The following is a 144,179-nucleotide window of genomic DNA, read 5'->3' on the forward strand; positions in this document are numbered from 1 at the left end:
ACCAAATATTAAGATCTGCTTTTCTGATGTATCAAATCCTTATGTCATGCAATAAAATGTAAATTAATTAGTTAAAAATCATACAATGTGATTTTCTGGATTTTTGTTTTAGATTCCGTCTCTCACAGGTGAAGTGTACCTATGACAGACCTCTACATGCTTTGTAAGTAGGAAAACCTGCAAAATTGGCAGTGTATCAAATACTTGTTCTCCCCACTGTAGTCTCCTCTGAAAAGTTGATGTTGAGATGTGTCTATTACTTGAACTCTGTGAAGCATTTATTTGGGCTGCAATTTCTGAGGCTGGTAACTCTAATGAACTTATCCTCCTTTCCTGTGGCGGTCCTCATGAGAGCCAGTTTCATCATAGTGCTTGATCTTTATTTGCGACTGCACTTGAAGAAACTTTAAAAGTTCTTGAAATGTTCCTGATTAACTGACCTTCATGTCTTAAAGTAATGATGTACTGTCATTTCTCTTTGCTTATTTGATCTGTTCTTGCCACAATATGGCCTTGGTCTTTTAGCAAATAGGGCTATCTTCTGTATGCCACCCGTACCTTGTCACAACACAACTGATTGGCTCAAACACATTAAGAAGGAAAGAAATTCCACAAATGAACTTTTAACAAGGCACACCTGTTAATTGAAATGCATTCCAGGTGACTGAAACTGGTTGAGAGAATGCCAAGAGTGTGCAAAGCTGTCATCAAGGCAAAGGGTGGCCATTTTTTATTTGTTTATTACTTTTTTGTTTACTGCATGATTTCATGTTTTATTTCATAGTTTTGATGTCTCAATGGTTTTTTTAAAAATAAAGAAAAACCATTGAATGAGTAGGTGTGTCCAAGCTTTTGGCTTGTACTGTACATTAAAATGTGGCCTTGGTCTACATGCACTGCTAAAAGATGATTGTATCCATAACCGCAAATGAGTTGCCACAATGAGAACATTCAAGTTTTTGTTCTCTAATCGAATAATCATGGGGAACCACCATGAATACCCGTCAAATTGTTCCTGTGGTAAAACAGATACATTGCAAACTTTCTGAAGGACTTTGGACATAGACATTATTAGCTCCAGACAAGAGGTATCCAAACATTGTTCCATCTACTTCCACAGACCAACGGTGATCTGCAAGGTACAGGGGTCTAAGTCTGTGTAACCGCTTTCAATGACTTTCATCGCAATGAAATTAGTTAGAGTCCGTGTCTATCATTGAAACTAAAGTCTCTAAATACGACCATTGCTGTCTTATGACAGTGCCCACTTTTGGCCAACCATTGCTATTGTTTATGGTGCAACATTTTGTGACACTGATTTCAGCGATTAAAGAATCAATAACTGGACTCCAGCATACTATGTGTCCAGGAGCAGAAATAGGTCACTTTTTTCATACTTTTTTCAATGGTCACACATGTGGAATGATTGCTCGGCTAAATCAATGTGGGGTGGAATTGGTTTGAAGCCATTAAGGAGGTCAGTATTGTGTTAGGTCATTATTTACAATAGCACCCACTATTAAAGGGATAGTTCACTCAAACTGTATTTGAGTATTTTGTTCATTAGCCCACTGTTATTAGATAGTTTAGTCGTTTTTGAGTAAACTATCCCTTTAATAGAGGTTTCTCTCAAATTATCAATATTTGGAGGGGCAGAATTAAGAATCACAAATTCTTATTATCTGGTGTAATATGTTTTTTTAATGTTGAAACGTGATGTTAAATGTAGGCCTATTAGTAATTAAATATTTACTAGTAAATTACCTGAAAGGTCAGCTACTGAGAAATGGTTGTCTTTTTTACATGTAGATGAATAACCACAAACAAACAAAGATATCTCTTGAAACAATGAAATCATTGGGGCGGCAAGGTAGACTAGTGGTTAGTACGTTGGACTAGGAACCGGAAGGTTGCAAGTTCAAATCCCCGAGCTGACAAGGTACAAATCTGCCGTTCTGCCCCTGAACAGGCAGTTAACCAACTGTTCCTAGGCCGTCATTGGAAATAAGAATTTGTTCTTAACTGACTTGCCTGGTAAAAAATATATATATATATTTACTCCAGTTAAATTATGACTGCATCATCCACTACATTTCATTGGAAATACTTGTGAAATAAGGAAAACAAACTCAGCTTCATCCATATTTTCAGACATGTGCATCATGTCACACACTGAGGTTACACTGGCTCTCACGGGATTGGACATTATCCTCTCTTCTCTACTGTACTGACTGTACTGCATTGACCATCAATCAACCAAGACATTCCATTTAGTGGAGGAATCTGCCACCTACTGTAGACTTGTAGCACCAGCTAAATTTCTGTCTCCTGTAGAGTCATATAAGCTGAGGAGAAAAAATCATTAGGAACACCTTCCTAATACTGAGCTGCACACACTTTTCCCCTCAGAAAGAGCTTAAATTTGTAAGGGCATGGATGTCGAAAGCGTTCTACAGGGATGCTGGCGCCCATGTTGACTCCAATGCATCCAACAGTTGTGTCAATTTGTCTGGATGTCCTTTGGGTGGTGGACCATTCTTGATACACACGGGAAACTGTTGAGCAAGAAAAACCCAGGAGCGTTGCAGTTCTTGACACAAACCAGTGCGCGTGGCACCTACTACCATACCCCGTTCAAAGGCACTTCAATATCTTGTCTTGCCCATTCACCCTCTGAATGGCATACATACACAATCCATGTATTAATTGTCTCAAGGCTTACAAATCCTTCTTTATCCTGACTCCTCCCCTTCATCCTCACTGATTGAAGTGGATTTAACAAGTGACATCAATAAAGGATCATAGCTTTCACCTGGATTCACCTGGTCAGTCTATGTCGCGGATAGAGCAGGCGTTCTTAATGTTTTGGACACTCAGCGTACAGTATATGGTGTGCACATTTTTGTACCAGCCCAACTCTAACACACCCAGTTCTATTAATTAGCTGCTCCCAATGACCTTGATTAGCTGAATTAGGTGTGTTAGTGCAGGGCTGGAACAAACGCCTTTTCAGGAGTAGGGTTGAAGTAATGATATTTTGATATTCAGTTAGTACATTAACTTCACCTACTGTGCCTCCAGGTGGCGTAAGAGCCCAACTCCTGCTATGTGGAAACATCTTACTGTAATACAGACTTGCACACAGACACGGTCTTAAAATGATTGTTACCCAAACATGAACCACAAACAGGAGCATGCTCTCGCTTTAGAGGTAGAAATGATCCTTAAACTTCAAATTGAAGGAGTATGTCAGATAGTTAGTGGTAAAATCCTTCAAAGACAATACATGCACTATCTATAGAATCTGTGAGTTCGCGGATCCTTTTCAGCCAGCCCTGTTGTAAAGCACTAATAGCCATGTTACTAATAAATCACCAGTGCTCGTTTTGTTTAGTCTTCCAAAATATATACACCAATGAACACTGGTATGGTATCCATTCGTCCAGCAGCCTCATCTGTTGTTGTAATGCAGCTCTGTGCTGTGAGGATAGCCCTGTCTTTAATAGTCTACTGCAGTGGTTCTCAATCCTGGTCCTGGGGAGCATATTTTAGTTTTTTGCACTAGCACTACACACCTGATTCAAATCATCAAATCCTGATGAGTTGATGATTTGAATCAGGTGTGTAGTGCTAGTGCAAAAAAACAAAAATGTGCTCCCTCAGGACCAGGATTGAGAACCACTGGTCTACTTCAGTGGTAAGCTACTGCCTGCTACATGCTGCATCCGCCAAACACCGCAACACCAATGATCCCATCAAAGGATGGAACAGAAAGCGGCTTTACATGCTGTTGTGACTATCTGGCTGGTCACTGGGGCCAGCACATACAGAGGATCAGACACAGGGCTGGCCCTAGACATAAGCGACATAGGAGACCGCTCAGGGACTATTTTTTTCTCTACTTCCTGTTGAGAGTTAAATAGTCAAATACACAAGGCGCAATTTTGAAATGAACAACCAGGAGTTTTTCTCTTGTTATGTCAGTCACTGATGGTCACTCAATTAACCCATGTCATCTGAAAATGTTTACACTGAACAAAAATATAAATGCAACATCCATATTCTAGAATGGGGTCATAATATACTGAACTAAAATATAAATGCAACATGTCAAATGTTCGTGCCATTTTTCACGAGCTGAAATAAAATATCCCAGAGATGTTCCATACACACAAAACACTAATTTCTGTGCACAAATTTGCTTACATCCCTGTTAGTGAGCATTTCTCCTTTGCCAAGATAATTTATCCACCTGACAGGTGTGTCATATCAAGAAGCTGACTAAACAGCATGATCATTACACAGGTGCACCTGTGGACAATAAAAGGCCACTGTAAAATTAGCAGTTCTCACACAACACAATGCCACAAATGTCTCATGTTTTGAGGGAGTGTGCAATTGGCATGCTGACTGCAGGAATGTCCACCAGAGCTGTTGCCAGATAATTGAATGTCAATTTCTCTGCCATACTGTATGCCGCCTCCAACGTGGTTTTAGAGAATTTGGCTGTACTGTACGTCCATCCGGCCTCACAACCGCAGACCACATTTATGGCGTTGTGTGGGTGAGCGGTTTGCTGATGTCAACATTGTGAACAGAGTGGCCTGTGGTGGCAATGGGGTCATGGTATGGACAGTCATAAGCTATGGACAACAAACACAATTGCATTTTATCGATGGCAATTTTAATGCACGTGACACTGCATGTGACGAGATCCTCAGGCCCACTGTCATGCCATTCATCTGCCGCCATCACCTCATGTTTCAACATGATAATGCAGTGCCGCATGTTGCAAGGATCTGTACACAATTCTTGGAAGCTGAATGTGTCCCAGTTCTTCCATGGCCTGCATACTCACCAGACATGTCACCAAGAGGCAAATGGTTGTCACACCAGATACTGAATGGTTTTCTGATGGTAAAATTGCAGGAAACTAGCTTCAAAACCCCCCAAAATTCTTGCATGAAATTAGTCAAACTAAGCAAAATATTTTTCTCCACCCCATGGCAAAATGTGTAGAATTTCAGCAAGCTTGTTAAGAAACAGCAACATTTTCTCTATGCCCCATGGCAAAATGTGTAGAATTGCAGGAAATTAACTCTAAAACATATTATTGGATTTTCTCTCCGCCATCAAGAGCGGTCTCTCTCTCTCTCTCTCTCTCTCTCTCTCTCTCTCTCTCTCTCTCTTCATTGGCCCCTGCCCGTCAACCTGACTCACAGATTCTCCAACAGCTTGCGCGCACCCCCTGAGTCGTCATGGTAGTTACCGTGGTAACTCGACAAGTCTCCATTTGCTCTGATCAATGGGACGGTTTTCGCAAAAGCCCCTGGAAGCCCCTCAGCTCCAAGGGAATGGAGAAGGAGCGGTGTGTGTGTGTGCGTGTGAGAGTGTGTCTGCGTGCCTGTCTGCGTCCATGTGTATAAGCATGTGTGCATTTGTTTGTGCGTGTGTGTGGTTTTGTGCTAAACTGAGAAGATGCCAAAAGGCCAAAAGGAGGAGGGTGTGTGTGTGTTGGGGGGGTTGCTCCACGGCCCAGGGGATGCACGAAGGGTTCGGCCTTCTCTCCTGCTCAATTTTGACACTTCAATTCTCTTTGCAAGGCAGGGATTTCATTGTTGCGCATAGGAATCAATGAGGGATTTCATTCTTGCCCAGTGCAATCAATGACTATCGGTAGTTGCTATTTAATGGGTTCACATTGAACGTGAAGAGGCACCACAAGCACACTGCAAGATGCAGTATGGAAAGGTAGGGCATGCAGGATTCCAAACGCAAAGTATAAAATAAAATGTAATTCTATTGTATAGGATTTTTCCTTTATATGTTGAGACTAAATGGCCTACATTAACGTAAATAAACAAGACAGAGGGAGAGGGAAATTCTGCAGTGTCAAACTGGCGTCTACCACATGAGGTTTCGGACAGACAGCGTGTGTCCTCTTATCTGACTGAAAGAGTAGAAAGAGAGTAAGTGGGAGGAAGAGGTTTAAGGGAGAGGGAGAGAATTCATCAGGGAAGAATCGTCAAATAGACATTGGAGACCCGAGAGGCAAAGTGTGGGAAGTAATTGACGTCAACTGTAAATAGAAGATACTGCAGAGTAGCAGTAATGAAAGACGACTCCTAGCAGGTCCAGTGAGAGGCAGGGAGAGGAAGAGAGAGGAAGAGAGAGGGAGAGAGAGGGAGAGAGAGGGAGATTGGAAACCAACCAAGCAAAGACTATCCCGGGAAGAAAAAAACCTGTAGAGAAGGAGAAAGCTTTGGCAGAACAAGTAAAAGGCAGGGAAACTTCAAGGGGAATCTTGAATTCCCCTTGGAGTCACACAATATTAACGAAGGTAGGAAAAACATAACAAGATTGAAGATACAGAAATGAACAGAAATTATGGTAACACTTTACTTGACACCCAGCGTTATAACACATTGTCATAACAGCTGACATAACTTGTCATAACCTGTCATATTAAAGTCATAACAGTGTCATGACACATACATTTGTAACATATATTGCATTATTTTATTCCTGGTTATGACACCTACATGAGTGCATTTATTAAATGTTTTTTTTCCCTGCCGAGAAGTTTCCTTTTATTTGAAAGTTAGGTTCTTAAGTTCTACATCTTTTATCTTTTCACTTTTACGTAGGTGTCATAACCAGCCATAACATAACAGTCACCTCCAAAACCAATTCTTTCTTTGGCCGCCTCTCCTTCCAGTTCTCTGCTGCCAATGACTGGAACGAACTACAAAAATCTCTTAAATTGGAAACACTTATCTCCCTCACTAGCTTTAAGCACCAACTGTCAGAGCATCTTACAGATTACTGCACCTGTACATAGCCCACCTATAATTTAGCCCAAACAACTACCTCTTTCCCAACTGTATTTAATTTATTTATTTATTTTGCTCCTTTGCACCCCATTATTTTTATTTCTACTTTGCACATTCTTCCATTGCAAAACTACCATTCCAGTGTTTTACTTGCTATATTGTATTTACTTTGCCACCATGGCCTTTTTTGCCTTTACCTCCCTTCTCACCTAATTTGCTCACATTGTATATAGACTTGTTTTTTTTACTGTATTATTGACTGTATGTTTGTTTTACTCCATGTGTAACTCTGTGTCGTTGTATGTGTCGAACTGCTTTGCTTTATCTTGGCCAGGTCGCAATTGTAAATGAGAACTTGTTCTCAACTTGCTTACCTGGTTAAATAAAGGTGAAATAAAAAAATAAATAAAAATAAATAACACAGTATATGTCACAACAACAGGTCTAAATATATGTGTCAGTGTTATGAACATATTATGACAGGTTATGACAAGTTAGCTGTTAAGACATGTCTATGTCCGTGTCATTGCGTCAAATGATGCTGGGGTGTCAAGTGTTACCGAAAGGGTTGTATGACAAGTCAATGTTTAACCACATAGGATTTGGAACAAGAGCTGTGTCTATGGTTCATAGTTGTTTACTTAGCACACAGCCAGCGACTCATTAAGTCAGTTGGGTGAACTATCCCTTTAAGCCACACAATATGAATCCTCTTTTTGTCTGTGTTGCCGGTGGTGAGTATTATAATGATCTGTCAAAGGGTATACTGCAAGCCAGGTTAAGCCATGCTGCTGCAAATTTAGAGCCCTGGCCATTTTGCTGAGTGGGTATTTTTATGAGCAGGGTGAGATAAATGTTTCCTCCCAATGTCTTTTCCTTGTCACCCACAAGCCATTAAATCCTCACGATAATACCCATAGCCATTGAATCCATACGATACTACCCACAGACATTGAATCCTTACGATAATACCCACAGCCATTGAATCCTTACGATAATACCCACAGCCATTGAATCTTTACAATAATACCCAGCAGCCATTGAATCTTTATGATAATACCCATCAGCCATTGAATCATTACGATAATACCCAGCAGCCGTTGAATCCTTACAATAATACCCAGCAGCCATTGAATATTTACGATAATATCCAGCAGCCGTTGAATCCGTACGATAATACCCATCGCCATTGAATCCATACGATACTACTCACAGCCATTGAATCTTTATGGTAATACCCACAGCCATTGAATCTTTATGGTAATACCCACAGCCATTGAATCCTTATGATAATACCCACAGCTGTTGAATCCTTATGAAAATACCCACAGCCATAGATTCCTTATGATAATACCCACAGCCATTGCATCCTTATGATAATACCCACAGCCATTGAATCCTTATGATAATACCCACAGCCATTGAATCCTTATGATAATACCCACAGCCATTGAATCCTTATGATAATACCCACAGCCATTGAATCCTTACGATAATACCCAGCAGCCATTGAATCCTTATGATAATACCCACAGCCATAGATTCCTTATGATAATACCCACAGCCATTGCATCCTTATGATAATACCCACAGCAATCACTGTAAATCCTTACGATAATACCCACAGCCATTGAGTCCTTACGATAATAACCAAAGCCATTGAATACATACGATAATACCCACAGCCATTGAATCCTTACGATAATACTCACAGCCATTGAATCCTTACAATAATACCCAGCAGCCATTGAATCTTTACGATAATACCCAGCAGCTATTGAATCCTTACGATAATACCCACAGCCATTGAATCTTTACAATAATACCCAGCAGCCATTGAATCTTTATGATAATACCCAGCAGCCATTGAATCATTACGGTAATACCCAGCAGCCGTTGAATCCTTACAATAATACCCAGCAGCCATTGAATATTTACGATAATATCCAGCAGCCGTTGAATCCGTACGATAATACCCATCGCCATTGAATCCATACGATACTACCCACAGCCATTGAATCTTTATGATAATACCCACAGCTGTTGAATCCTTATGAAAATACCCACAGACTTTGAATCCTTATGATAATACCCGCAGCCATTGAATCCTTACGATAATACCCACAGCAATCACTGTAAATCCTTACGATAATACCCACAGCCATTGAGTCCTTACGATAATAACCAAAGCCATTGAATCCATACGATAATACTCACAGCCATTGAATCCTTACAATAATACCCACAGCCATTGAATCCTTATGATAATACCCACAGCTGTTGAATCCTTATGAAAATACCCACAGACATTGAATCCTTACAATAATACCCAGCAGCCATTGAATCTTTACGATAATACCCAGCAGCTATTGAATCCTTATAATAATACCCACAGCCATTGAATCCTTATGATAATACCACAGCCATTGAATCCTTATGATAATACCATTGAACAGAAAATTACTGCCATTAAATCTTTATGATAATACCCACAGCCATTGAATCCAAATCCATTGAATCCTTATAATACCCACAGCAGCCATTGAATAATAACACCCACATCATTGAACCCAGCAGCCATTGAATCTTTATGATAATACCCAGCAGCCACTGAATCCTATAATAATACGCACATCCATTGAATCATTATGATAATACCAACAGCAATTACTGTAAATCTTTACGATAATAACCACAGCCATTGAATCCTTACGATAATTCCCACAGCCATTGAATTGTTACGCTAATACCCAAATCCATTGAATCCTTACGATAATACCCACAGCCATTGAATCCTTATGATAATACCCACAGCCATTGAATCCTTATGATAATACCCACAGCCATTGAATCCTTACAATAATACCGACAGCCATTGAATCCTTATGATAATACCCACAACCATTGAATCCTTATAATAATACCCACAGCCATTATAATAAATACCCAAAGCATTGAATTGAATCACAGCCATTGAAGCATTACCATAATACCCAGCAGCTGTTGAATCATTTCGATAATACACAGCAGCCATTAAATCCTTATGATAATACCCACAGCCATTGAATCCTTATGATAATACCCACAGCCATTGAATCCTTATGATAATACCCACAGCAATCACTGTAAATCCTTAGGATAATACCCACAGCCATTGAGTGCTTACGATAATAACCACAGCCATTGAATCATTACGATAATACCTTCAGCCATTGAATCCTTATGATAATACCCACAGCCATTGAATCCTTACGATAATACCCACAGCCATTGAATCCTTATGATAACACCCACATCATTTGAATCCTCACGATAATATCCAGCAGCCATTGAATCCTTACAATAACACCCAGCAGCCATTGAATCTTTACGATAATATCCAGCAGCCATTGAATCCGTACGATAATACCCATCGCCATTGAATCCTTACGATAATAACCAAAGCCATTGAATCCATACGATAATACCCACAGCCATTGAATCCTTACGATAATACCCACAGCCATTGAATCCTTACGATAATAACCAAAGCCATTGAATCCATAAGATAATACCCACAGCCATTGAATCCTTACGATAATACCCACAGCCATTGAATCATTACGATAATACCCAGCAGCCGATGAATCCTTACGATAATACCCAGCAGCCATTGAATCCTTATGATAATACCCAGCAGCCATTGAATCCTTACTATAATACCCACAGCCATTGAATACTTACAATAATACCCACAGCAATTGAATCGTTACAATAATACCCAGCAGCCATTACTGTAAATTCATACGATAATAACCACAGCAATAGCTGTAAATCCTTATGATAATACCCAGCAGCTATTGAATCCTTATAATAATAACCACCGCCATTGAATCCTTACTATAATACCCACAGCCATTGAATACTTACAATAATACCCACAGCAATTGAATTGTTACAATAATACCCAGCAGCCATTACTGTAAATTCATACGATAATAACCACAGCCATTGAATCCTTATGATAATACCCACAGCTATTGAATCGTAACGATAATACCCACAGCCATTGAATCCTTATGATAATACCCACAGCAATAACTGTACATTCTTATGATAATTCCAACAGCCGTTGAATCCTTAAGATAATACCCACAGTCATTGAATCCTTACGATAATACCCACAGCCATTGAATCATTACGATAATACCCAGCAGCCGATGAATCCTTACGATAATACCCACAGCCATTGAATCCTTACGATAATACCCACAGCCATTGAATCATTACGATAATACCCAGCAGCCGATGAATCCTTACGATAATACCCAGCAGCCATTGAATCCTTATGATAATACCCAGCAGCCATTGAATCCTTACTATAATACCCACAGCCATTGAATACTTACAATAATACCCACAGCAATTGAATCGTTACAATAATACCCAGCAGCCATTACTGTAAATTCATACGATAATAACCACAGCAATAGCTGTAAATCCTTATGATAATACCCAGCAGCTATTGAATCCTTATAATAATAACCACCGCCATTGAATCCTTACTATAATACCCACAGCCATTGAATACTTACAATAATACCCACAGCAATTGAATTGTTACAATAATACCCAGCAGCCATTACTGTAAATTCATACGATAATAACCACAGCCATTGAATCCTTATGATAATACCCACAGCTATTGAATCGTAACGATAATACCCACAGCCATTGAATCCTTATGATAATACCCACAGCAATAACTGTACATTCTTATGATAATTCCAACAGCCGTTGAATCCTTAAGATAATACCCACAGTCATTGAATCCTTACGATAATACCCACAGCCTTTGAATCCTTACTATAATACCCACAGCCATTGAATCCTTACGATAATACCCACAGCCTTTGAATCCTTATGATAATACCCACAGCCATTGAATCCTTATGATAATGCCCACAGCCATTGAAGCCTTATGATAATACCCACAGCAATTACTGTAAATCCTTACGATAATACCCACAGCCACTGAATCCTTATGATAATACCCACAGCCACTGAATCCTTACGATAATAACAAGCAGCCATTGAATCCTTACGATAATACCCACAGCCTTTGAATCCTTACGATAATACCCACAGCCATTGAATCCTTAAGATAATACCCACAGCCTTTGAATCCTTACAATAATACCCACAGCCATTGAATCCTTACGATAATACTCAGCAGCCATTGAATCCTTACGATAATACCCAGCAGCCATTGAATCCTTACGATAATACCCAGCAGCCATTGAATCTTTACCATAATACCCAGCAGCCATTTCATCTTTACCATAATACCCAGCAGCCATTGAATCCTTACGAAAATACCCAGCAGCCACTGAATCCTTACAATAAGGTTACGTACAGCACTCATTGTACGTAATATTAGCAAGGTTTGTAAAGTGGCTTTTAAGATTCAAGTAAATTCCCACGCATTCATATTTTATTCCACTATTCACATTATATAGATTGTTTTCTTTGCAATTAATGAAAGCAAGTACCCTTAGGTGCCATTTTGTATTTAATTCTGCCCAGAGTGGCACAAGATCAGAGGAATGGTCATGAATGGTCATGAATGGTCATCCCACTGTAGTACACCATAGGGAGCAGAAACACCACTGACATGCGAGCACACAGCTGCTGCATGTAGGCTGCACTGACACACACACACAGGCAGAACATGCAAGCACTCCCAAGGGCCCTCTCTTTCCCTCTCGCTCGCTCTCTTGCACAAGCGCACGCACGCACGGGCACACTCAGAGTGAGTGCTGTTATCTTGTCTGGTGCAGAGACAGAGATGGGGATTGGTGGGGGAAATGAAAGGAAAGGACCAGAGGGAGAAAAGCCTATTGCAGCACAAATGACCAGGAAACTGAGCGGTGTTACAGTAGGGGAGAACATTGAGAATATGATATGTGTGGGGTTTGGAAATGGTTGACCTGGTTTATAAGATGGAGTCAGTGTTTAGAGTCAGAAATCTAGTTGAAAAGGGTACATTCAGCCACAAACTTGGTACTATAAGATTTGTGTAATAACCTGGTATAGGCCAAGGTGAAACATGTATAACCGGCTAAATCTTCTACCAGTTCAGTTGTTGGCTTAGCTTAGATGCCTGTTTTGAAATGGCAAGACATGGCAACAACTGTACTTTGAATTGGTGTTTCATTATTCCTTTTACGAAGTGTTGGAGTTTGGAGTGACATGTTGGTCATCCTCATTCAGGAGCTTTGAACATATCCGCTTGCGTTGGGTCGGAGAAAATGCTTGACACAGCCAGTGAGGCTTTCGCACCTGCGGATCAAACACACCCAATTAAAGCTCCTGAAATTTTAATCGTGGTGAATGAACTGCCACTGTGTAGGAGAAAAAAAGAGAGAAGGTGCAGAAAACGAGGTAAACTAATGATCGCATCGTGCCCTCGAGAGGCAATTTGCTCTCGCTGCGATTTGCGGCACCCCGCATCACAATCACAAGGTTCATTTAGGCCACACAAACAACTGTGAAGGGTGGCACTAAGTTTGTTAATTGCTGATATTGTCCCAACCTAGTTATGGCTGTCTATTTGACAGCCATTCCGGAGGGAATGTCAGCTGAAATGCAGTGGTTATAGCCTTGTCAGTAGGCATACAAACATTGCGTTAACAGTTTCCACGGGGTGCCGTTCTGAGGGCAAACGTGCCATTGCTCTAGCTATCTGTGCAGTGCATAGCAGCACCACCATAACACCATACTGACAGACACAGTTTAGGGACAGAGTGACAGAGGACAGCTAAGATACTGATTGAACTGGATATGTGTTTGCCATTTCTAATCATGACTTAATGAAGGGTTGTGACAGGAAACATAAGCCCTGTCCAGAAACAAGGCCTAACTGCTACCTCCTAGGGCAGTTGGATCTGGAAGGGACGATATTAACAAGATGGCAAAAATTCAACCAAGTGTATTAGAGTGTAAGTGGTGATACTGTCCTAATTCTTTCTAATCTACCCAAGTGTCTAGGCTTAGGTGGGTTAGAGGTTGTTTCTGGACAGGGCCATAGTTTTAATCAATAGGGATAGAGGGCTACAGGAAAATGCTTTTAGGAGGTTCACACTCAGTAAACACAAGAAACATTTGGGAAACACAGACCATGAACAGCATTTACAAGGGGAAAATAGTTGGGGTGAGTGGGCTAAAGTGTGGTACCTGACAGTACTGCCCTCAGTCTCCGAAAGGTCTTTTGTTGCATATGATTGAAGCTGACATCCACACTTCAACTACCTTCACCACTGAGTCAGAGAGCTGTAGAGGAGTCGTGATCTTGTAGAGTAACTCATGCCAACAAGCAGACAGGCACACCAAAGCTCTTTCAGGCTAAAGTGATGATATCTGAGTAGGAGGTAAAAAGGGAAAATGGATAGTTGAAACCAAAAAGAAGACAGAGGATCAATGCAAAAAAATGTACTCACTAAGCACTGGTAAACAAAATGAATGGAATGATTTTAGGTTGAAAATCTGTAATCGCTTTCTCCGTTGATACGTGGGTCAAGAACCAGTGAGGATAGCGATAATTGCATGTCAAAGTCATCAATCATGGATGTGGGTTGGAGACAGAGAAAAGGCCAGCCAGGGAGAGAAAATACAGCGTTTCATGTTTTATTGTTTGATTAAAAGTCGTGACAGGTTTCCCCGTTTTAAAAACATTTAGATACTGTATGTACAAATCTTTTTATAGCATCTACATACAGGTAATTGCCAAAATGATGGAAACAACAACATACATTGTCTTAGTAGGGCGTTGGGCCACCACGAGCTGCCAGAACAGCTTTTATGCACCTTGGCATAGATTCTACAAGTGTCTGGAACTCTATTGGAGGGATGTAACTTAATTCTTCAATGATAAATTCCATAATTTGGTGTTTTGTTGATGCTGGTGGAAAACACTTTCTCAGGCGCCTTTCCAGAATCTCCCATAAGTGTGCAGTTGGGTTGAGATCTGGTGACTGAGACACACACATAAACACACACCCTTTAACCCCAACATTGCTCCTTTGAGACCCCTCTATCAAATTCACTGAGATCTCTTCTTCGAAACCACGGTAGCAAAAAATAATGGGCAATTGCGCATTTTTATACGTGATCTAAGCATGATGGGATGTTAATTGCTTAATTAACTCAGGAACCACACCTGTGTGGAAGCAGCAGCTTTCAATATACTTTGTATCCCTCATTTCTTCAAGTGTTTATTTGATCAGTTACCAATATCTTACGCTACAGCTGAATAGCCATACTCCTGTGGGTATTGCGATGTTCCCACACAAGAAAACAATGGGAGGTAATGACGGAAATAAATAGACCAAAATAGAAAAACTACCACACAATTTAAAAATACAATGCCATAGTATAATTTCCTCTGTGGTATAGTCTGTGGTATATCTGTTCAATGAGGAATAGTTTGCTCCTAGTGTTTTTAAATGAGATATTCACATTCCATTCATTCACACATTCTTCACATTGCATAGCAAAGGGAAAGAACAGTCATCTGGAAGGAGAAAGTTCTTTCCATTGGGTTTACTGCACCTCCTCTCATGCACACAGCAGTTAATTGCCTTGTGATCAGGGGGATATTGAAAAGATCAAAACAGAGTTTCAGTGGTAAAGAATTTACATTCCAGTTGTACAAAACTTTGCCTCTAGAGTCTATACCTACCCAGCCTCCAGTATGAAGCGATTTCAGTGCCAACATAAATTGCATTTGAATTCCATAATATTTAATATTTGAATTAGGATATTGAATTCGTAATGCACAGATTGAATCCATAAATTGTATTTCATGATTTGAAACTGAAATGAGTGAATATTGCATTCAGTAAAAAAAAATAATAATTGAATATTAAAATTGAATATTTATATTTTTGGTTTCAAAATGGCAGATATTGCATTCATTGTTTGTGTATCAAGCTTACAAACTGTCATTTCAAGTTGATCAAGGTTTCATATACTCAAATTCTCAGATGCATTCAGATTCAGTTTCCAAAAACCAGAGAACCAGAGAAAATATCCTGGTACTTTGCCAGCAAGGAAAAGTAGATGAGAACAGATAGAATTAAACAGCACTGTGGTAAATAGATGTTTCTGGCGCTTTCTGAAGCCAATGTGGCATGTTGAATTTATTTTCCTCCTATGAATTTCGCTCTAGTGTTTTAACTTTTTCGGCTATAAACTATCCTGAACAAAAATATAAATGCAACATGCAACAATTACAGTTCATAGAAGAAAATAAATTCATTAGGCCCTAAATCTATGGATTTCACATGACGACTGGTAAGCGGCGCAGACTAGGAGGCCCACCCACTTGGGAGTTAAGTCCACCCACTGGAGAGCCAGGTCCAGCCAATCAAAATGAGTTTTTCCCCACTGTCACGTTGTTCGTAATAATGATCGGACCAAGGCGCAGCGTGAGTATAGTTCCACATCTTTTAATGAATAAGTGAAACTGAAAACAAAATAACGAAACTTACAAAGACCCGTGACTACGTAGTGCTCAAACACACTATACATAAACAATATCTCATAACCCACAGGTGGAAAAAATGCAACTTAAGTATGTACCCAATTAGAGACAACGATTACGAGCTGCCTCTAATTGGGAATCATACACAAACACCAACATAGAAAAATAAACCTAGAACCCCACATAGAAATAATAAACTAGACTAAACACCCCAAGTCACACCCTGACCTACTTTACCATTGAAAATACAGTCTTTCTATGGTCAGGACTTGACACCCACAAAATAACTTGTTTACAAACAGCTTCCTTTGTGCAAGGGCAACTCATTAACCCCATTATTGTACACCTCAGGTGTGGTGAGTGTGGCTCAGGTCCCTAATTAACACATTAATTTACACAATGCGACAAAAGGGGTTAACGAATTGAAAGGAAAGGAAGTCACTCAAATAAGTAAATAAGAAGTAAACCAAAACACAGCACACACTAGGAATGAATACAAATTAAAGCACTTCTAAGTAAATCTATTAAAAATAAAGCATGAGGTAAATGGAAAAATGACTTAATAGAACCATAGGCACATGGGACATTAGTTTGAGTGATGGGGTTCTGACCCGGGTCTCCTGTGTGCCAGACAATGCAAGTTTTCAGGTCTCAGACAAGTCACTCATCACATGAGCATGGTCACCGAGCCACCTGTGTTATATTTCACCCCCCTTTGAGCTCCTTCTTGAAGAGACCCATCCAAGTCACAGGACCAATGCCTAGGCTTTAGCTCAACCCAGTCAGTTACATGTTAACCTTAACATGACTACCCTTGCCGGAAACTTGAAACTAACACGTCTAACACAAACCATTTACAATTTCAACCTCAATGGGGTAGGGACATCCCAAGGATCACGGATAGCATGGACCCTTCTGTTTACCACAGTGATTGTTTGATTCTATCAGTTCTCATCTACCTTTCCTGGCTGGCAAAGTACCAGGATGTTGTCTCTGGTTTCAAATCAAATCAAATTGTATTAGTCACATGTGACGAATACTTACGAGCCCCGAACCAACAATGCAGTTAAAAAAAAAAAAATACGAATAAGAATAAGAAATAAAAGTAACAAGTCATTAAAGAACAGCAGTAAAATAACAATAGCGAGATTATATACAGGGGGTTACTGTTACAGAGTCAATGTGCGGGGGCACCGGTTAATCAAGGTAATTGAGGTAATATGTACATGTAAGTAGAGTTATTTTTTTATTTATTTTATTTTATTTTAATTGTACCTTTATTTTACTAGGCAAGTCAGTTAAGAACAAATTCTTATTTTCAATGACGGCCTAGGAACAGTGGGTTAACTGCCTGTTCAGGGGCAGAACGACAGATTTGTACCTTGTCAGCTCGGGGATTCGAACTTACAACCTTTCGGTTACTAGTCCAACGCTCTAACCACTAGGCTACCCTGCCGCCCCAAAAATTAAAGTGACTATGCAGAGATGATAACAACAGAGAGTAGCAGCGTTGTAAAAGAGGGGGGGGGGGGGGGGGCAAAGCAAATAATCTGGGTAGCCATTTGATTAGATGTTCAGGAGTCTTATGGCTTGAGGGTAGAAGTTGTTTAGAAGTCTCTTGGACTTAGACTTGGTGCTCCGGTATCGCTTCCAGTGTGGTAGCAGAGAGTCTATGACTAAGGTGGCTGGAGTCTTTGACAACTTTTAGGGCCTTTCTCTAACACCGCCTGGTATAGAAATCCTGGATGGCTGGAAGCTTGACCCCAGTGATGTACTGGGCCGTATGCCAGTACTACCCTCTGTAGTGCCTTGCGATCGGAGGCCGAGCAGTTGCCATACATTGCAGTGATGCTACCAATGGTGCAGCTGTAGAACCTTTTGAGGACCTATGCCAAATCTTTTCAGTCTCCTGATGGGTAATAGGTTTTGTCATGCCCTCTTCACGACTGTCTTGATGAACTTGGACCATGTTCGTTTGTTGGTGATGTGGACAACAAGGAACTTGAAGCTCTCAACATTCTCCACTGCAGCCCCCATCGATGAGAATGGGGGAGTGCTCGGTCCTCCTTTTCCTGTGGTCCACAATCATCTCCTTTGTCTTGATCACATTGAGGGAGAGGTTTTTGTCCTGGCACCACACGGCCAGGTCTCTGACCTCCTCTCTATAGGCTGTCTAGTCGTTGTCGGTGATCAGGCCTACCGCTGTTGTGTCATCAGCAAACTTAATGATGGTGTTGGAGTCGTGCCTGGCCGTGCAGTCATGAGTGAACAGGGAGTACAGGAGGGGACTGAGCTCGCACCCCTGAGGGGCCCTCGTGTTGAGGATCAGTGTGGCGGATGTGTTGTTGTTTTTTCTCCCCAATTTCGTGGTATCCAATTGGTAGTAGTTACAGTCTTGTCTCATCGCTGCAACTCCCGTACGGACTCGGGAGAGGCGAAAGTCGAGAGCCATGCGTCCTCCGAAACACAACCCAACCTAGCCACACTGCTTCTTGACACAATGCACATCCTACCCGGAAGCCAGCCGCACCAATGTGTCGGAGGAAACACTGTACACCTGGCGACCTGGTTAGCATGCACTGCGCCCGGCCAGCCACATGAGTTGCTAGTGCGTGATAAGACCTGTCGGCCAACCCTCCCTAAATCCGGACGACGCTGGGCCAATTGTGCGTCGCCCCATGGACATCCCGGTTTGCTTGCGGCCTCGACAGAGCCTGGGCTCGAACCCAGAATCTCCGGTGGTACAGCTAGCACTGCGATGCAGATGTGTTGTTACCTACCCTTACCACGTGGGGGCGGCCCGTCAGGAAGTCCAGGATCCAGTTGCAGAGGGAGGTGTTTAGTCCCAAGGTCCTTAGCTTATTGATTAGCTTGCATTCAACACTATGGTGTTGAACATTGCGTTCTAGTCAATGGATAGCATCCTCACATAGGTGTTCCTTTTGTGCAGGTGGGAAAGGGTAGTGTGGAGTGCAATAGAGATTCCATCATCTGTGGATCTGTTGGGGTGGTATGCAAATTGGATTGGGTCTAGGGTTTCTGGGATAATGATGCTGATGTGAGCCATGACCAGCCTTTCAAACCACTTCATGGCTACAGACGTGAGTGCTATGGGTCTGTAGTCATTTAGTCCTTTAGGTTACCTTAGTGTTCTTGGGCACAGGAACTATTGTGGTCTGCTTAAAACATGTTGGTATTACAGAGTTTTTTCCCCCTCTGGTTGCACATTTAACATGCTGATAGTGCTGTTAGTGCCAGCATTAGTCTGTGGTGGTATGTAGACAGCTACGAAAATACAGATGAAAACTCTAGGTACATAGTGTGGTCTACAGCTTATCATGAGATACTCCACCTCAGGAAGGTAAAACCTTGAGATTTCCATAGATATCATGCACCAGCTGTTATTTACAAAAATACATTATCCGCCGCCCCTCGTCTTACCAGACGCCGCTGTTCTATCCTGCCGACACAGCGAATAACCAGCCAGCTGTATGTTGATAATGTTGTCATTCAGCCACGACTTCGTGAAGCAAAAGATATTAGTTTTTAATGTCCCGTTGGTAGTTTAATCTTCCGTGTAGGTCATCGATTTTATTTTCCAAAAATGGCATGTTTGCGAGCAGAACGGAAGGCAGTGGGGGTTTATTCGATTGCCTAAGAATTCTCAGAAGGCAGCTCAACCTCTGGATCCTTTTTCTCCGCCTTCTCTTCACGTAAATGACGGAGATCTGGGCCTGTTCCCGGAAAAGCAGTGTGTCATTCAGGTCGGGCTCGTCGGACTCATTAAAGGAAAAAAAGGATTCTGCAGTTCGTGGTGAGTAATCGCTGTTCTGATGTCCAGAAGTTATTTTCAGTCATAAGAGACGGTAGCAGCAACATTATGTACAAAATAAGTAAAAAAATAAGTTAGAAACAACGCAAAGAAAAAAAAGAAAAATACAATTGGTTAGGAACAGCCTTCTTATCATTGATTCTGAATGCATCTTTGAATCTTATCTTTGAATCTGAATTTAGAGAACCTAATTTCAAAACTGAATCTGAATGCATCTGAGAAGTTGAATATATGCAACTGAAAACTTGAAATTATATTTTGTAAACTTGATGCAGACAATGAATGCAATATCTATCATATTGAAACTGAATACATAAATATTCAATTTGAATATTCAATTTAATTTAATTAAAACATTTCAATTTAATTTAATTTAAAAATGGAATGCAATAGTCACTCAATTTAGTCTAAAATCATGAAATACAAGTTCAATTTATGAATTAAATTATTCAATTTGTGCATTACATATTCAAAAACATTACATTCAAATTCAATATCCTGACACAAATGAAAAATTATGGAACTCTTGGCACTGAAATCGCTCCATTCTCCTGCGCTGCCTCACTTTCTTCCTGCCTTCCCTGTAGTCCTGTCCTGCCTCTAGTCCTGTCCTGCACTGTTTGTTTAACACGTTTACCAAACATATTATTGCCAAAGGTACTGTATCACAGATATTTGGCTCTCAGCTCAGATGACATCAATTCTCACCTTATTGATGTGCAAACTACTCAAAGCGTGTAATGTTATGCTTGAAATAAGATTTTGATGAAGGCCTGTCAGTGTATTCAGAAGCACAGACAAGAAAATGGTAAGATATTCATCCAAATGCATTCTTTCATGAAATGCCAGAAAAATCAAATGAATTGAATGCCTGTCTCATATGCACCTTTTGACCTGTCCTCTGCTGCTCCCACCCTCTCTCTCTCACTCACACAGTACACACACACTCCTCATTAAAATGATAAATTGATTCACACTCCAAGCGCACATTGCAGAGCCCCTGTCGCCATAGCAACAGCCTGGGCTGTGCTCGCCTCCAGGAAATAAAGAAACAAATGTATATCACAGGGTGCTGACCGCCGTCTTTGCCCCTTGCGGCGTGTGTGTGGGTGTGTAGGTGGGGTGTTGAAACTACCAAAAGTTCAATGCAAACCAGCCGAGGAAAAGTTTCCATTAGGCACTGTATGAAGAGGCTGAACGCAAGTCGCTTTTTGTGTCTGAGTCTGGTTGTTAAAGAGATACCGAGACCAAAAACACCTCCCCTTAACAGATGGCTGATATTACTCACATTTTTCATCATCCTCAGGCTTCGGCTGTTGACTCTTAGATTGAATAAATCATAATTGCCTGCTCCTTTCTTCATGTTAATAACTTGGATTAGATTACACTGTACCAGGTCTCTTCCACAATCGTTTCATCACAATGCCTTTGCAATTACATATTTTAATAGTGCGTGTCTATCTGATCTGGCTTTTAATCAGAACGGCATAGGAAGCCTCTGTTTGATCAGATATTGCCGGATGAAATCGTTAGAGATAAGTGTTTTTGTATCAGACGATCTGAAAAATTCAAGCACCGGGGATATGATTTTCCATTGAAGCTCAAAGCTGGAATGTATCTATCCTAAAGAAAAAAGCTTAAAAATGCAAGCCTGAATTCGGGTTACATTGCAGTGTACAGAAGAAAATCTACTTTGCACTCCAAATCTACAGCAAGTTCCTATCTGTCTGGCAGCAAAATCAAATCAAACGGTCGTCACCAAGTGGATGCTGACCCCAGGTGTACATTAATGCAGAATTATGCTGATCTGAAATTGACTGGTAGTAAGCCTGTCTCCAGTCTCCTATGTGTGTGTGTGTGTGTGTGTGTGTGTGTGTGTGCGTGCATGCGTGCGATGAAAGATAGAGGGAGAAGGATAGAGAGATAAAGAGAAGGAGAGTAGGAGGAAGAAGGGAGGGGGGGAGTGTGTTTCTCCTACACGTTGCCCTGGTAACTGCATAATGAGGCCCCAGGTGTGGGACACAAGGTTCCGTGTGCATCGTCAAGGATACCATCGGGGCATGGACGCTCTTTAACCATCCGATAGGGCAACTATTCTGCCCACTTCTATCCTTGCATTATTCATCTTTCCACGACAACAAAGACAATTCACAATAAGCAAGAAAACAGTTAACTCCCATCCTCAATCAATTGAGCATGTATTATTAACACGATCAATTAAAGGGCCTCTCTGCGGGTTGAGATAACCTGTTTTGGTGGAGCATGTGTTAAATAGGCAGGGCTTCAGATGGTGGATAGCAGACCATTTCTGGGGGGGTTGAGAACTCCACCCTTGAGACTATCTAGGATTCTGCAGTTCATGTTTGGCAACATCTTTTCATATCTCTGGCTCCCTTTAATCTCCCTTTAATTGGCGAGTTTAACCAGTCACCTCATGGGGCATGCAGATCTCTATTCCGGCACCTCAATTTAAGAGCATCGTTTCAACTCCGCACGAGAGAAGAAGTTAACACACTAACAGAGACGGATTAGGGAAAGTAATGATTTGGAGACTACACAATTTGCCCTGAGAATTGACTCATTAAAATGCCTGCAAAACATAGTTTAGCTTCATTTATTAAACAGAGAAGATGCAACGCTGTGTTTCGCATGGATCCCATTTGGTTAATGAAGTGAATTCCTGTAGTACTGTATGTAGCTATGCATGTGTGCCTTTGTGAGTGGAGACATTCATGTGAACACGTGTGTGTGTGTGTGTGTGTGTGAGCGTACATGCCTGTGTGTCTGTTTAGCATATTCCTCAGTAATAAATCATAGTCAGTGTATACCCGCAGGCGTTTTGGTGCTAATTTAGACCCCCAGTGGCTGTGGACATCATCCACAGCAATCTGCTTGGTGCCCGGGGCTGCCTTCTCGCTCTCCATCTCCCTGACACCAGCCTGATCGCCTAGCTAGTGAACCCCAACTCGCACGGTAATCCAGAAAATGAGTGCCTCTCCAATGGTTGTGTAGTCTGTTGTGCATTTGAGTGTGTTTAGGATAAACTACTTTAATTAAACAAATGGGAGAGAACACATTTTGCTGTTCCCAAACAAACCAATGTGTCTACTTTCTAGACAAAATAGTGGTCTATTTGGTCTTTAATTAACTACTTATGGTAGACTATAGTGTAATGAGGATCGATGTGTATCATGGTGGCTGAGAGTTTTAGATTGAGGAAAATAGACGGCCTTTAAAGAGCTACCCCACAAAGCCAATACTCTTTCTGACTCATCTCCTTTTGGAAGAAGATTCATGCATGATTCATGAGTACAGGTAGGCCAACTCTAGGAAGACAGACTGTGTGACCTAATCATTCTAGTCTAAGATATTGTTGTATTTTTAGGGGACAACTCAGGGTGCTACTCAAACCAGGGACTCGGGGTATCTCTAGTGCCACTAGAGATTCTGAGTTTGAGTCCAGGCTCTGTCTCAGCCGGCCGCGACCGGGAGACCCATGGGGCGGCGCACAATTGGCCCATGTCGTCCGGGTTAGGGGAGGGTTTGGCCGGCAGGCATGTCCTTGTCCCATCGCGCACTAGTGTCTCCTGTGGCGGGCCGGGCGCAGCGCACGTTGACACAGTCACCAGGTGTACAGTGTTTCCTCCGACACATTGGTGCGGCTGGCTTCTGGGTTAAGTGGGTATTGTGCCAAGAAGCAGTGCTGCTTGGCTGGGTCGTGTTTCGGAGGAAGCACAGCTCTCGACCTTCGCATCTCCCGAGTCCGTACGGGATTTGCAGCAATGAGACAAGGCTGTAACTACCAATTGGATACCACGAAATTGGGGAGGAAAAGGGCTAAAAAATAAAAACAAACAAAAAAGGAATGGGTGTGTTTGGGTCATAATTTGCTGAATGAAATGATATAGTCGACACACTAAGGCCAGGATTCAACCCGAAATGCATTGCACTTGTTTAGGCGTGTGTCGAATTTACGTTTGAGCTGCAGCATTTACCATGAATGCGATCTCCTTAACAGTGGGTCAATTCCCTTTAAAAAGGCACACGGCTGGAATTTCGTGCGCAGCACTAGAACGCACTTTGAAAGAAGCCAAAATACAGCATATTCTAAAGCTGTTGTGAGGAATTGACACATCTTCTGATTGCAAGTTGAAGGGCTTTGGTGGAGAATAAAGTCTCAGATATGCAACATTTGCCACACTGGTACCTCACAGTTCAGTTACTAACGACAACTTTTAATTTCTTTTTTTGTTGTTCTTGTTTACTGACAAAGTAGTATTTCCAACCTGACAGCCACATACATGCAGTAGTCCATCCGCAGGAGTATGCTGATTTGTATACATGTTCACTTTCAACGATCAGCACAAAGAAACCTTCAAAATAACCAATTCTATTTTACACATCCTGCCTCTATTGCTTTGATCAAATGACAGATGTCACTTTTCCTATTGTGGTTTCTCTTATACCGTGTCCAGCCAAAAAAATACATACGGTTAATGCTTTAAGTCAAGGGGTACTCCCGTCGCTGTCTCGAAAGTAACATCCATATGGAAATGTTGAAATTGAAAAGCACTCCTTGGCACGATTTACAGCCATTCAGTCCTCGTGGTATTCTCCACTAAAAGAAGGAAGTTCATGTTACATTTTGTTGTTGTTCTTCATTTTGAAGTTAAGATCGAGGTCTGAACTTTGTCGAGAATGGGCACCATCAGGGGCCCTCCGAACATTCTGCCGCAGAATAACATCTTTTTGTTTTTTGAAAGCACACTGCTTCTTCAACACATACCCACACACCCATACACACAAGCACCTGACCCACTGACCCAAACACACAAAAACACCCAGACATACATGCTCAGAATCTACACATTAGCAATCAAGCACTAACACCGGAGAGAACACAACATACAGTAGATGCCATTCCAACACTAGACAATCAGCCCATCGAGTGGTCATAACAGGGGAAACATTGAAAGGAAGATGGCGTCAATAAAGAAATGTAACAAAACCGCCTGGTTCGGCTCAGTAGACGGAGCTTTAATACATTGTCCTTTTTTTTGGTTTGTGTTGCGTGGTGGTGTGCTTCTGATTTGAACCTTTGAAAAACGTCTATGTGCTCCTGAAAATACCTCAGGGTCCCACAGCAACTCGAGATGTTTCCCTCCATCTAGCATACATCGTAGTAGCCTACAACAGTTTTGCACAGCTCCTTTCAAAAAACACAAAGTCCGAGAGATGCGTAATAGCAGAGCCCAGCTTGTCAGTCCAGGTTTTGTGCTCTTTTGTGGTTTGACTGTAAGGCTTATCAGTTAGTTAGTGACTAATCCTTATACCTCCGGCCACCCTGTATTTTTTTATAGTAGTTCTCCTGCTCACTCTTGTTTTGAAATTGAATGTCCCTCTCCAGGAGGACTAGCGCAGTCTTGCGTCGTAAAGTGGACTCCCGGCTTCTCCCGTCGTGGGGGACCTCCGCGTGGGGGAGGGGCAGAGGGGGAAGCATCTCTGGGTCTCCGTCGCCGGTGGAGGAGCACGGCGAGATGGTCTGGTGTGGCCGGAAACTGCCAGTGCTGCCGCGAGGACCAACGCTGTCGCCGCGGTTCAGGTCGTTGAGCTCGTAGGAGTCTCGAGGGTCGCTGCCGTTGGACGCGCCCCTCCACTCCCAGGGGTTCCCGTTGCCCGAGCAGGGGGGCGGGCCACCGTGCACCACCGGGTGGTGGGGGGCGTGGGCGTCTACGGTGATGATGGCCGAATCACGCTGGGCCTCTGAGGGCGGGCGGTAGTGGGGCGAATCGGCACTGGCCGTAGAGGAGGTGCAGGAGGAGGTGGAGGTGGTTTCGGAGGACTTGGGCGTGCCCCCTGAGGAGGAGGAAGGGAGGAGACCCTGCTGCTTGGACATGGCGATCACCTGCATGATGCGCGGCTGGTTGGGTGCCCCGCGAATCGACCCGCCACCACCGCTCTTCTCTGTGATGGACAGCCACTTGGCGCGGGTTAGTGCGCTTTTGGGCGACACTGGCGGGGGACCCACCTCGGGGATGTGGGGGTCTAGGAGTTGCCACCACCCTGGCACTACCTGGAGGCCCCACACTGACGGGGATTGGACCGGCAGAAGCTCCCCTGTTGGACTGCACCATAGATGGATAGAGCGAGGCCTGTGGCCCCCCGTCCTCGGACCCTTCCTCCCCCCCTTCGGAGCCCTCCTCACTGGCATCTCGCTCGGCTTCATCCCTAAGACTCAGACCCCGCATCTCCATGGACTTCTGCTTCCACTCCGTCACCAACTGCTGTGAGCGCATGGGGTCCATGGGCACTTGCACAGCCTTGAGCCTCCTTTGTACGGGTTGAGTAGGCATCATGGACTCCTCTGGGCCCCCGTTAGCGCCCAGGCCCCCGTTAGCGTTCATGCTAGATCTGGGCAGCGTGTTGCTGAAGGTCACCATGGTCTGCTGGCCCATGGGGCTGCGGGGCGCCAGGAGCTCCACGTCCACACTGGCCCTTTTCAAGCTCCCGATAGAAGCTTTCTCGCGCTGTAGTGGCCGCCCCATGCCCTCCAGCCGGTCCAGGGAGGGCGGCGCGGCGATCTCGTCGGCGCTCTCCGATGCTGAGGCGACACCTTTGTTGTAGACCGAGTCGTGGCCCCGTTGGGTCAGAGCTCGCAGGGCGTCCTCCTTCTGGGGGGGCGGAGCTGGCTTGATGATGATGTCGTCGGAGGACCTGAAGTTGCCAACGGCATGGAAAGCCTGGAAGAGAAGAAGAGAAGGCATTGGTCGCCTGAAATCCCTCCACGCTACTCGGCATAATAGTCCTGTGGAAAGTCATTATCATTCACTATCATTCGTCTGCCTGGTTTATTGCCCTGCGCTTTACACTCCAGAGGAAGCCGACTTAAACAGAACTGACGAGCTAGCTCTAACCACCGCTCTCTATCTCCGATAAGAGTGAGAGAACATAGGGACCAAGAGGAAATGAGAGAAGGGAAGAGATATGAGACAGAAAAGAGCTATGAGAAAAAATGACATACGAATGAGAGAGCATGATAAGACAAATGGGTATGTAGAGTAGGCCCCACCATAGACAGACAGAACGTCATAGAAAGACAATTCCAGAATCTGTTCAAATAATCCCCATTCAGACGAAGGATGGAAAGAGAGTGTCTAAAATGGAGAGAGAGAGGGAGTTATATATATATATATATATTTATTTATATATATATATATAAATATATATATAAGAGAGAGAGAGAGAGAGAGGGGGAATGAAATGATGGGCATGAAAGTGAACTCCATCCCTCCCCGAGGACAGATAGTCGTGTGAAAGCGGAAAGCAAATGAGAGAGGGAGGAGTGTGAAAAACTTCAATAAGAGCAGCAATCTGGAGATATCAAAGAGCCTAGCACTAAACTGCAGGTAAGCCGTTTAAGTGGGGGAGGGAGAGATGGTATGCAGTGCAGTTTGATCAGCTGAAATTCTACATCACTGTCTAGTGAATAACACTTTCCTCTCCAGTGCTCGCCTGAAATCAAATTGCAGAATGGTTTTGGCTACTACAGGAAGTAGTCGGTACACTCCCTTCACATATACATCAAATGTTTGATTAACAATTTTCTGGGTTACTACATGATTCCATATAAGTTATTTCATAGTTTTGATGTCTTCACTATTATTGTACAATGTAGAAAATAGTAAAAATAAAGAAAAACCCTTGAATGAGTAGGTGTGTCCAAACTTTTGAATGGTACTGTCCCTTTCAGAAATGTATGCGCGCACGAATAGCCCTTTTTTAAATCCGCTTTGTCAGAATCCTTAAATGTCATGTTCCTAAATGTTTTAACCACCTGTCAATCCTGCAGATAGAAAAGAAATAAAGATTAATATGCATCATCACTGTCAAATGAATGTCACAAGTCAAGATAGATGTCATTGGAAGTTAGGTCTTACCAGGTAAGCAGCGATGCCGGCCCCTATGAGGAAGCCCACGTAGACGTCGATGGGGTGGCTGCGGTACTGGGTGATCTGGGTGAGGCCGGTTAGCGCCGCCACGATGGCAAACGCAAACACCAACACTGGCTTCAGCAGCTTGGTGCTGTCTGAGATGGTTGAGTTGAAGTACATCTGCAAGTAGAGAGAAATTGAGAAAATACACGGTGAGATATTATAACAGAAAAACTCAAATACATTCCATTCTTCTATGTATATGATACGTTTTATTCCTGCTCAGAAACGGGTTCTAAACCATTAAGTTCATGAGCTATTTATGAACCAAAAATGCCTTGTACATGTTTTCCCTTAATTCAATCCACATATTTTAAGCTTGATGATAATATTTTAAACGGTTTGAGGCAAACATTTCAATTTAAGCCATAAATATATATATGGAGGAAAGGCCAGCATGGCACAATACAATAAGCTCTTACTTAAAATGAATAGTCGGGACAGATTTGCGCAAGGGATTTGTACATTGAGAATCTGGTGTGAATACTTTGGTTACAATTCCACTTTATTCTCAAACAATATTAACACACAATTCCCTAATTTGTGGCCAATCAATCTGCTATTGTACTTGGCCAGCCACTGAACAACACAAAAAAAGCCAAAATCTGGGGGGATCCTTCCTTATCACGACAGCATTTTAGGCATGTTTAATCAATAAAACTAGCCAATCATGTTTAGTCACAGTTTTTGTTTATAAATTGACTTAAAGCGACAGGCACTTTTTCATTTGAGTCTTAGGGGCCTATGAGAAACACTGCCACATAAAATTTCACCTGGCCCTAGCAATACACTCTAACCGTGCTATGAACTCTCTGGATGCTTTTGTTTACATGAATGTCAATGCTGCCTCTTTAATTGGTGTGTCCACTGTAACATGTAATATGGTCCCTAATATGTCGGATAAAAAACTTTTCAAAATTTCGACAAAAACCAAATACGCTCGACAAGGTGGGATCTTTTTGTGTCTGTAAAATGTATTATGGCGTTGGAAGCCTTCCACAGGGATGCTGGCCCATGTTGACTCCAATGCTTCCCAAAGTTGTGTCAAATTGGCTGGATTTGAAAAACCCAGCACCGTTGCAGTGAGCGCCTGGTACCTACTACCATACCTCGTTCAAAGGCACTTCAATCTTTTGTCTTGCCCATTCACCCTCTTTTTAAATTTATTTTTTAACCTTGATTTAACTAGGCAAGTCAGTTAAGAACAAATCCTTATTTTCAATGACGGCTTAGGAACAGTGGGTTAACTGCCTGTTCAGGGGCAGAACGACAGATTTGTACCTTTTCAGCTCGGGGGTTTGAACTTGCAACCTTCCAGTTACTAGTCCAACGCTCTAACCACTAGGCTACCCTGCCTCCTGTCTCCTCCCCTTTATCTACACTGATTGAAAATAGCTTTCCCCTCCCGGGTGGCGCAGTGGTTAAGGGCGCTATACTGCAGCGCCAGCTGTGCCATCAGAGACTCTGGGTTCGTGCCCAGGCTCTGTCGTAACCGGCCGTGACCGGGAGGTCTGTGGGGCGACGCACAATTGGCCTAGCATCGTCCGGGTTTGGGAGGCTTGGCCGGTAGGGATGTCCTTGTCTCATCGCGCACCAGCGACTCCTGTGGCGGGCCGGGCGCAGTGCGCGCTAACCAAGGTTGCCAGGTGCACGGTGTTTCCTCCGACACATTGGTGCAGCTGGCTTCCGGGTTGGATGGGCTTTTCACACACGGCAGTATTTAGGGTTTACAGAGAATGGTGCGACAAACAATAGACATCCAGTCAGCGGCAGTCCTGCGGGCAAAAACAGCTCGCTGAAAAAAGGCAATATACTGCATCTCAGAACGCACATTTTGTCAGTCCTTGTCATGGATCGGCTATTGCAGCAGACAACCACACCAGGTTCCACTCCTATCACTTAAAAACAAGAAGAAGCGGCTCCAGTGAGCACGTGATCATCAACACTGGACAATTGAGCAGTGGTCTGATGAATCCCAGTTCCTGTTGCGTCATGCTGATGGCAGAGTCAGGATTTGGCGTAAGCAAATCCAGTCAACAGTACAGGCTAGTGCCGAGTTTTGTAGTGATGTAAGGAATGTTTTTCCTGGCACATGTTAGGTTCCTTGATTCCAATTGAGCAATGTTCCCATGTCCTGAAGAATTCAGGCTGTTCTGGAGGAAAAGGGGGTCTGACCTGCTACCTTCTGTATATCGAAGATGGCGTAGCAGTGCAGACGTGGTTTGTTGTCCTCTCATTTAATTTTTGTATTTTTCGTCCTTTTTGTATATATTCCAATTTATTTTCAATCGCTTTTTCCATTTTTTATTAAATATACCTTCCGGTAACCCGCCTCACTCAATGTGACACAAATCCGCAATTTGTTTTAGACCCTATAGCCAAAACTTTCATCAGAAGGTAGCCAGCCAATTAGCTAAGTTACTAGCTATTTAGTCATCGTTAGCCACTGCTAGCGGCCTTTACCCTCTGCTCAAGCACCAGCCGTTTTTTTAAGCCTGGATATCACCTGCCAGTCTCGGACTGTTTTTCTCCACTAAAATGCCAGATTCCTGCCGTAAACCCTGGACCATTGATCATCACAGCTAGCTAGCTGCCACTGAGTGACCCAGCCCCAAAGCTAGCCCTGAGCTAGGCGCATCTTGCGGCTAGCAAACGAAATTACCACAACTACAATACCTCTTTCGCCATCTGGCCGGTCCCTTCGTCGACACGGCACCCTGCCGTACCACCACGACTGGTCCGCAGATGCAATTCCATCAGCTGTGCCTTCAACCGACCTTTGCCGGACGACGCTTCTACTTACCCCGGACTGCTAACTTTAAACGCTGTGTCTCCCGCATGCTAGTGTAGTAACAACTACCTAGCGGCTTCCCTGTTTCATCTATTGCTGTACACTGGACCCTATGATCACTTGGCTACATAGCTGATGCCTGCTGGACTGTTCATTTATCACGGTACTCCACTATGTTTACCTTTGTTTATCTGTCGGCCCTAGGCAGAAACTCAGGCCCTGTGTGTAGTTAACTGACCCTCTCTGCCCATTCATCGCCATTTTACCTGTTGTTGTTGTCTTAGCTGATTAGCTGTTGATGTCTTACCCGTTGTTGACTTACCTAGCTCTCCCAATCAACACCTGTGATTGCGTTATGCCTCACTTTATGTCTCTCTCAAATGTCAATATGCCTTATATACTGTTGTTTAGGATAATTATCATTGTTTTCGTTTACTGCGGAGCCCCTAGTCCCACTGTACATTCCTTAGATACCTCATTTGTCCCACCTCCCACACATGCGGTGACCTCACCCAGTATAACCAGCGTGTTCAGAGATGCAACCTCTCTTATCATCACTCAGTGCCTGGGCTTACCTCCACTGTACCCGCACCCCACCAAACCCCTGTATGCCCTGTATCTATTCTACCACGACCAGAAATCTGCTCCTATTATTCTCTGTCCCCAACGCACTAGACGACCAGTTTTGACGTACCCTCATCCTACTCCTCCTCTGTTCCTCAGGTGATGTGGAGGCTAACCCAGGCCCTGCGTGTCCCCAGGCACTCTCATTTGTTCACTTCTGTAATCGAAAAAGCCTTGGTTTCATGCATGTTAACATCAGAAGCCTCCTCCCTAAGTTTGTTTTACTCACCGCTTTAGCACACTCCGCGAACCCTGATGTCCTTGCATTGTCTGGATCCTGGCTTAGGAAGGCCACCAAAAATTCTGAGATTTCCATACCCAACTACAACATTTTCCGTCAAGATAGAACTGCCAAAGGGGAGGAGTTGCAATCTACTGCAGAGATAGCTTGCAAAGTTCTGTCATACTTTCCAGGTCTATGCCCAAACAGTTCGAGCTTCTCATTAAAAAAATGAATCTCTCCAGAAATAAGTCTCTCACTGTTGCCGCCTGTTATAGACCCCCCCCCTCCACTCCCAGCTGTGCCCTGGACACCATATGTGAATAGATTGCCCCCCATCTATCTTCAGAGTTTGTTCTGTTAGGTGGCCTAAACTGGGATATGCTTAACACCCCAGCAGTCCTACAATCTAAACTAGATGCCCTCAATCTCACACAAATTATCAAGGAACCCACCAGGTACAACCCTAAATTCGTAAACATGGGCACCCTCATAGATATTATCCTGACCAACTTGCCCTCCAAATACACCTCTGCTGTTTTCAATCAGGATCTCAGCGATCACTGCCTCATTGCCCGCATCCGCTACGGGTCCGCGGTCAAACGACCACCCCTCATCACCGTCAAACGCTCCCTAAACCACTTCTGCGAGCAGGCCTTTCTAATCGACCTGGCCCAGGTATCCTGGAAGGATATTGACCTCATCCCGTCAGTCAAGGATGCCTGGTCGTTCTTTAAAAGTAATTTCCTCACCATCTTAAGTAAGCATGCCCCTTTCAACAAATGTAGAACTAAGAACAGATATAGCCCTTTGTTCACTCCAGACCTGACTGACCTTGACCAGCACAAAAACATCCTGTTGCGGACTGCAATAGCATCGAACCCACGATATGCAACTGTTCAGGGAAGTCATGAACCAATACACACACTCAGTCAGGAAAGCAAAGGATAGCTTTCTCAAACAGACATTTGCATCCTGTAGCTCTAACTCCAAAAGATTGTGGGACACTGTAAAGTCCATGGAAAACAAGAGCACCTCCTCCCAGCTGCCCACTGCACTGAGGCTAGGCGACACGGTCACCACCGATAAATCCATGATAATCGAACATTTCAATAAGCATTTCTCTACGGATGGCCATGCTTTCCTCCTAGCTACCCCAACCCCAGCCAACAGCTCCGCACCCCTCGCAGCTACTTGCCCGAGCCTCCCCAGCTTCTACTTCACCCAAATCCAGATCACAGATGTTCTGAAAGAGCTGCAAAACCTGGACCCGTACAAATCAGCTGGGCTAGACAATCTGGAACCTCTCTTTCTAAAAAATGATCCACCACCATTGTTGCAACCCCTATTACCAGTCTGTTCAACCTCTCTTTCGTTTCGTCCGAGATCCCTAAAGATTGGAGCGCTGACGCGGTCATCCCCCTCTTCAAAGGGGGTGACACTCTAGACCTGAACTGTTACAGACCTATATTCATAATAAACAGATCACTGACCATTTTGAATCCCACCGTACCTTCTCCGCTGTGCAATCCGGTTTCCGAGCTGTCACGGGTGCACTTCAGCCATGCTCAAGGTACTAAACGATATCATAAACGCCATAGATAAAAGACAGTACTGTGCAGCCGTCGTTATCGACCTGGCCAAGGCTTTCAACTCTGTCAATCACCGCATTCTTATCGGCAGACTCAATAGCCTTGGTTTCACAAATGACTGCCTCGCCTGGTTCACCAACTACTTCGTAGACAGAGGTCAGTGTGTAAAATCGAGGGGCCTGTTGTCTGGACCTCTGGCAGTCTCTATGGGGGTACCACAGGGTTCAATTCTCGGGCTGACTCTTTTCTCTGTATATATCAACGATGTCGCTCTTGCTGCGGGTGACTCCCTGATCCACCTCTACCCAGACGACACCGTTCTGTATACATCTGGCCCTTCTTTGGGCCCTGTGTTAACTAACCTCCAAACAAGCTTCAATGCCATACAACACTCCTTCTGTGGCCTCCAACTGCTCTTAAATGCTAGCAAAACCAAATGCATGCTTTTCAACCGTTCGCTGCCCGCACCCACCCGCCCGACTAGCATCACTACTCTGGACGGTTCGGACCTAGAATATGTGGACAACTACAAATACCTAGGTGTCTGGTTAGACAGTAAACTCTCCTTCCAGACTCATATTAAACATCTCCAATCCAAAATCGAATCTAGAATCGGCTTTCTATTCCGCAACAAAGCCTCCTTCACTCAAGCCGCCAAACTTACCCTAGTAAAACTGACTATCCTACCGATCAACTGCGATGTCATCTACAAAATAGCTTCCAATACTCTACTCAGCAAATTGGATGTATTCTAACACAGTGTCATCTGTTTTGTTACCAAAGCGCCTTATAACACCCACCACTGCGACCTGTATGCTCTAGTCGGCTGGCCCTCGCTACATATTTGTCGCCAGACCCACTGGCTTATCTCAGCTTACTGGTCATGATAACAACACCCACCCGTAGCCCGCGCTCCAGCAGGTATATCTCACTGGTCATCCCCAAAGCCAACACCTCCTTTGGCCGCCTTTCCTTCCAGTTCTCTGCTGCCAGTGACTGGAACAAAGTGCAAAAATCGCTGAAGCTGGAGACTTACATTTCCCTCACTAACTTTAAACATCAGCTATCTGAGCAGCTAACCGATTGCTGCAGCTGTACATAGTCCATCTGTAAATAGTCCACCCAATCTACCTACCTCATCCCCATATTGTTTTTTATTTATCTTGCTGCTCTTTTGCTCACCAGTATCACTACTTACACACCATCATCTGCTCATCTATCACTCCAGTGTTAATCTGCTAAATTGTAATTACTTTGCTACTATGGCCTATTTATTGCCTTACCTCCTTGCCGTTTGCACACACTGTATGTAGAATTTATTTTTTCTCTATTGTGTTATTGACTGTACACTTGTTTATTCCATGTATAACTCTGTGTTGTTGTTTCTGTCGCACTGCTTTGCTTTATCTTGGCCAGGTCGCAGTTGTAAATGAGAACATGTTCTCAACAAGTTTACCTGGTTAAATAAAGGTGAAATTTAAAAAATGAATAAAAAAAATAGTTGGGTGTGCCTAATCAACTTGCTACTGAGCGTACGTAATAACCATCATATCAAAGTAAACTTGGAGTCACGCGATGATATGTTCTGTGGTCCTCCCACTACAACTCGGGAAAGAATGCAGTTTATTAGGCTACAGATTTTTTTTAAATGATGATGAACTTCACAGGGTGGTGATCTTGATGCTCCTTTCCAATAAATACAGAGGGTCTTATTCTGGTGACATGATGACAGAAGCTTGGCTGCCGTTTGACAAATACAAACAATCTTGCTCTTTTGTCCATAATAATGTCATCACGTACTGTTGGTAACCTACTCAGAGTGCCCACACTGTATCTGTGAGCTGTTGGCTTGAGTGCATGTGCCAAGACCAGAGTGGGCACACTCACTATATAGCGCAAAACATTTCTGTGACAAAACCATCAGTACATTTGAAAATGCGCTGGAAACCCACTTAGGTTGTTGTTGTTTTTTAAAATTAGATACATGGGAACTTAACTGCAAAATCAATGTTTATGTGCACAACGTCATCACGGACATCCTTTTATCCGCAACAAGTCAATTTGATGGAAACCCATATCTGGTGGGAAAATGCATCGTTTTTGTGCAGTTTGATTACTGGCTTGAAAATATGTTGCCAATGGATGGAAACCTATCCAGTGACACTTGATACAGTGCATTTGTTGCAGGAGGTGTACTTACTGATATGTACACAGCAGCAAAGGCAGACAGGGTTGCGTGCTGGGAGGGAAAGGTTTTCCTGACGAGAAAGAGAAAGTGTGTTTGTGGCGAGATGAAATGCAAGAGCAGCAGACAGACAGCAGACAGACAGACAGACAGACAGACAGACAGACAGACAGACAGACAGACAGACAGACACCATATGTCCCACAGCTTTGATCACAATGTGAAAGGGGAGAAAACAGTGCTAGTGTGAAATAAAGATCACACCTACACATTGCTACAATGTGTGTTATTGTTGTTGTGGTGATGTTCTCAAGGTGTGCTGTATCTGTCTAAGTGTACAGTGTCGAAACATCCTTGTTTATCTGTCTATGACTGATCTGTGAATCTGTGTTGAAACACCCCAAAATGGCTTCCTTACTAACACCAATTCCTGATCACTTAGTATATCTAAGACCGGATGAGATGGATTATCTGGAAGCAAAATGGAGGAACAGAAAACTTGTCTTGGATTTCACCTAGCCAGTTGGTTCAGATCAGTGGTCCAGAGAGGAAGAAAACAAGAAAAGTAGGTATTGAGACTCATCCTCTGCCAGAAGATATACAATGTTCTGTCCAAGGCTGCATTCCAATACTTAGTGCATCATTTCCTTGAAAACCCATTAAATTCATATCTATCATTCATTTTTCCCAATGCATTCCCCCCCTTACAGTGTTTATATTGCCTCAGTGAGAGCCTTTGAACCACTGTCTTTTTGATCGGGACTTCCGGCATGAGTGATACACAGAGACGAGGACACACAAAAGCTATGTTCCATTATCCAGACGAGCATACTACTAACAATGAATGCCAAAAACAATTGCTTATTTCAAACTGGTATTCTAGTATGGATACTGTAACAGAACCTTAATCCTTCCTGGGTCAGGTGGTTATGTTATGTCATGTCATGTAGCTACCTGGCAGAGACGATGGCGTGCTGGTCGTGACCGGAGCAGATGTCCTTGGTGATGTAGGGGTTTTTATCACAGGCCACCCCTGGCTGTGTGTAGTTGGGCTTGCACACAGTCAGGAAGAAGGGAGTGTGATAACCTGTGGCCAACTGAATCACATCAGTCATTAGAGCCGTGGCACACAACCCAAACACATGGACACCTGGAGAGACAGAGGGCGAGAGAGAAAAAGGGGAGTGAAAAGAGTGAATGAGAGGAAAAGAGAGCGAGGAAGAGGGAGAGCGGAAATACAGAGAGAGGGGTGTGTGGTGATGTGAAGAGAAATACGGGGAGATTGAGAAAAGAGGAGGGAGCGGAGGAGTGACGGCAGTTGAAAGAGAGAGTAGTGAAAACAAGAAAGAACGAGCGAGAGGGAGTCAATGTCACACTTGAGGTATCCCTGAACAAGCGACATTCCTCCACAGTTTGGGACCATACCTACGAAGCGCACCGTTCGCCGAAGGAAGGAGTTGAAGTTGCACCCGCCGGCGTTGATGCTGCCCTCCACCCCGGGGCGGATCTTAAGGCGTGACTGCATGAAGTAGACCAGGCCCTCGCCCATCATGATCTGACCAGACAACAAGATCACACAATCAGAGATACGGCAGCACTAATCAATACATTTGGACTTGCTCATTGTGTTGAACACCATCTCAGAGACTGGGCTATTTGAGTGTTAGATTGTTGTATGTGGTATGTGTGAACTTGGTCCCATGTTATATGGTCTGATTTGAATGTAAGCCTATATATTTGACAACTATACTTTGTCTGAATGTTTTTCACCATATAGTTTGAGTGTATAATGGCTTAAATTATACATAGTGTTTCACATAGGCCATGTGTGAGAGTGTTTAGATGGGTACTTATGCAGGCAGAGCAGCATTGTGTGTTTGTGTGTGTGTGTGTGTGTGTGTCTCTGCACGAGTACAAGTGTGTTCAGAGGGGTGTACTCACCGAAGCGGCGGGGCCAGCGAAGGCCAGGCTGAGCAGCATGAGTAGAGGGATGAGCTCATCTCCACCGTCAACGTAGGGCATGCTCAGCATGCGGTCATGGCAACGGAAGCCTACCTGGGCAGGCTGGAGCAGGTCCGTCAGCTCCAGGAAGTAGAGCGACACCATAGAAGAAGCCACAATGGGCAGCTGGGAAACAGGAAGTGCAAGTGTAGCTGAAAGGTTGCTGTCAGACTTGTCACTATACTTACTACCACTAACTCTGACCTGAAAGATAACTATATAGACTAACTTTCGCATTCCGGTCGCATTCCGCTTCGCTCCACAGGTAGTATCACATTTTCATTTCATTTCATTACAGTCCCAACGGTGTGATTTGTTTGATCGTAGCTAGCTACATAGCCGTCTTTGTTTCAAAGATAATTGTGTAGTCTAGAGCGATTTTCTAGGTTAGCTAGCCAGCTATTGTCGTTCTCCTAACGCAACGTAACGTAACCAACACTGCTAGCTAGCCAGCTAGCTCCCGAAAAGCAGCATTGTAGAAACTTCACACTCAACGGTACGACTTGATTAGGGTAGTGTCAACAACGCAGCTAGCCTACCCCAGCAGTACTGTATCATTTTAATCATTTTAGTCAATTAGATTCTTGCTACGTAAGCTTAACTTTCTGAACATTCGAGACGTGTAGTCCACTTGTCATTCCAATCTCCTCTGCATTAGCGTAGCCTCTTCTCTAGCCTGTCAACTATGTGTCTGTCTATCCCTGTTCTCTCCTCTCTGCACAGACCATACAAACGCTCCACACCGCGTGGCCGCGGCCACCCTAATCTGGTGGTCCCAGCGCGCACGACCCACGTGGAGTTCCAGGTCTCCGGTAGCCTCTGGAACTGCCGATCTGCGGCCAACAAGGCAGAGTTCATCTCAGCCTATGCCTCCCTCCAGTCCCTCGACTTCTTGGCTCTGACGGAAACATGGATCACCACAGACAACACCGCTACTCCTACTGCTCTCTCTTCGTCCGCCCACGTGCTCTCGCACACCCCGAGAGCTTCTGGTCAGCGGGGTGGTGGCACCGGGATCCTCATCTCTCCCAAGTGGTCATTCTCTCTTTCTCCCCTTACCCATCTGTCTATCGCCTCCTTTGAATTCCATGCTGTCACAGTTACCAGCCCTTTCAAGCTTAACATCCTTATCATTTATCGCCCTCCAGGTTCCTCGGAGAGTTCATCAATGAGCTTGATGCCTTGATAAGCTCCTTTCCTGAGGACGGCTCACCTCTCACAGTTCTGGGCGACTTTAACCTCCCCACGTCTACCTTTGACTCATTCCTCTCTGCCTCCTTCTTTCCACTCCTCTCCTCTTTTGACCTCACCCTCTCACCTTCCCCCTACTCACAAGGCAGGCAATACGCTCGACCTCATCTTTACTAGATGCTGTTCCTCCACTAACCTCATTGCAACTCCCCTCCAAGTCTCCGACCACTACCTTGTATCCTTTTCCCTCTCGCTCTCATCCAACACTTCCCACACTGCCCCTACTCGGATGGTATCGCGCCGTCCCAACCTTCGCTCTCTCTCCCCCGCTACTCTCCTCTTCCATCCTATCATCTCTTCCCTCTGCTCAAACCTTCTCCAACCTATCTCCTGATTCTGCCTCCTCAACCCTCCTCTCCTCCCTTTCTGCATCCTTTGACTCTCTATGTCCCCTATCCTCCAGGCCGGCTCGGTCCTCCCCTCCCGCCTCCGTGGCTCGACGACTCATTGCGAGCTCACAGAACAGGGCTCCGGGCAGCCGAGCGGAAATGGAGGAAAACCCGCCTCCCTGCGGACCTGGCATCCTTTCACTCCCTCCTCTCTACATTTTCCTCCTCTGTCTCTGCTGCTAAAGCCACTTTCTACCACTCTAAATTCCAAGCATCTGCCTCTAACCCTAGGAAGCTTTTGCCACCTTCTCCTCCCTCTTGAATCCTCCTCCCCCCCCTCCTCCCTCTCTGCAGATGACTTCGTCAACCATTTTGAAAAGAAGGTCGACGACATCCGATCCTCGTTTGCTAAGTCAAACGACACCGCTGGTTCTGCTCACACTGCCCTACCCTGTGCTCTGACCTCTTTCTCCCCTCTCTCTCCAGATGACATCTCGCGTCTTGTGACGGCCGGCCGCCCAACAACCTGCCCGCTTGACCCTATCCCCTCCTCTCTTCTCCAGACCATCTCCGGTGACCTTCTCCCTTACCTCACCTCGCTCATCAACTCATCCCTGACCGCTGGCTACGTCCCTCCCGTCTTCAAGAGAGCGAGAGTTGCACCCCTTCTGAAAAACCTACACTCGATCCCTCCGATGTCAACAACTACAGACCAGTATCCCTTCTTTCTTTTCTCTCCAAAACTCTTGAACGTGCCGTCCTTGGCCAGCTCTCCCGCTATCTCTCTCAGAATGACCTTCTTGATCCAAATCAGTCAGGTTTCAAGACTAGTCATTCAACTGAGACTGCTCTTCTCTGTATCACGGAGGCGCTCCGCACTGCTAAAGCTAACTCTCTCTCCTCTGCTCTCATCCTTCTAGACCTATCGGCTGCCTTCGATACTGTGAACCATCAGATCCTCCTCTCCACCCTCTCCGAGTTGGGCATCTCCGGCGCGGCCCACGCTTGGATTGCGTCCTACCTGACAGGTCGCTCCTACCAGGTGGCGTGGCGAGAATCCGTCTCCTCACCACGTGCTCTCACCACTGGTGTCCCCAGGGCTCTGTTCTAGGCCCTCTCCTATTCTCGCTATACACCAAGTCACTTGGCTCTGTCATAACCTCACATGGTCTCTCCTATCATTGCTATGCAGACGACACACAATTAATCTTCTCCTTTCCCCCTTCTGACGACCAGGTGGCGAATCGCATCTCTGCATGTCTGGCAGACATATCAGTGTGGATGACGGATCATCACCTCAAGCTGAACCTCGGCAAGACGGAGCTGCTCTTCCTCCCGGGAAGGACTGCCCGTTCCATGATCTCGCCATCACGGTTGACAACTCCATTGTGTCCTCGTCCCAGAGCGCTAAGAACCTTGGCGTGATCCTGGACAACACCCTGTCGTTCTCAAATAACATCAAGGCGGTGGCCCGTTCCTGTAGGTTCATGCTCTACAACATCCGCAGAGTACGACCCTGCCTCACACAGGAAGCGGCGCAGGTCCTAATCCAGGCACTTGTCATCTCCCGTCTGGATTACTGCAACTCGCTGTTGGCTGGGATCCCTGCCTGTGCCATTAAACCCCTACAACTCATCCAGAACGCCGCAGCCCGTCTGGTGTTCAACCTTCCCAAGTTCTCTCACGTCACCCCGCTCCTCCGCTCTCTCCACTGGCTTCCAGTTGAAGCTCGCATCCGCTACAAGACCATGGTGCTTGCCTACGGAGCTGTGAGGGGAACGGCACCTCAGTACCTCCAGGCTCTGATCAGGCCCTACACCCAAACAAGGGCACTGCGTTCATCCACCTCTGGCCTGCTCGCCTCCCTACCACTGAGGAAGTACAGTTCCCGCTCAGCCCAGTCAAAACTGTTCGCTGCTCTGGCCCCCCAATGGTGGAACAAACTCCCTCACGACGCCAGGACAGCGGAGTCAATCACCACCTTCCGGAGACACCTGAAACCCCACCTCTTTAAGGAATACCTAGGATAGGATAAAGTAATCCTTCTCACCCCCCTTAAAAGACCTAGATGCACTATTGTAAAGTGGCTGTTCCACTGGATGTCATAAGGTGAAAGCACCAATTTGTAAGTCGCTCTGGATAAGAGCGTCTGCTAAATGACTTAAATGTAAATGTAAATGTAAATGTAGAGGTTTCGCGTCTTGAACCAGAAGGGTTCCCCTAAATAGACTAACTAGATACTTGAATAGATGAGGTTCAGATCGTTTAGAATAATGACATGTGACCGGAAAAGATAGGAAAGCAGTTCATCCTCAGCTTCAGCGTATTGACCCAAATGTATCCGCCCATGATAATGACAAACCAGAAGACACAGAGAGGGAGAGAAACGCAGAGCGCCAGACAAATATATTCTGATGGAGTTAATCAATATGTGTTTGCTAGTGGGTTCATTCATTTGTCTGTTCGTTCATTCGTTCAGTCAATCAATCAATCAGATACAACCAAAGATTATCATGATAACATGTTGTTACATGTCGAATTTCCCCGTTTCTTTTGTATCATAACGCTGATCTTTCTTACCCACCTCTACAAAATAGAAGCATGGCAACAGAGTCAAGCTGTCTTTCGGCGGTTTCTTCTTGGGCTTTGGGTCTCTTGGAGTCATCATTGTGACGTCTGATGTGGACAAACCTGAAAGAACACATAGTTGAAGTTTAACAACAACAGAAAATGATAGTACTGAATGAGCTCAGGGTCGTTTCTTAGCTATTTTAATAGACTATATTAAAATGGATTCAATTTAAATAATTAATGCATTTATTCCATTAAAATTGATAAGAGCTCTGAATGCCATGTAGTCAAATGCAATGGTAAAACACATAGCTGTCCATGATAATGAATGACATTTTAAAACTCCTGGGGAGCACAACTCAGGCCCTCATGTTCTGCAGTATTGCTGTTTTTGGTTTCTCTTTGGCATTTAATTGATAAATGAATGTTACTGGTTTCCTGGAGAGAGCACACACCTTGTTCCAGGTAGAAATCAGTCACAGGTTAAAAGCCAAAAACCAGCAGGACAACCAGCGGCCTACGAGGACCCGAACTGCACCCGAACCTAGACACTAATCTATTTTCCTGATTCCATTGCTTTAGCATATGGTTTACAGGCATGGTAGGCCAACTTGTGTAAGCCAAATTTGCCAGTGAGTGGACACACATTGAAAGTGGTTCCTTCATTATTATAGCCCACACATACAAAACCTTGATAGGCCTATTCTGGCACATAATTGTTATTTTTTAAATTATTTTAAAAAAACTTTTATTTAACTAGGCAAGCAATTATGAACAAATTTTTATTTACAATGATAGCCTACTCTGGCCAAACCCGGACGACGCTGGGCCAATTGTGTGCCGCCCTATGGGACTCCCAATCACGGACGGATTGTGATACAGCCTGGATTCGAACCAGGTACTATAGTGACACTTGCACTGCGATGCAATGCCTTAGACCGCTGCGCTACTCGGGAGGCCAACTAGTGCTGAAAACCCATACCTACAGAGAGGATGATGCCAAAGTAACTAACCAGTGCTGACTTTGGCCAACCACGCACACAGCCAACCACGCACACAGCCAGTCTCGCTAGCATTCCGAGCATACAAGTGAGAAGCCAAGCCTGGAACAGACTCTCTCCATGTGTACAGTGGTACTAACTGTTAGCCTTCTCTGCTGGCAGCTAATTATTCTAACCAGCAGGCGATGAGATCAGGTTCTAGACGTTTCTGGAAAGGTATTGCTAGCCGTCTTAATGTAGGTACTGAAGAATAGCAAAAATGTGACAGTGAGGTTCTCATTTTCTTATTTTGTTTTGCCAAAGAGAATGTTCACAAAAAAATGTGCCATACATTCTAATACAGTGATAATTGGCACCAATATCGAAATGTGTCGGAGGTTTTCATACCTCAACAGCAGTGCAATGTGGGGATAAGTCCATGTCCCACACCATCTGTTGTGTAGATTGATACATATAATATATATAGGTGCATCTCATCTTGACATTAGACCCCTGTCGAGGTCTGACGGATTTTGATATTTAGGAATCAGAATATGTACAATATGGAGGAAAACAAAAGACAAAATAAATAAGTCTCTCTCTCTCTCGATATATATATATTTATGCACCACACATTACAGCTGCATTACTGCTACACTATGTCAATTGCAAGTTGGTATCACCGCATACCCTATTTCAACCTGTAGATGTTGATGTAAGCTGACATAAGCAGTTGTAAATGTTTGTACAGTGCATGGTGTTATAAATCAGTCTTATATATATATTTTGTGTCTAGTTCCCAGTTTGTCCCAGGACGTTTTTTTAGGACAATCTTGTGACATTGTATATATATATATATATATATATATATATATAAGACTGATTTATAACACCATGCACTGTACAAACATTTACAACTGCTTATGTCAGCTTACATCAACATCTACAGGTTGAAATAGGGTATGCGGTGATACCAACTTGCAATTGACATAGTGTAGCAGTAATGCAGCTGTAATGTGTGGTGCATAAATGTGCTACGTAATCCCTCAAAAAGAAAGTGCTTCCCTGAGCATATAGATGCTTGCTGTTTGTGTAGGGAAAATACAAGTGCCAAGATACTTGACAAGACAACCCTAGAGTGAGGGAGGTAAAATGCCAACAGAGTGCTCGTCTTTCATTGGGGAAAAGACATGTTTATCTAGAGGAGCCAGATTTTCCTTAAAAGAGGGAGAGAGAGCGAGAGAGCGAGAGGTGTGTGTGTGTGTGTGCGTGCGTGCGTGGAGAGGAAGGGGGTGTAGACAGTGCCTCAAACAAACTGAGGTCTGTGTATGTCTGTGGTCAGAAAACCTGCTTGACAGTCAGCGAGAGGGTTTGAATGGGGAGTCTTTCAATTAAACGAGACGGATTAGAAAATGGCAGATCACAGCTGTCCTCCCTGGGGCTATTGTTGCTCTCAAGTGGGAGTCAAAATGGTCCCTCAGTCTAAGACAAAAAGCAAGATTATTTTTTTTATACACAATTCCTTCACATTGTTTGTGTGGAGTGTTGTGGGCAATGCTGACCTTGCTCCAGAGCAAAACAACACTATTCTATACAAAGTTGGAGACTCCTTTAGGAGGAGGCCGAAATCAGGGGTTCCAACATCTTATTAAAAGCAAGCAGGAAAACATTTGAATGATGTTCCATGTTTATGTATTGCTAAAAGAATATGTTTTGGAGACAGTTCCACCCACCTACAACATAACAGTTGGTTGAGGTACCCTGTAACTCACCAATTTTAATCCCAACAAACCAGAGACATTTCTGAGGACATTCAACCACGTTTCCATCAGGTCCCTTAAGGGTTTCGGTGCAACGTTATCCCTCTGACGTTCTGAGAACATTCTAAGAACATCACATGACGATCCCAAGGGAACGTTCTCCTTGGGACCTTTGTCTAGTTCCCTTTAAGTTCCTAGGACATCACTGAGGACCATGTCAGGATCATTTTTAGGATGTTCTCAGGACGTTCATTTTACTATTCCTTAGGACATCATGTGATGGTCCCAAGGGAATATTCTCTGGGGGACCTTTGTCTAGTTCCCTGTAAGCTCCCAGGACGTCACTGAGGACCATGTCAGGACCTTTTTAGGACGTTCTCAGGATGTTCATTTTACTAGTCTTTAGGACGTCGCATGATGGTCCCAAGGGGGATTTTTTTCTAGTTTCCAGTTTGTCTCAAGGATTTCCCCGAAGACGTTTTCAGGATGTTCTTGGGACGTTGTGTCATGGTCCCCTGGAGGTTTTGTCTAAATCAATCACTGATACAGACATGGTGGAGAAGCAGGATTATCGGAATGCTATGAACCAAGAGATTTTGAGTTCAAATCCCAGTTGAGGACATGTTAAATCTTAAAACTCTATGAATAAAAATAAACAATGCTGCTGTTTATGAGACCATCAGGTGACGTCCCCAGGACAAACCCGGTAACTAGACAAAAACCTCCAGAGGACCAAGACACAATGTCCTCGGGACGCCCCGGGACAAGACAAAACCTCTAGGAGACTATGGCACAACGTCCAAAGAACGTCCTCGGGACAAACCAGGAACTAGATTAAACCTCCAGGGGACCATGACACAATGTCACAAGATTGTCCTAAAAAAACGTCCCGGGACAAACTGGGAACTAGACAAAAAAACAGGGGACCATGACACAAGACCTGACGACTTTAGGCGACCATTTCGTGACATCCCCAGGACCTCCTAACAACTTATTATTGATTGCAGGGATAAGAGTGGCAGTGTATAACTAAGGCAGGATCAGACTGATAAAGAGAATTCAATTCCAAAACAAACAAATAACGCTTCTACAGTAATGCAACTTAATTAACTTAGCTATACAACTATGGTAGGTATGTACTGTAAGTAGGTAGATACAGACAGACAGACACACACACACACACACACTGGCAGACATGAGCATAGTTGGTGCAACAATAAAACAAATTCCAAGCATTAGCTCCTAGGTGTAGAGCTGCCATACAACGTGCGGTGCTTATCAATTGACAGAAATCCAGAGATAAAAACCGTTGCATTGATTTGTATCTTTTAATGTATGCTAAGCGTCAGGACACCAACAATTAACGGCGGTTACATGGGCACAACGACAAAAACCGTGCTGTCTGGTGAGTGAGGCAATAGCCTATACCTCAAATCCATATGGGAATCACATTTTATATGAATCACTAGGGCAGGCTACCTATATGACTATATAGCACATGGCTGAAAATATCATGATCTTGTATGATGGTTGCTTTACATGCACACAGTGAAAGAGCTATAATTAATTCGATCAATTAGCCTAGTCTATGCATATCAGACATCAAGTTGGAAAAACACACACATTTAAAGCATACAATCCTTGTAAGAGAATAATAAACACCAAAACTCACCTAGGCTCTACGTAGCCTAAATACAAATAATGAATTGAAAATCAGCTAAAGTTAATTGATTATATATAGCACGAGGAATAGATGTGATGGTTAAGACTAGGCTACTACTGCCGCTGTTCCCCCTTTACGCACCGCAAGTGGAAATACTGTCAACGTTTCTCACAGCCACTCAGTTCCATTTCACTTTCTTTTTTTCTGCTCGCGTTTCACACGGAGCGATCCCGAAGAAAGCGTATAGTGGGTGCAGCTCTGGTGGAGTGAAAATGCACGATTCCCCCGGCCTCAGGGGGCTTTTGACTTGGGCAACACTGGCGATTCAGCGAGAAATGCCTTGCACCGCTCCTGGTTCTAAAGGTTGCCTCGGATACTGTGGTCTCGCTCCCGACCTTGGCTAGATAGACGACAGATAATAATTGATAACCTGTCTATTTGCAGCCCTAGTATTCCGTCATGGGGGAACGGGGGGGCTGTCAATGATGCATCATAGGCTACTGCAAAAAGAATATGAGAGCAGAAGAAGCGGGGAGGGGTGTGAGTGTGTAGCCTTTTGTGAAGTGCGTAGCCTTTTGTGTAGTTCGTGTGCGTGTGTGTGTGTGTTACAGCCAATGTAAGAGAAAGACGGCTTCTTCCCCCACCATCATTTTAGGGACACATGGTGTCAGTCTGCCCTCATGCATACTCTCTCTCCCCCATGTTCTTTTGATTGCTCCGCGCTGTAGTTTTACACCAGAATAACTTCAAGGAGTCTTTGTTTGGGACCACGAACATGCATCTGTGCAGCACGTCCATTTTTAGAGATTCTCCCACCAATCAGGTAATTGCAGCAGACACGCACTCACTGCCTTTCAACGAAAAACGATCCTCCTAATCTGCACCACATGCATGCCACACAGCATTGTCCACGGGAGAGTCGGCGGTGCTTGCCTTAGCCCTACACCTCTTGCCTCTGTCTTGAAGGATTTTCTGCGGGTTTTATTTGGGGACAATATGATATACCAGCATTGCAGCCTAGACACTGCCTGTGCCTGCAACACATCCCCCATAGTCCTTATCATAGGCGACAGTTTTATTATCAAATGGATCAGCAGGCTATACCCTTTGAGCACACCTATCTATCTTTAAGAACATCATTTCTGTGCACGTTTGACCCTGGCAAGTTTAGCGTTACAACAGGAGGGAGCCGATGGAGTTTCACGGGCATAAATGACTAATAATATACATGTCCGGAAACTCAGCATAACGCAGTGCTACACGAGCAAGTATTTCCACCGAGCAGCAATGGCACCACATTGTAAAGCAACTGTGTGAGCAGGACCCGGAAATTGATCCAAAATGTCACGGCGGGTGGTGTGAGCCAATGCGTCGCTCCACTCTGCCTGCCAGTGTGAAAAGCCTCATATCTGCACTGACACCCACGCTCAATGCAGACAGGGAAATGTGCAACAGTGAGTGGGGAATGGCGGCGGTTGTTTAAGTGTCATCATTCCAAGCCAGAGGATCTCGTCTCACTTAATGAAGGGGATTTTTAATTGACATCGGTCACTGGTTGGTCGTCGTGGACCCCCAAGGGAAACCTCTTGCAGTCGGATTCACAACATACATACAGTTCATGCACCCATGAACACACACACCAGGGCCAGTATCCACGCACGCACACACACACACACACACACACACACACACACACACACACACACACACACACACACACACCAGGGCCACCTGCGAGGCAGACAGCTAATGAATGAGCTCCATCCAGCCGTTTAGTCTTTAACTACTGCTGCTAGGCTGGGCAAGCCCTCTTACTCTCCACACCAGATATATTCCTCTTTGGACCAATAGTCTATTTACTATTTAGTCTATTCATTATTTAGAACTTTGCAAGAGCACTACACAGAGCCTACCAGCAGTCGTTGGGTTAAGCATTTATGTTTAAATATAGGTAGGAAAGGTGCAATGAATTGTTTATGAATGTGTTGTGTCATCCTTATTTCGGGCAGCGGTACTGAAGTGTTACCCAGAATACATCACTGGAGGGTAGTTAGAAGGAGAGAGGGAGACTGTATAAAGTGCTACACTTTATATGGAGAAGGAAAGAAAAATTGAAACGTGTTTTGATATTGTCCTCCCCATTCCACCCAGGTGAAAGGTGTCACAGGCTGACGTCCATGAAGGCCTTTGTTACAACAATATACTGTACATTGTTTTTATTAAGGGACTGCTGGGACACCGGCCAGGAAAACCTAGTGGGAATTCGTCCACGACCTATGGCACACTGTTACTGTATGCATGTATGCTGCTGTTTTGACCTTCCTTGAAAAAAAAAAGAAGGATTTCTGAACCTCAATGGATTTCATCCTCAATTCCGACTCTGAATCTCAACCGAAATGATTAGACGAGATGAAAATACAGTCTTCCACCTAGCATACGAAGGCAGCTCAACTCAACATAACACTCTGTTTAATTGAGAATACGGCAAACAAAGCCTAATATTCCCTGTCGAGGCATCCCCTGCCTCAACCCTTTTTCTTTAGTTATCAGTTGTACACAAATGCGTGTTTTCTTTTCAGTACAGCACATTGCCAATTTCTACCCTTTGTGTTCCCACATGACTGTAGAAGGAAGAACCCCCAAAGGATCTATCCGTCTCTTGAGCTGATTTTAAAAAAAGCCGATAACGCGGTGGAAATGCGCTCCCGTTCGCCCTCCCTCTCAGTGTTTATGGTCCTGCATTGACTGATCGCATTGTGATTGATTTTTCCCTCTCCTCCCTCCTTCTCTTCCCTCCTTGTTCCCTGGGCTCGCTCGCTGCCGAGTCGTTTGCGCGGATGCCTCGACAGAGGGCGAGAAGAAACAGCTGCCTCGCATGAACTTACCCTCGAACGACTCACCAGCCGCCACTGCCTGTGCCATCGGCTGCTCTGCTCAGTCAGTGGAATCAGTCTGTTCGGTTGGTCTCTCCTCTCCACTGAGCTTTCAGAGGACTCCTGGCACTGGGAGACCAACAGGAGGCATGGCTACATCCCAAGATGTCCCCTTGTCTCCTGATCTGAAAGGACTTGGTAGAGAAGAATAATGGAGGGTTTGAAAGAGAGAGAAAAAAAGAAAGAGAAGAATGTCAGGGTTTTCCATTTCTATTCAATTTCTATGTTGTGCACAAAAATTCAGTCCTTTGCCTGAGTGCATGTTTGCAAAGAAAAGGAGACAAGGAAAGGAAGTGATCTAATAGTTTTGGGATAAAACAGCCTGGATGTTAGGCCTAATCTCCACCCTCAGAAGGGCTAGTTAAGAGCCTTCCCACCCAGAGCCTACAAGTGCTCTCAAGTCTCGCCAGCATTCACTTCAATCAAGCCTAATTCAATCACACGTCTATTATGCAACCAACATTTACAGCACTTCAAGACTGGCGTTTCAAAACTCTGATTTTAAAGGGCACTTGAAACAGGTTGCCCGGTGTGCGACGTGGGCGGGATATATACGCTCAAGGGAAAATGGAATGTCTCCAAAAATGCACACCAGGCGAGCTAAATCCCATATTGAGAAAGCGTCATTGTGGCAACCAGATTGTCCTGGCGTGACGGGGACGTAGCAATTGCGGGGGGGAAAACCTCTAATAGTCAGTGATGAGAGACTAAACTCTCCCCTACTGTTACTGTATACTGTAAAACAAGACCACGAGGCATAAAACACACTACAGCCTTGGTGTGTGTGCCTAGGAGTCCAAGAAGATGATTCTAAATCTGTTCAGTTCCAACCTATCTTTTCTACCCTGTCCCCAGGAAACTGCCTGACGATATTAGTATCAGTATCTGCTACAACACGAAAGATATTGCTTCTCTCGATTTTAATGCTCTTTGACAGTATCTTTTGGTAACCTTATTGCAGAAGCTGAGAGTAACTGTCAAATGGGATGTGTGGATCCCCTGAGGCTCATGGAATAGAAGTCAAAGCCCTTCTGTGGTGGGTCTTTTGAGTACGGTGAGCAGGGTAGTCCTAAAGGGTATTACCTCACAGTTCAGGCTGAGGCACACCTGTAGGGAGAGGCTGTTCCTCCGGTTGTGAGATCGAGAACCATGTGTCGATACCTCTTTGAATAAAGACGTCCATTTAACCCTGAAAAATCTGCCCTGTGCAATAGATGTATTCAAATGTTCCCGAATGTTGCGGATGAAAATGTTGTGAATTGAGATGAGCCAATGTCCTACTTAACGACATGAAAGCATTATATATGTTCTACAGAATACATACGGTATCTCACTGAACATTCTGTAATGTTATACCCTGCTGTAGGGCCACGACACTAATATAACCCTGAACATCGGATGGATACGATCTACTGTAGATACACACTTCTTTATACCACCTAATACCACACACCCAGTTATCCCCATAATTAGCTTCACTAAGTCACTCAGGTCATTCATTTCTCTAAGAGATATATTAACAGAACTGAATACAACGTTATCGTCCAACAGGAGATAGGACAGGATAAATTGGCCTTTGGCTTCATCTCAGAAAGGTGCCCCCATCAAGGTGACCTGATTGTGTGGAGACCTCATGAGGCGAGGGCAAGCAGCCAACCACAACGGAGCGAAAGACAGAAGGAGGGCACAGAGTTCACCTGAAGGGGTTTGGTTGAGGTGAGCAGTGTGCCAATGGTAGGAGGCGCTATTTTGGTGGTTGAATATAGAGGGGAGTTCGTCTGATATATTCTTTTGTTTTATGGGGTGAACCAAGCGGTTCTTCTGATAGTATGTAAAGCAGTGATCCATAGGAAGTATTCATTTTGAGTGCAAATTGCTTTGACTTTATAGTATTGGGAAATAGACAGGCAGTTCTCTTTTGTCAAATTGATTCAGAGACATTCCCTGGTTAAATCAATCTTATTTCACTTGGACCTGGACAAAATTGTGTTTGAAAATGATATAGATGAAAGTACATTTTAAATCATACTTTGAAATGTTTAAATCTTCTGGTCAATTTAAATAAAAACCGACACTCTTTACCCTGAATTGGCTAGACAAGATCTTTCAAAGTTGGCCAGACTAGACAAGTCAATTTCATTACAGCTATTTCAGGGACTGAGATATGACTTCAAAGAAAATAATTTGTGTTTGAAAAATCTCTAGTCCTTTTTTATTAAACAGAACCTCTTCCGGGAGTGGGAAGTAAAACCCTTCATTTTGATATAAAACCATCTTCAGTTAATTCCACTCATTATTAGTTCCTTCATCTAATCCCTGGTGCACATGACAGCACTAAAACCAGATTAGGTTCTATACACACGAGATGTCTAGTGCCCCCATGTGGCACAAATTTCCAACTACATCTGACACACAAACCACCAAGGACCAAATCCTAATTATTGTGCAAATCTCCCATTGACATCAATGCACAATGTACATGAAAATATGTGCAAAAGCATCCAAATAGGATTGAAAGTCAAATGTCACACCTTTCACCCGTAAGGTCCTCAAGAAGCTTTATTTTCTTGATACGCGTTTGCATATACAAAGGGACATGAAAAACGTGGTTCCTATTTACAGGTAGGAAACAATGACGGCATGATCACAGCCTTTCCAAATGGCCATATGTGCAATACAACTGCATTGATATACTTCATCATATTGGATATGGAATCTGTCCTTCGTGACATCTGCTAGGAGGCAGCAGCGCTGTGCAATCTACTGTCCAAACTCCAAAGGCTGATCTAGAGTCGGGGTTTGCGGTGTCCATGGGCTTGTCAGAGTCAATAGTTGTCCGTTGACTGATCTCAGGACAGTGTGGAGGGAAACCTTCTCCAGAGGCCTCCGCACAGGCAGTTCTTGATCCAGCGTTGCTCCCACTGCTTCATTGCGTTGGTCTTGTTGGGCGAGCGGAGCATGGTCACACAGCCACACCTGAGATGGAGAGAGAGAGTGAATAAACATTGAAAAAGCAGGGTCGGGAAAAGAGAATCTTCAAATTGTTGCTTGCGTTGGACCAACAAAAAGGTTCTTAAAGTGTAACGTTACATGTAGAGGGATATGCTGACGTTATGATATAATGTTAAGGTAAAAATAAGGGAAAGATGCAAGTGCTGGGGAGTGGGTGAAAGAGCAAGTTGGTGTCTGTCCGGGTGCAGGCTTTGCTCTCCTCTGTGGGACAGACTCCCATGTGGAGACAACGTAGGTTAGCCATCCTCTGGGCCCCTGGAAACACACATTTTTAGCAAATGGGCCGTTACTTTTTCAACTTTACAGCAGGCTGAGCTTCATCTGACCCCAAATGGTGATCCAATAACAACCGTGTTTTGAATTTTTGCGTCAACATAGTACAGTGCTACTGCCTTGGTCACTTGAGCACTATCCCCAATTGAAACCCTAAAAAGTCTATAATAATAATTTTGCACGCCCAATTTTTCAGTTTTTGATTTGTTAAAAAAGTTTGAAATATCCAATAAATGTCGTTCCACTTCATGATTGTGTCCCACTTGTTGTTGATTCTTCACAAAAAAATACAGTTTTATATCTTTATGTTTGAAGCCTGAAATGTGGCAAAAGGTCGCAAAGTTCAAGGGGGCCGAATACTTTCGCAAGGCACTGTATATATATATATGAATAAAAATCGGTTTCTAAACTATATATATATACACACACACACACAATAAAAGTTACAAGAAAATGACATTATTTACCCATCAATTGGGCACAAAATAAATCGGACACAAAAAAAACTTGCAAATGCATCCCAAAAATTTGTGGTCACAAGCTTGATGTAGTCATTGCGTGCTACTTTTGACGACTTTAAATACACATGTGAATTTGTCCAAATACTTTTGGATATTGGGCAGGACTCTCCAACCCAGTTCCTGGAGGACTACAAGGGCTGGGCGATACGGCCTAAAAATCATAACTAGATTTTTTTAATGTTCTCTAAATAAGCTAGTTGTCCAATTAGAAATAAAATACACTGCATTTTAAACAGTCAGCAATAATCAAATTAATTCAGGGCTTGTGAAATGACACCTAAATATAAGCCTTCGACAACCACTAATAATGACATTATTTGTTCATTTTTTACCATAATCACTGATCTGGTTTTCATGTCTGTCCCTTTTGTTTACAAATGTAACCACAATCATGCATAATGCACATTCACTAATAATGACCAACTTCTTGAAGCAGGCATTATAGAAAATGAACACAGACCTCAAACAACCCCTCAAGCACAAGCCCACATGCTACTGAGTAGCCAGATAATCTTTATATTTAAAGTCTAGCCAACTTGGATCTATTTGCTAGCTAACAAGCCAGAACAGTTGAAATGTTATGAACACACCCGTCTGTCCGTCTCCAACTGTTTGAACAGCCTGTTGGCCTGTCCACTTTGTTCAGATGTTGAAATCAAGTGGCCTACCTTATTTCTCGGAATAAGAACGAGTTGCCAATTCCTTATATAATTGTATTTTATGCTCATTGCACTTTTATAAAACGCAGACTAGATGGCTAGTATTCCAAGTCTGTGGCTAAAATCCTACTAGTACTATGTGGTACCGCAATGCCGCGCACAACAGAAACTTGAACATTCATTTTCCAGAATCAATGTTCATTGTAGCCCTTGATCATGGACGAAGGAGTCTTCTGTAGGGAGGAGTTTTGTTAAGAGCCCAGACGCTCAATCTGAACATTAACGCGTCGCTTGCGGTACAGTTTTGGAAGCATAAGGACCTTTCATATCGGCAATTATTATTATTATTTAAAATAAAATAAAACTAAAGGTTAAATTGATACACACCTTGATAGGGTTAGGGTTCCCACACGACCATATCTCCATGTTATAGCGCTTGCTTACGGAAGACAAGAGGCGAGCACCTATGCATCCACATAGTCAGCTACACATGTTCGCCCCATCCTTAAAGCCGAGCCAGAGCTTGGTGAGCAGGCGGAAGAGGAGCGACATGCTGTCCTAGTTGTCCGAGGTGGCCGTGTAGATGGGCAGGCAGCCAGGCTTCAGCAGGCCCCAGATCCAGATCATCACCGTCATTTCACGCAGCATGCCCAGGGACGATCCGTCGCGCAGGAACCCAAAGCCCGGGACGCACGATGGAGCCCTGAGAGAGGACACGGATTAATACAGACAGACTGGATAGAGACAGACAGCACAGACACACACTCTATACTGGCACCAACTCTACATTCGATAGAACGCTACATTCTTTCAATGCATATTCCTGCATATTGCACCTTTAAGTGAAATTGGTGTCCGAAGTAGGATCCGTCTATTCATTGGTTATACAGGTATAATGGTAGTGATGCTAGTCCTCCCACCAGTGTCAGTATTTTTGGCGCATATCTCTGCCAGCCCATCCCCGGGGCTCTTGTCTGGCGTGTTGAGGACGTGGGGCCTCAGCAGTGACTTGAGGGTGGCGCTAATGGCGATAAGGAGGAGCTTGGTGTGGAAGTCGCAGGCTCGCGCTGCCGTAGCCGCCGACAGCTTACAGAGAGAGGCCTTCACTGCGACGATGCGTGTTGAGAGCACCTACCACACACACACACACACACACACACAGTATATTATAAAAACAAACAAACAATACCATCCCTTCATTGTCACACATTTCACTTTGTCAAACATAATTCCCTGCAGTGGGGATCCTTGGGTTGTGTTTTGAAATGTCAACTAACACCCAAATTTGTCCGATAAGAACATACACTACATGACCAAAAGCATGTGGACAGTATGTGCTCGTCAAACATTTCATTCCAAACTCATTGGCATTAATATGGAATTGGTCCCCCCTTTGCTGCTATAACAGCCTCCACTGTTCTGGGAAGGCTTTCCACTAGATGTTGGAATATTGCTGCGGGGAGTTGCTTCAATTCAGCCACAAAGGCATTAGTGAGGTCAGGCACTGATGATTGGCGATTAGGCCTGTCTCGGGGTAGAAGTCAGGGCTCTGTGCAGGCCAGTCAAGTAATGTCATTGTATGCCGTAGCGTTAAGATTTCCTCTGAACCATGAAAAACAGCCCCAGATCATTATTCCTTCTCCACCAAATTTTACAGGTGGTACTATGCATTCGGGCAGGTAGCGTTCTCCTGGCATCCGCCAAACCCAGATTTGTCCGTCAGACTGCCAGATGGTGAAGCGTGATTCATCACTCCAGAGAACGCGTTTCCACTGCTCCAGAATCCAATGGCGGTGAGCTTTACACCACTCCAGCCAACGCTTGGCATTGCGCATGGTGTTCTTAGACTTGTGTGTGGCTGCTCGGCCATGGAAACCCATTTCATGAAGCTCCCGATGAACAGTTCTCGCGCTGAAGTTGCTTCCAGAGGCAGTTTGGAACTCGGTAGTGAGTGTTGCAACTGAGAGTTTGGAACTCGGTAGTGAGTGTTGCAACTGAGGACAGGGTATTTTTACTCGCCATGATTTACATCACTCAGCGGTCCCGTTCTGTGAGCTTGTGTGGCCTACCACTTCGCGGCTGAGCTGCTGTTGCTCCTAGATATTTCCACTTCACAACAGCAGTTAAAGTTGACCGGGGCAGCTCTAGCAGGGCAGAAATTTGACGAACTGACTTGTTGTTACGGTGGCATCCTATGACAGTGCCACGTTGAAAGTCACTGAGCTCTTCAGTAAGCCCATTCTACTGCCAATGTTAGTCTCTGGAGATTGCATGGCTGTGTGCTCGATTTTATACACCTGTCAGCAACGGGTGTGGCTGAAATAGCCAAATCCACTAATTTGAAACGTTGTCCACATACTTTTGTATATATAGTGTATATTTCAATTTCCCGTTGCATAACAATTCACTACGGTGTGCCCTACTGAACACGACCCTGGTCCACCTACCTGCTGCAGGGCTTGGTTCTGTCTCATGTACTCTTCATGAAGCTTCTCCACCAGGTTATGGACCATGCCCGGCTGCACGTGGAGCAGCACATCCCACCAGTCGTAGCCCGTCACCATGCAGTACTCCAGTAGGAACAGCAGGTGGCGCAGCAGTGTGTTCATGTCCAACATCTGGCCCATGGAGGGAGACATGCGGATCATGTGCAGCTGAGGAGGGGGGAAAAGAGCCAAAGCGGAGATCTAAAATTTGTCTGGAGTTTTTTTGTTGCTGTTCATATTCGGGAGCTGATTAGCAGAATTAAGGACAGGGATATGGATAGCTTATTGTTGCAAGAGAGGATAAAGGTATGAGTTTTTATTTTGCCTTTAGACCACACACTGCTGTAAGCTTTAACAACATTGAAGGTAAAAATACAATATTTTGCCTTTTTTCAAAAACGTCAGCTATCTAAGCTATACTATCATCTACCGAGATAAAAGGGCGATACGAGTACTGTGTGGGGACATTTTAAGGTCACTGCATAATCAACGGATCTGAACGCATTGACGCGCGATTGATGTGCTCCAACTAGCTGACTTGTGCTACCGTCTCTCACCTTGCCGCGGTTGTCCACTCCGGCCAGGGCCAGCGAGGTCCAGGAGAACTGCAGGGCCTTGAAGTGGACGGTGTGGCCGCCGGCACGCTGCCGCTTGATGGCCGGCTCGTCCCCGGGCCGCTGGGAGGAGCCCGAGGAGGAGCCGTAGAACACTCCCATAGTGTGGAGGGACAGCCGGTGGAGGATCTGGATGCTGCCATTGTGGAAGGCTAGAGCCAGGCCTGGGAGGGACCACCATACAGAATCTCATCAAACGTAATTAACTTTATTGATCTCCAAAGGTGGACATTGACACCAGCAGTACACAAAAACAGGGGCAACACAGTGAGTGTATAACAATACACACTTTCTCTGCCGTTATACATCAATCTGTCTTGACACAACTATGTTGTGTGGGACACATTCAATGTAGCTCCCACTTCCCGACCATGTTTCTTGAGCATAGAATGAATTCTTCTTTGGTGGGTTTAATAGTACTGCAAATCAACATTCTGGAAAGGTGTATGCTGCCACCTGAAGTAATCAAGAGTAGATATGGACTGTTCGATGATGGGTTATTGGGCACTTACCGAGGCCTGGGCAGAACTTTGTGTCCGACGCCACCTTTAAGTCAGGGTTGGAGATGGAGATGGGCAGCTTGGGCAGAGCAACGGCCGACACACGGTCCAGGTCATTGGTGGCTGAGAGGATACGCCATTTCAAGATCATCGGCTGTTTCTCACCCACTTGTGGGGGTGGAGAGGAGAAAGGGTGAGCAAGGGTTGTGTCTGTGTGTCTTTATGGGGGCACCTCAATTGTGGAATCATTAACTGCTCTCCTTTCCTTAAACTGTATTGATCTGAAAACACAATGGAGGGTTCCTAAAGAGAATTTACTGTCAACAAAGCGGAGATCTAAAATTTGTCTGGAGTTTTTTTGTTGCTGTTCATATTCGGGAGCTGATTACCAGAATTAAGGACAGGGATATGGATAGCTTATTGTTGCAAGAGAGGATAAAGGTATGAGTTTTTATTTTGCCTTTAGACCACACATTAACTGCTCTCCTTTCCTTAAACTGTATTGATCTGAAAACACAATGGAGGGTTCCTAAAGAGAATTTACTGTCAACTGTTCAGTTCTTTAAAGGAAGTGGACAATTGGAAACAACTTTAAACTATTGAGATACCCCCTATAGCTATACTTATATTTTCCATTAGAGTTCTTCCTGGTTTTTGTTGTTCTCCTCCTTACCTACTGGTGAGCGATGCTGGAATATGTTATTAACAGGGAGGCCTTCTTTTCGCAGTGACCAGCACTCGATGATGCTGCCCATCTCACAGCACCTAAAGGAGTATTAATATCATAGTCATATACACACACCTCAGTCAACTGGTTAAAACTCCCTGCAATTTAACAGGACTTTGTATCATTCATTAAAAAGTAGGGCTGTGGCGGTATTAGATTTTTGGATGTTGGTTATTGGTGACCACAGTCATTTGGCTGACCGTAATAACTGTTCGAATAGCAAGAAAAATGATTATACATTAAAAGATGCACATTTCCTCCTCCTGACTGCGTGTGCTGCTGCTGCAGGGAGGGGGGCGTTGTCTAGGCAACCAAAGACTCGTTAGCTACAACACCTGGCTTGTTTCAGCAAGGAGCAACAAAGTTTCATCACGTTGTAGAGTCCAAGTTACTGTAGCGTCCATGTCACTGCAGAAACGGACCTCGACCGCATGAATGTCCGGCTGTCCTGTCGTCAGTCAACGTTGTTTTTTTTTTACGGTCATGACTGTTATTTTATTTTCATGACGGTCATCGTCCATAACCGTCAATCACGCGGTTATACGGTAATTGTGCCAGCCTTAATTAAATGTATGTGCTACACTGTTTGAATACATAAACTCGGGGGAAAAGAAACGTCGTCTCACTGTCAACTGCGTTTATTTTCAGCAAACTTAACGTGTGAATATTCGTATGAACATAACAAGATTCAACAATTGAGACATAACTGAACAAGTTCCACAGACATGTGACTAACAGAAATTGAAAAATGTGTCCCTGAACAAAGGGGGGGGGGGGGATCTAAAGTTAACAGTCAGTATCTGGAGTGGCCACCAGCTGCATTAAGTATTGAGGTGCATCTCCTCCTCATGGACTGCACCAGATTTGCCAGTTCTTGCTGTGAGATGTTAACCCACTCTTCCACTAAGGCACCTGCAAGTTCCCAAACATTTCTGGGAGTAATGGCCCTAACCCTCACCCTCTGATCCAACAGGTCCCAGACGTGCTCAATGGGATTGAGATCCGGGCTCTTCGCAGGCCGTGGCAGAACATTGACATTCCTGTCTTGCAGGAAATCACGCACAGAACGAGCAGTATGGCTGGTGGCATTGTCAGGCTGGAGGGTCATGTCAGGAAGCCTGCAGGAAGGTTACCACATGAGGGAGGAGGATGTCTTCCCTGTAACGCACAGCATTGAGATTGCCTGCCATGACAACAAGCTCAGTCTGATGATGCTGTGACACACCGCTCCAGACCATGACGGACCCTCCACCTCCAAATCGATCCTGCTCCAGAGTACAGGCCTCGGTGTAACCCTCATTCCTTCGACGATAAACACGAATCCGACTATCACCCCTGGTGAGACAAACCCGTGACTCGTCAGTGAAGAGCACTTTTTGCCAGTCCTGTCTGGTCCAGCCGGTGATGTCTGGTTACGACCTGCCTTACAACAGGCCTACAAGGCCTCAGTCCAGCCTCTCTCAGCCTATTGCGGACAGCCTGAGCACTGATGGAGGGATTGAGCGTTCCTGGTGTAACTTGGGCAGTTGTTGTTGTCATCCTGTACCTGTCCCGAAGGTGTGATGTTCGAATGTACTGATCCTGTGCGGGTGTTGATCTGATCTGAGACTGATCTGCCACTGCGAGAACGATCAGCTGTCCGTCCTGTCTCCCTGTAGCGCTGTCTTAGGCGTCTCACAGTACGGAATTGCAATTTATTGCACTGGCCACATCTGCAGTCCTCATGCCTCCTTGCAGCATGCCTAAGGCACGTTCACGCAACTGAGCAGGGACCCTGGGCATCTTTCTTTTGGTGTTTTTCAGAGTCAGTAGAAAGGCCTCTTTAGTGTCCTAAGTTTTCATAACTGTGACCTTAATTGCCTACTGTCTATAAGCTGTTAGTGTCTTAATGACCGTTCCACAGGTGCATGTTCATTAAATGTTTATGGTTCCTTGAACAAGCATGGGAAACAGTGTTTAAACTCTTTACAATGAAGATCTGTGAAGTTATTTGGAATTTTACGAATTATCTTTGAAAGACAGGGTCCTGAAAAAGGGACGTTTCTTTTTTTGCTGAGTTTATGTTGTACTGGTAAGTGAAAAAGCTGGAAAGAACTCCAAATAAAGGATACTTGGAAAGACAATGTGTTCACAGTGTGTGTCTCTCACCTGCTCGGAGTTCCCCCTGGTGAGGAACTTGAGGTGTGTGACGGCCGGGTACTTGTCCCTCCTGACCGGGTCTGTGGTGCAGCGCATAAAGAGTGAGGGCAGCAACTCCGTGTCGATGCGACACTTCTCGTTGACCACGCTCACGCACACCTCGAGTAAGGATCACAATAATGGCATTGCAATAATAGTACCACTTGATACATTACATTGGAGGAAAACCTCATATAATCGTGCAGTAAACCCTCATTACAAGAAAAGAAAATGCATTAGCATTTGTACAGTGTCGCTTGCCAGACTTATCAGAGACACGATGACTGGCTAGCACTTCTGGTGTTAACCAGTAATGATGAAAAATTCAATATCATTGCTAGCTAATACCTTGTAGAACTGCACAGGTGAGGAGCTACTGCCGTCCGTTGCCGCCACCACGATGTTGCCCCCGCCGGTGAAGGCGATGTCGGCCAGGGCAACGCGGCCCCTCAGGCGACACAGGCTCTCGCTGGCGGTCAATAGCTGACCGTTGGGCTTCAGCAAGGACACCGTGACCAGGCCGCTCACCGTCACTGCCAGCCAGCCTTCCATGGGCTTACCCCCGAACAGCGTGAGAGACGGCGAGAACTTGACCCGTGAAAACTTCTCCCCAAAAGTCGGTGGAGCCTGACTGGGGTGGGGGAAGGTTGGAGGAAAGGTAGAGAGAGAGTGGGAAGTAGCACATTTCAACAAACTAAGTGGAAAATTACAGATATGTCTGTATATGCTTGTTATATGCAGCGCTACTCAGCCATTTTACAGCACCTCTGCCAAATAGGGACATATAGAGTATTGGCAGATCTCAAGAGCTTACCCTGATGGGAATTAGCCGTTTCACATCCGTTACATATACAAGACTACATTGAAATGTTTCTTACAGAAGAAATATGGAAAGCATATGCATTAACCATTGTAGAAATGAAAAAGGGAACAATTAGGAGATTATGGGAAAAGTATTAGACTAAAGGTGAGGACACAACAGTTCACCTGACAAGACTGAATCCAAACATTACACTGTTGATTTTATGTGCATTTTACATTTACTGGACTTTTTTGCAGCATTTGTTGATAACGAAATCTGAAAATACTCTGGATACATTCAGTAACATAATAAGAATATTCTTGGAAATTTGGAGTAGGTGCCAAAAAGTAAGGCCAAAAAAAAAAATCACAAGGGTTTGAGTGAAAGGTCTAACTGGTGTTTCCAAGTGGCCACACACCTTTCCAAAGTGTGCACAGTTTCCTAAGTCATTTTAATGCACTTTTATGACTCAAAGAAGTGTCTTCAACTATAAGGTGCATTTTTAAGCTCTCCTAGCTGTGCCATTGGGGAACTAGAGCAAGCACACTTTAAGTTGTTTTGATGTGAACCCAGCCCTGCATTCCCACCTTTACACAATTACTGTTGTTGCTTACGCAATCCAAAAACGGTCCATTATAAATCGCAATCTGGGTCAGGTGGCCATAATTTGATAGTTTGCTCTGTTGTCAACACGACAAGCTAAATGATAAAATATGATTTTACAGTGTGGCAATTCAGAGAAGCAGATGGTAATTTTGGTGCGCGTAGAATTGAGTCATGAGTCATGAGTTCATTCTGATGTGTGGTCCGTGGCAAATTTGATTCAAAATACAACAAACATAGGCTCATTCTGTTCAGGACAATGTAGGGTGCAAAGCCATATCATCTTGTAACTGTACATCAAACATACGTGTTCCTAAACGCTGACACTGTGTATTACATAGGTTTTATGATATGGAAATGTGAAGTGGACATTTGGACTCACGGGTGTTTGGCCTGCTTGTATGATGTTTATTATAATCCTCAACGTATCATCTTTCAAAATACATCCGAGTTCTCGTCATTTACAGCTTCCCTCACTCAGACAACAAAACATTTGCAAAAGTTTCCCAATTAGTGCGAGGAATGGGGGCAACTTCTTGCCAAGCGCAGTGCTCATGTTCAGAATGGCTGTCAGTCAAAACCCATACAGAGCCGTGAAGCGGACACCCTGAGCTCTGACATCATGGATAGCATTTTACTGTACAGCCACTGCGTTCCAATTTAGCCGCTTATCAGTGTCCAAATCTGCCATTTTCAACCATATACAGGTACGAGTGTAAAGTTTTTAAAATGTATTATTAAACCTTTATTTAACTAGGCAAGTCAGTTAAGAACAAATTCTTATTTACAATGACGCCCTGGGAACAGTGGGTTAACTGCCTTGTTCAGAGACTTGTCAGCTCGGGGATTCGATCTAGCAACCTTTCAGTTACTGGCCCAACGCTCTTAAACTTGTCTATAAAATACTGACAAAGTAATAAATCATAAGGTCCACACAGACAGTTGAGAATAAGCTGGTCCATTACCATCTCCACATGCAGAGCCAGCTTGACTCCATTATGCAGCCAGGACAGAGCTACGATAGGGTCTCCGTCCACTGCACTCCCTAGTGAAGTCTCCCAGCTGTTCACCAGGTGATCTGTCATCGCCCAGCACTTGATCTGCCCGTCTCCATCAGCAGACAGCAACCTGGAACCTGGAACACACAAAGACACATGAACGGATGCAATCGTGCGTGTGTGTGGGCACACACACGCGTAACCTTTAAACTCCAGGGACACTTCCTGGCATTCCACATGAGTCTATCTGGACTGATAGGGCAGTTGCACCTTTAAAGGAATCCACTCAAACTACTCTTCAATAACTCTTCATAATCATGACGATGTGGCAAGTTACAATTTGCTTTTTGAAAGACCTATATCTTGAAAAATTGATTGCTGAATCCAAACATTTTGGGACTGTATCAACAGTGGACTAATTAAAAAATATATATATATATAGTTTGAGTGGATTATTATTTTTCTTTTAAGGGTGGATTTGGTGTTACTACTATGTTGACCCACCTGATTGGTCCCACTCCAGACAGGATATGACCTCGGCATGTCCAGAGTAAATTTAGTACACATCCCATGGGTGCTCTGTGTCAATGATGTGGACCATATGACTGACTTCTGAAATAAAGCAAACTGCTGCAGTGCATGTTCTGCTAATCAAGTCACTAGGCGTTGAATTACATATGCAAAATGATATCCGTTTATAGGATCAAAACTGATACGGCAATGGGATTTGTTTGATTTGCTTTGCACAACATCAAAACTGTCAGAAGATCAGTACCAAAAGCACAGCTGTGTACCTTTCTCATCTTCTTTATTTTTTAGGTCTGTGGTAAAGGCAACTAGGTTCCTGCAGGACCAGGCACACGCCAGTGGGATGGATGGACAGTGGTTACTCTTGGGTCTCTTCTCCCACTCACAAAAATAGGCCACCTCCATCATTCAACCATACACTTGACCACTGATTGAGCATGCGTTTTCAGTCCTTGTCCAATCAGAGAAATTGATATTTAATCAGTCCCTTTGCGTGGCTTCAGTGGACTACACTTTGCAGGTATAACACACGCAAGAGACATAATTATAGCTAGCTGCATGTCAAATTTGCTTGTATCACCTTCTTTGCAATCGTATTCTTCTAACTTCGTCACTTATTAGTTCGTTAGGTTACTTAGTTAGCTAACCGTCATATGCTCATGTAGGTTGCTCTGGATAAGAGCGTCTGCTAAATAACTCAAATGTAAATATATATGTTGTAATAAAGCTTACTAGCTAATATGCATTAGCTGCTTGCATAAACTAGCTGGTTTATAGAAATAATTATCCTGATTAGCAAGCTAGCATTAGCTAGATGGCATATAACAATGGTAAAATGTGAAGAACCTGACAATGAAGCAACTACATTAGACGAACTTCTAATAAAAGCTAAATGTACATATATTATTCATAGAACTAGTAGGTGAGATTTAAAATGTATTTCCTTACCATCTATCTAGCACTGTGCAATAAATCAGGGGTGTATTAATTAGTCAGATCCTGTTGCAAAACATTTTACAACGGAAACCGTTTACTCCCAAAAGTAAAACGTTTTGCAACGAGAGTTTCTATTGGACAAATTGTCCAAAAAGTCCCTCCCCGGTTGTCGTATTCCGTTGCAAAACGGTTTGAAAATCTGATGTTAATTTGACAAAACTTTTTACAACGGAATACACCCCATCCAACTACAAACAAAATATGGGGCATTGCTAGAAGAGATACAGCTTTTGTCAAATTAACTTTTGTCATAATCATAGCAGGTTACGAGAACTATACGCAGCAGATTATGATAATTAGGATAAGGTTAGCTAAAATACAACAAAATTTAACTTTTGACGTAAATTTGACAAAATATGGATACCATATTGCTACCTTATAGACATGAACACAAAGATGGTACGATAGGACCCCTGACAGCGAATTTAGACCTATTTTGAGTTGCCTGCAACATCTTTTTAAATAAATTGCGTTTCCTTGGTAGATTATAATTTCATCGAAAGCGAATCACAGTTTAATCTGTCAATTTTTGTTTACACTGAATATATATATATATATTTGTATGATCCTTTTTTTATAAAGTGTATGGACGTTGCATCTACAGAGGGCGCTCGCTCCAATCGACTATTGTCAAACTCTTGACTTGCCTTGTTTGTTTTCAAGGCTTAATGGTCGATGCTAAGGAATAGTTAAACTGGTTGAGAGTATTGCAAACGGTAGAATAAAAAAAATCGGGAATCATACTCAATGTCCATCTAAAAAGGCAAGCTGAGATCGACATTTTCGAGGCGAACTCTCGACTAAAAAGTAACATACGGGTTATCATCGTAGAACTTGAACGTTAGCCACTATAGCGTGAGCAGGGTAGTGCTAGCTAACTTGATAAACGTTTTATTTTTATTTTATTGGACGTTTCTGGTTAATTACAATGAGACAAATGCATACAAGCTAAGTTAGCATAATATACTAAGAATATACATCACCATAATCGTCAATGTTTTCGCCTCGGAATGTTGTTCACCACCAGTGCTAACTAGCATGTTAGCAATGGTATGTTGCAGGTAGTTAAATTAGCCGGGGTTTGAATGGTGACTGACGCTTAGTTATATAAGGCCCTAAAACGGCCAGTAGAAATTTGTAAATAATATTTTAACATTACTGTATGCGCCATTTTTTTAGGTTGCTACAGTGGTTGAGTTGTATTGGAACTCATTAGCTAACGTTAGCTACGCTAGTGGGGGCGCTTTGGGAGTTAAGCCAGAATGCCAGATACACAACGACCATGTCGGAAAATTTTATATAACGCACAGCCCTTCTAGACATCAAATTGGTCACCTCTAGCAATTGTGACTTTTCTATGTAAACTGATCAGCTGCATTATTGCATTAAGTTAATGCAGTTTTGCACCATCCTACAGTTGGAGTTGTTGGTGCCAGTGCGGTTAAGTTGCGTACATAGATCCACGTTTCAACTGGATTGAGATAGTGACTTGCTATCAGTCGTCTTGCCAGACATACAATGTCAGAAAACCAGGGCAACGTGAACAATAACGTTCCGCTAAATAACAATGGCGGGGCGAACAGAATGCGAAACCCTAATATCAACCAGAACCCACTCATCAATGTTCGAGACAGACTTTTCCATGCCCTATTCTTCAAGATGGCAGTTACCTATGCCAGATTGTTTCCACCATCTTTCAGAAGAATCTTCGAGTTCTTTGTCCTATTGAAGGTAAGACTTTCCTCTCACTATTTTACCTTCATGTAGGCTACAATGTCAAGAATCGGCTAACAAGAACGAACGGTAGGTTAATTTGCTTCAAATTGGTTTTGTACATGTGGTGATTGCTGCTTCTCAGGGGGCAACTTCCAATGATTACAGAAAATGTAGGTGCTTTTAGCAGCGCGGTTCTATTACATACACTAGCATTGCTTTCAATTGTATTGAGTTGCACAAAAAGTCAGTGGGAAGCCAGAAGTTAAATCCAATTCCATTTCAATTTACTGTGCAAATGGGTGTGGAATTTGAGCTTCATGGATCTTCTTAAACAGTTTCCAAACGTGGGTCTGTTGTAGACCCAATTCATCTCTGCTTACCTCATGTCAAAGTCCCCCACAGGTTATTCCTTTTTGTCCACATAATGGTGCACGTGCAGGACTTTTTTATTTTGACATTAGGTAAGCAGGTCTACAACAGACCCAGGTTTGGAATTTATGTTTAATAATACAATCCTTTTAGATATTTTGTCTCAAATTCATAATGACCAACAGTCCTGCCCACTGGCACAGTAAGTTGAAATGAAATTGTATTTTGTTTCGGACTTCCCATGGACTGTTTCTGTGGAACCCCCAGACTGTTTGTGTGCTACTCACTGACAGTATTTCTCTCTACAGTGTATGTAAATACACCCGTGTTGCTAAGGGCACCTACAGAAAATGGTAAACAGTAAAGGTGTGCATGGAGTACAACCCCCCCCCCCCTTCAGAAAATGCACAGGTGGTACAGAATGCACATGTCAATGGAAGTAGACTACTTATTTTACCCCCCCCCCCCCCACCATATCTCCAAACAGTGCCTCAACAAAACAGCAGTTTCTCATGAATACCACAATGAGAAACCATCTTTGTGTAACATTCAAACAAGAGGGGGTAGAAATGGCTGGTTAGTTTCTCGCCCAACTATATAGTATAGTTTGTTGAACCTCAACTTGACCTGCCAAAAGTGGGACGTGAATGGGTCTGTGCAGCGTGCCCTCGCCGTTCTTTGCATCCTGTGATCATGCCACAGTCCAAATTCCGAATTTGTTTGGAGTGGTTCTGCTGCTGCTGCTGCTGCTGCTGCTGCTGCCTCTGTTTTGATGTGTGGAATAGTGTGCACCTTAGATCTTACAGTTGAGTAGAACATAAATAATCAACCTCAACAATTGCCGCTTGATTGCATCAGATTCTGACCAAATAAACACATAATGTACGTATTTATCTCTGGCACATCACACTGGCGCATTGGAATGTGTTGATTCAGCACAACAATAACCAAGAAAAACCTTCGCATTAGGTGGGAAGGTTGTACATGTCAAATGTATTAGTTCTAGCCACATCCTCGTCATCAACAGAGTCAATGATTGACACATCTATTCTACACAATATATTATCATAGCCAGTAATTAACTCGAGTTTCAACATTGCAGTAGGGCCGGCCTTTCCGAACTGTGATTAGGCTTAAACCCGGGAAAGCCTTTGCTTGTGCAACTCCGGGCATACAGGAACACATTGACCAAAATGCACACTCATCCTCATCAGCTCTGCATGAAGGTTGCAGGCAGCATAACACCAAAGACAGGCATTTTCAGGGGGTTATAATTGCAGTGACCCTCAACTCAGTCTAGTCACTAGTGAGTCATCTTAACAGGCATCACATTAGAGATCTCCTGTCCTAGCTTTTTTCCTTATCTGTGTGGATAAAAACTCAGAGGTTGTTGATTATGTTTTTATGTGGTCAAGGTGTGTGTGCATACATACACACTGAGTGTACAAAACATTAAGAACACCTGCTCTTTACATGACAGGCTGACCAGGTGAAAGATATGATCCCTTATTGATGTCACCATTTTAAATCCACTTCAATCACTTTAGATGAAGGTGAGGAGACAGGATAAAGAATGATTTTTAAGACTCGAGACAATTGAGACATGGATTGTGTGTGTGTGCCATTTAGAGGGTGAATGGGCAAGACAAAAGATTGAAGTGCCTTTGAACGGGTATGGTAGGAGCCAGGCCCACCGGTTTGAATGTGTCAAGAACTACAACGCTGCTGTGTGGGGATGGGGGTGGTGGTGCAACTCAATATTAGGAAGGTATTGTTAATGTTTGTATCAAATCAAAAGTCGAATCAAATTGTATTTGTCACATACAAGCCCTTAACCAACAATGCAGTTTTAAGATGTGTATATAAAAAAAACACGAATATTTAAGGATCAACAATAAAATAACAGTAGCGAGGCTATATACAGGGGGTTCCGGTACAGAGTCAATGTGAAGGGGAACCAGTTAGTCGAGGTAATATGTACATGTAGGTAGAGGCAAAGTGACTCGGCATGGATAATAAACAGAGAGTAGCAGCAGTGTAAAAATGGGGGGTGGGGACAATCAAATAGTCCGGGTAGCCATTTGATGAATTGTTCAAGAGTCTTATGGCTTGCAGGTAGAAGCTGTTAAGAAGCCTTTTGGACCTAGACTTGGCGCTCCGTGTGTGTGTGTACATTATGTACCAGGCCTCCACACAAGCTAACTGACAGTGGGAATCCGCCTGCCTGAGTCCGTTACCAGACAAGAGAGAAGAGCGACGCTCTGAAGCAGAGAGAAGGGGGAAGAGAGAGAGAGAGGGAAGGACAGAGGAGAAGAGAGCTGGACAGCCATTTTCAGAGGCACCTGCCTGCCACTACTAGTTGGGATGCGATGGATGGGAAACAAAATGGCACGTCCCCTATCTGGCTCTGGTTTCACTGACACTTTAGCTTTGTACACAAGTATCTTTTTGATGTTCTGAGTGTTGTCTTCCTGATGAAGAGGATCATTCTAAATAGACCAGGCTCTCTAGCACCTCACGTTTCTCCTCAGCTGACTGCTGTCTGTAGGAATCTATCCTACTGCACCTTTTGTAGTGGGCACCTTCACTAAGCAGCCTCTGTGATGGTCATTTAGGCCAGGGTTTCCCAAACTTGGTCCTTGGGCCCCCCCTGGGTACGCCGCTGATTCAAATAATCAAAGCTTTGTGATGTGTTGGTTATTTGAATCAGCTGTGTAGTGCATTTACAAAAACCAAAATGTGCACCCAGGGGTAACCCCAGGACCAAGTTAGGCTATTTCTCTACCATTTGATGTATGGGATTCAGGGTTGGGGGAAAATGTTGAAAAGCAATTGACCCCGATCCTGACAGGATCTCTTTCTGCTACTCCTCAAACCTTGCACATATGTGAACTGTCTTTTGTTTCTGGCAATGTGATTGTCATTAACATTATCAGTGTTGCAGGAGGGGAAACATACAAAAATATGTCCCTTAAACTAGGGCATTGCCAGTTACCTCACAATACGATATTATCATGATACTTAGGTGCCGATACGATATGTATAGCGATTCCCATGATCCTATATGTATTACGATTCGATATTCCAAACATGTTACTCACTATATGTCTGCTGCAGAGATGACAGAGCAAGAGAAAATGAGTTGAAAACATGTTTGCTCACATTAAAATAAAAAAAAGATGGAGAACAAGCTATAAAATGAAAAATACCAGACCTTTGGTGCAGGTACAGCTGACTAACGCTACCTATCAAAGTATCTATATAATATTGCGATATGTAACTATCGACCCCCCCCCCCCCCCATTAAACATCTGTAAATACCAATATCGCCCTAGACAATCTGCCATAGTTTAATGCTCTCTACCTCTCTCTTGCTCTACCTCTCTCTACCTCTACCAGGCCCTGTTTGTGCTCTTCATCCTGGCCTACATCCACATCGCCTTCTCCCGCTCGCCCATCAACTGCCTGGAGCACGTGCGGGAGAAGTGGCCGCGTGACGGCATCCTGCGCGTGGAGATTCAGCGCAACTCATCGCGTGCGCCCATCTTCCTGCAGTTCTACGACACGGATGGCTTCCAGGGCCTGGTCAAGGAACCAGAGGGGGAGGGAGAGGGAGGGCTGGGCCTGGCCGCGCTGCACCACGAGGAGGACGACGACGAGGAGGAGATGACCCTGGAGATGTTTGACAACAGCTCTGTGCAGGTGAGGGTGAGAGAGAGAGAGGGAGGGAAGCAGGGATGGGGGCTTGAGAGGAAGGCTAAAGGCAGAGACACCAATGATCCTGCTACCGCGTGCCCCTGTCCACAATAATGACCATACAATGACCTTGCATTGTTCACACAGTGCCTTCAGAAAGTATTATTCCACATTTTGTGTTACAGCCTGAATTCAAAATGGATTACATTTGTTTTTCTCACCCATCTACACACACGATATCAAATGTATTGAAAATAAAATATAGAAATATCTAATTTACTTAAGTATTCACACGAGTCCTATACATGTTTGAATCACCTTTGGCAGTGATTACAGCTATGAGTCTTTGGTAAGTCTCTAAGCGCTTTGCACACCTGGATTGTACAATATTTTCACATTTATTATTTTTTAAATTCTTCAAACTTTGTCAAGTTGGTTATTGATCATTGCTAGACAGCCATTTTCAAGTTTGGCCATAGATTTTCAAGACTATTTTAAGTCAACTCAAACTAGGCCACTCAATGTCATCTTAGTAGGCAACTCTAGTGTGTTTGGCCATGTGTTTTAGGTTATTGTCCTGCTGAAAGGTGAATTTGTCTCCCAGTGTCTGTTGGAAAGCAGACTGAACCAGGTTTTCCTCTAGGATTTTTCCTGTGCTTAGCTCCATTCCGTTGCTTTTTATCCTAAAGAAACGACCTCGTCCTTGCTGATGACAAACATACCCATAACATGATGCAGCCACTGTCATGCTTGAAAATATGAAGTGGTACTGAGTGATATGATGGATTTGCCCTAAATGTAAGGCTTGTGTTCAGGACATAAAGTACATTTTTTGGGCCACATTTTTAGCAGTTTTACTTTAGTGCTTTATTGCAAACAGGATGCATGTTTTTGAATATATGTATTCTGTACAGGCTTCCTTTTCACTCCATCATTTAGGTTCATATTGTGGAGTAACTACAATGTTGTTGATCCATCCTCAGTTTTATCCTTTCACATCCATTAAACTTTAACGAAATCCCTGAACGGTTTTCTTCCTCTCCGGCCACTGAGTTAGAAAGGACGCCTGTGTCTTTATAGTGACTGGGTGTATTGATACACCATCCAAAGTGTAATTAATAACTTCACCATGCTCAAAGGGATATTCAATGTCTGTCTCAAAGGTTTGCCATAACTGAGGTTGACTTTATTGACTCAAGACATTTCCGTTTTAAATTTTTTATTAATTTGTAGAAATGTTTAAACATATTTCTACTTTGACATTATGGGGTATTGTGTGTAAGCCATTGACACATCTCAATTTAATCCATTTTAAATTCAGGCTATAAAACGACAATTAGCAAAAAGTCAAGGGGTGTGACTACTCAAGTCTTTTTCTCCTTTCTCGCTGTCAGTTTGAGCTAGACATCGAGCCGCGGCTGAAGCCTCGCTGAGCGGCATCGGCCTTGGGGGAGGGGGCCTCAACGACAGCCAGGACCTCTCCTTCAGCCAGTCGCCCACTAAAGGTATGCAGCCGCTGAGGGAGACAGTCTCCGAGATTGAGATGCTAACACGAGCAGGTAAACTCAACCCCCCCACCCCCACCCAACCCTACCTACCTACCTGTCTACACCCCTAGTGAGTGAGAATCCTCTCTTCTCACCGCTCCTTTCTTCCTCCTTCCCTCTTCCTGCAAGCTAGCTCCCTTCCGGCCATCTTCTTGTCCTTGGTCACCCCCTTCTGGCATGATTCCTTTCCAAAAAATGTGTTCCCTTGTCTTCGGCCACCTCAACGACTTCCTGTAGCTGTTGTTGTGATGGATCAGACTGTTTGAATCCGACTGTTTGAATCTGACTGTGGCCATGATGCCATCGCATTTCCTGCAGTGGGCCCTGGCTATGCCAAGACGAAGACTGTGTTGATCTGACCTTTTGCAGCTCGCTCCAGCAGAAGCAGTCAAGAGCCAGGCTCCAGACTTTAGTTTAGGCCCTGTTTGTGTCGTGTCTGTGTGCACTGACATTGGCTTTAACAATTCTAAATGGCCTTTGCATAACATTTCTTATGTGCATGTTTTGCGTTTTATTGCTGTAAGTCTGACTCCTCCTTTCCCTAATTTGCTTTTAATTAAGTCTTGGCAATGTGTTTCTGTCAATGTTTTGCCATTTTAGGTGGGCTCTAACTAGTTTAAATATGAGTTGTTCTAATGCAATGCAAGAGTGTGTGTGCTGTGGGGTTGGTGGGTTGCTGTATGTGTGCTTTGTTGGTGTGGTAAGCTGCACTGCTTACCTATAAGTGTGTTTCTCTCTCTGTGTGTCGTCAGTGTGGCCTCAGGAGGAGTACATAGTTGAGTACTCTCTGGAGTACGGCTTCCTCCGCTTGTCCCAGACCACCCGGCAACGCCTCAACATCCCCGTCATGGTCGTCACGCTGGGTAAGTGGTTATAAAGCCTACTTAACACTGTCATAAGCATGACATAACACATGATCACATATGTCATGAATGGTCTTAGCTAGATGAGCGGTGTTATTAAGCCTGTCTAAACTTATAATCATGACATAGCAGGTGTCATACATATTCATATCTGGGTAAGCTCTGTCATAAAGCCTACTATGAACACTCAAAAGCATGCCATAGCATGTGTCACAAACAGTGATGTTGCTAAAGTGATAGGAACTATGACCACTGACTTGCAAGTTAGCTTGCCAATGAGCAGTAGTTGGTTATATCAGTAGTTACAGATGAGCAGTAGTAGTTGGTTATATCAGTAGTTACAGATGAGCAGCAGCAGTAGTTGGTTATATCAGTAGTTACCAATGAGCAGCAGCAGTAGTTGGTTATATCAGTAGTTACAGATGAGCAGTAGTAGTTGGTTATATCAGTAGTTACCGATGAGCAGCAGCAGTAGTTGGTTATATCAGTAGTTACAGATGAGCAGTAGTAGTTGGTTATATCAGTAGTTACCGATGAGCAGCAGCAGTAGTTGGTTATATCAGTAGTTACCAATGAGCAGCAGCAATAGTTGGTTATATCAGTAGTTACAGATGAGCAGCAACAGTAGTTGGTTATATCAGTAGTTACCAATGAGCAGCAGCAATAGTTGGTTATATCAGTAGTTACAGATGAGCAGCAACAGTAGTTGGTTATATCAGTAGTTACAGATCAGCAGCAGTAGTTGGTTATATCAGTAGTTACCGATGAGCAGCAGCAGTAGTTGGTTATATCAGTAGTTACCAATGAGCAGCAGCAGTAGTTGGTTATATCAGTAGTTACAGATGAGCAGCAGCAGTAGTTGGTTATATAAGTAGTTACCAATGAGCAGTAGCAGTAGTTGGTTATATCAGTAGTTACCAATGAGCAGCAGCAGCAGCAGTTGGTTATATAAGTAGTTATCAATGAGCAGCAGCAGCAGTAGTTGGTTATATCAGTAGTTACCAATGAGCAGCAGCAGTAGTTGGTTATATCAGTAGTTACAGATGAGCAGTAGTAGTTGGTTATATCAGTAGTTACCGATGAGCAGCAGCAGTAGTTGGAGCAGCAGCAGTAGTTGGTTATATCAGTAGTTACAGATGAGCAGTAGTAGTTGGTTATATCAGTAGTTACCGATGAGCAGCAGCAGTAGTTGGTTATATCAGTAGTTACCAATGAGCAGCAGCAATAGTTGGTTATATCAGTAGTTACAGATGAGCAGCAACAGTAGTTGGTTATATCAGTAGTTACAGATCAGCAGCAGTAGTTGGTTATATCAGTAGTTACCGATGAGCAGCAGCAGTAGTTGGTTATATCAGTAGTTACCAATGAGCAGCAGCAGTAGTTGGTTATATCAGTAGTTACAGATGAGCAGCAGCAGTAGTTGGTTATATAAGTAGTTACCAATGAGCAGTAGCAGTAGTTGGTTATATCAGTAGTTACCAATGAGCAGCAGCAGCAGCAGTTGGTTATATAAGTAGTTATCAATGAGCAGCAGCAGCAGTAGTTGGTTATATAAGTAGTTACCAATGACCAGCAGCAGTAGTTGGTTATATCAGTAGTTACCAATGAGCAACAGTAGTTGGTTAGATCAGTAGTTACAGATGAGCAACAGTAGTTGGTTAGATCAGTAGTTACAGATGAGCAACAGTAGTTGGTTAGATCAGTAGTTACAGATGAGCAACAGTAGTTGGTTAGATCAGTAGTTACAGATGAGCAACAGTAGTTGGTTAGATCAGTAGTTACAGATGAGCAACAGTAGTTGGTTAGATCAGTAGTTACAGATGAGCAACAGTAGCTGGTTAGGTCAGTAGTTACCGATGAGCAGCAGCAGTAGTTGGTTATATCAGTAGTTACCGATGAGCAGCAGCAGTAGTTGGTTATATCAGTAGTTACCGATGAGCATGCTGATGTACTCATCCTCTGGTGGCTAAGATGGACAGGAGCTAGCTCGCTGCTGACTTTTATTTTGAAATATTGTAGTATTTGGGCCATAGGTCATATTGGCCAAAACAATGGTGCTTTATTAAGCAGTCATCTTAACGAAACTCAAAGCTGAAAGCGCTCTGACCACCCTTTGTTGCGCGCCCACGGCTAACTTTCACATTAGCATTTTAGCAGACGCTCTTATCCAGAGCTTTAAAGGCAAGCGCGATCAAAGTATCGCCAGCAAAACACTTCACTCAACATCGTACTCAGGCACACTAAAAAGCCTGGTTGAAGTAGCACAGACGCAGTGTTCTGAGGACCGGAGGTGCTGTATGTGTGAGGCTTCGTAACCTAATCCCGTGCCTGTGTGCGCATGCAGACCCAATGAAGGACCAGTGCTTTGGGGACGGCTTCAGCCGCTTCCTCCTGGATGAGTTCCTGGGCTACGATGACATCCTGATGTCCAGCGTCAAGGCCCTGGCCGAGAACGAGGAGAATAAAGGTACACGGTGGTTAAGGGCGGAGGTCTGTTTCTCCTGCGTGTGTCTTTCCTTAGTGGTATGCAAAACTGTGTGTGAGTGCGTGTCTGATCGGTACTATGTCTGTCTGTGTGTATGTGAGAACAGGCTTCCTCAGGAACGTGGTGTCAGGGGAACACTACCGATTTGTCAGCATGTGGATGGCCCGCACCTCCTATCTGGCTGCCTTTGTCATCATGGTAATATTCGTAAGTGTCAGTCTCCACACACCCATTTGTTAAAAATCCCAAGTGTTCAAAATCCTACTTAAAAAAATAAAACATCCCATGTGTTCAATTTAGCCCATTTTAAGCCTTTATTTGGGTTCCTTATTGAACGTTTCACCAAAAAAAGTAAGAACGAGGCATTCCATTGAAAGTTTAATTGTTGTTTTCCTCTGTATCTGCAGACCCTGTCGGTGTCTATGCTGCTGCGCTACTCCCACCACCAGATCTTCGTCTTCATCGGTGAGAACACACACACACACACACACAGACCCCGCTAGTAGCCTTGAAAGACACACGTCTCTTTGACCTTACGCCAAACTCGCTCACCTTTCACCCTCTCCGTCTCACCAGTGGATCTGCTGCAGATGTTGGAAATGAACATGACCATCGCCTTCCCAGCAGCCCCTCTGCTCACCGTCATCCTGGCTCTCGTGGGTAAGAGTGTCTCGCCGTTTGAGCCACCATGCAACAAGCTGGGTCTTGTTTTTTAAAATGATTTTATTTACGAATGAACAGTGGGTAAGAAGAAGCTTTCCCTTTCTACCAGGCATGGAGGCCATCATGTCGGAGTTCTTCAACGACACCACCACCGCCTTCTACATCATCCTCATCGTGTGGCTGGCCGACCAGTACGACGCCATCTGCTGCCACACCAACACCAGCAAACGTCATTGGCTGAGGTGAGTCCAACACGCCAACACCAGCAAATGCCGTTGGCTGGAGTAAGCCGTGCATACCCTCCAATATCTCATAAAATGGGGACGGGTTGACGAGAAGGGAACTATTTGGCGCATTTCTATGACTTCAGCAAACAACTGATCACTTTGTCTCTCCAGTTCCAGGCAGTCCTTCCATTCCACAGTCAAGTCAGTCCAGTGTGATGCTGGTATTTTCAGCTACTCTCAAAAAGAGGTTGTCTCTGTGTCTCCCGCAGGTTCTTCTATCTGTATCACTTTGCGTTCTACGCCTACCACTACCGCTTCAACGGCCAGTACAGCAGCCTGGCTCTGGTCACCTCCTGGCTCTTCATACAGGTGAGACACGGCAGGGAAGGAAAGGAGGAGTTGGATTAAATGAAATTCAAATAAATTGTGGATTTAAAAATAATTTAAAAAACTAGAGAAAAGACGCTCCCAAACTAGTGTACTAGCCCACACACTCCTCCAGTGTTTTGAGTAGGAAACACTATAGGCTTTGCATTTGTTTCAAGGGACCTACACACTTCATTTATTCAGTACGTTGAGTGGGAAAGTGATTTATCATGTTATTGTGCTGTTATTCCGGCTTATTACTCATTAAATGTTACTGTAATCTAAGAAAACATAGAACTGTGTTTGTTTTAGTAAATAGCAATGAAAATCATATTGGGTTAGAGGTTTTTTTTTTAACCCAATTTTAAAGAAATTTCCTGAATAAATCAATTTCTCTGTAGTAGCGACTGTGCATGATGCTAAGGTTTCAGCCCTCATGCTAGTGGCTGTCCCAAAGAGATTAGCATCCTAGGCTACATTTTAGCCAATGTAGCGATTTGCCTGTGATTTGCGATCACACCCCTTGAAGTCATGCCAGCCACAGCTCTTGTTGGAATTTGTAGCCTTCCAGCCTCCAGGCCCAGATTATAACACCATTACTTTAAAAACAGACTTATTTAAACCCCTGTACCTCTTCATCCCTCCATCCCTAGCACTCCATGATCTACTTCTTCCACCACTACGAGCTACCGGCCATCCTGCAGCAGATCCGCATCCAGGAGATGCTGCTGCAGAACCAGCAGGCGGGCCAGGGGGGAAACCAGACGGCCTTGCAGGACAACCTTAACAACAACACCACCGCAGCAGCTGCAGCTGAAGGAGCGGCTCCAGCCCGGGGGGGGGCAGCCAATGGCCAGGTCCAACTGCCAGACGAGCCCCAGGCGGCTTCAGCGGCCCAGGCCCAAGGTACAGCGACCCAGGCTTTCCAGTCTAACAGCATGGCCAGCAGCGCTACGTTAGAAGGGGCCCCGGAAGAGTTGACGATGACGACGGAGCTGGACTGGATGGCGGAGACGGCGGCCATCATCACGGAGGCCCTGTCCTCCTCCTTGGCTCCCCAGCTGGAGAGCACGGAAGGGGGGTTGCTGGGGGAGGCCGAAGAGGTGGGGGGGGTCATGGTTTCTGAGGCGGGCCTCAGCGTGGTGGCGGAGATTCGAATGGGGGGTGGGGGTGGAGGAGGAGAGGGTACAGATGGCCTCAATCCCAGTTTGGTTCCAGTGGAAATCAAAACCGTAGGGGCCTGCAGCAGCAGTGCAGCTGGCTTAGGCCCGCCTCTTCCTCCCTCTCCTCCAATAGGAGGACTTCAGGAAGCAGAGACTAGCCTCTCTAGTGTCAGTCCCTTCCTCCTTCCTCCTTCTCCTCCTCCACACACAGACTGCAGTAGGGCAGGGGCTGGGGAGCCAGAGAGCCCTGGGCAAAGCCCCACAGACTGGGAGCCCAAGACAGAGGAACCCCCCAGCCCCACTCCGTCCTGAGCCCCCCTACTCCAACTCACGTATGCTCCCACACGCAGAGGCAACATGTCTTCTCCCCCCTCAATTCCTTTTCCAACACCGCAAGATTGCCGCCGTGGCTATATTACTGTAATCTCATTCTTACGACACCAAGGAGAAGCGAGTGATGGAAAGCTAAGAAAAGGCGCCCCCCTCCACTCTCCTCTAGAATCTCTGCTACAATAATGTTTTGTTTTGCTTTTAGTTTCCCCATCCTTAGTGGGACAGTGACTTTTTCCATCCGTCGCAGAGTTTTTGCTCAAATTATGTGTGATACACCAACTTTGCTGCAAAGTTGTGGAATCGTTCGGGAAAGGCTACCATGACATTTTGCCATGTGATATTTGTGTTTGTTTATGATTGAAAGTTGATTTGTAAAATAGAGAGGCGGCAATCCTATTGCGTTGATGTACAATTCCTTAAAGGATGTTTCTTTTGGTTAGGTGTCTCGACGGGCTTTGGAAATGGCAGTGTGCTCTATGCGTTTTCTTTTTGAGAGCACAGTGGACTACCATACCAGTCATCACAAGGCTGTAACACATACTCGTATCCTAGTCATTCATTCCATCTGGTCCTCGAACCCAGAAAAAGAAAATACGAATACAACCCTGTGTTTCTGAGTTGCTCTAGTGTCCGAGTTGGTCATTTTTCTTTCAGAACTGTAGGCTAGTAATGTTGCTGTGGTTTGTGTAGATACTTAGTCACGCACCACTTTTTCACAGGCGCTCAACTCCTCCAGTTTGGAGGTTGTAGTCGTAACTGGCAACCGGCTCCACAAGCTAGCGCTAGCCCTGAGTGGAGCATCATGGGAAATGGAGTTTTCATCCACTTTGGAGTGTTAAGCAGACCTGCTTGCTCTTGTTCAGATTTGTTTTTTTCCACGTCCGCTTCTCTTATGACGATTGGCAGTTGCTCCCCGTACTTCTTGAGCTGAAGAAGAGCGGCCATCATTGCGGTTTCTCTCATCTTAACCCCTTTTGAGTGAAACTGCGTCATTCGTCCGCCCCTGGGAGCTTTTCTGTGTACTGCTAGCCAACCAATTCTCTCATCACCATGTTTTGTATTTGTCTTTCACATTAGAATCGCTTCACTAGTCATGTGCACATTAAACAGAATCAACCTGAAGGCTCGACCATTGCCTTAAACACCCGTTTCATGGTCTTCAAACAAAATTATTTAAGTCGATATTTGTTCCCATGGCCCCTTAGACTGTATTCCAAAAGAGGAGCATGTGACTGTAAAAAAGAAATGCGCTTCATCACAAGGAAGTTTTCTGGTTCATGGTGTCAGCTGACTGAGGCCCATTTCAAGCTCAAACACACAGATCTTTGCCCCAGACTGGCACAAGACAATACCAGGCGATGTTGAACAGCTTCAGGGTAAAGCCATTGTACCCAGCCGAACCCATCTCCATTACATTTGTCATTGCGATCTACCATTCAGCTGCCCAACTGGATAGTTATGAAGAAAAAGCATATATTGGACCCTGGGGGGCATTTAATTTTGTAGAAAAATATATTTAGGATTAATATTTTATCTTTCATCAATGTTCTTGTTTCAAAACCTTCAGGAGATTATGATAAAGCTGCACAATGTTAAAAACCTTCCACGGCTGCTCTATTCCATAGCTCACGGGAGACTAAATAACTGGCTTGTAAAATGCTACTGTGATGCTAGTTGTATGTGCTAGGGTCTAAAGACAAACATTGTTTTCCTGTACTCAGATGGACCTGACATGCATCATGCTTCCCCTTTTCTGGAACTAGCTGAACAAGGTACTAACATGGACAGGGTATAACACAAGTCGAGAGGTTTTGACATTGTAACTCTATAGACATAAACGGTCAGGGAAGGATCAGTAGTCATTGACAGCTGTGGTCGACGTCTTCGTCCTCAGCTGTTTGAACTGAGAACAATCTGACCAGAGAGCTTTTATTTTGAATGATACCTTATATGATTCCGAATGAGAGATTAGTGCAAGTTGAGATTGCCCTTGTTGGCCTCATATCAGAGGAAAATGGGTTGTTTCTCAACAGAATGGCGATAATCAAGGGACATTTCGCAAAATATCATTGTTCTATTGAGACACGAGGGGTTAGCGTAATTTCTGCTCAGTGAGTTGGGTGGAGATGTAGTCAAGGCTATGCAACGGGCAGGACAGAGGATGTGGTTATGGGATGAGAAGGTTGTCCAAATTGTGCAATATGACAAGTCAGTTTAAAGAGTTGTCTTTTGAGTTCATTCTAGGGGAAGCTTTTACCGATAAGAGAAAAAACAAAATGTTCCGTCAATGAGGTTTTCTGATCAGTTTCTTTCTGTGCCTATATTCCGTTCTGTGAGAGAAAACGGGATGATTGTAGCCTTGCAACAGTTGCTATCCATTTGTAGTTAATTTTAGACAATGATAAATGAACCCTTCGATCTGTGCTGGACTAGATTCCTCTCATTCAAATGTATTTAACTGTTCAGTAAACCAAGTGCAGTAGAAGCATTCTTTGCACAAAATGCCGTCGTTGTGGTTATTTCTGGTTGTGTGTCCTAGTGTTGGTCATGGAAATCCTAGACACAAAGTATGTTGTCCACCACAATATAATATAATATTTTTTTTTAACCTTTTTATTTATCCAGGAAGTCCCACTGAGGTCAGGAAACCTCCCTTGTAAAATCAAATACAATTTTATTGGTCACAAAATAGGAACTTCCTGGGTATTGTATGTTGACATGTTTCAAATCCTGTCACATGGATGTCACATCCGTATTTGGATCATGTTCAAAAGGAAACCCCTGATTTGACAAAAGGATCCTATATCAGAAAGGAGAAATGACACCATGTTTACTTGTTTAAACGTGAATACATGTTTTGAGTTAATGTGTAATAGAGCTCGCCAGCTTGTAGTCCTAAAAACCAGAAATGAGATACCTCCTGGTTCATTCAGCCATTCCTATGTGGAAAGAATAGGGTTTTGGGATAAATGCCGAAAATAAGGTTAACGCAGGCTTAGGTCTTTTGTTCTGAGAGTCAGTTAAACGTGACCTTTTTGTGTGCTAATTTTTTTATTGCATAAATTCTTAAATTCTCAGTGACGTTAGCTGATAAAGATTCTCATAGAACAAACCGTAAAAGATCTAAGCCTGCGTGTACCACAGACCTTATTTTTGGCGTTTATCCAACTCAATTTTCCCGTAGGCTTTTTCCCAACCAACCATGGTGCCTACAAAAAAACACCATTACTATTGCTCTCTATACACTGCCAGACATCAAACATGCCTAATACCTGTTATTCTATCACTGAAATGTAACCCTCAGTACCCGAAAGGTAAAAATACAGACCACACAAAGTACACATGACAAGGATTCACATTTCAAACTTCATCACAATCAACACTTTCATCAGACTTTTATTCTTGAAAAACATGTCAATCAAGGCCAGTGAACAATATCGATTCGGATCTCAAAGGAAATAAAACATAATGCACCGCTCCTGATTCCTCCGCGGGAGTCGGGTCCTGTGGCAGAGGAGTGAGCGCTAGAATGTTTAATGGCTCAGTTCACAGAACAGATGCAGCGCCATGGGTGGGCGTGCTGGTACCTCCAGCCCCACCGCATGGGACGATATACTGTATTCAAGTAGGCCTGAGGTTGCGCACATTTTACCAGCCATATGAGGCAGTTGGGCAGCGTAGAGCACAAGGAATTGCCCTAGAAGCTCTTTCATTTTTCACCCAGTAGCAAAAGGTTGAAAGGTTGGTGTCCAGGGAAAGAGCTGCCATGCTACGGCATCAGGATCACAGGAAAAGGATACATCCAAACCAAGGGAATCCAGCTGCTTTCAACAAACCCCTCCCCTTTTAACCCCTTACTACACCATTGATTGGTCTGTGTCCAAACACCAGAGGCGCATCACCTCTTCTCGTTGGTGTGTTTGGCGGGGGCTGTGCGGACTGTGGGCAGGGCCTTGAGGACAGGGTCTGTCATGGTGGTGGCACAGCGGGTGGAGGGGAGGGACGAGGTGGTTTTGGTGGAGGTGGGGAGGGATGCTGCAGCTAAAACCACAGGGGGCATTCCTGACACTATGGGTGCAGAGCAGGCGGCCTTCTCCTTGGCCAGGGAAGTCTGCAGCTCAGCCCTCCTGGCCAGAGCCGTCCTTAGCTGATCCCGGATCAGGTCGATCTTCTCCTGTAGCTCTTGTAGCTCCCCTGGCCTTGGAGGAACGCCCAAGGAGGAAGATGAAGAAGGGATGGATGAAGAAGAGGCGGAGGGGAGGGAGAGCACCAGGTTGGCAAAGGAAGTCCCGAAGCCTCCATTTGCACAGACACGTGTTGCCTGGTTAGCCCTGGGGATACCTTCCCCCCCTCTGTCCCCTTCGGACTTGGTCACGGCCCGGGCCAGCAGGCGGCGGCTGTTGAGGGTCTCCAGGTTAAAGTGGACGCGTTTGTTGTCCTTAGCGGCTGCAGCGTCCCTGCTGTTCTCGCTGTTCCACTTGGCCGATGTCCTGGAGAGAAGGGGGTCAGGGGGAGGCTGGGGGTGCTGGTTCTTCTGGATGCAGCAGCTACTGGGAGATAAAAGGCTTGTGTCAGTAAAGAAAGAAAGACACTGGTCTGGTGCCAAATCAAGCCCTACTAGTGTGTTAGCTCGCTTTGAATCTGTATCTCAGTAATATGACTGCCTCCTCTCATTACCGCTGATAGGTAAAAGGGCCATATGGATTCTACCTGTCCATGTCCTGTCAGATCACTCATCATGGAAGAAAGGTCAAGTAAATACTTTTTTATATTTTTTAAAGGCAGCCATTTTGTCACCTTTTCTCTGTGTTGGTGTCTTGCTTCTTCTTCACGTCCTCATAGGTCTGGTTCAGGGCTCTGTGGATTTTCTGCAGAATAAATGGGGCTATAGTTACACTGATAGCCAAGCGATACGGGGGTTGAAAAGCTCCACACTGTTTTATTCAAAACGTGCAGAATCGACACCATCGTGGAAATTGTAATTACTTTTCCCCTCTCATTAATAATCCTCAATTGGGGAAGGAGCTTAGGGGACCTCCGCGTACTTAAGCCAGGCAGATTTGAAATGTCAGTCCTTTTAATACTCAACTTGGACTGGGCTTCCAAAATGGTGGTTATCTAAGTCAACAGCAGATGGCGGTGTTGCCTTAATGTTTTCAAATGACAGCCAAGGTGATATATAGTCCCAATGACAGTCTAGCCAAGAGCATGAGAAACCTACACCATAAACAACATTTTACAAGCAATAAGGGTCTGTTAATATTGAATTAACAGTGGATACGTGAAGTGTAAGTGCTTTTAGATATAGAGTTTGTAAAACATGCCACACATTTGTTCAAGTAAAAAAGAGCACTTTAAAAAGGCCAATGAAAGAAACGATGAAAAGGCTAGACTGAGGGAGGAACAGGAGGAAGGTTCTCAAGGCAGTGGCTTACTGTGAAAGGATATTGTATTGATACAGACTTGCACAAACTCACACAAACTCCCCTTTGGTTCACTCACACACACTCCCTCCCTCCATCTCACCTGGCTGGTGTGGAGCCAGTACTTGTACTTTTGTCGTCGTCGGATGCGGGGCAGCACCATGTGATAGAAGGCGTGCTCCCCAGCCAGGGTGAGCAGCGACGTGGCCACGCCCACACACAGCAGCACAAACAGCCCTGAGAAGTGACGGATGCCCATCTGGAGAGTCTGTAGGGGGAGGGAGGGGACAGTTGGGTTACTTGGACAGGGTTAACACATGTAACGCAGGGGGTTAACAATATAGTCAATTGATTGTCAACCTCCCCTAGAGTGGCCTGGAGGCGTCCTGCGTAGGAGAACTAATCAGAATGTAAAAAGCCTGGCGTCTAGGGCTACGATGACCCTATTACTATGACCCTATTACGATGACCCTATTACCGCTACACTGGCGGTCAGGAGTTAAATTCCACATGACCGTTGGGTCAAGATACCTACCCACTGGGCATTAGCTGAATCAACATGGTTTCGACATCATTTCAATAAAATTACATTGAACCAACGTGGAATAGACGTTGAATTGACGTCTGGACCCAGTGGGTAGGCCACTCACTCCAGAACTGCACTCTGTAAATGAATGGTGCTGATGGTCGACTGTAGCCGACAAAACTTGCTAACGGCCATCAAGCTGCTAATGGCCTGGTACTCAGCGCTCTATTGTCCCTCTAATCACTCTGACGTCAATGCGAATGCAATGGAAAATCAAATCGAACAGCTTTTTGATGTGTGGAATGAACTAAGTGTTCCTATAAACCCAGTCATTGTGTAACATTTCTATAGGCTATGCAATCGCGTGTGAAATCAGAGTTTTGATGGTGTCTATTAAAAAGAGGAGGATCCCAGCTTTCACTAATTGAAATAGATGATATTGTGTAACCATTAGGAACCGGTGAGCCCACTGAGTAACACATGCCTGATCTCTTCAACCTCCATGCCACGGGCTGCCTTCGGGAATATTCTATTTCCTGGTATTCTATCTGGTTATAGTTTATTCTACTGTGTTCTCATTGTATCTCTATAAGCCTACACTTCTATTCTACTCTACTCTATTTCTATTCTACTCTACTCTATGATTAGTTTCTACCCTGTGGGCTGCTGCAGAGGCCCTTTTTGAATTGCAGCAGTGCTTCGAGGGCATTTAGCCGAAAAGCCAATTAACGCTTCATCTGTAAATGTGGTCGGAGGCTCCGTGTGACGCAATTGCGGAGCCGTACCACATTGCCGTGCGCCTCCCAAATGTTGTAACAATGTGGAGGACCTGTATCACCACAAGCTCACTTCCTTGACAACTTCCATCTCAACAGCTCTACTCAGCAGCTCTGCGCTGCCCCGCGAAGTGTAAGAAGTATGAATGCCCTGACTTTCGCACAGGCCGTTTCACTGTAAAGGCTGCGCGGCCAATGCAGACGCCGGATTGACCATGCGGTGCCTTTTAGTCAGGACAGTGTGTGCTTGAGACGCACAGTGTGAGCAGTGAGCACCCTGTCTGAGTATCCACCTTACGGTGGCCCTGCCTGCCAGCACACACAGCAATACATTACAGTCGTTGTATAGTACAGTGCACCGCCATAGTTTTATAGTACATATGCATAGTTGTACAATACGTCTAGCCTGTTAAGGTTTAACAACATGGGTTGTTGGGGATGTGCTGTGTATATACAGTATACACTGAGTGTACAAAACATTAGGAACACCTTCCTAATATTGAGTAGCACCCACTTTTTCCCCTCAGAACAGCTTCAATTCATCGGGACATGGACTCCACAAGGTGTCGAAAGGGTTCCACAGGGATGCTGGCCCCTGTTGACTCCAATGCTTCCCACAGTTGTGTCAAGTTGGCTGGATGTCCTTTGGGTGGTGGACCATTCTTGATACACATGGGAAACTGTTGAGAGTGAAAAACCCAGCAGCGATGCAGTTCTTAACACAAACCGGTGAGCCTCTTTTACCATACCCCGTTCAACGGGACTTCATTCTTTGTCTTGCCCATTCATCCTCTGAATGCCGCACATATGCAATCTGTCTCAAGGCTTAAAAAAATCTTATTTAACCTGTCTCCTACCCTTTATTTACACTGATTGAAGTGAATTTAACAAGTGACATCAATAAGGGATAATAGCTTTCACCTGGATTCACCTGGTCAGTCTGTCATGGAAAGTCTGTCATGTTTTGTATACTCAGTGTCTATGCAGCCGCATTGTCTAACACTGTTTGACACTTTTCCGAAAGGAGAGAGAACTTTTCAGAGGAAATCTTCTAAACCGAATGCAGACCTCCTGCCTCTCTCTCTGATATTATCTGTAGAGGTTTGGACGTATGTGTGGGGGAGGGAGAAAGGAAGGGGTAGACGATGGCAGGCTTGTTTCCGAAGTGCTGACACAGTGAACCCCAGGGGTGCAGTCAAGGCCCACCCCATCTCTCCCTCCACCCCTCCCCCCCGACATCCTTCACTCCGTCCCTCCTCCCATTTCATTCTGGGACTCGGCCAAGAAAGGGAGCTGCCAGTCTCAGCCTCGTGCCACTCTGCTCCCTCTTTCTCATTTTCTCTCTCCACCACTGTGCTCCCTTTCTTTCTCTCTCCCTTCCAGTCTACCACTGTGCTCCCCCCCTTGCTCTCTCCCTCCACCTCACCATTATAACTCTCTCCCTCCCTCTTCTTCTTACCCACTTCATTCACTCCCTCTCCCCCATCCATCGGTCACCCCCCCATCCTACTCTCTCCCTTCTCATCTCTACTCTACCTTCTCCCCCTTCCTTCTCCCTCCCTTTCCCTCGCCTTGATCCAGTCGTGTTTGGTATGCAGGGGGGATAACTCATCCCATTAGAACTTGGGGCCAGAGTATGGATGGTGTTAGCCTGTCGAATGTGTTTAAGAGTGGGCCCATCCTCCGTCATATTGTTTCTGGGCAGCCGTAGCTCATCTCCCCCCTGTTACCCTCCCCACTCCGCTGTCCCTCAGCCTTTCCCCTCAGAATCCGTGTGAGGGGAAGGATTTGGAATGGAACAATCTGTTCAATGCAGGCCACAGCACTTCTCGACCTCCTAATTATAGTAAAATAGTGAAACACATTAAACTGTAAAATATATAAATGAAACTGTGAAAGATGAAACTGTGAAATATATAACTGAAACTGTGAAAGATGAAACTGTGAAAGATAAAGATGAAACTGTGAAAGATAAAGATGAAACTGTGGAAAATGCAAATTAGACTGTCAAAGATATAGATGAAACTATGAAAGAAGAAACTGGGAAAGATATAAATTAAACTGGGAAAGTTGAAACTGGGAAAGATATAAATTAAACTGTGAAAGATATAGATGAAACTGCGAAAGATATAGAGGAAACTGAAAGATATACCCTAGATATGTGGTTTATAGGGTGTTTTTTAAAACTTGTGCTGCAGTCACTCCTCTGAGTTTCTCACGTTGATCCAAGGCAGCTTGAAAATGACAGTCTGCCAATGTATATTTTTTACATTCCCAATTCTAAATTTGAGCATCTTTAAGGGGCCGACATGGCCAGGTACACGATGAAAAAAAAAACGTCAAAGTTTATGACATCACAGTTCAAAGGAACGTCACCCGGGGGAAATCAATAAACCAAAAATCTTTCCTTAGCGGTGCTAACAGAAAAAAAACGTTATTGTCAGTCGTGTCTTGTGCAGCTCAGTTGAGACGAACGGTAGATGTTGTCATGTGGGAAACATCCATGTTCTACCATCAATCCCTCAGTCACTCCCCAAAGTTAAATCGGGTGATAATTTGATAATTAGGTAATGACAAGACTGGGAATGGCTTTGATGTTTCTGCACAGATGGCAAGGATCACTGCTTGTCTCGCTCTAGCACCGTTTCCCCCATCCTAAACACGCACGCACACACACACACACACACACACACACACACACACACACACACACACACACACACAGCCTCTCTCTCTCCACACACTTTCTCTTCAATGGGTCTGTGCAGACCACAAATCAGTGCGAGCTGATATGGTGTTGGCATTAGAAAAGCAATCCCAGAGTCCTCAGCTGCTGTCTGTCTGTCTGGGGAGCGAGAACCAACAGGTAAACAGGCCACATCGTCATGCTGATGGGACCAGACGGTTGTCCCAGTAACAGGGCAGCAACAATAATAACACTAGCGTAAAATTATTCAAACAACAAGTTATGGAGTCAGTAACAGACAATGATGTATATAAACACTCGTCTATACTAACAGAGCCATTGGGTCAGGGCAGTTACGCCAGACCAGTAAGTTAGTAGCCTTGCTAAGCAATCTGGATCAGCTAAGTAGCCTTGTGCAAGTCATAACAGCTCATAACAGCTCATAGCCTATCTCCTGTTTCTGTAGCGCGAGGCAGCTTGATGTACAGGCATACCCGCTGAACAGGACTCTAGTCTATCACCGGGCCTTACCCCCATATATCTACTTAATGCTAAGTGCCAAGCAGAGACGTATTGGGACCCATTTGTACAGTCTTTGGTATGACTCGGCTGGGGATCAAACTCCCAACCTTCTAATCTCAGTGCGGACACTAACCACAAGGCGTGAGTTGGAGTACTATACTGGCTAAGTGCTTGAGGGTAAAGGATAACTTTAGGATGACACACAATCCTGAGAGGATATCATAGACACACACAGAGGCAGAATCTAGCAATCAAGATTTCCCATAAACATCTGACACTGATGGATTCCAGACCGTCTGAAGAATGTCTGCAACCCGGACTTGCATAGCTCTAAGAATGCATGCCCAATACATTGCTTCAATCGAGTGGTATGTTAGTGTGGATATTAGAACAGAGCCAAACATCCAGTTTCACATGTCCAGATGTATGAGAATGGCCAAACCCAATGTCCATCAACTGTCCGCAACCGATGTGGTGTGCCTACAGGGGGCGCCACTCCGTCACAGCCACACTCTAGCCTGGCGCCTAATCTGCTGGTGCTGTCTGCACAAGCAGATCTGGGCCCAGGCTGACTTTGATGGCCATAGAAGTTGACAAGATAGGCCAAACAGATCTGGGACCAGGCCACAGACAGACACTCACCTCGGTGACGGCGAACACCCTCTTCCCACAGGGCACCACCTTGTACCACTTGTCGTGCAGCATGTCCATGTAGCCGTCTGACTTGTAGCGACTGATGAACTCTGACACGTTGTTGGTCAGAGGGGAGTTCTGCGGGAGGCCTATTCCATAGCCTGGGGTGGGGGTGGGGGGAAGAAAGCATAGTACAATGGGTATTGTAGTTATTAGAAATTAATGAAAATAAAATAACTACCACAAGCTTAGCAAAAAAGGGTTATTCGTTTGTCCCCATAGCAGAACAATTTTTGGTTCCGGGTTGAACACTTTGGTGGTGAAAAGGGTTCCACGTAGAACTTTGTATAAAAAAATATATATTTTCAGAGGGTTCTCCACTATGGTTGTAGATAGCAGCTTCTTTTCTAAGAGTATAGATGAGATTATTCAATTATTTCTATGGCTAATTCTATTTGTTCAGGTGATCCCATTGAGATGAAAAGTATCTTTTACAAAAGAGAACTGCCCTGTGAAGGAAGCATTCAACCATTTGTTACATAAAAGTAGGTACAATAGGCAAGGGTAAGATATCGTGAGACGCAAACAAATGAAGAACAATTATAAAAGGGTGGTTATGGAGGGAAACAACGTGTTACCAATGTCAGCATGTAAATATGTTAAAGTTGTGGTGCGTTCCCTTCTATACCACAAGTCCCATGGCTTTGCCATCTGGGTAGAAACACTGACACGGACAGTGTCTCACATCTGCTAAATAAACAGACTTTACTTTGGAGGTATCCATTTTTACACCATTCCACTTCAAATGCCCTAACTGCTTTAAAGATTTCTTTCAATTGTTTAGGCGGAGAACTGAGCAGCGGCCTACACTCGTATCCTTCCAAACTTCATGCCGAGTGAGTTAACTGGCAGACCTAGTCTGGATCCTCTCCTCCTCTCCGCCTAAGGATATGAACACGTCATAAACCATGGCAAAACAAATCATGGAATTATAAGAAATGAGCTGTAACGCTGCAACATTTTCTCTCAGCCTCATGGTTAAATGTGTAGAATAGCATGAGATTAGCTATATGGGGAAGGGGGGGGCCTTGCTCAGACCTTGCGAGGGAGCCCTGCGAAACTGCGGTACGCTTCTGATCCATAACAACCCAAATCGGATGACCTTACCTTCAACCCTTTCAGTAGGGACACACAGGGCTTTGGTTATTATTATATCTAAACCAGAGTTCAGCCTCCATGTCGCTCCATAACATGGGACAATTCCTCCTCTACCTGTACTGCTATTCATGTACTTTACTCCTTTGAACTTCTTAATGACATTTTGTGAATGAGATTTTCGATATCGGATTCTTGATTTTACGTGGAAGGATGGAAGGGAGAAAAAAAATCCCCATCTCGTGGTCGTCGGTAGCAACGGGAGTTTGAAGAAAGATTGATGGAGGAAGACAGAAACAGGACAAAGAAAAAGTGGAGTGTTCGGCACATCCATTATCTAATGACAAGGAGTGTGTGTGTGTGTGTGTGTGTTGGCTTTGACAGCAGAATTAATAATGAGTTTTGGTGGGCTGGGGATAACAGAGAGTGAGAGCCCAAGGATCATTGAGACACAACAACTCTCATTCCACCTCTCCCTCCTCCCTCCTCCCCTCCTTCATCCCTTCCGTCCATCTCAAAAATGGTATTTAATCAATGGAGGGGTTTACCTCTGCCTATCCATCCCCTCATCCCTCATGGCTAATGTCTGTCAGTCATCTCCCCTTCCACCCCCCCACTCTCCCTCACTCCCACCTACCCCTCCCAGTCAAGATGACAGATGCCAGACAAGCTCTGACATCAACACGTTTCATCAGAGCGAGACTGCCCGAGCACGCACACACACGCATACACACGAACACGCACACACACAGTTAAGCACACACACACTGTCAAAGGCGTTTTTGAATGAGGATATGCGCATATGCGTATGTGATCGTGCATGTCTATCTCTCTCACAGCCTGTCTGTCTCGGTCTGTCTGCCTGCCTGCCTGTTTGCCTGCCTGTTTGCCTGCCAGCTCCAACAGGTAAAAACAGATGAACTACTACGTTGTGTAAAGCATGTGCTTCAGTCTAATATTCTTAATGAATGCATCGGAGATCCAATAAACATCCCTCTGTTTCTCATAAAGCCAACAGAGTCGGCCCCCTGCGCTGGCACAGACGTCCCTGTAGCCCAGTGTTAATGACGATGTTGTGCTTTGAATCGCAGTCATTAAATACTGGGTGGCTTTAATCACCTGCCAGGTCCACTGTCTGTAGCCCACTACGACTCAGTCCAAACACCGGAGAGAAATAAAACCCCGAAGAGGCGGGGACAGAGATACAGAAAGTCTTTTGAACGAGTGAACTCTGTTTGAAGCGATAGTTCATTGCTGCATTTCTGCGGATAAATTGTTTTAGTATCTGGAAATGAATAAATAGAGTATGAGCTGCAAACCAAAGAGATAGAGAGTGTGTGTGTGTGTGTGTGTGTGTGTGTGTGTGTGTGTGTGTGTGTGTGTGTGTGTGTGCGTGCCTGATATGATACTGGATGGAGTAATGAATACCGTGAGGAACCATGTAGATAAAGTGCAATAGAGGAGCGAGGGAAGGTAGAAAATACAATTAGCAGAGGGGAGAGATGAGCTAGAAGAGGTCTAATTGAGCAAAACCCCAATTACTGTTTTATTGTGGATGACTGTCTAGAGGTCAGGGCCCAAAATGGAGGAATATTCCTCACCTCAAAACCCAGGGAAAAAGAGCAGGAGTTACTGTACATGAAAAGAGAAGGTGTCAATCTGGTTCCACACAAAAATCCCCACTTGTGAAATGACTCACCTGGAAAAATCACCTCGCAAGAGAAACCAGTTGATCAAGTAATCAAGTACTCACAAGGCTGTTTCATGAAATATTGTGATGTAAAGGAAGTGCTACCATTTTTTTAGTAGGAGGGGGGGGTTCTTTTCAGGAAAGCAGTGAAACAACTTGAGTCAAATGCAATTTGATTGACCTAGTCTCATGAAAGATATCTGGCAGACAAAATTCATGAGTTTAACATCTGCATATTGAGAGGAGGGAACTTTCGCCCCAGTCTGAGGTCCTGAGTGCTCTGGACAAGTTTTCATCAAGGATCTCTCTGTACTTTGCTCCATTCATCATTCCCTCAAACCTGACTAGTCTCCCAGTCCCTGCCTCTGAAAAACACCCTCACAGCATGATGCTGCCACTACCATGCTTCACCGTAGGGATGGTGCCAGGTTTCCTCCAGACATAATGCTTGACAATCAGGCCAAAGAGTTCAATCTTGTTTCTCATGGCCTGAGAGTCCTTCAGGTGCATTTTGGCAAACTCCAAGCGGGCTGTAATGTGCTTTTTTACTGAGGAGTGGCTTCCGTCTGGCCACTCAACAATAAAGGCATGATTGGTGGAGTGCTGCAGAGATGGTTGTCCTTTTCAAAGGAACTATGGAGCTCTGTCAGAATGGCCATTGGGTTATTGGTCACCTCCCCTGACCGAGGCCCTTCTCACCCAATTGCTCAGTTTGGTCGGGCGGCCAGCTCTAGGAAGAGTCTTGGTGGTTCCAAACGTCTCCGACTTAAGAATGATGGAGGATACTGTGTTCTTGGGGAAATTCAATGCCGCAGACATTTTTTGGTACCCTTCCCCAGATCGGTGCCTTGACAAACTCCTGTCTCGGAGCTCTCCGGACAATTCCTTCGACCTCATGGCTTGGTTTTTGCTCTGACATGCACTGTCAACTGTGGGACCTTATATGGACAGGTGTGTGCTTTCCAAATAATTTCCAACCAATTGAATTTACCACAGGTGGACTCCAATCAAGTTGTAGAAACATCTCAAGGATGATCAAAAACAGGATGCACCTGAACTCAAATTCGAGTCTCATAGCTAAAGGTCTGAATACTTACGTAAATAAGGTATTATTATTTTATTTTGTATACATTTGCAAACATTTCTAAAAACCTGTTTTCACTTTGTCATTATGGTGTATTGTGTGTAGATTGATGAGGATGAATTTTTTTTTTAATCCATTATAGAATAAGGCTGTAACGTAACAAAATGTGTAAAAAGGGAAGGGGTCTGAATACTTTCTGAATGCACTATATATGCGCGTAGTTATCCCACGGGTCATTCCACCTCAAAAAGTACAGAAAGAGGATTTCGGCACCCACCATCTCAGATAGTTCTCAAATCGTTTCTGTAGTTTAGTAACAGATACAATTAGCATTAGCAGATCATTTGTTTTGGTACTGTCCATAAGGAGCTTGTTTTTGGTCGCAGGTTCAGGAATGGCTGAAGAATTGCAACATATACCTGGAGCTAACTCACCACTGTTGGGTGATTTAAAAAGTCATAGTCAATTGATCAATAATATAATAATCCACTTAGCAAAAATGTTTATCTTTCATTTACAATCTGTTGAAACTATGAGAATAGAACGTTTCAGAACTTTTGTGAAACATCACAGCACAGTTGAAAAATATATGGCAAATTTAAATCAAAACTGGATGGTGTTCAGAGATAGATAGGAGATGAAGGATGGAACTAACAAACAAAATATAACTATTGTCAAATATACTGTGTCCATGAAATCTGTATAGTATTTATAAGCTGGAAGTAGAGGCCTAAGTGTTGTTGTCCATTAGTTTACTCCAATTAGGAGAGGGTTAGGGTTACAAAAACTAAATATGGAGGATTGTTAACGATGCAGACAATTACATTGATAGAAACCACCATCTATCTACAATATTAAAGCTGATCTGCCCCCTAAAAAAATATATATATAGTACCCAACATCAGATTAGGACCAAACTTCTTCCTACCAACGAGTAAGACATTAGGGGCGGCAGGGTAGCCTAGTGGTTAGAGCATTGGACTAGTAACCGAAAGGTTGCAAGTTCAAATCCCCGAGCTGACAAGGTACAAAAGCTGTCGTTCTGCCCTTGAACAGGCAGTTAACCCACTGTTCCTAGGCTGTCATTGAAAATAAGAATTTGTTCTTAACTGACTTGCCTAGTAAAATAAAGGTAAAAAGGAATACATTTTTTGTTGTTGTGTCAAAGCCACCCATGGACCCCTCCCCTTCCCCAACACCAATCCCACCCGAACAAACAGTATACGCTTGTCTTGAGAGAGGAGATTTCCTCTCTTATTCAAAAGCAGGCTATTCTGGTAGTCCCCGTGTAAGAAATACAGAGCGGTTGGTACAGCCAGTATTTCTTAGTCCCAAAAGCGATAGAACGCTGCGTCCCATCATGGCGCAATGGTCAAATAATCTTACTAGAAAATATTCATATTTATGAAATATAGTGAAACACAGCTTAGCCTTTTGTTAATCCTCCTGTCGTCTCAGATTTTGAAATTATGCTTTACAGCGATAGCAAGACAAGTGTTTGTGTAAGTTTATCGATAGCCTAGCATAGCATTATGTCCAGCTAGCAGCAGGAAGCTTGGTCGCGAAAATCAGAAAAGCAATCAAATGAACCGTTTACCTTTGATGATCTTCGGATGTTTTAAATGACGAGACTCCCAGTTAGACAGCAAATGTTCCTTTTGTTCCATAAAGATGATTTTTATACCCAAAATACCTCCGTTTGTTTGTCCCGTTATGTTCAGAACGCCGACAACACCAAAATAATGTTATACTCACAGACAATATTTTGACAGTTTTGGAAACTTTAGAGTGTTTTCTATCCTAAGCTGTCAATTATATGCATATTCTAGCATCTGGTCCTGAGAAATAGGCAGTTTATTTTGGGAACGTTAAAAATAAAAATAGTGCCCCCTAGTTTCAAGAGGTTATCAACTACGACAACCGCTGCCGCTCTCCCCTCTCCCCTCACTCTCCCCGGAAGACCCTTCGCCAACAGCCACAATCTGTCTCACAAAGTCAGCCCGACGCCCAACGGACGTTGAGCCCAGCCGGAGACAGTTGTCACACAAACTGGTCCGAGCCAAAGCCTCCTGAGCGTGTTATCCATCCCAGGCAAACAGGACAGCCTCTGTGAGTATCTTTAATTTTCATTGTGAAACCACATGCCCTTAGGGCACGGTCAGAGGTTCAAACTCGGCTGGCTAGCCTTTTTGAACTTACTTTTACCACTGTCCATCTTACGGAAGGAAGGAACCACTGGCTACACAAGCAGAGCAGAAATAGTGGGGTTTTATCCAACACAAATTATATCCAAGCAAGGATGAATTAGCTACACAAGCAGAGCAGAAAGTAAGCAGAAAGTAACACAAAACCGATACCAAGACCCAAAACTCGAACATCTAGGGGGACGAGTACTCTCTCTCCACTAACAGACACCTAACTCGGAGCTGAATCTCGTAGTCTTTGTGTGCTTGAACAGTTAGTCAATTGCGTGGCACGTTTTTCCTTCAGGCGAAATATCTGCATCCATTGGCCCGTTGGGTGTGATTTCTTCAGGTGAATATGATTGGTCGTTGACTCCCATATTATGTTATACAGAGTGACTGACTGAAAAGGAACTATTGGTTTTCTACCCAAAGTTGCAAAGAAAACATTGTGATCTACTTAATAAACACAAGAGACCAGCAAAATTTAGGATGTGGCGGTATAGTAGGAACAGCAGCATCTAGTGGTCAGAACCTGGTACTTTCACACTACTTTAAGGTAAATAATGCAAGTGACTTGAATTAGCAATTTCCCTGGACAGGGTTGGAAAAACCATCATCAGATTCACATGGAATACATTTACATAGTGTGGAGAAGCAATGCTCCAAGTCACAGCTTCATACTACATGTCAAACATAGAAAACTGATACAGTATACTGGTTGCTGGGGTGGGATTGGCATGGGGTGTGGGGGGGTCCGTGGGTGGCTATTGTTGTTGTTGGAGGAGGGGGGGGTTCTTATGTCTTTCTCATTAATAGGAAATGGTTTGGTCCAAATCGGATGTTGGGTGCTAAATTTATTGGACATGATCTGAATCTTATAAATTAAAATGGCCAATTTGGGTGCATTCAATTAGCTCAATTTCTCAGAGATAAACTGTTATTTCTACAGAATAATGTTTAAGGAATTCCAATCTTGCCGGTTTCTCACTAAATAAACCATTTCAGAACAATCTGAGATGGTGGGTGTCATGGCTTGCTGAAATGACATGGAACGACTCTCAAGGTTTAAACATTTCAGGAGGAAAAGGTAAAAAGCCAATCAGGAGTGTGTGTGAGTGTATCTGTGTGTGTGTGTGTGTGTGTGTGTGTGTGTGTATGTGTGTGTATGTGTGTGTGTGTATCTGTGTGAGTGTATCTGTGTGTGTGTGTGTATCTGTGTGTGTGTGTGAGTGTATCTGTGTGTGTGTGTGTATCTGTGTGAGTGTATCTGTGTGTGTGTGTGTGTGTGTGAGTGTATCTGTGTGTGTGTGTGTGTATCTGTGTGTGTGTGTGAGTGTATCTGTGTGTGTGTGTGTGTATCTGTGTGAGTGTGTGTGTGTGTGAGTGTATCTGTGTGTGTGTGTGTGCATCCTGCCCAGTGATGAATCTGAATACACAGCATGAGCTGACGTTCTACATAGCCCACACCGCAGGCCTGCCCTTTCAGTCTAATAAAAACAGCGTCCAGATGACAGCCTCTTCCACTACTGTTCCACCTCTTCCCCATCCTTCTATTTCCGCTCCGCACCTCTCAAATGAAAGTGGCGTGTCCCATGGAAACTAAATAAGCCACATCAATATCTTATGACAGCTCAAGTTTACAGCCCGGCTCCTTGATTCCATATCTCAGTAGGTATGCGATATTGGGTCAGGGTCAGGGAGGGATGCTTCTCTGAAACTGTGCTCTTCAATCCTGGTTGAAGTTGAGACCCACAGGGCATGCTGGCTTTTGTCCTATCCCTACACAAATACATCTGATACAGATAACCAAGTACTCATCAAGTCCTTGGTGAACTGAATTAGGATTGTGTTGTTAAGGCACGCAAATTACGTTTAGTTCAACATTTTAAAAAGTACTAGTATGTCTCCATTTCACGCTGTTTCATGCTGTTTCCTTCCGTTTCATGCAGGGTTGGAGTAAAAGCCTGCACACTCTGTGGGTCTCCAGAAGCCATTACTAACTGCTATAGAAAAGGCTGACGGTGAAAAGAGAACCTTAATGCGTGGACAATGTGGGAGCAGCAATGCAGAAAGACAAAAACAGAAAGGCGAGGCGCGGGAATCTGTTTCCACTTATTTCTCCTAATCCTGCCCCGGCTTCTCAAAGACAGGGGTGTGGTGTTGATTCAATCAAAATAGCAGCAAACATATTTGAATAATTACATATTCAAATCAAAAGAATGTGAATTTGAGATGTAGGCGAACTTAAAAACAGGGAGAGGACGGGGAATACAAAACACACAGACAAACAAGTGCATGCCCACCTATACACTATAAGCACTCTCGCACACACACATAAAATTAATGTACATTGTAACGCACATACACATAAACGTGCACAAGCAGACATACAGCCAGCATATACACACAACAGAAGATAAGAGCCACCAAGTGTGAGGTCAAAACAATACTGTGTTGGGGTGCACAGAGGTTTCTTACCTTCGATGGCGAAGGGTTTGCCCACGGTGAGCAGCTTGCAGTCTGCGTCGATGGACACCTCGTAGTCCAGCAGGGCCTTGTCCATGATGAAGGCATCAAGCTGAGGGGGATCTACCCTTCAACACACAGGGAGAAGGGCTTATAGACAGAGAACAGGGGACAATGGAACGCACCCACAAAACGCATGACAACAAAAGTCATGTCCTAAACGCTAGGTCTACACACCAAAATAGGCCACGTCCCAATCGCCACAAACCAAAAAGGCCAAGTTTGAAATAGATCATGTCCCAATCCTACGAACCACACACCAAACAGGCTATGTCCCTAACACACCTTTTTACCAGTCCCCACAAACACTCGTCTCTGTACCTCATCCGGCCTTGGGGACATTTCCTCCCTCATTCCAGATGTAGCACATGAGCCTCGTTACCATCATGATTATACTTCATGTCTCAGTGTAAATGGGGGACCGCTGGGGAAATTGGGCAGAAGGAGAATAGTAAAGCAAAGCCATTAATCGCCTGTCTGACCAAACAAGACTGGAATGAATGCAGAGTACACTGACTGAGGCAATGGCAAAATGGGAGAACACCCAAATCAGGCACTCAACTTCTTTTATGGCGTGACCCCTGACTAGGCACATTAGCTGAACCAGAGAGGATTATGGGTCATGGGAACTGTCGTAATGCAGGCTCAAGATGTCAAAACAGCACATTGTTATGTGTGTCAGCTTTCGGGTCATCTGCCTTCAATTGTAAGGAGTGGATGACCTCTTGGGTAAGAAATCGCCTGTGAATATGACTGGCAATTTTCTGGCACTTTGGCTGTTTAATCAAACCATCCATCAAACCATCCACTTAGAGGAGTTGTAATTGAGTTATTTTGCAACTGAGCCTGGAACACAAGCCACAGGTCTTTGTAAACTCCTGTCTCAAACAAATCCTGCTCATATTGGTTGCCTGAGCGGATCTCTAATATAGACCTGTAAAGAAAATCAACCAGAAGCCTGTTTCGGAGTGGAAGTGGAGACGGGTTGGTCACACGGCCCAGAGAGGCCCGGAGAACATTGCAAATCCTTGGAATCCTCAAGGCAAGTGAAGAAGGGGACGTCCAACAATGACCTGGCGCAGGTGTCTAGAAGCAGAACTCAAGCAGATCCACTTGTCATGGCCTGAGGCAAAGAATGCGGCCCAAGACCGGCAACAATGGAAAACTTTAGTACAGGCCCTGTCACGGACCAGGATGTCTTGCTCCCAGGCAGACTAAATAACTTTTTTGCCCGCGTTGAGGACAATACAGTGCCACTGACACTGCCCGCAACTAAAACATGAGGACTCTCCTTCACTGCAGCCGACGTGAGGAAAACATTTAAACGTGTCAACCCTCGCAAGGCTGCAGGCCCAGACGGCATCCCCAGCCGCGCCCTCAGAGCATGCGCAGACCAGCTGGCTGGTGTGTTTACGGACATATTCAATCAATCCCTATCCCAGTCTGTTGTTCCCACATGCTTCAAGAGGGCCACCATTGTTCCTGTTCCCAAGAAAGCTAAGGTAACTGAGCAAAACGACTCACCTCCGCCCCGTAGCACTCACTTCCGTCATCATGTTGCGTATTGCCACAATCTTCGCCGACACTAGTGAATCCGTCACAAAGACAAAGCAAGTGCTTTGAGAGACTAGTCAAGGACCATATCACCTCCACCCTACCTGACACCCCTAGACCAGTGGTCACCAAACTACGGCCCGTCAGCACATTTGGCCCGGCCCTTGAACAATACCAGAGACGCTATCAATTTTTTCCTATTTGGCCTCCAGAAAAAAAGGACCATTCAGAATGCAGGGTATTTAACCTGCAGTGGACAAACAATTTTTTTTTTGTTCAATAAAAGAAAAGGCTGTTTGTCTCATCTGTCACCCTCAAAGAATACAATCTTCGCCGACACTATGAATCCCGTCACAAAGACAAGTCGATAGCTTGCAAGGCCAAATACGAGCAGACAAACTCTCAAAGCTAAAAAGTGGACTACTATCTCAGCAGAATACATTTGTACGCCAAGCTCAGCTGAACCAGGCATCCGTTTGCTAAACTGATAGCAAGAAGCGGTAAGCCTTTCACTGACGGAGAGTTTGTTAAGAAATGTATGGATGCTGTCGCGGAGGAGGTGTGTCCCGAGAAGAAAGATGCATTTAATGCCGTAAGTCTGTCGGCAAGTACAATCACCAGACGCGTTGAAGAAATCGGGAGTAATGTATATGCCCAGCTGCAGCAGAAGACGAAAGAATTTGACTTTTTTCATTAGCACTGGATGAGAGCACGGACTGCAAGACACAGCGCAACTGCTCATTTTTATTCGTGGAGTTAGCGCAAACTTTGAGATATGCGAGGAGCTGGCAGCCCTCCAAAGTCTCAAAGGGACTACAACGGAGAGGATATTTTTGACAAAGTGTGCCAAACCATGGAGAAGTTGAACCTGGACTGGTCAAAGCTAGCTAGCATCACGACTGACGGGGCTCCTAGCATGGTGGGCGAAACTCGCGGTCTAATAGGACGCATGAACCGGGAGTTGGAAAAAGGGGTCTCACCGCCCCGCTACGAGTCCACTGCCTAATTCACCAGCAAGCACTGTGCTGCAAAGTGTTGAAGTGGGATTCTGTAATGAAGGTTGTGGTGTCGTGCATAAACTTCATCAGAGCAAAGGGACTTAAACACAGGCAGTTCCAAGAATTCCTGTCTGAACTGGAGTCTACGCACGGAGATGTGCTGTACTACACAGAGGTCCGATGGCTGAGCCGGGGCAGAGTTTTGAGGCGTTTTTACGAGCTGCACCCGAAATTAACGCATTTCTTCATTTAAAAGACAAAACGGTCCCAGAGCTGATCGACCCAGAATGGAAATGGCACCTCGCATTTTTAACAGACGTGACAGAAATACTTAACAGCCTTAACTTGCAGCTACACGGGGAAACTCATTTGCGACATGTATTCACACATAAAAGCATTTGAGGTGAAATTAGCGCTGCTTTTGGAACAAGTGAAAAGCGCAACTTCGTCCATCTTCCGCCTACCCAAAACCTGTCGACAGAGAACCCAGCGGTCCCGTTCCCAGCTGAAAAGTGCGTGGAAGCACTGGAAATGCTGAAGGCGGAGTTCGGTGTGCGATTCAGTGAACTACATGTTCATGCAAAAGAAATCCGTCTTTTTCAGAACCCCTTTGTTGCCGACATTGATGAAGCCCAGCCTTCATATCAGTTTGAGTTGGCTGAGTTACAGAACTGTGATGTTCTGAAAGACGCATTCAAGCCCAACAGTCTCATTGACTTCTATGCCGCCCTCCCAAACGACACATATCCAAACATCAAAAAACACGCAATGAAAATGTCCACAGTTTTTGGCAGCACCGAGAAAACCTTTTCTCGCATGAAACTGCTGAAAACCCCGATGAGATCAAGATTGACAGATGAACATTTGCATCAGTGCTTGAGTGGCTGTAACTAGAATGGAACCTGATATTCAACTTCTCACCAGCCAGATGCAGGCCCACAGTTCACACTGATGAACATACATAGGTAAGCTCACTTTTCTGACTTGAATGAGTCATTCTGAGCATAAACAAATATAATCATAATAAAATCTACTGGGATAAAATCCATCTTTACAACCATACTGGTAGTGAAATGTATTGTGCTGTGTAGGTGCTGTATCACTTAGTTCAGTTTCTCAACCTGCTTCTTTTGTGGTTTTCACAGGAAGTTGATGAGAGAGAGCTGCAAAAAGCGGTGTCTACAAGCCTACTGGAACCTACAAAAGGATTATAAGGAAGGAACACAAGAACTTTAAGAGACTGCTCATATGTGTCAGAGAGATTCTGCTCTGACAACTGAGCTGAACTTTTATCTGTTAAGATTGTGCATGGCACGACAGAAAGTTAATGTTCCATGGCTTTTTTTTCTATGAAGAACCCAGAGAGGGTTATTTAGTTATTATTTATTTCATTAATAGTGTTATTATTTGTTTCCTGACTTTTTTTCTGTAAAGAACCTGGAAAGGGTTATTTGGTTATGTGTGGCTTTCTGGAAAACAATACATTTTTTAAGCTCCCCTACGATCGTCACACTTTTTCTGTTACAAACTGACACCGGCCCCCCATCAGAGAAGGGAAAAGTTATGTGGCCCTCACAGGAAAAAGTTTGGGGACCCCTGCCCTAGACCCACTCCAATTTGCTTACCGCCCAAATAGGTCCACAGACGATGCAATCTCAACCACACTGCACACTGCCCTAACCCATCTGGACAAGAGGAATACCTATGTGAGAATGCTGTTCATCGACTACAGCTCGGCATTTAACACCATAATGCCCTCCAAGCTCGTCATCAAGCTCGAGACCCTGGGTCTCGACCCCGCCCTGTGCAACTGGGTACTGGACTTCCTGACGGGCCGCCCCCAGGTGGTGAGGGTAGGCAACAACATCTCCACCCCGCTGATCCTCAACACTGGGGCCCCACAAAGGTGCGTTCTGAGCCCTCTCCTGTACTCCCTGTTCACCCACGACTGTGTGGCCACGCACGCCTCCAACTCAATCATCAAGTTTGCGGACGACACAACAGTGGTAGGCTTGATTACCAACAACGACGAGACGGCCTACAGGGAGGAGGTGAGGGCCCTCGGCGTGTGGTGTCAGGAAAATAACCTCACACTCAACGTCAACAAAACTAAGGAGATGATTGTGGACTTCAGGAAACAGCAGAGGGAACACCCCCCTATCCACATCGATGGAACAGTAGTGGAGAGGGTAGTAAGTTTTAAGTTCCTCGGCGTACACATCACAGACAAACTGAATTGGTCCACCCACACAGACAGCATCGTGAAGAAGGCGCAGCAGCGCCTCTTCAACCTCAGGAGGCTGAAGAAATTTGGCTTGTCACCAAAAGCACTCACAAACTTCTACAGATGCACAATCGAGAGCATCCTGTCGGGCTGTATCACCGCCTGGTACGGCAACTGCTCCGCCCACAACCGTAAGGCTCTCCAGAAGGTAGTGAGGTCTGCACAACGCATCACCGGGGGAAAACTACCTGCCCTCCAGGACACCTACACCACCCGATGTCACAGGAAGGCCATAAAGATCATCAAGGACAACAACCACCGAGCCACTGCCTGTTCACCCCGCTATCATCCAGAAGGCGAGGTCAGTACAGGTGCATCAAAGCTGGGACCGAGAGACTGAAAAACAGCTTCTATCTCAAGGCCATCAGACTGTTAAACAGCCACCACTAACATTGAGTGGCTGCTGCCAACACACTGACTCAACTCCAGCCACTTTAATAATGGGAATTGATGGGAAATGATGTAAAATATATCACTAGCCACTTTAAACAATGCTACCTAATATAATGTTTACATACCCTACATTATTCATCTCATATGTATACGTATATACTGTACTCTATATCATCTACTGCATCCTTATGTAATACATGTATCACTAGCCAATTTAACTATGCCACTTTGTTTACATACTCATCTCATATGTATATACTGCACTCAATATCATCTACTGTATCTTGCCTATGCCGCTCTGTACCATCACTCATTCATATATCTTTATGTACATATTCTTTATCCCCTTACACTTGTGTCTATAAGGTAGTAGTTTTGGAATTGTTAGCTAGATTACTTGTTGGTTATTACTGCATTGTCGGAACTAGAAGCACAAGCATTTCGCTACACTCGCACTAACATCTGCTAACCATGTGTATGTGACAAATACAATTTTATTTTTATTTTTATGTTCCTCCGGGGATGAATAGGAGTAGCCCTTTACACTTGTACCTGTATATGGTTGAAAATGGCACAGTTGAACACTGATAAGCGCCTAATTTGGAACGCAGTGGCTGTACAGTAAAATGCTATATATGATGTCAGAGCTCATGGTTTCCACTTCACAGCTCTGTATGGGTTTTGACTGACAGCCATTCTGAACATGAGCACTGCACTTGGCAAAATGATGCCACCATTCCTCGCGCTAATTAGGCAACTTTTGCAAATGTTTTGTTGTCTGAGTGAGGGAAGCTGTAAATTACGAGAACTCTATGTATTTTGAAAGATGATACGTTAAGAATTATAAGAAACATCATACAAGCAGGCCAAACACCCGTGCTATCAAATTCTGCTCACCTGACCCAGATGGCGAATTTATAATTCACCGTTTTTTGAATGATGTAAACAGCAACAGTAATTGTGTAACGGCGAAGAAGCAGGGCCGTGTTCCAACGAAAACAACTACAAGTGTAACAGCCGTTAAGAAAAGCACCTTGTAGTTGAAGACACTTTGAGTCATAAAAGTGCATTGAAATGACTAAGGAACTGTGTGCTCTTTGGAGAGATGTGTGGCCACTTCGAAAAACCAGTTAGACCTCTCACTCAAACACTTCTCATTTTTTTTGTTGTCAAATTGTCCAAGAATATTCTTATCATGTTAATGAATGTATATAGAGTATTTTCAAAAACAAATATGGCGAAAAGTAAATGTAAAATGCAGATAAAATCTACAGTTTGGATAAAATCTACAATTTGGATTCAGTGTGGTGTCCTCACTTTTAGTCTAATAATTGTCCCATAATCTCCAAATTGTTCCCTTTTCAATTGCTACAATGGTTATGCTTTCCCTTTTCTCTTCTGTAAGAAACATTTCAATATAGCCCTATCCATATAGGCCAAATCCATATAGGCCATGTGTAATTAAGGGTCAATCCATTTCAATTCAGTTACTTTTTGACATCCTCCCTTTTGATTTAAACAACGGTTCACATATATGTTTGCCCATGGGAGAAGTGGTCAGACAGTGACTTTTTGGACCTGAATGCCAAAACATTCAGGAGATAAAGGTGCTCAAAGATGACCTATTTTCCATACCCCAGCATACCATGAGACATCCATGTCTTCATCACTGGAAAAGATAAATGGTTGAGTTTGACATCATTTGAAAGTTTACAAACAGGGTTGTCAAACTATTTCATAATTTCTTGAAAATAAATGATGTTTTTTATTTTTTTTACCTTTAACGTAAATTAGAACCTATTTTTACATCATCTGAGGTTTTTGTGTCATGCCCACCATTGATTGAGACACAATGTGCTCTTAAATAGAGGGTGGTTGTCATTTCAGTTGTATAAATATATTTCGTAGAATGGACCTATTCTTTCAGAACACTGCAGTTCAGCTGGTGCTCCACTGAAATTGAAATCAAATTGAAATCGTAACTTCTAATTACTATCTCGGAGATGGCCACCGGTCCGGTCCATCCGCTGTCGAATGTTAACACAAATGGTCATATCTATTCTATCTATATTTCCTTGATTTCAATACGTTTCTAATGGAGAATTGACAGTATAACTTAAGCCAACAGATATTCCCATTGAAGTCAATATTCTCTGATGTGTGGGCCTCAAAACATCTTTGTGGTACCAATTTCAATTTTATTCCCATTTTAGTTCATTTGTTAGCCAAAACATGACACTCACCCTATATTCAAGAGCACGTTGTGTCTCAGCCGATGGCAGCCACAACACAAACACCTCAGATGATGTATAATATGGTCTAAGCAACAACATATGCGAATATGAAAAAAAAGAAGTTTATTCGTTTTTAAATAATTGACGTTTAAGGTTAAACTATTTTTTTTTAAAAATGTATTATTAAAACAGTTTTTTTCTCTCAATAAATTACAACGTTGTTTGACAACCTTGTTTGTAAAGCTTTTAATTGATATCAATCTCAACTGTTTATCTTTTCCAATGATGAAGAGATGGATGTCTCATGGTATCAGGAACAGTCAAAACTGTTCGCTGCTCTGGCCCCCCAATGGTGGAACAAACTCCCTCACGACGCCAGGACAGCGGAGTCAATCACCACCTTCCGGAGACACCTGAAACCCCACCTCTTTCAGGAATACCTAGGATAGGATAAAGTAATCCTTCTCATCACCCCCCCCCCCCCCCCTTAAAAGATTTAGATGCACTATTGTAAAGTGGCTGTTCCACTGGATGTCTTAAGGTGAATGCACCAATTTGTAAGTCGCTCTGGATAAGAGCGTCTGCTAAATGACTTAAATGTAAATGTAAATGGTATGGTGGGGTATGCAAAATAGGTCAACTTTGATCACCTTTATCTCTTCAATGTTTTGGCATTCAGATCCAAAAACTCACTTTCTGACCACTTCTATAATGGGTAAATATGTATAGAAGGTTTTGTTCAAATAAAAAGGGGTGCTGTCAAAAAGTGATTGTATTCAAAGGGATTTGCCCTTAAAAGTAAGTATTTGCAACACAATACAAAAAATATCTGTATATGGCTACTGGCTAGCATAGTCAAAAGATCTAACAAAGCAAAGATAGGCAGATCCACATTCCACACAGTCACACACACAAGCTCAAATGCCAGCTGTCTTCTCTCTCCTCATTTGAATTGAACTATAACCTCTTTCATCCACCTGAAGTTCAACCCTGTGTAGAGAGCCATTTTGTTTGTGTTTGCTCCCTTTCACATTTCATCTTTTTTTGAAGCAATACCACTGGGCTCTCCTCTCCATTGCCTTTCTCTTCTGTCTGCCTGGATGACAGACTTAAGTCTGAGAACCACAACAAACACTTCTCCCGTAGGAGGGAGAGAGGAAGACAGAGAATTCAAAACTCTTTCTTGACAGAGTAGAAAGAGAAAGTATCTATCTACTCTGTGTTCTACTTTATCCACCTCTAGACAAATAACTTCAACAATCCTTATAAGCACTCACAAGAATTTGGGGTGGCAGGTAGCCTAGTGGTTAGAGCGTTTGGCCAGTAACCGAAAGGTTGCTGGATTGAATCCCCAAGCTGTGGTTCTGCCCCTGGACAAGGCAGTGTCCCCGGTAGGCTGTCATTGTAAATCAGAATTTGTTCTTAAATAAATATCATTTCTTTGGCTATAGATCAGGAGTGCTGTGGACAATCCTACTCTTGGAAACCTACTTCAGAAGCAGCTGCTCATTAGGACCTTGATTAGCTGAATCGGCTATGTGAGTGTAGGCCTGGAACAAATCTTGCGCAATCTGTAGTTCTCCATGAGTGGGGTTGTATATGTTTTGATCTCTTACTTGAGGGTGGACACTCCATCAGGTGTGGTGGGCTCATTGTAGCGCCTCATGTACTCGTGCATCTCTGGGAAACTCTTCTTCATGTACTCCTCGGCACTGCTCTCCCTCACCGTCCCAAACCTGAAACCATGGGACGGGTGGTGGAGCTAGGGAGGAAAAGAGGGAGGAGGAAGGGAGAGGGGAAGAGAGGGAGATTGGGATGGGGGAAAGAGAGGGGAAAGAGTTAATAATCAAAACAAATAATTACAGACAACATTAAAATAACTATTAAGTGTGGGTCTCACCTTGGCGTCGTGGATCCCCGAGAGCTCCTCGAAGGTCTTCTCGCCGACCATGACGGCGGCCAGGTTGGCTGTATAGCTGGACAGCACCAGCAGGCAGAAGATGGCCCACAGGTTCATCAGAAACCGACCCGTCCAGCACTTAGGAGTCTTGCTGGAGACTGTGCGGCCGAACAGGATGGCGTAGCACAGGTTGAGCGCCGACGAGTAGGAGAAGACCCGCAGGCGGTTGCGTCCGTGTGGCGTCATGCCAAAAGGGCTTTTCCACTCGTAGAGGGTGAGGAAGAGGGCGGTGATGTGCAGTGCCACGAAGATACCCACCCACATGGACCAGTGAAGGGGCCACATGAAGGCACCAATGGGTGCCGCTGTGTCCTTGCTGCGCACCAGGATACCTAGTGAGGTGGAGAAGAAGGGCGAGGTGAAGTCGATGACGCGACTACGCACTGAGTTAATGCTGAATGAGGTGACGGCCATGTCGGCCACGCCATTGAGCAGGTCGCCCACCAGCCCTGTCCAGCGGCCGCTCTTCGACGCTCCATACTTCCCGTCACCCACGATGTACAGGTCGTACTCAAAGCGCAAGTCCTCGGCCAGTTTCTCCAGCAGGTCAATGCAGTATCCGTAGCAACACTTGCTGTAGTCCGTGGGCAGGAAGGTAGAGTTTCCCGAGGCACGCTCGCTGAAGTAGCTCTCCAGCATGTCCGAGCTGTTCGTCCCTGCGTCCAGGCAGTACTGTCCCGCCGGGCAGTTCCCGTCCTCATCGACTTCCCGCGTGAATACAAAGGGGTGCTCCACCAGGGTAACTACCCGCACCCGGCTGTCTGCCACAGGCATGCCTGGCTGCCACCGGCCCCCACTCCTCTGGCCTTCCCCCCGGTCGTGGCCCTTGCCATTAGGACCCTGCCAAAGGCTCTGGTCCTCCACCTTCAGGCGGCCCCCCTCCCAGCTGCCCACCGTCACCCAGGTGGGCTGGCCCACCGCATCCCGCCGCAGGCTCCAGATGTGGAAGCGCTGAGAGGTGAGAACCCGGGACAGGTTCCTCTGCACCGACACCGGCCCTGTCAGCCCCGAGAACGACGTGTTAGACAGGAATCTATGGGCCAGAGGAGATCTCATTAGATTCAGACTATTTATTGCATGCACTTGTGAGAGTCCGACGCCAGCGCATAATAAATCACCAGTGTTTCCCATAGATGATTTCTTATGGTGTGGTGGGGGGAGGGGCATGGACTCCAATAGCTTCTTGCCAGAGGGATAGTGAGTCAGACTGTACAGTTTCAAACTTACTGTACAAAATGGACGGACCGTGAACTGCAGACAGTGACACATCTGACCTGCAGCACAGTCTAGACAGACACCGGTACTGTAGTACAACATGTCAAAACCCGGATTGGCATCTATTGAAGCCAAACGAATCCACCCTGCACCTGCAGCAAGGCCAACAGTGTATCATCACAACCCTGACTGACAGCTAGATGTTTTCCCCGTTGGCTAGGATTAGCTGTTTTCTGCCTGTCACACTTTGGGCCTCCTCACAGACTGTAAACTCTAGGCTCAGCTTTGTCAAGAAAAATGTCGTGTCCCACGGGGAACGCCACATCCTTTCTATGTGGGAATGTGCGTCCTATTTGGTTGAGACATTGAACAATGAGATTTCCAACTTTATTGGCCCACTCAAAAAGACAGCCAGAGGTTTGTTGAATTCCCAACGTGTTGTCGCTGTGCTTTATACCATTTAAAAGCAACGCCAATTTCCAATGGAAGAACAATGTCTGATTTTTGGTTTAGATGTCCTCTAAACGTGTTAGCTGCGCTTTCAACCTTTTTAAAAGCACAACAAAGTTGAAATGGGAATACAATGTCTGATATTTGTATTTATGCAACAACTTAATGTGTTATCACTGTGCACAACCATATGACCTGGATTGCAGTTGAGATGACATGAAATTACTGTACATCGTGCAAGTGATCAATGCTGTTCAAGACCTTCAAGATCTGCGACATTTGCATGCTATATTAAACATGCAATTTCTATGATTTACATAAGAAGACATTTATAGTTACATTAGTCTAGCCTCAAAATGTTGAATAAATACTGTTACATTAGTTTGTAAGATTAACTTTACTTTAGGCTATTTCCTGTATTAGAAAAAGATGATTGAATTGTGTTTGGTTGACAATGGAGGATAGTTTCATCTGAGCCACTGGCTTAATCCTATTCTTTAACTTAGATGTTTGGTTTAGTTGGAGACGTGAATCCAACATACCATTTGTTAACTTGTCAATAGGCTATTTACTGGATTGCAAAGTGATTTTGAATTGTTTGGACATCAACACGTTTATCTACAAATGAATCATTTATATGTTGGATTCACATCAGGGGTGGCAGGGTAGCCTAGTGGTTAGAGCGTTGGACTAGTAACCGAAAGGTTGCAAGTTCATATCCCAGAGCTGACAAGGAACAAATCTGTCGTTCTGCCCCTGAACAGGCAGTTAACCCACTGTTCCTAGGCTGTCATTGAAAATAAGAATTTGTTCTTAACTGACTTGCCTAGTAAAATAAAAAAACATCTCCATCTCAAATAAAAATCAAAGGTAAAGTGATTTTGATTTAGGCCTATTCTTTAACTTAGATTTTTGGTTGAGATGGAGATGTGAATCCAACATATCAATGATTAATTTGAAGACAAACTTGAATTAAAGCCAGACTAAGTGGCACAGATGGAACTATCCAAGCAGAAGATACATCTCCTTCAAGTGTTGATATTTGGTTGCGTTGACAACCAATTGAATCACTGACATGTTGGATTCACGTCTCGATCTCAACCCCCCCAAAAGTTTAAGGATAGTACTAAATCTAATCTAATCAAACTTTAAATTGTACTTTAAATTAAGTTTGATTTGATTTGATCCAGGTCATTTGTTAAAGTGCATTTAAAGTTTGATTTGATTTTAGTTTCTTTAACTTTCTTTAACTTTGATATTTGGTTGAGCTGGAGACGTAAATCCAACATATCAATCATTCATTTGTAGACAAACTGGATATTGAATTGTGTTTGGTTGTCAGCGCAACCAAATATCAACATTTGAAGGAGATACGTCTTCTGCTTGGATAGATGTGTCTGGTTCTCTGTTAAGCCTACCTTTAGGAATGACTTCGGTAGCAACGGTGAACATATTTAGTTATTAAGAGGTCTCTCAACAATCATTCTCACGATAACACATTGGTAGTAGTCAGCGACAAATATAAAAGCTGGGCTTGGTTAAAACCCTGGATGGCAGACCAAATGAATAGCTGTAGATCTGCCGAACCTATTGTTTGTTGTTTGTGTTTTATAGTTGGTATAACGTTGAACATCTGAAATTGTTACAAAGGTAAAAATTCAATTTTTTCTAAACATGGTTTGTCTAAGTCAAAAATTGGTTACAATGATAACGATCATTGGGTTGAAATTTCACCCTCAAAACAACAGTTGATGACTTTTTCAAATCCACTAGCCCTCCAGTTAGTTACGGCATATGGGTTTAGCTTAGCCTAGCGAAGGGGTCACTTCAGGCAATTCAGACCCAGCCAATCCCATTGGCTAAGGGCAGTTGTGACAGTCATGTTGAGTCATGAGAAAAAGGCAGAGGGATGGATGAATCAGAAAAAGGCAGAGGGATGGATGAATCAGAAAAAGGCAGAGGGATGGATGAATCAGAAAAAGGCAGAGGGATGGATGAATCAGAAAAAGGCAGAGGGATGGATGAATCAGAAAAAGGCAGAGGGATGGATGAATCAGAAAAAGGCAGAGGGATGGATGAATCAGAAAAAGGCAGAGTGATGGATGAATCAGAAAAAGGCAGAGGGATGGATGAATCAGAAAAAGGCAGAGGGATGGATGAATCAGAAAAAGGTCATTTGGCTCCATACCTTTAGGTAATTAATTTCTCCCTATCTCAGCCTATATAGCCCCCCACCTCAGTCCCACAAGAGGGAAAAGGAGCTGAATGCCATTACATCATTACATTGAAAGGCTATGCGTTTCTCTTTACCAGTAGGTACAGGTTGTAATTACTTAAAAGCCCCCCCCCCCCAACCTGTACCTTTTGGGTTTCTCTACAGCTCCTCTCTTTACTCACTACCATCCCTCGTGCATTTCTCTCATATTCCATTCCTTCCTCCCCCGAAGCCCTCTTCTCTCTAATAGCTGTTCTGTTATGTAGCTGTTATGTGTCTAAGCGCCATCATGATTATGACACTTCATCATGGAGTTGTTCCTGAGCAAAACGTCGTCGTAAGCTTGACATCGTCGATCTTTACTAGGCACTAGGCACCCAGTGCAATCCCATTCATTTGATGGCCCTCTTAAATGACCTGGTAGAACTGAATATAGTTATAATGGGGTGATTTCCAAAATGTTTCTCATACGCGGAGACGCCGTAATGTTGTAATCATTCTCCTCTGTGTTGAAGCCCCAGGCAACAAACTCTACTCTTGAAGCTTACTGCTCACCACGGGAAAATGGCTTGCCTTTTTACGCCAATGAATAAATGCGATACACCAGTACTCTAGCAGTCCAGCCGCCACCACTTATTTCCTTCATAATTTCCACTATATTCTTTTTTCCAACATGTTTTAGCTGAGTCGGGGTACAATTGGGCCCAATTGTAGCTCATCCTATTGTGTTTTTGTGCTGAGACACTGTCTGCATGGCTAGCTTGCGCAGCTGTTGTTACTCTGGTCCATGGCAGATACAGCGGGTGTAAAGCTGTGTGCTGCTGTCGCTCTGCTCTGAGCCACTGAGAGGCAGAAAGGGCTGTGGGCTCTTTTGATAAGGAAGCCTGCCTGCCTGGCTGGCTCCCCTATTGGGGAGGCAACTGACTGGAACCCATGAATAAAGCTTAAAGCTCTACCCTCCTCCACTTCATGTTTGTATTCCAGCTGTGTGTGTGTGTGTGTGTGTGTGTGTGTGTGTGTGTGTGTGTGTGTGTGTGTGTGTGTGTGTGTGTGTGTGTGTGTGTGTGTGTGTGTGTGTGTGACAGGAAGAGAGAGAGTGTGTGCGTGTGTGAGTATCTATCTGTGTGTATGTGTGTGAGAGAGAGTATTAAGTGTGTGTGTGCGTGCGCGTGTGAGTATCTGTCTGTGTGTATGTGTATACATATGCATGTGCGTGTACAAACACACTCTAGCCTCACTCCATACACAGGAGGCTGCATCTATCGCTGTGTTTGGAGGAGCTGCTCTGTGGTTAGGGGTGACTAGCAGTCTGACCTCAGCAACAGATAGGCCTATTTGCAGACTCATGCAAACACTGGGAAAGAACCACTGCTCAACTGTCTATAGCACTTACCAAGTCCATTATAATAATATGGACCCAAAAACACTATATTCAGACACAACTTGGCTAAAGGGAGGAGATGTAAGACTACGTATTTATGTACGTATGTACGGTGCATTTGGAAAGTATTCAGACCTCTTGACATTACCCACATTTTGTGATTGATTACATGTTTTTTTTCTTCATCAATCTACACACAATACCCCATTATTGATGAAGCAAAAACAGGTTTTAAACATTTTTGCTAATTTATAAAAAAAAAAATGTTTAACTGAAATATCACATATCACAAGTATTCAGACCCTTTACAAAGTACCTTACTGAAGCCCATTTGGCAGAGATTACAGCCTCGAGTCTTCTTGGGTATGACGCTGCAAGCTTGGCACACCTGTATTTGGGGAGTTTCTCCCATTCTTCTCTGTATATACTCTCAAGCTCTGTCAGGTTGGATGGGGAGCGTTGCTGCACAGCTATGTTCAGGTCTCTCCAGAGATGTTCGATCGAGTTCAAGTCCGGGCTCTGGCTGGGCCACACAAGGACATTGAGACTTATCCTGAAGCCACTCCTGCGTTGTCTTGGCTGTGTGCTTAGTGTCATTGTCCTGTTGGAAGGTGAACCTTCGCCCCAGTCTGAGGTCCTGAGTGCTTTGGAGCAGGTTTTCATAAATAATCTCTCTGTACTTTTCTCCGTTCATCTTTCCCTCGGTCCTGACTAGTCTCCCAGTCCCTGCCGCTGAAAAACATTCCCACAGCATGATGCTGCCACCACCATGCTTCACCGTAGGAATGGTGCCAGGTTTCCTCCAGACGTGACGCTTGGCATTCAGACCAAAGAGTGCAATCTTGGTTTCATCATTTCAGAGAATCTTGTTTCTCATGGTCTGAGAGTCTTTAGGTGCCTTTTGTCAAACTCCAAGCGGCCTTTTGTCAAACTCCAAGCGGCCTGTCATGTGCCTTTTACTGAGGAGTGGCTTCCATTTGGCCAATATACACTCAAAACGGGTTCTTCTAAGTACCTTATGGTTCTAGGCACTGAAAATGGCCCCCAAAAGGTTCTTCCAAGAACCCCATAGGAGGTGGGGTTCATCGAGGAAGCTCCTTAGTTGGTGTGGGTTCTTGCAGGAACCTAACTGCCAAACATAAACATTTGGATTTTAATTTGAAAGAACAGTAGGTGCAGGCACTTAACTGAAAAATGTAAAAGATCTCCTCAATTTAAGCTAAGGTTTGTCCCTTGTATGATCTAAATTGATATTGATTTATGATGATACCATCTATCTTTTCATATTTGTGCAAATCTTTCTAAAAACAGAAAATGGACATTATAGGATATTAATCAACAAAGAGCTACGCATATGTAGGCTATGAGAATATGTTGAAGGCTGGCTGTATTGGGTGCAGATGACTGAACTGCTCACGTTGGTGTCTGTGTCTGCAGGTATACAGACAAGGAGGCATACAAAGGTATGTCAATTGGTATTGGTATGTTATGCACATTTACCATCCTCCCTTACCTATTCAATGAATATCCCATAGGCCTCTACATTATGGACAAGGTATGTGTATGAAAACCATGTTTTGTTAATTACGTTTTGGGGGATTGACAGACTCTACCTTCCCTACACCGCGGATGAATATAACAAGAAACCTGTTCGATTACCATGCACTGCAAAATCATACTGGCTATGGATTAAGAAACTTGTCTTGGCCCCTAAGACTCTCAGAAACTTTTACAGACGCACAATTGACAGCATCCTGTCTGGCTGTATCACCGCCTGGTACGGCAACTGCACCGCCTGGAACCGCAGAGCTCTCCATAGGGTGGTACGATCTGCTCAACGCATCACCGGGGGCACACTGCCTGCCCTCCAGGACACCTACACCACACGATGTCACAGGAAGGCCAAAAAGATCATCAAGGACAATAACCACCCGAGCCACTGCTTGTTCACCCCGCTTTCATCCAGAAGGCGAGGTCAGTACAGGTGCATCAAAGCTTGGACAGAGAGATTGAAAAACAGCTTCTATCTCAAGGCCATCAGACTGTTAAACAGCCATCACTAGCCGGCTTCCACCCGGCTACTCAACCCTGCACCTTAGAGGCTGCTGCCCTGTATACGTAGACATGGAATCACTGGCCACTTTAATAATGGAACACTAGTCACTTTAATAATGTTTACATACTGCTTTACTCATCTCATATGAATATACTGAATTCTATTCTACTGTATTTAATAAATGTCACTCTGAAATTGCTCGTCCTAATATCTATATATTTCTTCATTCCATTCTTGTACTTTTAGATTTGTGTATTGTTGTGAAATGTTAGCTACTACTACACTGTTGGAGCTAGGATAAGCATTTTGCTACACCCACAATAACATCTGCTAAATATGTGCATGTGACCAATTTTTTTACATTTATTTTTTAAATGGAGAACATCAACACGGCAGAGGATATAGCCATTGGACTTGGGGCTCTGCTGGGCCTTTACCTCATATTTGGATTTTTGCCACTAAAATCATAATTAACACTGAGAACTAAAATATTGTGTTATTGTTATGCATATTGTTATCATTAATAATAATAATAATAACAGGGGGGGGTAGTTCAAAAATGAACCTCAAAATGTTCTTCAAAACGTTCTTCGAGGATCCATTAAAAGGGATACTTAGAATAACTTATAGGGGTTCCCCTAAACCCCTAAAGGATACTCCAGGAAGATTTTATTTTTTAGAGTGTACCATAAAGGCCTGATTGGGGGAGTGCTGCTCTTCTGGAAGGTTCTCCCATCTCCACAGAGGAACTCTAGAGCTCTGCCAGAGTGACCATCGGGTTCTTGGTCACCTCCCTGACCAAGGCCCTTCTCCCCCGATTGCTCAGTTTGGTTGGGCAGCCAGCTCTAGGAAGAGTCTTGGTGGTTCCAAACTTCTTTCATTTAAGAATGATGGAGGCCATTGTGTTCTTGGGGACTTTCAATGCTGCATAAATGTTTTGGTATGCTTCCCCAGATCTGTGCCTCAACACAATCCTGTCTCGGAGCTCTACAGGCAATTCCTTCGACCTCAAGGCTTTTTTTTTTGCTCTGACATGCACTGTTAACTGTGGGACCTTATATAGACAGGTGTGTGCCTTTCCAAATCATGTCCAATCAATTGAATTTAGCACAGGTGGACTCCAATCAAGTTGTAGAAACATCTCTAGGATGATCAATGGAAACAGGATGTACCTGAGCTCAATTTCAAGTCTCATAGCAAAGGGTCTGAATACGTATGTAAATAAGGTATTTCTGTTTTTTATTTGTAATAAACTTGCACCAAAAAAAAAATTCACCTTGTCACTTTGGGGTATTGTGTGTAGATTGCTGAGGAACATTCTTGATTTAATCCAATTTAGAGTAAGGCTGTAACGTAACAAAATCTGGAAAAGGTAAAGGGGTCTGAATACTTTCCGAAGGCACTGTATGTACAATATATATGTATGCGGCAGGTAGCCCAGCGGTTAGAGAGGCAAGCCAGCAACCGGTTCAAATCCCGGGTCCGACAGGAAAAATCTGGTAGGAAGAGAGCTAGCAACCGGAGGGTTGCTGGTATTAAATCCTAGATGCCATTGTCTGTCGTTGTGCCATTGAGCAAGGCACTTAGCCCCCCACAACAACAGCTCTCTGGGTGCCCAGTGTGGCAGCACCCCGCTCCTCTCCAAATTATGTGTATTTATGTGTGTCTTTCGGAGGGGTTGGGTTAAAAGCGGAAGTCAAATTTCAGTTGGACGCTGTGTGCAATTGACCAATAAAGTGATCTCAAACTTAATGTGAGTGTGTGTATGTGTGTAAAATAATCCTTCAAACCTCCAGAGACTTTGTGAGTCAAAGGTTAAAAGTAAACCAGCTTTACCTGGCGAGGTACTGTCCGGAAGAGGGCACCTCATGCTTGTTGGGCTTGTCGTAGCAGTTGACCATGTTCTGGATGAGCGCCAGGTCGGGACGCACCACTGTGGCTGCTGCCACAGCTTGGCCCACCAGCTGCAGCGCGTCGCGGATGTAGAAGTCCAGCGGCTTGCGCTCCACCTCACCGTAGGCCAGCAGCCCCAGGGGCAGGCCGATGGAGTGCAGGGTGTCGGGGCTCAGCGGGTAGCCCAGCACCCAGTGCACTGTGGGCAGCGTCAGCCCCAAGTCCTGGGCGCTCCGCAGCACCGCCGCGGCACACTCCGGGTCGGCCCCGAACAGCAGTACCGCGGCCGGTGGCAGGATCTGACTTGGCCCCTGTCCCCGGAAGTGTTCCGAAAGGAAGTCCTGGATTTCGGATTCTGTGGGCCCGGCCCGGGTGAGATTGAGGAGGGCTCGGAGGTGCCAGCGGGTGGCGCCCCAGCCAAGGCGGCTCTGGATCTCCAGTAGTTCCAGCAGGCCAGCCTCCTCCCAACCCTGGCACAGCACAGCCATGCCCTCCTGCCAGCCGCTCCGCTGGAGAATAGTCAGCAGCAGCTCTGACAGGCCTGACGGGGGGATCCGCGTAACCATCTGCAAGTGGAAGCGGTTCTGGGAGAGAGAGAGAGAGAGAGACAGAATAAGAAAGATTGTCAGATCTAAAGAAAAGGACTGGAGCATGAGTCACGCAATTGCTATAATCAAAGATAGCATTGCTCACCCTTTGTGAAGCACAGCTTTGTGAGGGTATGCCATCGTGGTTATGTTACATTTGGCAGAGCAACCTACATACTGTATTGACTTTACACTCTCTTCAGTATGACATTTGCTTATAAATGAGTTGTGAACCATCTATGTAGGGCTTATAAAATGCATTATGAAGGCTTAATTTTCAAAAAGGAAAATAGATCAAGCTGGATATAAGAACCAAAACAAATTATTCAGTGAAATATTATCGGAGAGACTACAACTCGACTCACTGACTCAAATTCAAATCGTTATAATCCCCTTTTCATTAAACAAAACTTTGAGCTTATGCTCTCTTTAGTCACACTTTGACTCAAAAAGCAATATCAACAGATGAAAGTGCCGATTTCAATCCATCCGTTTCAAAAGCCTTTGATTACCGCCACAAAGTTGGGCTACCCGTCTTCATAACCCTCCCTGACATGCTGCTCATGTGCTTTGCTGCAACAAGCACTACAGGAGAGATGCAACACACAAATTGCAATTCATGCTTTGTCTCGTCAGGTTACCCCCTTGTGTTTGTGGGTCTCCGTTCATGTCTTCCCCTCTCTCTGACTCCCGCAACCTCAAACGTTACATTAAGTAGACGCTCTTATCCAGACCAACTTACACGTTGTGAGTGAATACATTGTCATCCTTTTTTTCGTGCTGGGAATCGAACGCACAACCCTGGCGTCTCAAGCTCCACGCAAAATACCAACTGAGTCACATGGGACCCAGTCACTGGGACCAGTGCATCAGTGGAGAAGTTGAAAGGTAAATGTTTGACACACGTGCGTTTGCAGGCAGCATCCACAAAGCATTTCAATGACGCGCATCAAAAGTTTCAGTATTCTTCTGCTCCAGATAGAGAGATCAAGGCTTTGTTTCTCCTGGAACTGAGGGAGAAGTAGCTTTGTAGTCAGCCCCTCCCCTTGGCATAGAGGAAAACAAAAAGAGCTGATCGTGGACTTCAGGAAACAGCAAAGGGAGCACCCCCCTATACACATCGACGGGACAGCAGTGGAGAAGGTGGAAAGGTGGAAAGTGTACATATCACCGACAAAACTGAAATGGTCCACGCACACAGACAGTGTGGTGAAGAAGGCACAACAGTGACTCTTCAACCTCAGGAGGCTGAAAAAATGTGGCTTGTAACCGAAAACCCTCACTAACTTTTACAGGTGCACAAATGAGAGCATCCTGTCGGGCTGTATCACCGCCTGGTACGGCAACTGCACCGCCCACAACCGCAAGGCTCTCCAGAGGGTGGTCTGCACAACGCATCACCGGGGGCAAACTACCTGCCCTCCAGGACACCTACAACACCTGATGTCACAGGAAGGCAAAAAAGATAATCAAGGACAAACCACCCGAGCCACTGCCTGTTCACCCCACTATCCTGCAGAAGGCGAGGTCAGTACAGGTGCATCAAAGCTGGGACAGAGAGATTGAAAAACAGCTTCTATCTCAAAGCCATCAGATTGTTAAACAGCCATCACTAGCACAGAGAGGTGGCTACCTACCTACAGATTGTTATCATTGGCCACTTTAAGAAATGGAACACTAGTCACTTTATTAATGCCATTTTAACAATGTTTACATGTCTCATATTATTAATCTCATATGTATATAATGTCTACTGTATCCTTCACAATCTATTCTTTACTATCTATTGCATCTTAGCCGCTCTGTCACTGCTCATCCATATATTTTATACTTATATATTCTCATCACATTCCTTTACTAGATTGTGTGTATTAGGTTATGTTGTGGAATTGTTAGATACTGCTGCACTGTCAGATCTATGTATGTGACCAATAACATTTGATTTGATTTGAATAGACTGATGTTGCCCTCTAGACCAGGGGTGGGAAACTCGCTAGACCAAGGTTGGGAACTCCCTTCGACCAGAGTTGGGAAACTCCCTTTGACCAGAGATGGGCAACTCCCTTTGACCAGAGGTGGGAAACTCTCTAGACCAAGGTTGGCAACTCCCTTTGACCAGGGGTGGGAAACTCTCTAGACCAAGGTTGGCAACTCCCTTTGACCAGAGGTGGGAAACTCGCTAGACCAAGGTTGGGAACTCCCTTTGACCAGAGGTGGGCAATTCCCTTTGACCAGAGGTGGGAAACTCTCTAGACCAAGGTTGGCAACTCCCTTTGACCAGGGGTGGGAAACTCTCTAGACCAAGGTTGGAAACTCCCTTTGACCAGAGGTGGGAAACTCGCTAGACCAAGGTTGGGAACTCCCTTTGACCAGAGGTGGGCAACTCCCTTTGACCAGAGGTGGGAAACTCTCTAGACCAAGGTTGGCAACTCCCTTTGACCAGAGGTGGGAAACTCCCTTTGACCAGAGGTGGGCAACTCCCTTTGACCAGAGGTGGGAAACTCCCTTTGACCAGAGGTGGGCAACGAGGTGGGCAACTCCCTTTGACCAGAGGTGGGAAACTCCCTTTGACCAGAGGTGGGCAACTCCCTTTGACCAGAGATGGGCAACTCCCTTTGACCAGAGGTGGGCAACTCCCTTTGACCAGAGGTGGGCAACTCCCTTTGACCAGAGGTGGGCAACTCCCTTTGACCAGAGATGGGCAACTCCCTTTGACCAGAGGTGGGCAACTCCCTTTGACCAGAGGTGGGCAACTCCCTTTGACCAGAGGTGGGCAACTCCCTTTGACCAGAGATGGGCAACTCCCTTTGACCAGAGATGGGCAACTCCCTTTGACCAGAGGTGGGCAACTCCCTTTGACCAGAGGTGGGAAACTCCCTTTGACCAGAGGTGGACAACTCCCTTTGACCAGAGATGGGCAACTCCCTTTGACCAGAGGTGGGCAACTCCCTTTGACCAGAGGTGGGCAACTCCCTTTGACCAGAGGTGGGCAACTCCCTTTGACCAGAGATGGGCAACTCCCTTTGACCAGAGGTGGGCAACTCCCTTTGACCAGAGGTGGGCAACTCCCTTTGACCAGAGGTGGGCAACTCCCTTTGACCAGAGATGGGCAACTCCTTTTGACCAGAGGTGGGCAACTCCCTTTGACCAGAGTTGGGCAACTCCCTTTGACCAGAGGTGGGCAACTCCCTTTGACCAGAGATGGGCAACTCCCTTTGACCAGAGATGGGCAACTCCTTTGACCAGAGATGGGCAACTCCCTTTGACCAGAGGTGGGCAACTCCCTTTGACCAGAGGTGGGCAACTCCCTTTGACCAGAGGTGGGCAACTCCCTTTGACCAGAGGTGGGCAACTCCCTTTGACCAGAGGTGGGCAACTCCCTTTGACCAGAGATGGGCAACTCCCTTTGACCAGAGATGGGCAACTCCCTTTGACCAGAGATGGGCAACTCCCTTTGACCAGAGGTGGGCAACTCCCTTTGACCAGAGATGGGCAACTCCCTTTGACCAGAGATGGGCAACTCCCTTTGACCAGAGATGGGCAACTCCCTTTGACCAGAGATGGGCAACTCCCTTTGACCAGAGGTGGGCAACTCCCTTTGACCAGAGATGGGCAACTCCCTTTGACCAGAGATGGGCAACTCCCTTTGACCAGAGGTGGACAACTCCCTTTGACCAGAGGTGGGCAACTCCCTTTGACCAGAGGTGGGCAACTCCCTTTGACCAGAGATGGGCAACTCCCTTTGACCAGAGATGGGCAACTCCCTTTGACCAGAGGTGGGCAACTCCCTTTGACCAGAGATGGGCAACTCCCTTTGACCAGAGGTGGGCAACTCCCTTTGACCAGAGATGAGCAAAAACATACGCTCCACAAGTACAGAGTGAACCAAAAAAAGGTCATAAATGTGTCTGTAGTTCACATACTTGTCAAAAGAATACGACTTTCTTTCTATCATCTCGACATTGTGTCTCTTTTTTTGTGGGTTGTGTTGTCCCTTAGAAAGAATGGTGTGCAGATTGTCCACCTTTTGATGAGCTAAAGCTCAAAATCACAGCTTACTAATGTGTCAGTTGGTGTTAGTTCGTCAGACTTGACGATGACATACACAACGGCACACAACCCAAAAAATCCTGTCATCAAAGCATCATACCTCTTATGAATACTCATAAGTACCTTTTGTGCCAGTTTTCACCAAAGCCATGTGAGGGGTGTTTATTATATCATTTATTATAACTACCAAACCAATCCTCTAAGTCAAAAAAGTATACCCACACAATGACTGTTAACTCCAAATAAAAGAGAAGGATAATCATTATTTGTGCCACATCTCAACCATATCTTCACCAAGCTGGATGTAGTACAGTTTTAAAAAGCCACTGATTCTTGATTTCCATCCAATTGGTGACAAGATTTTAAATATGCGCATTTTCCTACCAGAGGTTTCTATCAAATTGACTTGTTGCAGATAAAAGGCTGTGCGTGATGACATAGTGCACATACAAATATATTTAGCTATTGATTTCCAATGTACCTAATAAAAAATACAAGTTAAATAGGGCACACTTGCATTTTAAACTCTGATGGTGCGCTCACAAAAAAAAAGCGTTATATAGCATATGCCCACTTTGGTATCTGCGCGCTGTTGGCTAGAGTGCACATATATAATGAGATTATTATGCAAAAGAGCAAGATAATTTGTATTTGTCAAACGGCAGCCAGGCATCGATGGTCATGTTACTAAAATAAGACCCTCGAAATTTAATGAAAAGGAGCATCAAGCTCATCACCTTGCACTTTCACCACCCTGTGAAGTTCATCAAATTGTATTTAATCTGTAGCGAAATAAACTACATGCTTCCCAGTCGTAGTGGGAGAACCACACAACATATCATCTTGAGACTCCCAAATTTACTTCGATATGATAGTTATTATATCAATTTTTGCGCATAAAAGCGTTTCCACGACATTCCTCGAATAATTAATTTGACATACACAAAAGATCCCACCGTTTCTAGCGTATTTTGTTTTGTCGACATTTGAAAAGATTACCAAAACATTTCCTGTTTCCATCAGGCCTGTCATGAAACGTTTTATTCGACATGTACTTGACTCGCATAAAAAGGTTGGATGGAAAGCTGGTTAGTGATTTATAAAAAATCCCGCACGTTGGTTGATTCAATCAAATATCCGGCATTATTTCTCACCCCATGTGAATAGATTATTTACAATGTCATTATCCTTTTCACAGATGCACTAAACCCAGTCCGTCACCAATTCAATGAAAACCCTCAATAACATCTCACTGAGACCACAGGAGTATCCCACATGTGAGTTCTTCCTGTCTTGCAAAGCCGTTTGAAAATGACAATATAGAGAGGTGCATTATACAGGTACTCTCAGAGAACACAGAGGTCAACAAGGGTAACTAATGGCTCCAGTAACCTGAGAGAGGACAAAAGGACAAGGACATCATCTCATAGTGTTTGATTGGAACCTGGAACTACAAAGGGAGAAAGAAAAGAGAGACGGAAATAGTGGGGTGACCACAGAATGACAGGATCCATTTAGAATCCAATCTTTCTTAGTCCTGGAAATGGAAATAAATGGAAAAGGGAAATTGAGGGAATGAAGATTTTAAGATTCTGTCCCAATTCCCTTTACCACACAGCAGCAGCCAAAAATCTTTCTCTAACATTTTACTTACAGACAGCGGGCAGTCATAATTATGACCCAGGGGGTTCTGGGTACCTCCATCACAAATCCGGACATAAACATTAAGTATATGAAGGTGTGCATCCCCATAAGAGTTACACATTCTTATGTTGGTACAGCCAACTATTTCTAGAGCACCCCCAGGAGTCACTGTGTAATTCATTCTAATACTGATGATGACAGGGGGAGAATATGGTGAATGGGAAGTAGACTAGAGGACACTGGTAAGTGTTTGCACCTATGCAAAGTTTGCTCCCGTCTTTTTCAAAAGGAAATAAATGACAAAGATTTTTTTTGAAACATGAGACTTGTCTTTATCTACTCGTTCCTTTTAGATCTTATCCCTCCCCCAATATCCTTGTTTTATCTTTAGTTGAAACGCTTCTGTTTTGTCCCCCCCGGATATACAGAGCCATGAACCTCCCTTTGTTTACACTTTACCTTCCGATCTTATCTGTCTCCCAACACTTGTTTTACCCTTGGTTCAAACTGATATATTTTATAGCCTGTGGAATAGGAATATAGAAGGCAGCAACTGTGCACTGGTGTGAAGGATGAGTAAATCCAGCACTAGAGAAAGGACAGAGTTCAGATATATATGGAATAGAGGTGAGTGAGGTGGAGCACCCAAGGTTCCTATTTATTCTCTGTCCTATGATTTTTTTTTTTTTAAATACCGCAACCATTTTTATTTTTCGTTTATTCATGTTTGATAGAATCGTACAGGGGGAGGTCATTCAGAGTTGAGGCAGGAATCATAACGTCATGTCAGAAGGAGTATCCCTGCAAACAAAAATACGTCATTAGGACTTACCCAGAACATCACAAAATGGTTGTCTAAAGTGGTCAGGACGTTGTGTCATTGTTCATGAGGTTTTGTCTAGTTCCTGGATTGTCCCGGGGATTTCCACGAAGATGTTTTTAGGACATTCTTACGATGTTGTGTCATGGTCCACCTAGAGGTTTTGCCTAAATCACGGTTTGTCCCAGGGACATCCCCGAGGATGTTTTTAGGACGTTTTTGGGATGTTGTGTCATTGTAGCCTGGAGATTTTGTCTAGTTCCTGGATTGTCCCGGGGATTTCCACTAAGATGTTTTTAGGACATTCTTACGATGTTGTGTCATGGTCCACCTAGAGGTTTTGCCTAAATCACGGTTTGTCCCAGGGACATCCCCGAGGATGTTTTTAGGACGTTTTTGGGATGTTGTGTCATTGTAGCCTGGAGATTTTGTCTAGTTCCCGGATTGTCCCGGGGATGTCCCAGAGGTTGTTTTTAGGACATTCTGGGGATGTTGTGTCACAGTGCCCGGGAGGTTTTGTCTACTTCTCAGTTTGTCCCAGGGACATCCCAGAGGACGTTTTTCGGACGTTCTTGGGATGTTGTGTCATGGTGCCCTGGATGTACAGTTGAAGTCGGAAGTTTACATACACTTAGGTTGGAGTCATTAAAACTCATTTTTCAACCACTGCACACATTTCTTGTTAACAAACTATAGTTTTGGCAAGTCGGTTAGGACATCTATTGTGTGCATGACACAAGTACTTTTTCCAACAATTGTTTACAGACAGATTATTTCACTTATAATTCACTGTTCCAGTAGGTCAGAAGTTTACATACACTAAGTTGACTGTGCCTTTAAACAGCTTGGAAAATTCCAGAAAATGATTGCTTTAGAAGTGTCTGATAGGCTAATTGACATCATTTAAGTCAATTAAGTCACCTGTGGATGTATTTCTTCAAGGAAGAACACCATCCCAACCGTGAAGCACGGTTGTGTCAGCATCATGTTGTGGGGGTGCTTCACAAAATAGATGGCATCATGAGGTAGGAAAATGTGGATATATTGAAGCAACATCTCAAGACATCAGTTAAAGCTTGGTCACAAATGGGTCTTCCAAATGGAAAATGACCCCAAGCATACTTCCAAAGTTGTTGTAAAATGGCTTAAGGACAACAGAGTCAAGGTATTGGACTGGCCATCACAAAGCCCTGAACTTAATCCCATAGAAAATTTGTGGGCAGAACTGAAAAAGTGTGTGCGAGCAAGGAAGCCTAAAACCTGACTCAAACCTGACTCAAACACTAGCTCTGTCAGGAGGAATGGTCCAAAATTTACCCAACTTATTGTGTGGAAGCTTGTGGAAGGCTACCCGAAACGTTTGACCCAAGTTAAACTATTTTAAGGCAATGCTACCAAATACTAATTGAGTGTATGTAAACTTCTATCCGACTGGGAATGTGATGAAATAAATAAAAGCTGAAATAAATCATTGTCTCTACTATTATTCTGACATTTCACATTCTTAAAATATAGTGGTGATCCTAACTGACCCAAGACGGGGAATTTTTACTAGGATTAAATGTCAGGAATTGTGAAAAACTGAGTTTAAATGTATTTGGCTAAGGTGTACGTCAACTTACGACTTAAACTGTATGCCTAGTTTCCAGGCTTGCTCCAGGGACGTCAGCTGATTGTCACAAAGAAAAGGGGTGTTATGTTTTACTGACTGGAGCTTATCTGACCAATGTCATATCCCTCATACCGATCTCTCTGCACTCACGCAAATATAGATATTTGCAGTATGCAGCCAAAGAGCAAGCTGCAAATAATGACCCGTCCAGGAACTCTGGCCTTCCTTTGGAGCCTTCAAACACATTTGACTTCTAAGAAAGAAAGATGTTCTGATAGACAGTGGGCTTTGTGTCTAATGCTGACGCCTCTACTCAGCACAAACCTGAATGTATATTCTACGTTTCAAGTGTTTATCTGCCTTATAATAGTTTAGCTAAGTGCATCGTCAAGTTCGGGCCCGTAGCTAAGAACTTCCACAGTACTCTACAGATCACTCAAACCCAAGTGAGTGTGACCTGAATATGAACAACAGGGAATATGCAACTGTGGAGATGCTTCTCATCTGAGTTTAGGCTTTATTAATTGGTTTCTTTGTGAATGTTCATCCTGTTCAGACAGGAGTAATATCTCAGTTGGAATGTGCCTACGTGGGCCTCTAATTTCACGCCTGGAATCTTGCCAGCTACCACAGTATAAGAATATCAACCCGCTCCATATATAGTCATTCTCTGAAACTATGGCCAATCAAGTCATTGTTATCTACGGATATAAGATCTTAAGTTGATTACCCTGTTGCAGGACATGTTTTACTTAGTGTATTTTAGGTTTAAAAAGGCTTCTGAAGTTTGTAATTTCCCACTTTTAAATTTCAGACATGATTTTCCCCTTATGAAAAATGTACCAACCCCGACCAAAAAATGTCCATTATTTATAATCCACATAATAATTCAAATCTCCTGCTTCTGAAGGATACTTTTCCTGCTGTAGCAAGCTGTCTCAAACGAAGATCCGATATCTGTACGACTACCATAAAAGCCATTTCGAGAGCGATTCATGACAAATGTAGCATTAGATCATGTTAGAGTAGTAACATCGCAGTAATAACATAGAACAAATTGTATTCCAGAGGGCTTCATCTGACGATTTTCTCATCAATGATGGAATCCACAAGAGGGATTTAAAACCGGTCGTGTGTAATGTGGTGAAAACTCTTAAGTCGTCTCTCCGGTACAAAATGCAGACTAGCAGCTTGATTAGCTTCTCTTAACCAAGCCTAGCTAAAAAAAAAAAACGGTAAAACTGTTGAAAGGTGCTGGTAGTTCGTGTTTGTCAGTCTGAGACCGGGGTTGCATAGAAATCTGATCTACAAATCACCTCAACCAGAAAGACTATTGAGCTGCCTTTGCACATCCTTATTGTGAAAAGATGATCAAATCTGTGAAACACCTCGTTAAAGCCACGCCACAGATGAGGTGGCAGTTACCAATCAATCAACAAACAAATCAGTTGGTTGCCACAGAGTTCAACAAACACTGGCAGTTACATTCACCAAGACCCACCACTTAGTTTACAAACTAAAGTTGCTCAAAGTGGGTGAAGACAGATCGAGGAGTGTTACTTTAAGGCCAACCCTCACGAACCAGCAGGTGGTGAGAAAAAGCAATGGTACTTTCTCCAGCAGCACTGCTATTTTCTGAAACAGTACAGTACATTAGTCTTCTGTGAATGGGAAGTAGCATAGAGACACTGGGAAGGTTCAAACCTGACTGGAGCGAAGACAAAAGAGAAGGCGGGCAGAACTGATGGACCTTGACGTCTTTGACAGGAAACAAAAATTGACAATAATGATAAGAGAAGAAAACCTCATGTGGAACATTGGAAGAGAACTGCAGTAAGCCTTTTACAGCAGAGGTAAAACTGAATTCATATAAAATACTATAAAGAATTGGAACAAACCTATTTAGTATTGGCAGACCATGTTAAATCTTAGGAATGCACTAGTCTCTTGAGCCAGACTCAAAAACTTGTATTGGCTCAGCCTTCTGGCCATAGCAAGACTTAGAAATGCACATACAATATTAAATATTAGAAATGCAATATGAGAGAAATGTCTTTCCCTTCTCTTTCTTGGCTTTCTTAGTTTGCTTATGCAACTCATTTCCAAACATGCATGATGTGCAACTACATTTTTACATATACATCCAATATGTTTGGAAATAAGCCCACCCAAATACTGAAATAAACCTGGTCTGAGATAGTTTCATTAGCCATATGTACAGGATACACATAGTATACACTATCCAACAGAATGGTACCTCGCAGGTTCCTTCTCGACAATAAAAAAACATTTAAGAAATAATAAAAGATAAGAATGCAACTGTAAATGGCAACTGTATTTTCTTACTGCTGAGAGAAAATATTTTAGGGAGGGGGAGGGGTTCTTCTGATTAAAATAATTACAGCATCTTTTCTGAATCTGATACGAGATTGACTGGTTAGGGAGTCATTTCTAGCAGAGGAAGAGCAAATAAACTCAGTAGTTTTTTTGCTGCACTGCTGTTCTCCCCAAACATGACAATGAAAACCCCACAATGCATTCTGCTATGGGCACATGCACATGTTTCTCGACAGAAAATAATACATTCCAGAGAACTGAGGAGACGTGTGGGTTTTCTGAGAGAGGCAGTCTTGTTTACACTGCCTTCCAAAACAATTCATACCCCTTGTCACCCATCTACACATAATACCCCATAATGACACAGTAAAAACATGTTTTTATACATTTTAGCAAATGCATTGAAAATGAAATACAGAAATACAGTATCTCCTTTACATAAGTATTCACACCCCTGAGTCGATACTTTGTAGAAGCACCTTTGGCGGTAATTACATCTTTGAGTCTATTTGCGTAAATCTCTAAGAGCTTTGCACACCTGAAGTGTACAATATTTGCCCATTATTATTTTTTTAATTCTTCAAGCTCTGTCAAGTTGATTATTGATCATTGCTAGACAGCCATTTTCAATTCTTGCCATAGATTTTTCAAGCCGATTTAAGTCAAAACTGTAACTAGGCCACTCCAAAAGATTCCATGTTCTCTTGGTAAGCAACTCCAGTGTAGATTTGACCTTGAGTTTTAGGTTATATTCCTGCTGGAAGGTGCATTCATCTCCCAATATCTGTTAGAAAGCAGACTGAAGCAGGTTTTCCTCAAGAATTTTGCCTGTACTTATAGATGTATTCCGTTTCTTTTTATCCAAAAAAACCCTCCGTAGTTCTTGCCGATGACAAGCATACCCATAACATGATGCAGCCACCACCTTGCTTAAAAATATGAAGAGTGGTACTCAGTGATGTGTTGGATTGGATTTGCCCCAAACATAACGCTTTGTAATCAGGATATTAAGTTGATTGCTTTGCCACGTTTTCTGCAGTATTACTTAAGTCCCTTGTTGCAAACACTGTCATTTAGGTTAGTATTGTGGAATAAGCTACAATGTTGTTTATCCATCCTTAATTTTGTCATATTACAACCATTAAACTGTAACTGTTCTAAAATCACCATTGGCCTCATGGTGAAATCCCTGAGTAGTTTTCTTCTTCTCCGGCAACTGAATTAGGAAGAACGCCCGTATCCTTGTAATGACTGGGTGTATTGATACACCATCCAAAGCCTAATAACTTTACCATGCTCAAAGAGATACTCAGCGTCTGATTTTTTAAATGTTTTACACATCTACCAAATGGTGCTCTTCTTTGCGAGGCATTGAAAACCTCATTGGCCTTTGTGGTTTAATCTGTGCTTGAAATGTACTATTTATTTGAGGGACCTTACAGATAATTGTATGTGTGTGGTACAGAGATGGGGTAGTCGTTCAAAAATCATGTTAACCACTACTATTGAACACGGAATGAGTCCATGCAACATATTATGTGATTTGTTAAGCACATTTCTACTCCTGAAGTTATTTAGGCTTGCCATAACAAAGGGGTTGAATACTTTTCAACTCAAGACATTGCAGCGTTTATTTCTTTATTCATTTAAAAAAGTGTCCACAAACAAAACTCCACTTTGACATTATGCGGTATTGTATGTAGATCAGTGACACACAATCTCACTTTAATACATGTTAAATTCAGGTTGTGACACAACAAACTGTGGAACAAGTAAAGGGGTATGAATACTTTCTGAAGGCACTATAGCTGGTATTGCGCTGAGCTGCGAGCCCGATTGTACATGTAAATGACGGTGTTTATCTGTCCGGTGCAGAAAGTCATAGGCAATATCAAGGCAGGGTGTTTTAAATTGGCTGCCATAAGGGATTAGTGGTGACTGGGACATTAACAGGAGAGGGATGGCCATCCAGCCTCCATATTAAGCGAGACGCTCTGTTCAGAGAGGAGGTAATGAACAGGTAATCCTGAGGTTCTGGCGGTACTATACAAAAGTCTTGGAGGCCCATGCCGAGCGGTCACACTTGAATCCATAAAATCATTACACTGCAAAATACAACAAGCTCTGAACACCTGACACCATGAACATTGAGCCTTTGCAAGAAAAGAAAAAAAGTATAAGAATTTGAGCTGCTGCGAAATGTGCATTGCAGTCTTCACGTTATTATTCTTAAAGGTGCACTCTGCAATACTTTCCACTATATGCACTCTGCAATACTTTCCACTAAAGGCACTTGTGGGTAAAACAAGGGAATCACCCCTCCATTTTTGTTGATCACGGAAGTATCGTCTCGATTCTAGTTTGAGCAGGGGGAGGGGCCGTCAGCCCCTCTAGTGCCCCCCTCGAAAAAATATTATTCAAGTTCAATTTGAAATTCCAACCATGGTGTCTTTTGCAATAACCTCACGTACTTGATGCTGGTGTTGAAAATGGCTTACAGTAATCACTTTATGAAATGAATCCGGAATCGGAAACAAACTGTCTCTGAGATTTAAAGAGATGTTGGTATTCCATGGTAATAGGATAATAAAAAGAGGAGATCGTGTCAGCTAGTGGAGCCAAGTCATATACCCGGGGTATTGGGTGGGACAGAGGTAAAAGACTATTCAGCAGGTGTTACCCACACTCACACACAACGTTCTCAAGATCTGAGGGCGACAATGTTCCAAATCACCTCCATTACACCTAGGCACCCCCCAAAAAACAGCAAGCTATTCTGTATGCAATTGCTCTGAGAGAGTGCAGGCCATTTTTATTTATTCATTAAAGACTTTGTTCTTTATGGCCATACCACAAACACAGTCATCCTGATGTTTACATGTCATGGCCCTCTCATTATGTTGAGCTGGGTTGAGGTCATATTGGGAGAAATAGTCAATACTCAACGTTTGTCCAATTACACAGCTTGCTGAGGAGATTTACAATGGCTAAGCAAACCTATCAGTATAGCCTGGGCAAACACGGAATTCAAACAAGCTTTTCACTTGGCCCCCTAATGCTACTAATAAATTAGCTACTAGCATAGGAGTACGGCTGGAATAGGATGGGGTTAAGGCTCTTTGCATAGTAGATAATAGAAATATTGGGGAAAGCCATTCAGAATGTTGACATTCACGTTGGACATGATGACACATCGAACAGGATACTGTATGCATGGAAAGTGAATTTGCACAGAAGGTGTGTCACAGTCGCTAAATGTAACCATAACGGAAGACGCCGCAGCATTTCTTGGAGACAGGTGTTTGACACGAGAGCTCTACGGTAATAGAAACCGGTGTCAAAGCGCTTCCTAACTCATCGTAAACAACCGTAGCTAGCTACAACTACACCAAATATACATTTATTTTAAGGCCAAATCCTGCCCAATGTCCTTAAATCATTCATTTGGAATGTCATTCAAGGCCTGACATTTGCAGGTGACAAGTTCTGCCTGTCATCACCAAATGGACAGGCACTAAAGCCAAACACATGATGGATGGTCCAATATCACTCTCTACTGTACTAGAATTAATTATGTAATGCTGCTATGGCGTCTGCATGGCATCAGGTCTGCAGCCACGACATCCAGCCAAAGTGAAGGCCTTTGGCAGTCTGATTTGTGTTGTTTTGCTTCCTTGGCAGCCAGAAGATCGATGGATGAACTTACTTATGCCAAATTACAATTTGTCACTCGGCATACATCTCTGTGATAAGGGCCAATAGAACACCTTTATGGGGAAATGAATTCAGGTCGTGAATCATAAACAAGCCCAATCCGCCCACGGAGGCTCATAGTTATTATGCGTTTGGAATGGGGTGCCTCTGTAAATAGGAACATTGAAAACTGAACATTGAAAAAAATATATATATTTCACCTTTATTTAACCAGGTAGGCCAGTTGAGAACAAGTTCTCATTTACAACTGCAACCTGGCCAAGATAAAGCAAAGCAGTGCAACAAAAAAACAACAACACAGAGTTACACATAGGATACTCAAAAGTACAGTCAATAACGCAATAGAAAAATATATATACAGTGTGTGCAAATGGAGTAAGGAGGTAAGGCAATAAATAGGCCATCATAGTAAAGTAATTACAATTTAGCAAATTAACACTGGAGTAATAGATGTGCAGATGATGGTGTGCAAAAGAGCAAAAAAGTAAATAAAAACAATATGGGGATGAGGTAGGTAGTTGTATGGTATATTTACAGATGGGCTATGTACAGCTGCAGCGATTGGTTAGCTGCTCAGATAGCTGATGCTTAAAGTTAGTGAGGGGGATATAAGTCTCCAACTTTTAGATTTTTGCAATTCGTTCCAGTCATTGGCAGCAGAGAACTGGAAGGAAAGGCGGCCAAAGCAGGTGTTGGTTTTGGATGACCAGTGAGATATACCTGCTGGAGCACGTGCTACGGGTGGGTGTTGTTATGGTGACCAGTGAGCTGAGATAAGGCGGAGCTTTACCTAGCAAAGACTTATAGATGACCTGGAGCCAGTGGGTCTGAAATCGCCGAAGTCGAGGAGGATTATTTTATTGGTAGGATAGTTTTACGAGGGTATGTTTGGCGACATGAGTGAAGGAGGCATTGTTGCGAAATCGGAAGCCGGTTCTAGATTTGATTTTGGATTGGAGATGCTTAATATGAGTCTGGAAGGAGAGTTTACAGCCAGACACCTAGGTATTTGTAGTTGTCCACATATTCTAGGTCAGAACCGTCCAGAGAAGTGATGCTAGTCGGGCAGGTGCGGGCAGCGATCGGTTGAAGACCATGCATTAAGTTTTACTAGAGTTTAAGAGCAATTGGAGGCCACAGAAGGAGTGTTGTATGGCATTGAAGCTCGTTTGGGTGTTTGTTAACACAGTGTCCATAGAAGGGCCAGATGTATACAGAACGGTGTCGTCTGCATAGAGGTGGATCAAGGAATCACCCGCAGCAAGAGCGACATCATTGATATATACCTGTTTGAAAAGAGTTGGCCCGAGAATTGAACCCTGTGGTACCCCCATAGAGACTGCCAGAGGTCCAGACAACAGGCCCTCAAATTTGACACAATGAACTCTGTCTGAGAAGTAGTTGGTGAACCAGGCAAGGCAGTCATTTGAGAAACCAAGGCTGTTGAGTCTGCCGATAAGAATACGGTGATTGACAGAGTCGAAAGCCTGGGCCAGATCGACGAAGACGGCTGCACAGTACTGTCTTTTATCGATGGTGGTTATGATATCGTTTAGTACCTTAAGCGTGGCTGAGGTACACCCATGACCAGCTCAGAAACAGGATTGCACAGCGGAGAAGGTACGGTGGGATTCAAAATGGTCAGTGATCTGTTTGTTACCTTAGCTTTCGAAGACTTTAGAAAGGCAGGGCAGGATGGATATAGGTCTGTAACAGTTTGGGTCTAGAGTGTCACCCCCTTTGAAGAGGTGGATGACTACGGCAGCTTTCCAATCTTCAGGAATCTTGGACAATACGAAAGAGAGGTTGAACAGACTAGTAATAGGGGTTGCAACAATGGCGGTGGATCATTTTAGAAAAAGAGAGTCCAGATTGTCTATCCCAGCTGATTTGTACGGGTCCAGGTTTTGCAGCTCTTTGAGAACATCTGCTATCTGGATTTGGGTGAAGGAGAAGTTGGGGAGGCTTGTAGCAGGCAAGTAGCTGCAGGGGGTGCGGAGCTTTTGGCCGGGGTTGGGTAGCCAGGAGGAAAGCATGGCCAGCTGTAGAGAAATGCTTATTTAAATTCTTGATTATCGTGGATTTATCGGTGGTGACAGTGTTTCCTAGCTTCAGTGCAGTGGGCAGCTGGGAGGAGGTGCTCTTATTCTCCATGGACTTTACAGTGTCCCAGAACATTTTGGAGTTAGAGCTACAGGATGCACATTTCCGTTTGAAAAAGCTAGCCTTTGCTTTTTTAACTGACTGTGTGTATTGGTTCCTGACTTACCTGAAAAGTTGCATATCGCGGGGACTATTCGATGCTAGTGCAGTATGCCACAGAATGTTTTTGTGCTGGTCAAGGGCAGTCAAGTCTGGGGTGAACCAAGGGCTATATCTGTTCTTAGTTCTACATTTGTTGAAAGGGGCAAGCTTATTTAAGGTGATGAAATGATTTTTAAAGAATAACCAGGCATCCTCGACTGACGGGATGAGGTCAATATCCTTCCAGGAGTCCTCGGCCAGGTCGAATTATAAAGGCCTATAAAGGCCTGCTCTCAAGTTTTTAGGGAGCGTTTGACAGTGATGAGGGGTGGTCTTTTGACCGCGGGCCCATAACGGATGCAGGCAATGAGGCAGTGATCGCTGAGATCCTGATTGAAAACAGCAGAGGTGTATTTGGAGGGCAAGTTGGTCAGGATAATATCTATGAGGGTGACCATGTTTATGGATTTAGGGTTGTACCTGGTGGGTTCCTTGATGATTTGTGTGAGATTGAGGTTATCTAGCTAGATTGTAGGACGGCCGGGGTGTTAAGCATATTCCAGTTTAGGTCACCTAACAGAACGAACTCTGAAGATAGATCGGTGGAAATCAACTCACATATGGTGTCCAGGGCACAACTGGGAGTGGAGGGGGGTCTATAACAGGCGGCAACAGTGAGAGACTTATTTCTGTAGAGATTAATGTTTTTAATTAGAAGCTCGAACTGTTTGGGCATAGACCTGGAAAGTATGACAGAGCTTTGCAGGCTATCTCTGCAGTAGATTGCAACTCCTCCCCATTTGGCAGTTCTATCTTGATGGAAAATGTTGTTGTTGGGGATGGAAATCTCAGAATTGTTGGTGGCCTTCCTTTGCCAGGATACAGACAGGTCAAGGACATCAGGATTGGTGGAGTGTGCTAAAGCAGTGAGTAAAAAAACTCAGGGAGGAGGCTTCTGATTTAACATGCATGAAACCAAGGCTCTAGCTAGTTGCGATTATCCGATGCAAAGGTCCAGAGCTTACGACAGGAATTCGGCGATGTAGTGGCTTCTAGTTGTGTTAGTGAAGAGTCCGAGAGGCATCAGCTGTGTAGCCAAGTGATCATAGGGTCCACTGAGCAGGCCGGGAGATGGGCCTGGCTCACAGGTTAGCTTCGGGGTTGAGCCACTCGGTAGCAGCTTGCTAGCTGTGATGATCTGGAGTAATGGTCCAGTAATGGAGTAATCTGGAGTAATGGTGGAGAAAAGCAGTCCGATATTCTCAGGGTTCATATCGCGCTGTGCAGACTGGCGGGTTTTATCCAGGGTAAAAGCGGCTGGTGTCTGAGCTAGAGGTAAAGGCCGCTAGCAGTGGCTAACAATGACTAAATTGCTAGTAGCTAATTAGCTGGTTAGCATCTGATGGCTAGCCTCTGATGGAGATTATAGCTATAAGGCCTAAAAAATAGCAGAGGAATGATAATAACAACAGACTATTCCATCAATCAATTCAGTTATTGTCTCTGGGACATTGATTTAAAAAAAAAAAAAAAATCTAGTTAACAGAAGAAAGGAAGACAAAATAAGGACAGAAGAAAAAGGAAAAGAAAAAGGACAACAAAGTGAAACCTCTAAAGAAACAAGAGACCATAATACAAGAAACAGCACTATAGAGAGATAGAACAACAACAACGCAGCCACTGCCAGCTAGCCTACTTCAGCAGTACTGTATCATTTGAATTATTTTAGTCAATAAGATTCCTGCTACGTAAGCTTAACTTTCTGAACATTCGAGACGTGTAGTCCACTTGTCATTCCAATCTCCTTTGCATTAGCGTAGCCTCTTCTGTAGCCTGTCAACTATGTGTCTGTCTATCCCTGTTCTCTCCTCTCTGCACAGACCATACAAACGCTCCACACCGCGTGGCCGCGGCCACTCTAATCTGGTGGTCCCAGCGCGCACGACCCACGTGGAGTTCCAGGTCTCCGGTAGCCTCTGGAACTGCCGATCTGCGGCCAACAAGGCAGAGTTCATCTCAGCCTATGCCTCCCTCCAGTCCCTCGACTTCTTGGCACTGACGGAAACATGGATCACCACAGATAACACTGCTACTCCTACTGCTCTCTCTTCGTCCGCCCACGTGTTCTCGCACACCCCGAGAGCTTCTGGTCAGCGGGGTGGTGGCACCGGGATCCTCATCTCTCCCAAGTGGTCATTCTCTCTTTCTCCCTTACCCATCTGTCTATCGCCTCCTTTGAATTCAATGCTGTCACAGTTACCAGCCCTTTCAAGCTTAACATCCTTATCATTTATCGCCCTCCAGGTTCCCTCGGAGAGTTCATCAATGAGCTTGATGCCTTGATAAGCTCCTTTCCTGAGGACGGCTCACCTCTCACAGTTCTGGGCGACTTTAACCTCCCCACGTCTACCTTTGACTCATTCCTCTCTGCCTCCTTCTTTCCACTCCTCTCCTCTTTTGACCTCACCCTCTCACCTTCCCCTCTACTCACAAGGCAGGCAATACGCTCGACCTAATCTTTACTAGATGCTGTTCTTCCACTAACCTCACTGCAACTCCCCTCCAAGTCTCCGACCACTACCTTGTATCCTTTCCCTCTTGCTCTCATCCAACACTTCCCACACTGCCCCTACTCGGATGGTATCGCGCCGTCCCAATCTTCGCTCTCTCTCCCCGCTACTCTCTCCTCTTCCATCCTATCATCTCTTCCCTCTGCTCAAACCTTCTCCAACCTATCTCCTGATTCTGCCTCCTCAACCCTCCTCTCCTCCCTTTCTGCATCCCTTGATTCTCTATGTCCCCTATCCTCCAGGCCGGCTCGGTCCTCCCCTCCTGCTCCGTGGCTCGACGACTCATTGCGAGCTCACAGAACAGGGCTCCGGGCAGCCGAGCGGAAATGGAGGAAAACTCGCCTCCCTGCGGACCTGGCATCCTTTCACTCCCTCCTCTCTACATTTTCCTCTTCTGTCTCTGCTGCTAAAGCCACTTTCTACCACTCTAAATTCCAAGCATCTGCCTCTAACCCTAGGAAGCTCTTTGCCACCTTCTCCTCCCTCCTGAATCCTCCTCCCCTCCCCCTCCTCCCTCTCTGCAGATGACTTCGTCAACCATTTTGAAAAGAAGGTCGATGACATCCGATCCTCGTTTGCTAAGTCAAACGACACCGCTGGTTCTGCTCACACTGCCCTACCCTGTGCTCTGACCTCTTTCTCCCCTCTCTCTCCAGATGAAATCTCGCGTCTTGTGACGGCCGGCCGCCCAACAACCTGCCCGCTTGACCCTATTCTCTCCTCTCTTCTCCAGACCATTTCCGGAGACCTTCTCCCTTACCTCACCTCGCTCATCAACTCATCCCTGACCGCTGGCTACGTCCCTTCTGTCTTCAAGAGAGCGAGAGTTGCACCCCTTCTGAAAAAACCTACACTCGATCCCTCCGATGTCAACAACTACAGACCAGTATCCCTTCTTTCTTTTCTCTCCAAAACTCTTGAACGTGCCGTCCTTGGCCAGCTCTCCCGCTATCTCTCTCAGAATGACCTTCTTGTTCCAAATCAGTCAGGTTTCAAGACTAGTCATTCAACTGAGACTGCTCTTCTCTGTATCACGGAGGCCCTCCGCACTGCTAAAGCTAACTCTCTCTCCTCTGCTCTCATCCTTCTAGACCTATCGGCTGCCTTCGATACTGTGAACCATCAGATCCTCCTCTCCACCCTCTCCGAGTTGGGCATCTCCGGCTCGGCCCACGCTTGGATTGCGTCCTACCTGACAGGTCGCTCCTACCAGGTGGCGTGGCGAGAATCTGTCTCCTCACCACGCTCTCACCACTGGCGTCCCCAGGGCTCTGTTCTAGGCCCTCTCCTATTCTCGCTATACACCAAGTCACTTGGCTCTGTCATAACCTCACATGGTCTCTCCTATCATTGCTATGCAGACGACACACAATTAATCTTCTCCTTTCCCCCTTCTGATGACCAGGTGGCGAATCGCATCTCTGCATGTCTGGCAGACATATCAGTGTGGATGACGGATCACCACCTCAAGCTGAACCTCGGCAAGACGGAGCTGCTCTTCCTCCCGGGAAGGACTGCCCATTCCATGATCTCGCCATCACGGTTGACAACTCCATTGTGTCCTCCTCCCAGAGCGCTAAGAACCTTGGCGTGATCCTGGACAACACCCTGTCGTTCTCAACTAACATCAAGGCGGTGGCCCGTTCTTGTAGGTTCATGCTCTACAACATCCGCAGAGTACGACCCTGCCTCACACAGGAAGCAGCGCAGGTCCTAATCCAGGCACTTGTCATCTCCCGTCTGGATTACTGCAACTCGCTGTCGGCTGGGCTCCCTGCCTGTGCCATTAAACCCCTACAACTCATCCAGAACGCCGCTGCCCGTCTGGTGTTCAACCTTCCCAAGTTCTCTCACGTCACCCCGCTCCTCCGCTCTCTCCACTGGCTTCCAGTTGAAGCTCGCATCCGCTACAAGACCATGGTGCTTGCCTACGGAGCTGTGAGGGGAACGGCACCTCAGTACCTCCAGGCTCTGATCAGGCCCTACACCCAAACAAGGGCACTGCGTTCATCCACCTCTGGCCTGCTCGCCTCCCTACCACTGAGGAAGTACAGTTCCCGCTCAGCCCAGTCAAAACTGTTCGCTGCTCTGGCCCCCCAATGGTGGAACAAACTCCCTCACGACGCCAGGACAGCGGAGTCAATCACCACCTTCCGGAGACACCTGAAACCCCACCTCTTTCAGGAATACCTAGGATAGGATAAAGTAATCCTTCTCACCCCCCTTAAAAGATTTAGATGCACTATTGTAAAGTGGCTGTTCCACTGGATGTTTTAAGGTGAACGCACCAATTTGTAAGTCGCTCTGGATAAGAGCGTCTGCTAAATGACTTAAATGTAAATGTAAATGTGATTAAACAGCCCATGCATAGAAGGCCAAAGTGGCACAAATGTCCTGGCTTTCGAATAGAATACATCCCAAATAGAGGCACAACTGTCTATGCTTACTTACTTATCGCAGTTCAAAATGCATGTTTGACTTATTTAAAGTTCATGCCTTCTGGTTTAAAGTTCCAATCCTGTAACCTTAGCTTCCAGCCCAAGAATAGAGGTAGGGGAGCCCAATAGGAGAGAAAGAGGTAGGGGAGTTCGACAGGGGGAGGGAGGGGTGATGGTGATAGTTGGTGACAGGGGTAGGAGATACCCTCTCCCGGGAGAGACCGAGGGGGAGGCTGCTATGGCCTTTTCAATCCCTCTGATCTCCCGGCCCTGCCTGTGTCCTCCTAGTCTCGTACGAACTCGCAAGCTCACAAAACAGAATGTGAGCTCCAGAGATCAAGAGGATTCGTACGAGGCTAGTGTCCTCCTGAGGTCACAAACTCACAGAAAAGAGTAATTCTGCTCTTTTTCAGGACACATGGAATTAAATATTGATCAGGGCTCGTATATTCTCTCTTTGGCGGCTCTTGAATTTCCGTGAAAGTGAGTCGAGTTGCTGCTTTCTTGTCAACCGTGACTAGCACCATTTTAGAATGGGTATGAGTGACAGGTGGAACCATTTGTTATGAAATATGGCATAAAGTGGAAAAAGCCCAAACAAAAAGAGGAATTATTGTGACAAATGACATCAGCCGGGTTTCAAGCGATGTGTTTCCGCATGTAACGGGGACCCACACAAACACACAAATGGTAAATTAGTGTTCGCTTATCTGAGTGCCTCAGAGAAAAAGGGAACAAATGTCTTTCTTTGTATTGTCCTCCACAGTACGACATGTAATGTATGAATCGTAGTGAATGGTTGGTGCTTTATCCTCTCTAGAGGTTTTAGGACTGTATGGGGGGGGGGGTGTTGCAATGAGCTTAACCCTTTGAACAATCATAAATTCGTTAGGTCTGACCATGTAATAGCTAAAGGGACATTTCCATTCTAAACAACTCTACACAGCACTGAGTTAGCCCATTTTAAAAACCCTCGGCACCACACACAAATCCGACTTCTTCACCATAAAACACAGCAGCTTAGTTTCAAACTAAAAACAAGTTTTGTTTTGCTCACAGCCAATTCGGAACCTAGTAATAGCACCCTAACGCTCCTTCCACCAGACAATGATTACCACCTCCTGCTTTGCGACGTTCTAAAAATGACAAAGAGATCAATCTGTATTTCTAGTTCCCTGCTGGCCCTAAACATGTAATGAGGATACATTAATAACATTCATCAATCATAAGAAATAAAAATACATTATAACCATCATCTATTCACATTTTGTCATTTAAGGTAATCACAACTTCACCGGATAGATGAGTAGATGAAGGCAGACGTTATAGACATTAGTCTGTGTACATATTTAATGCTGTGGAATGAGTAGAAGCAGTGGGAATCCTCCTCTCAGTCACTACCAGTCTAAAGGGCAGGCCGATCATCAGAGCGCACCGACAGTCGGGAGCTCAACGCCAGCCCCTGGCAGTTCCCCATCAAGCATGAGGAGACACAATGTGCAAATGGAATTTTATATCCATTTAAATGCCATCAAATCTTATTGGATTCATGAGTTATGCTCCCCCGTATTCATACCCCTTGACTTGTTCCACATTTTGTTGTGTTACATTGATTTTATTCTCTCACCCATCTACAGTTGAAGTCGGAAGTTTACATACATTTAGGTTGGAGTCATTAAAAGTCGTTTTACAACCACTCCACAAATTTCTTGTTAACAAACTAAAGTTTTGGCAAGTTGGTTAGGACATCTACTTTGTGCATGACACAAGCAATTTTTCCAACAATTGTTTACAGACAGATTATTTCACTTATAACTCACTGTGTCACAATTCCAGTGGGTCAGAAGTTGACTGTGCCTTTAAACAGCTTGGGAAATTCCAGAAAATGATGTCATGGCTTTAGAAGCTTCTGTTAGGCTAATAGACGTCATTTGAGTCAATTGGAGGTGTACCTGTGGATGTATTTCGAGGCTTACCTAAACTCAGTGCCTCTTTGCTTGACATCATGGGAAAATCAAAAGAAATCAGCACAAAAAACTTTGTTGACCACCACAAGTCTGGTTCATCCTTGGGAGCAATTTCCAAATGCCTGAAGGTACCACGTTCATCTGTACAAACAATAGTACGCAAGTATAAACACCATGGGACCACGCAGCCGTCACACCGCTCAGGAAGGAGATGCGTTCTGTCTCCTAGAGATTAATGTACTTTGGTGTGAAAAGTGCAAATCAATCCCAGAACAACAGCAAATAACCTTGTGAAGATGCTGGAGGAAACAGGTACAAAAGTATCTATATCCACAGTTAAATTAGTCCTATATCGACATAACTTAAAAGGCCGCTCAGCTAGGAAGAAGCCACTGCTCCAAAACTGCCATAAAAAAGCCAGACTACGGTTTGCAACTGCACATGGGGACAAAGATTGTACTTTTTGGAGAAATTAGGAAAAATAGAACTGTTTGTCCATAATGACCATTGTTATGTTTGGAGGAAAAGGGGGAGGCTTGCAAGCCGAAGAACAACATCCCAACCGTGAAGCATGGGGGTGGCAGCATCATGTTGTGGGGGTGCTTTGCTGAAGGAGGGACTGGTCCACTTCACAAAATAGAAGGCATCATGAGGGAGGAAAATTATGTGGATATATTGAAGCAACATCTCAAAACATCGATCAGGAAGTTAAAGCTTGTTCGCAAATGGGTCTTCTAAATAGACAATGACCCCAAACATCCTTCCAAAGCTGTGGTAACATGGCTTAAGGACAACAAAGTGAAAGTATTGGAGTGGCCATCACAAAGCCTTGATCTCAATCCTATAGAACATGTGTGGGCAGAACTGAAAAAGCGTGTGCGAGCAAGGAAGCCTACAAACCTGACTCAGTTACACCAGCTCTGTCAGGAGGAATGGGCCAAAATTCACCCAACGTATTGTGGGAAGGTTGTGGAAGGCCACCTGGAACGTTTGACCCAAGTTAAGCAATTTAAAGGCAATGCTACTGAATACTGATTCTGACCCACTGGGAATGTGATGAAATAAATTAAATCTGAAATAAATCATTGTCTCTACTATTATTCTGACATTTCACATTAATGTGGAGTTGGTCCACCCTTTGCTGCTATAACAGCCTCCCCTCTTCTGGAAAGGATTTCCACTAGATGTTGGAACATTGCTGCTGGGACTTGCTTCCAGTCAGCCACAAGAGCATTAGTGAGGTCGGGCACTGATGTTGGGAGATTAGACCTGGCTCGTAGTCGCCGTTCCAATTCATCCCAAAGATGTTTGATGGGGTTGAGGTCGGAGCTCTTTGAAGGCCAGTCAAGTTCTTCCACACCAATCTTGACAAACCATTTCTGTATGGACCTCGCTTTGTGCACAGGGACATTGTCATGTTGAAACAGGAGAGGGCCTACCCTAAACTTTTGCCACAAAATTGAAAGCACTGAATTGTCTAGAACATTGTTCATTATATTTGTAACATTAAGATTTCCCTTCACTGGAACTAAGGGGCCCAAACCATGAAAAACCGCCCCAGACCATTATTCCTCCTCCACCAAACTTTACAGTTGGAACTATGCATTCAGGAAGATAGCATTCTTCTGGCATCCGCAGCGAACAGTTTTGACTGGGCCAGTACTTCCTCAGTTAGGGAGGCGAGCAGGCCAGAGGTGGATCAGTGCCCTTGTTTGGACTGCCAGATGGTGAAGCGTGATTCATCACTGGAAGCCAGAGAATGTGTTTCCACTGCTCGTTCCGAGTCCAATGAGCCCAGCCAACAGCGAGCAGTTCCAGACGGGAGATAGTGCCACTGTGTGAGGCAGGGTCCCGTGGCTGCTCGGCCAGGGTGTTGTCCAAACCCATTTCATAAACCTGGCGAGATCCGGGCAGTCCTTCCCCGGGAGGAAGAGCACAGTTCTAGTGCTGATTGATGTTGCCACCTGGTCACAGAAGCAGTTTGTCTGAACAATGATAGGAGAGACCATGTGAGGTTATGACAGAGCCAGTGACTTGGTGTGTTAGAACAGAGCCCTGGGGACACCAGTGGTGAGAGCACTCCTCCACCAAACTTTACAGTTGGACAGACCATTCTTCTGGCATTTTACTTGGACTGCCAGATGGTAGCGTGATTCTTCAGCACTCAATGGCGGCGAGTCCCTTTCTGTGAACTTGTGTGGCCTATCACTTCGTGGCTGAACCCTTGGTACTCCTAGACGTTTCCACTTCCCAATAACAGCACTTTACAGTTGATCGGGGCAGCGCTAGCAGGGCAAAAATATGACAAACTGACTTGTTGGAATGGTGGCATCCTATGACACGTTGAAAGTCACTGAGCTCTTCAGTAAGGCCATTCTACTGCCAATGTTTGTCTTTGGATATTGTATTGCTGTGTGCTCGATTTTATACACAGGTGTGGCTGAAATGGCCAAATCCACTAATTTGACGGGGTGTCCACATACTTTTGTATATATAATGTAATATAAATATTCTATATATATATATATATATTTTTATCCATAAAGATTTTTTTAAATCAATCAGTATATTTGAGTTTAACCATAATATTTGTTGTAACATTTGTTCTGTCTTTTCTGGAGGATACAATGTAAATTGTAACCAGCTTTGTACGGCTTGTTTAAGAGAGGATTTCATTTTCAATTGAGCAAGACTTGAATGCAGACACCTTTTGCCATGTGCGGGCACCTGCCTTTGCAGTTCGACGGGCTGCTCATGGGCCAACGTAAGCTTGCTAGCTGGTTTAGGCCAGTATTAGAACCACTGAAGCGTGACCAGACTCTACTCTAGTCCAACACATTAATAAGACAATACCCAGTCTAAAGGTTCAGACAGGGAGGCCATGCTTCTGGAGTCACCACTTGTTCTAGCGTCACCTCATATTTACAAACATTTGAATCACAACCAAATACAGACAAATGAGAGTATTCAGGTAACGGAGGTGTGTGTCAAATGTGTGAAGCATTGAGTATGCCCAACCAATCTCCCCAACTCTGAAATTCATCTCATTAAACTGCCGTGGTGGAACAAAAAACCTGTCGCAATCAGATTTGCCGATGATCCATCAAAATTAAAGGAATGTGTTGGCTTGCGGCTCTTGATGTTCAGTGCGCGGGACAATGAGACCCCAGTTGTTTAATGTTGTGAGTTCCGTGGGGAATGAGTCAGGAAAAGGCCCAAGGCAACACAGGCAGCAGTGTCGAGGCAGCCGAGTCTAAAACGGTTAGCAAAGAGCTGCAGCAGCATCCATTACTCCAATCCGAAACAATAACACAGCCATTATGACCGTCTGAAGCTTCGGGAGAGTAAAGGATTTGCTCTAATACGCATATGGAAAATGATCCTTCACATATGGCTGCTATATAAATATTAAAGACTCCTGTGGACCCAAATGACTAATTAGATCAAACTTGAAAATAAAGGCTATTTAGCGACACACAATTACAGATGATCCATTTTGGTAAGTGACCTGCTCCCAACTACAGTCAATGTATGAGCACTATAGCCATTACAATTCTGACGGTAAAATATTACAGTATCTCCTTTACATAAGTATTCACACCCCTGAGTCAAGACTTTTGTAGAAGCACGTAGTGTATGTGGGAAATGTTCAAGCTGGAAAACAAAGGCAATAATATGTGTAACTGTAGTTAAGGATATTTGCCTCATACATTACCTTAATAGCTGTAGGAGGGAAAAAGCTCTCTAGTCAGGAAAATTGTCTAACAAAAAGCAACTCATACTGTAGGATGAATTCCAAATGTTATTGATAATGTGGACGAAAGACACTAAAGACAAGTCTATACCTCATTCAGCTACTTAAGAGGGCAAAATAGCTAATATCAAACATGAAAAAGTACTACTGTTTATTATAGAATACTGTAGTATACTGTAAATACTATACTCCCCACTGTAGCATTCCTAGATCATGTGTAGTACTTAGTATATAATTTTGTAGTATACTGTAGAATACTATACTACACACTATAGTATCCCTTGATCATGTGTAGTACTTATTATATAATTTTGTAGTATACTGTAGAATACTATACTACACACGGCAGTATCCCTCAATTGTGTAATGCTTACTATATCATTTTGTAGTAAACTCTAGTTTATTGTAGAATACTATACTCCACACTGTAGTAACCCTCGATCACGTGTAGTACTTATTTTATATTATATAATTTTGTAGTATCCTTTATTTTGTACTATACTATAGAATACTATACTAAACAATGTATTGATTATACTAGTGCTTACTTTAGAATGTTGTACTATACTATCATGTGTAGTACTTACTATATAATTTTGTACTATACTATAGAATACTATACTAAACAATGAAGTATCCCTCGATTATATAGTGATTACTATAGAATTTTGTAGTACACTAGAATAATATACTACACACTGTACTATCCCTCGATCATCTGTATTACTTACAATATAGTTTTGTTGTATACTGTAAAGTACTATAGTAAATACTACAATATATACCTCAAAATAACACTGTAGTAAATAGTAATATATTAATATCCGCAAAAACACTAGAGTGTCCAGAAAAACACTACGGTTTTATTATCTATATTAAATCCAACAGTATTTCATTTCAATATACCCCACCCATTCCCCTCCCCCATATCCACAAGTTGTGCCACCTATGAGTAAGAAACCTACATGCCAAGTATAGACCATATATTGTGTTCCCTACAGGTTATAGTAAAGAGCAAAAGCCCTGAGCTATCTGTTCAGACAACTAAATTGTATTTTATTTACAGTAACCTTCCTTTAACTAGGCAAGTCAGTTAACAACAAATTATTATTTACAATGACGGTCCAGCAAGAAGCAAAATGCCTCCTACGGGGGCTAGGATTTAAAAAAATATATATAGAGCAAAACACACATCATG

At 44.2% G+C, this 144,179-nt stretch overlaps 4 protein-coding genes across 4 annotated transcripts; 1 reads left to right on the plus strand and 3 right to left on the minus strand.

Moving 5' to 3' along the window:
* Positions 1-24,396: 24,396 nt before the first annotated feature.
* On the minus strand, positions 24,397-46,684 carry plppr3b (phospholipid phosphatase related 3b). Its single transcript, XM_029632203.2, is given in 9 exon segments — positions 24,397-26,226; positions 26,228-26,928; positions 28,126-28,299; positions 35,607-35,664; positions 36,546-36,741; positions 37,017-37,146; positions 37,533-37,718; positions 41,757-41,863; positions 46,288-46,684. Coding segments are annotated over 8 exon segments (2,247 nt in total). The 5' UTR covers positions 41,841-41,863; positions 46,288-46,684; the 3' UTR covers positions 24,397-25,508.
* A 4,936-nt stretch (positions 46,685-51,620) lies between these two features.
* On the minus strand, positions 51,621-64,115 carry LOC115108720 (mediator of RNA polymerase II transcription subunit 16-like). The gene is made up of 14 exons (XM_065008502.1): positions 63,929-64,115; positions 62,957-63,431; positions 62,420-62,589; positions 60,398-60,680; positions 60,020-60,169; positions 58,830-58,967; positions 58,072-58,079; positions 57,818-57,909; positions 57,157-57,312; positions 56,588-56,808; positions 55,992-56,198; positions 54,465-54,675; positions 53,932-54,247; positions 51,621-52,055 (listed from the first exon to the last, which is right to left on the minus strand). Exons 3-13 carry the CDS (start codon positions 62,449-62,451, stop codon positions 54,177-54,179), a joined length of 1,569 nt encoding a protein of 522 aa, XP_064864574.1. The 5' UTR covers positions 62,452-62,589; positions 62,957-63,431; positions 63,929-64,115; the 3' UTR covers positions 51,621-52,055; positions 53,932-54,176.
* Positions 64,116-64,622: 507 nt separating this feature from the next.
* tmem259 (transmembrane protein 259) lies at positions 64,623-79,909 on the plus strand. Its single transcript, XM_029632205.2, is given in 12 exon segments — positions 64,623-65,707; positions 69,461-69,763; positions 71,152-71,182; positions 71,185-71,316; positions 72,057-72,167; positions 74,512-74,634; positions 74,759-74,859; positions 75,060-75,117; positions 75,229-75,312; positions 75,425-75,557; positions 75,812-75,911; positions 76,562-79,909. Coding segments are annotated over 12 exon segments (2,211 nt in total). The 5' UTR covers positions 64,623-65,494; the 3' UTR covers positions 77,384-79,909.
* Positions 79,910-80,501: 592 nt separating this feature from the next.
* grin3bb (glutamate receptor, ionotropic, N-methyl-D-aspartate 3Bb) lies at positions 80,502-115,822 on the minus strand. Its single transcript, XM_029632200.2, has 8 exons — positions 115,188-115,822; positions 105,975-107,067; positions 105,691-105,836; positions 96,564-96,679; positions 87,980-88,131; positions 82,931-83,095; positions 82,202-82,272; positions 80,502-81,954 (listed from the first exon to the last, which is right to left on the minus strand). Exons 1-8 carry the CDS (start codon positions 115,808-115,810, stop codon positions 81,303-81,305), a joined length of 3,018 nt encoding a protein of 1,005 aa, XP_029488060.2. The 5' UTR covers positions 115,811-115,822; the 3' UTR covers positions 80,502-81,302.
* Positions 115,823-144,179: the final 28,357 nt, after the last annotated feature.

The sequence above is a fragment of the Oncorhynchus nerka genome, linkage group LG24 (genome assembly GCF_034236695.1).
Source record: "Oncorhynchus nerka isolate Pitt River linkage group LG24, Oner_Uvic_2.0, whole genome shotgun sequence".
In the NCBI taxonomy this organism is placed as follows: Eukaryota; Metazoa; Chordata; class Actinopteri; order Salmoniformes; family Salmonidae; genus Oncorhynchus; species Oncorhynchus nerka.

Excerpts from the sequence above, each read along its gene's own strand:
- LOC115108720 (XM_065008502.1), bottom strand. The coding sequence starts at position 62,451 with ATGGAGTCAAGCTGGCTCTGCATGTGGAGATG. Across the intron at positions 60,170-60,397 it reads CACCTGTGCAGTTCTACAAG|GTGTGCGTGAGCGTGGTCAA; the intron begins GTATTAGCTAGC and ends TCCTTACTCGAG. Across the intron at positions 57,313-57,817 it reads CCAGCATCGCTCACCAGTAG|TGGGTGAGAAACAGCCGATG; the intron begins GTAAGGAGGAGA and ends CACCCCCACAAG.
- grin3bb (XM_029632200.2), bottom strand. The coding sequence starts at position 115,810 with ATGGTTACGCGGATCCCCCCGTCAGGCCTGTCAGAGCTGCTGCTGACT. Across the intron at positions 96,680-105,690 it reads GATGGAGTGTCCACCCTCAA|GGTAGATCCCCCTCAGCTTG; the intron begins GTAAGAGATCAA and ends TGTGTGTTGAAG. Across the intron at positions 83,096-87,979 it reads GGGTGTTCGCCGTCACCGAG|ACTCTCCAGATGGGCATCCG; the intron begins GTGAGTGTCTGT and ends CTCCCCCTACAG.